The sequence below is a fragment of the Peromyscus eremicus genome, chromosome 18 (genome assembly GCF_949786415.1).
Source record: "Peromyscus eremicus chromosome 18, PerEre_H2_v1, whole genome shotgun sequence".
NCBI lineage: Eukaryota > Metazoa > Chordata > Mammalia > Rodentia > Cricetidae > Peromyscus > Peromyscus eremicus.
Window position 1 is genome coordinate 3,011,167 of NC_081434.1, and position 117,494 is coordinate 3,128,660.

Below are 117,494 nucleotides of genomic sequence, written 5' to 3' on the forward strand. Positions count from 1 at the left end.
ACATGCCTCTTACAGCATTTTCTATTTTGAGTATGCTTAGACAGGCACTGGCAAGATGATAAAGAGCCCACGTGTGCGGTGATATATTGTGTGCCCTAACAAACTTGCCAGAGGATCAGAGGACAGTCAGTCAGCCACTAGATTAGACATAGAGGCCAGACAGTGGTGGCACTCTTAATCCTATCGCTCGGGAGGCAGAGATCTGTCTGGATCTCTGTGAGTTCAAGGCCACACTGGAAACAGAGTCAGGCAGCGGTGGCACACACCTTTAATCCCAGCACTGGGAAGCACACACAGGCCTTTAATCCCAGGAAGTGATGGCTGGGCAGAGAACTGTATATAAGGCGTGAGGAGACAGGAACAAAAACACTTCAGCTGAGACCCTATTGGGTGAGGACTCAGAGGCTTTCAGTCTGAGGAAACAGGATTGGCTGAGGAGTTGGCGAGGTGAGGTTGGCTGTGGCTTGCTCTGCTTCTCTGATCTTTCAGCGTTCACCCCAATATCCGGTACTGGGTTTTTTATTAAAAGACCATCTAAGATTCGAACAACACGTGTGCTCTGGAGCCCTCCGCTCCCCCTCTTTATGAGGGAACTCCTTTGTTGCTGTCTTATTCAGGATCTAAGAAAGACAGAAAAGTATTATAATCCTGTTTGCCCTCCCCTGCAAAGCCTGACTCAGTAAATCACTCCACAAGACCCCCTGAGAACGCAAAAAGGGGTCGGTGGGGTTTGCTGCTGATGTCATCAGGCCCACCAGCAAGGTGAATCACTGGGGAAAGGAAAGTAAGAGTCAACTTACAAAATGCTTGTGGTGTGGGTGCCAGCTTGCAGAGGCCCCTCGACTGAAACTAACAGAGCAGGCCTCGCTGACAGCATCTGGGGTGCTCTGCCAGGCCCCTGGCACTAAACTGGAAATTCTAAAAGGTGATCCCCCACCTTACCTTCATCCCAGCATTGGGGATAATTCTTTTTTTTTTTTTTTTTTTTTGGTTTTTCGAGACAGGGTTTCTCTGTGTAGCTTTGCGCCTTTCCTGGGACTCACTTGGTAGTCCAGGCTGGCCTCGAACTCACAGAGATCCGCCTGGCTCTGCCTCCCGAGTGCTGGGATTAAAGGCGTGCGCCACCACCGCCCGGCACGGATAATTCTACTTACTCACCTCTCCGGCCGTTTCCTCCTCTCCTGCCCTGAGCATTTGTCTCCACTCCCTCTGGGTAAGCGTCACTACAGAGCTTCTTGCTTTATTTAGAAAACCACACATGTGTCAGGAAGCTGCTTCTAGCCCTGCAGGCCCCCATTTCACCTCTCCTCTGTAGTTTGAGATGTTTCTATCTGACAAGTCTTCCTGTCCGTTTGGAGACGTCCCAGATCGAAACTCTTGTTACCGGGACACTTACCCTCTCAGCTCCCTCCTTTCACTTCCTTACCCCTCCCTAAGTGCTGTCCGCATTCTCCAATCCTCATTTAACCCTGAGAGTCTTCCCCCTCCACAGTTTGGAATAAACTATTTCCCCTTTCGCCCATGGAACAGCTCTTTTGATTTCTTTACTGTACCTATATTCATTCATGGTGCACTATAAAAGGATTAATAAAGTTGCCAGTCTCCCTATATATTGTATTTATGATTAAAAGGTTTATTTCAATACTAAAGGAATTTCAGTACAAAATCATTATTTTTAAGGCTCACCTGACAGAGATGAAACTTAAAGTCCTAGACAAAAGCTACTAACATATTGGGAACTGTTAAAAATAATTAAGAAATGTAAGTTAATGGTTAGTCACCTTATAAATAATCAATTTTTTTAATGTTCAAAACTATATTTGTAGTCATGCTAAGTATTAATGTAATCAATTCCTTACTTAGCCCCCTGGCATTTAAAATGTCTGAGCTTCTCACAATAGACAGAGCTGCCCCAGGCCTGGTGCTGGCAGGGCTCTGTTCAAACTCAACTGCCCTGCTTTGCCTGGTCACGGCAAGGTCAGCTCCCCAAGGTGCTCCTTTACAGAAAAATCTCAGACCTAGTTCTGACAGCCAAAGGCCTGTGCTGCTCTGTATGACAGCTGAAGACCTCCAGCCACTGCCCCCAACAAAACCGTGGAGACCTCAGGTCACCTGTCTGAGTCAATGACATAGAACAATTAGATATATTTCCAGTCATAGTTTATCCTTTTCAGAGCTCTAAGGGTATGGACTGACTGTAGCTTTAAATATAACAAACACCTTTCCCGAGGCTTCAGGTGCCTTCTCAGTTTTTTGTTTTTTTTCATAAGTAAATATCAGGCCACTGGCCTTATTTCCTAAGGCTAATGCCAGGTCCAAAAACAATTTGCCTTGCTAGATTTCAAGTAAGAAATAAACTCACCAAACAGGTTTCAAAGTAACTTATTACTATTCCTTTGTCTAAAAGAACTTGTTTAACAGTGACTACTTCTATAATCAATCACCCGTGTCTTCTGAAAAATAACTGGATGAAAAAAGATGTAAAGTTTAAGGCTTAAGCTATGAGGATTCAAAAAAAATAACTTAAGGTATAAAAAGGTGTTTTTATATAAGATCTGAGGACATAAAAGCTTAAGTTACGATAAAAATTATTTAAGATATGTAAAAAGAGTAAAAATGTTTCAAATCTCTTCCCTTCTTTATGCTATTGTTATATTGAGACTTCAAAAGATCAGAGTTCTGACATTAATCAACAATGCTCTGATAAGCTATTAATCCAGCTCTGGTACACACTGACCATTACTATCAAGAGTCAAGATTTTAAATCCCCTTTGAATGTTTTCTAAGTACAGAGTTAAGCAAGTTTCTCATTATGTAGAGAACATCTGCCTATTCCACATACACCTAATCTCTAGATAAAGGAAAGAATATTAATGCTTTTAACCAAAATCACTTTTAGGTTTCCAAACTTTTACCGTGACTCAAAGGTATGAGTCTGCTGCCTTTCCTGTAATATGGATTTCAATACAGACTACAAACAACAATAATGCTAACATATCTGGGACTTTTGCCTCTTAAAAGAGGGTCTTATAAGCTTCGGGAAATCAACTTGAATTCACCACCTCTCCCAGATCAAAACGGTCTCCAGATGAGTACTGCCAATCAACAGTCTGTTTCCCCACCTGCCTATTCCTCAGGGGGTGGGACCTTTCCCCCCTTTCCTTGGTTGGGGGACACCCCTTTCCCATCTGCCAGGACAGTGGACCTGGAAATTTCAATTGTACATTTAAGAGAAAATTTTTCCCCTTAAAATCCCTTAGCTTCATTTTCTGCCCATTACTGTACATTTTCTCTAGCAGATTTCTGATCAGTTAAAGGCTACAGACTGCTCCAACTGTGGCCTGCATGTTCCTAGCGCCAGAGAGTCCTATAAAGCCTGGACAACAAATGAAGCAGTCTGCTCTGTCTGGACTTGGTCAATATTCCAGTCTTTAGTGTTCCCAAGAATAGCCCAAAGTCAGCAGGAAGTATCACGGATGATTTCAACTCCCCTTGTCACTCATTTGTTATTAACAAAAAGGCTGGGATGTTAAGTTCCATACCCAGGACATATGACTCATTCATCACATCAAAGATGGACCTCGTTGCCAAGTTCTCCCAACTTCCCTCAGTCCCTACCTGCTACAGGGTATGGCTGAACATAACCTACCCTCTACATTGAACTCTTTACTCCAGGGGTTAGATTGCCCTTAAAAATGTTCTATTACTTATTGTATAAATTCTGCCCATGATCCTGTTATGTATATTTTAATGTCTCCATTTGTACTTTTGCCAGTTAATCTGGTATGAGGATCTTGATGTGTGTACATTTAAACAGGTTGCTACTGTCCTCTCAAAGTTAAAATGGTTTATTAATTGCTTTGATTACAATGTTGAGATCTATGTCAGCTTCAGTTACAGCTTTGGTTCAGCAGGTGCACACTGATAATCAGGTGAACTCTTTATTTAGAAATGTATCATTAACATTGTTACTCAGGAAAGGAGTGACCAAGGATTAACAGGTAGAGCTAATGCTTTAGAAGAAACCATTTTTTACATGGGGACTCAGATCCAAAATATTAAGACATGCTTAACCTCATGTCATGCTAACTATAAATGGATTTGTGTTACTCCTCTGCCTTACAGTAGATCAGAGATGTCCTGGGATCAAGTATAGCTCACCTATAAGATGTTTGAAATAGTTGTCAGCTATTAGTAATCAATATGGATACTCTTCATTCTCCGATTAGTGCTATTAGTCATTCTAGGCTACAGATATCCTCTGCAAAAGAGGTGGCTAGTTACTTCACTAATTCAGTCAAAAATTTTGTTCAAAATAACTCTTTATGGAGTTTTCTTATTAGTTTGGGAATCATTGGAGGATTAATTATTCTACTTCTATTCCTTCTTTCAATCATCTTCAGATGTTTAAGATCCACAGTACACTCTGCCCAAACAGAATCACACACCTCATTTAATAAAAAAAGGGGAGGAGATGCTGGTGGCCTGTCAGAAGAGCAGCAGGTGGCAACTGAAGTTCAAGGTGTCAGCCCACCAGGAGGAAACTCCCTGATGGGTGAATCTCAGATAGGCAAGGCCCTGAGACCACAGATCCCAGAATATCATTTGTTTCTACATGTTGGCTGCTGCCATCTTTCTCTGGTATCTGGCATGGTGTGAATGGGTGTGGTGAGATCCCCACTGCCTGTAATGTAGTGTGTTTATCTCATGGAAACATCCATGTTCTACTGGGCATTTTTGCCTGTGGGTTATTATGAAGATAATTTATTCCTAAGCTGTACTGTCTCAATGATGACAATAATGTTAGTTTAAATAGAATCTTGATGATTAAAAATATAAGCAAGGAAGTGTTACACTGGTACAACACATGAGTTTCTATTGAGGAACCATATAGACTGTGGTTTAGGTTAATGATTAAGAAAAAAATTGAGTCCCAGTTAGCCCAGCTAGCTTAAATTCTTTTAGCCTTAATGCTGGGAGATGTGTTCACAGGTTTTGGAGTGCATCACAGCTGAAAGAAAGCTTTGAAAATTACTTAAAGTTAGACTAAGATGTTTTTGTCAAATAGCTTTGAGGTGAAAAACCCATGAAGATAATCTAAAGTTTTAGAAAGGCACATGGTTGAGTGAGGAACTCTTTAAGGTCAGGGAACAAGAACAAAGTGGTCCAATTATTACCAGCTGATGTACTTTTCTTGCTAGGACTAGTTGATGACCCAAGGTAATGATTAATTCCTTGTACCCGTTTTTTGCCCACAATCTCCTGCTATAAGAAACTATTGATGAGTAGGTATGCACCCCAAAGATTTAAAGTAGAGCTGACTGATTCTTTATCATGTATGAAAGTTTAGGTTTGTGATTCCTTTAAGATTCCTTATAAGATTACCTTTGAGCCGGGCGGTGGTGGCGCACGCCTTTAATCCCAGCACTCGGGAGGCAGAGCCAGGTGGATCTCTGTGAGTTCGAGGCCAGCCTGGGCTACCAAGTGAGTTCCAGGAAAGGCGCAAAGCTACACAGAGAAACCCTGTCTCGAAAAACCAAAAAAAAAAAAAAAAAGATTACCTTTGAAGATAAGTAATAAAGTACTTGGCCCTTTCTTTGTAACTGCAAAATGCAGCCTGCCAGTGAATGACCTGACTGAGAAGAATATCTTGCTTGCCTACATGGTTAATCTGTAAGAAGTTGCTTGGAGCCGGGCGGTGGTGGCGCACGCCTTTAAGCCCAGCACTCGGGAGGCAGAGGCAGGCGGATTTCTGTGAGTTCGAGGCCAGCCTGGGCTACCAAGTGAGTCCCAGAAAAGGCGCAATGCTACACAAAGAAATCCTGTCTTGAAAAACCAAAAAAAAAAAAAAAAAAAGAAGTTGCTTGGGGGGGTTGGGGTTTTAGCTCAGTGGCAGAGCGCTTGCCTAGCAAGTGCAAGGCTCTGGGTTCGGTCCTCAGCCCTGAAAAAAAAAAGTTGCCTGGGTATGAATATATGTGGGTTCTTGGGATAATTTGTTTTTCACCTGTGATACGTAAAATGTTTAATCATGTAAGGGATGTAGAAAACATGCTGTTTTTTATTTGTGTTCATTGTAATAATTCATTTGATAAACAAAATGTAACCACATTGTCATTTTTATTTTGCCTGAAAGATTTTGCTGGGGTATATAAGCTGTAAGGGAAATAATAGAGATAGAGTTAAAGAGAGTTAAAATGAGTTAGAAGGAAAACATCAGGAATAAGAGATGGAAATCACCAGGAAAATAAAGAATAGAGAATGCAAAGGCAGAATAAAGAAAGTTCTGAAGGAAACCATCAAGAGAGTGAGTGTCTTTTCCCTTAACCCTCTCAGCTGGAAAAGTCTAGTAACCACTGACCCTGTGGCTTCCCTTTGAGCCCGCTCTGATGGGGGCTGACCCCACCAGGCAGCGATACTCCTTTTTCTAATTCTCTATCCTATTTTTATAGGAATTTAATAAATTTTATGATAAATTAATTTTTAGCATGGCAAGACTGATGTGAAATCTTCTACCATCTGTACTATTTTGAAATATATGATTGGCATGTCCATTTGGGTGAGTGGTGGTTCTCTGTTATTCAGACACTAATTTAGGCAGTTTGCCTGAGTGAATTTTGCAAAAGCTATTAAAGGCTTATCAGGTGATTTTTTTTCCTTTTATTATTTCAGCATCACATACTAGGCAAATGTTCTACTGAAGTAATGGTGACAGGGCAAGACAGTGCAGAGGTACGTCCATCTTGTATTCTTGCTAAGGACATTTTAGGTTTGACTAGAGAATCTGATCTCCTTAATAGGAAGCTCCATGGAAAATTACCCAACTCTACTCTAGGAACGTGAAGTCAAGATGCTCCAGCTAACTTATTTTAGCTTCTGGTAAACTGGGGGCTTTCAAAGGACCTCCCCCTACAGCTACTGAGCCAGATACCAGGATGTGGTTTTTGTCTTCAAAAATCTCTTATTTTAAATGCTCAGTGCTACACTTGGGTCCTGAATACCTCGGTGTAATCCCAGCCAGCTGGAATAAAGACTTTCAATTGTCTATAAACTGTCTGGTCATCTCTGGCAGGCTCCCATAACAACATCCCTAGTGTCCCTGCCTCTCTTAGAGCGTTTCACTAAAGGCTATCCTCCTGCCTTATTAGCCTTCTGGAATAACTACAGGTCTTACTCCAACATGCAGTAGCCAGAATCCATGACTTGACTGTAAACTCACTGTACTGCAAGTTAGGTAAACTGTTAAAAGAAACACTCTATCAGTGGTACCTGTCAACCAGGGTGGAGACGAATTCTGAGCAGCGGGGTTAGGAGTGTATCCTGTTTTGTTTTTTTCTAGGGAGAGAGGTCAGGCACAGTTTCTCACTACCACATAGTCTGCCTGTGGGGAAATGTCAGAGGTTAGCACATCCTCAGTACAACGGATGGACCTTGCTCTGGCAAACCCACGAGTAAGAAAGAATGATCTTGTATTAAGAATCCACCCAGGTGATGTCACATCTGGCAGACATGTTCGGGTTTTAGGGTTCTCTTTGTTAGCATTCCACTGCGGCCCGGAGTAGGTGGCTCTGCTCCGTTGGGTTAATACACACCCCATTGCCTCAGTCACTTTGTGGACAATTCTACTTATTTTCCAAAAACCAGGGTAGCCTGAGGTTACTTTGGGTTTCCCATTTATCAAAGAAGAGAGACCCTGAGTGCTGGCGAGACCTACCTGCCAGCAGCCCCCCACTTCTCAGCTGGGTGGAAACTTGTTTATCTCTTCTTGATTTAATTTTGGTAGGTCTCATGTGTCTAGAAATTTATTTATTTCGTCTAAGTTTTCCAGTTATTTGGAATATAAGTTTTTTTTAAGTACTTCCTACTCATTCTTTGTTTTATTAGAATCTGTAGTAACATCTCTTTTTCATTTCTAAGTTTATTAATTTGAGTCTTCTCTCTGTTTTTCGGTTAATTTGGCTAGGGAATTGTTAACTTTGTTTAATTTCCCAAATAACCAACTCTGTTTGATTAATTCCATGTAATTGCTCTTTGTTTGAGACAGGGTATCGGGGTATCCAGACTAACTTCAAATTTCCTCTGTAATTGAGGGTGACCTTGAACTTCTTTTTTTTTTTTTTTTTAAAGATTTATTTATTTATTATGTATACAGTATTCTGCCTGCACATATGTCTGCAGGCCAGAAGAGGGCACCAGATCTCATTACAGATGGTTGTGAGCCACCATGTGGTTGCTGGGAATTGAACTCAGGACCTCTGGAAGAACAGTCAGTGCTCTTAACCTCTGAGCCATCTCTCCAGCCCCGACCTTGAACTTCTGATCCCTTTTCCTTGACCTAAATACTTGGATCACAGGCATGTACCACCATGTCTGGCTCTTCTTTTTGTCATTATTGTTTGAGACAAAGTCTCACTGTGTAGCTCCATCTAGTCTAAAACTAGCTCTGTAGACCAGGCTAGTTTTGAACCCACAGAGATCCACCTGACTCAGCCTCCTGAGTACAGAGGTTAGGTGCCTAGCTCATGCCTTGTTTTATGTTTTTCTGGAGATTGAAACCCGGGTCCCAAGTTGCCAGGAAAGCACTCTCCTAACTTTACTACACCCCCAGATCCTGGACCCAATTTTTAAACCCAGTCAATCAGTCCCTATGTCTTTATTGGTAAGTTGAAGACATTTTACGTTTCAGGTCATCACTGAGAGGTGTTTCCTAATGTCTGCAGTTCCGTTGATTGCCTGGGTTCCTGTCATTCACTTACCTCTGAGTGCCAGGGGTTTGATGGTCTGTGTTGAGCACGTTTGGTTCCTAGCTCTCCTGTGTTCTTCTATCCTCTCATGAGATGTCTCTTTCATGTTTTTGCGAGACGGAGGGTCTTTCTTTGTCTTCGGTATAGAATCCTCCGTTACGTGTTTTCCGCAATGCTGATTCAGGAGATACCTTCGTTTGCAATTGTCTTGAAATGTTTTTCCTTCTCCATCAAATTTGAAAAGCAGCTTGGCTGGATGTTGTGATCTTAGCTGGTGGCTATTTAGTTTCAGGACTTGAAATACATCATTATATATTTCTCATTGCCCATCTCTTGGCATTTAGTGTTGCTGCTGAGAGATTTGAAGTTGTTCTTGCCGTGAGATGTTCACCAGAGAAGACTGCTCGGACATGAGTTCAAGCCAATAGAAAAGTCTTTATTATCCAGCTGTGACTGTACTGGGCATGGGGGATCCCAGTACAGCCCTGAGCCTTTCTCAGGGTGAGCTTTAAGCACAAAAACAATATCCTGAATTGATGTAGTTCAGTTAGCAAGAACAGTTAGCCAGAAGTGAGAAAGAAGTAAAAAAGCAAGGCTAGTACATTTAGAGACTTTCCCAGAACTGTGGACTTTGATGGATTAGGTCTTTGCTTTCATTTTGGCTGGTGGTGCTGTCTACATGCTGAGTTTTATGGCATGAATGGCACTTCCATCATGGAGTCAGTTGTGCTAAGGCCTGGGGTCCTACCAAGGTCTGGGGCTCCGTTATGTGCCCCACTGGTTCTATGGGCATGGGGCAAATCATGGACTCACCTAGGGGCAAAGGGTTATCTTGTCTTTTAAGCATTAGCAGCGTAACAGAGCTTACTCTCTGTTTTACAAAGATAAGCAGGCAGTTGAGAAAGCAGAATCCGATCGTGAGAGCTAAGAGCAAACCCAGCCATGGCCCAGCTAAGCAGAATGGTTAACCAGGGCAGCTAGAGAACAAAGATTTGTACCAGTTGTCACATTTTTGACATTTTAAAATTATTTTTTGACGGTTATTTTTTACTATGGCTCAATTTTTCCCCTAACTATCCCTGATTGATTGGCATAGAAGCAACAAGCTTCTTAGTGTCATACACAGACCTCTTTGTCTTATAAAGAAGTGGTCCCACCCTCTGTGATTCTGAACAACCACCACAGCTAAAGAGTCTAACTGGGGCGTTGGGGATTTAGTTCAGTGGTAGAGCAAAGCCCTGGGTTTGGTCCTCAGCCCTGAAATAAAAAAAAAGAAAAGAAAAGAAAAAAGAATCTAACTGGGCTTCCAGATGGGAAGCAGAATTTCCTAGATGGCTCTGATCTTTGTCTGCTTGAACACCGAGTTTCTTGAAGTTTTTGTCTCCCATGACTAGGGCTGAAACTCCTATCGTGGTGTCCATGACACCTGCCCCTTTTGTTCAAATCTAAGATGGTCTTTTAATAAAAAACTCCAGAGTCAGATATCAGGGTGAAAGCTGAAAGATCAGAGAAGCAGAGCAAGCCACAGCCAACCTCACCTCGCCAACTCCTCAGCCAATCCTGTTTCCTAAGACTGGAAGCCTCTGAGTCCTCATCCGAAAGGATCTCAGCTGAAGTGTTTTTGTTCCTGTCTCCTCACACCTTATATACAGTTCTCTGCCCAGACTTCACTTCCTGGGATTAAAGGTGTGTGTGCTTCCCAGTGCTGGGATTAAAGGTGTGTGCCACCACTGCCTGACTCTGTTTCCAGTGTGGCCTTGAACTCAGAGGGATCCAAACTGATCTCTGCCTCCTGAGTACTGGGATTAAATGTGTGTGCCACCACTGCCTGACCTCTAAGTCTGATCTAGTGGCTGGCTTTGTCCTCTGATCCTCAGGCAAGTTTATTAGGGTTATACAATATATCACCACATGCCCCCACCAACAGGGGTATGAGAATGGGGACAGCTCACAGTGCACAGGGAAGCCTGGGACTAGGTGTAGGTGGCCCCGGCCTCTTTTTTTATTAGAGATGAACACCTGTGGTGTAGCATGCATGAGGACCCAAAGGAGTGGGTTCGCCTCCAGTATAAGCAATTCAGAAGATGCATACTTGGTTAAGCTATTAGTGTAAGCCAGCCAGGTAGTCTCTGGGGCCTGGAAATCCATTTGACCAACATTCTTGGTATTAACCTGCTGTGTACGGCTATAGGAACCTGCATAGGGGAACTGATTGGGGGGATTTTGGTGACATTAAACAGGCATCCTTTCCCAGGAGGTCCCCCAAGGTGAGCTCAGGTTGGGCCCAATTACAGCTGTTAGGGTTAGAAGTACGGCTTATTGTTTGACTGAAACTGTTCAGTTCCAACTCAATATGGGGGCTTGGGGTCCAGGCATGGCCAGCTGTTCTGACCTATGTCCGTCTGAGAGTGGTTAAGGAATGGATATATTCCTTCTAGCATCCTGAACCCTGAGGGGCTTCCACTGCCTCCTGGACCTTTATCTTTGAGGTTGCCAAAGGAATTCCTGGGAAAATTGGTGTTTTGAGGTTTTCCTTCTTAGAGGGCTCACATTACAGGAGTGCCAAGATGGGTCAGTTTGGGCCATTGAGCTGAATCACTCTAGGTGTGTGTTTCTTTTGGGTAGTGAATTTGTTGCCTGGGTTCTGGACTATTCAAATATAATCTGACTCCCCAGCTTCTACCAATTTTCCAAAAATGATTTTTGGCTTCCTACCAGTCCCTAATCTGTATGGATGTGAGATTTCATTGCCTGTGACCACAGGTATGTACTATGAAGGCATCAGTGTGCCCCCCAGGAGGACTCTGTTTGTAACTCCACCAAATGCAACTGTTTCCCCCTGGCTTCTGGCAGCTCAGGAGGCTATCAGGGAGGCAGGCAGGCAGGCATAGTACTGGATGGATCAGAGACCCTTCTCTTCACTGGTGGACCCATAACCCCAGGGGCATGCTCTTCCCCACCAGTGAGCAAAACATCCCCCAGGAGCCTCTGGATGTAATATTTTGCAGAATTCTACCTGGAAGGTAGGTTGGGTCTCAGTGGGTCAGTTGACTGTGAGCTCCCTGGTTCCGGTTTTTCTCATATCTAAGGCCCTGGCTTTAGGGGGGTTGGGGCCTTTTCCAGGAGGAGACAAATGAGACAAAACAAAGCAACCACATTTATAGGGTCTGTGTCAGCCTGTCACTGTTTTCGGTAGCCTTGTTCAGCTGGGTATGCCGAGTCCACGGGGTGACATCAGTGACCTTCATTGTTGTTTTGGGTAGGGATTTTCTCTGCCCATATAAGGTCACCAGGCTGGAACCAGTGGGTAAGTTCAGACACAGGCAAGGGCTCAACCTTGAACCATCTGATGGATATCCCTCTGGTCTGCTGTATGGCCTGTAAGGACTCGAGGAGGGAATGGTTAGTCACTTTTGTCTCGATAGGGGTGTAGCTGGTCTGCTTGGCCCCAGCTCGTCCTGTCTCAAAGGTATATTTTAAAGTGTTTTTTTGTTTTTTTTTTTAAATTGTATTTATCCTCTAACCTGTCCTGAGCTTTGTGGCCAACAGACATAGTGTAGTTTTTAACCAACAGTTAGGGCTTTCGTCAGATTTAGGGAAACTTTGACCATGAAGGCCAGGCCATGGTCAGACTCCAAATCTAGGAGTAATACCTGAGTCTGAGCAACTCAGCAGTTTTAGTTTCCCCCAGACGGGTGGCCTGGTGAAGTCTGGCGACCATCTGTCTTCTGATAACGGCAAGAACGACCATCCATTTGCCTCCCGTTTGGCGTCCTTTCTGTTTGTATACTTGGTTTCGTTGTGTAGGCTGGGTTCTGGAGCAATCCGGGTTCGGGCAGTGTCGCCCACGTCTGGAGAGGGCCCACGGGTTCTAGGGCTGCCCTCGGACGGCCAAGTCAGCTGTCCTGCCCCTTGGTATTTTTTTCTGGCTGAGGTTAAGGATCCAACGGTTGCATAATCACGGAGTTACACCCTGCCTTGCCCCATCTGGCTGGCAGAGTCCGATAACACTAACTGAGCTGCTGCCTTGAAGGTGGGTGCTCTGCTAGGTTATCATCCGGCAGTAGGCTGGCTGGCTGGCTGGCTGGTTGAAGTTTTACAGAATCAGATAGGGGCTGGTCCAAGAGAACTGCCTGGCTATTATTTGGCTCAGCATTTAGGAGGCCTGGTTACTTTTGCAGAGGACCCAGGTTCAAATCCCAGCCCCACTTCCTTCCTTCCATTTTTAAATTAATTTTAGAATTATTTATTTTATGTGTATAGGTGTTCTGCCTGAATGTATACCTGTGCACCAAGTGCATGCCTGCTGTATACCTGTGCACCAAGTGCATGCCTGGTGTCAGCAAGTTCAAGAGTGTGTTGGATCCCCTGGGATTGGAGTTAGAGATGGTAGCTAGCCACAGGGTGTGTTCTGGGAACCAAACTGGGGTTCTCTGTAAGAACAGCAAGTGCTCTTAACTGCTGAACCACCTCTTCAGCCCACTCTTTTCTTTCTTAATAGCATCAGACCTAGTAACAGCAGCAAAAATATTTACCGACTTACTTGGAGACTCCTGTAAGTTGAATCCATTGACATCCTGACCCAGAACACTTATTCTTCATCATCAGCCATGTAAATGTCCTCAGACTAATCCTATTCACCGCTGGGTTGTACGCTGGGAACACGGTCCAACAAGAGAAAGAAAAGAGTCCTTTTCCAAAACATCTGAGTGCTTTCAGAGAAACACCTGACTTTGAAGGGTTGCCCTCTGATCTGTTTTATGGCCGCAGGGGACTCGAGGTTCTCTTTAGAACACAGTGGGTGCATTCTGTAAAATACACCTCAAAAGGACTCATCGTGGAGGTCTGGTATCAACTCCTTAGTCTGATATAGGAAATGCACTGTAGCCTAAGACTGTACACACGGGCCAGAAGAAAGTCCCCTGAGGCAAGTGGACTCCAAATAGCAAAGAAAGGAAATAGGACAGAGAAAGTAACTTCATAGTCTCCTCACAAGGAAGAGGAGTTCTTATCTTTTTTTTTTTTTTTTTTTTTTTTTTTTAATTTATTTATTCATTATGTATACAGAAGAGGGCGCCAGATCTCATTACAGATGGCTGTGAGCCACCATGTGGTTGCTGGGAATTGAACTCAGGACCTCTGGAAGTGCAGTCAGTGCTCTTAACCTCTGAGCCATCTCTCCAGCCCCCAGGAGTTCTTATCTTACCACCAGACAAAGAGGAAGAAATCCAGCTGTAGCCAGAAACACCAAAAGATGTCCGCTGGATCCCCCCTGGCCACCCCCCAGCTTTACCACCCTGCAGTGGCCACAGCTGTGGGGCACTGTTCCACCCAGTGTTAGAGTAGAGCAGGTGACATTTTGGCTTACTAGAACCGGTTAGTCCCAAGATGGAAGCGTTCTTCAGGAGACAAAGGGCAGATCCCTGCAACTGAGTGGCCCTGCTCGGTGAGGAGCCCATGGATAGTGAGGGGGCTGTCTCCACTTATTGTCTTTAAGGGACCCACAGTAACTTTGGCAGGGAAATTCTCCACCAGGTGCCAAGATTTCTAAGAGATTGTCTTAGGGTGACTGTCGCTGTGATGAAATACCGTAACTAAAAGCAGCTTGAAGAGGAAAGGGCCTGTTCGGCTTACACTCCCTCATCACAGTTCATTGAGGTGTCAAAGGCAGTGAGGTCAGGAACTCAAAACCTGCCAGGAACCTGGAGGCAAGAGCCAATAACGCCACGGAAGAATGCTGCTTGCTGCCTTTTTGGCTTGGTCGGCCTGCTTCCTTGAACACCCAGGGCCGCAAACTCAGGGGTGACCCCACCCACAATGGGCTGAGCTCTCCCACATTAGTCACTAATTAAGAGAATGCCCTGCAGGCTTTCCTGTAGCCCTATCATATGGAGGCACTTTCTCAACTGAGACTCCCTTCTCTCAGATGACCCCAGCCCGTGTCACGTGGACATAAAACTAGCCAGCACAGGGGTCCACCTGGCACGTGGTCAGGAAGGAGTTTCTAGATGAGAGAGAAAACTCTGGAAACTCATCCACTGTCAAGTTAGGTGGGTGCATGAGGCAATGGAGACAGTACTTGCTGGTGTCGCTCAAGGGGAAAGGAGTCTAAGGAGGTGGGGTGGGGGTGGCAGGTGAGGAAAGAAAAGAGGGGGACAAGCTCCCGGGGGTCCACACCCCAAACAGCGAGGAGAAAGGGCCGACAATGGGTTGAGCAGCTCGTGGACTGCACAGGCTTTTGTTTGGAGAAGAGGCTGCCGGGGGGCCTCCAGCCTGGGCACAGCAGCCTGCAGTCCGCACCCAGGGAGGGCAGGAAAAGGGGAAGAGGACCAGGGGCTGAAGATTTCCCCTCTCAGGACCTGCAGTTGGTCATAGCTAAGGGTAGTCAGGAGGCGGGGTGTGCGGTGGGCTACAGAGTGTTTGGTGACCTGTAAGCATTTCTCGTGGCCAGCCATCACAGTTTAGGGAGCACAAAGATCCAGCAAAACATGTTACTTTCATCAGACTTCTTGGACGGACATTTGCCTGACACAAGAACCCTACCTACAAGAGAATTTGGCAAACAGCATTTTTCCCGCCATAGATGGTGTACAGGACGGAACCAAACAACAGCCATCTTGGAGAGTTCAGCTGTGACCACTTGAAAAAAGAGCAACCTAGCTGATTTTCCATCCTTTCATAGACGGGCAGGGAGGGTCATGAGACCCTCACCTGTGTGTCCAGTACTGCTGCCTTAGGGAGGGGCTAGATATATAGGATGGGAAAAAACAGTGGAGAGGCCTCCGTACCACAACTGTGGGAACGCCATCACTTCCGCCCCCAGGAAAGGCTTTGTGGTTTGGCCTTTCCGGTAGGGGAAGCACCCATACTCCAGTAAGTGAGCCCTTCATCTGTAAGGAAGCCAATAAACTCATTGGCTCCCCAGGGTGAACTTTGGCGGGTTTGTGTCTTGGTTTGCCGTTCACTGGGACCACAGGAGGAGTAGTAGGCATTGTTTATATCTCCCCTGGAGGAAGAACTTTAGTTTACACAAGGACAGAGAGATCACTAGGAAAAGGCTGTGTCATAGCTGCTAAATACACCAGTGCACTTTCAAGTTGGAAGGTCCCTTGTCTCCCTACCGTGTCCTTTCTACTGAACGATTTTGAGAGCGTCTAAATAGTCCATTACCACAATTTACATTCAGAGGGCAAGAGAGATTTGAAAAAAAAAATCGCTTTTGACTTTAATGGGGAACGTGGCTGATGTGTTCTCCAGTGTCCTGCAGACTTGTTCTCATTCAGCATGGTAGCACCGTGGGCTGGCCAGCCTGGTGCCCACGCGCCCTTTCACTCGCTAACGGAAAGAACCCAGCTAGGTGTCAAAACATCACCCAGCCACCTGCCATTGCCACAGAGCATCCTGTCAGCTTCAGAAGAAGCTGATTCTGGTGGCTGCTTGCCCGATGGTCTACTTTGCTGACTTCAGCCCTTAGCTGTCATAATTCCTCGGCCATTCAAGGAGGTGCTTATTTTTTTTTGTGTGTGTGTTTTAAACAAGGCATGTCTATTTAATATGTATTTGGAGTATTTTAATTGCAATCTTCTCTCCTTGGAGTAATGGGAAGTTTTCTTTTGGTTGCAGTCATTTTAAGTATAAATAAAGCCTCTATTTACAAACTTTTTTTTTTAACAGAAAAGGAATTCTACAAGGCCAATGAGACAGCTGAGTAGGTAAGGGTGCATGCTGAGCAAACCTGGACACCTGAGTTTAATCTCTAGAGCCCACATAAAGGGGGAGAGAAAGAGGCTGAAGGGATGGTTCAGTGGTGGAAAGCGTTCACTGCCCTTCCAGAGGTTGTTCGATTCCCACAACCGTCGATAACATCAGTCCCCAGGAAACTGATGCCCTGTCCTCGCTTCCTCGGGCACTGTATGCATGTGTGCAAAGTCCTACACGCAGACCATAAGCCTACACACATAAAATGAAAATAAAATAAGGGATGGCATGGAAAACGGAAAAACTAAAATAAAATCTTGAAAACTAAAAAAATAAAAAAATTAAAAAGGGAAAAATTAAAGATGGAAAGAAAGAACCAGCTCTACAAAGTTGTCCTCTGACCTCCACATGTATAATGAGACACACGTGTGCTCCCCCCCACACACACACAAATAATAAAAATCTTTTGAAAGAAAAAGGATTACACTGTACTCATGGAAACATAGACCACCTTCTTACGAGACACAAACAGCTTGGAGTTCCTTTAAAAAGAACACGTGAAAATGTGCTATTTAAAAGTTTGTGTATAGGCCAGGCAGCGGTGGCACACTCCTCTAATCCCAGCACTCAGGAAACAGAGGCAGGCAGACCTCTGAGTTCCAGGACAGCCAGAACTACACAGAGAAACCCTGTCTCGAAAAAGAAGAAAGAAGCCGGGTGGTGGTGGCACACGCCTTTAATCTCAGCACTCGGGAGGCAGAGGCAGGTGGATCTCTGTGAGTTCAAGGCCAGCCTGGTCTACAGAGTGAGTTCCAGGACAGGCACCAAAACTACACAGAGAAACCCTGTCTCAAAAAAACCAAAAAAAAAAAAAAAAAAAAAAAAAAGAAAGAAAGAAAGAAAGAAAGAAAAAGAAAGAAAAAGAAAGAAAGAAAGAAAGAAAGAAAGAAAGAAAGAAAGAAAGAAAGAAAGAAAGAAAGAAAGGAACCGAAAGCATGTGGCGCATGTTTTGAACCTAGCACTGGGGAAGTGACTCAGCGCTGTCAGTAACTTGACTTGAAGAGGCCCCAATGCCCCTTTTGGTGCTACCATGTGAGCTTTGGTTCTTTGCCAGAGCAGCAAGTGCTCTTGATGGATCATACCACGTAGGTATCTAGTGTTTTAGCTGGTAGGGTGTGGTCCAAGTGCACTGGGAGTGTGAAATAACCACAGGGCTGAAACTGGTACAGGATTTTATTGTTGGTTGTTTTTGCTCTTTTGGGGTGCCCACCACGCAGCTCCCAAATAAATCACACATGGAGGCTTATTCTTAATTATAAATGCCTGGCCTTGGTTTGGCTTGTTTCTTGCCAGCTTTTCTTAACTTTAAATTATCCCAACTATTTTTTGCCTCTGGGATTTTACCTTTCTCTATTTCTGTATACCTTTTCTTTTCTTCTTACTCCGTGTCTGTCTGTGTGGCTGTGTGGCTGTGTGGCTGTGTGGCTGTGTGGCTGGGTGGCTGGGTGGCTGGGTGGCTGGGTGGCTGGGTGGCTGGGTGGCTGGCCACTGAAGTCCTCCTCTCCTTGTTCTCTTGCTCTTTCTTTCTTTTCCTCCAGATTTCTCCTTCTGTTAATTCTCTCTGCCTGCCAGCCCCACCTATTCTTTCTCCTGCCTCGCTATTGGACGTTCAGCCTCTTTATTAGACCATCGGGTGTTTTAGACAGGCTTTAGACAGCTTTGCGTCATTAAGCAAATGTTCCAGAGCATAAACAAATGTAACACACCTTCAAATAATATTCCATTACAGGATTTGACTTGGGACTTTAATGACCTGCTAAGTATTAGTCATCCCATGCTGCTATCAGTGTAGTGCACACTCTTGGGATACCAGAGCTTTTAGACTCCACATGTTCCAAGACAGATGGGCAGCTCCAGACATCAATGCCACTGGGCTCAGATCAGAGCCCTCAGACTCCAGTTTTGTTCTCAGTGGATGGTCTCTGTGCCCAGCCACCGTGGGCACAGCTACCTTTCCCACATGCGTCTTAGCCTCAGCTGAGCCTCTGGATGCCTGTACCCTGCAACTTGTCAGCACCAGGCCCTCCTGTCCTCCACAACCGCCTTCCTGGTCTTCCTTCAGCCAGAGGCTGGGATAGGTCAAGCTGAGGCACCGTGACCTGTGATTGTCCCCTAGTCTCATGCCCCTGCAGTAGGTCAGAGTTTGGTCTGTTTAAGATCTATTATGTTTTAAATTGTGTGTGTGTGTGTGTGTGTGTGTGTGTGTGTGTGTGTGTGTGTGTGTGTGGTGTATGTGTGTTTAGTTCTGAGTTTATGTGTACCATGTGCATGCAAAAGCCCACAGAGGCCAGAAGAAGGCATCAAATGCTCGGAAACTGAGGTTCCAGGTGTCTATGTGCCTCCTAATGTGGGTTCTGGGATTTGTACATGGGCCTTTTGCAAGAGCAATAAGTGTTCTTAACTACTGAGTCATCCCACCAGCAGCCTGGTTTTAAAGATGTAATTATTCATTTTACGTGTGTTTTCCCTGAATGTATGTCTGTGTACCACATTTGTGCCTGGTGCCCCAGGAGACTAGACGGGGTAGTCGGATCCTCTAGAATTGGAGGCGCACAAATGTGAGCCACCACGTGGGTGCTGGGAATTGAACCCAGGTCCTCTGGAAGAGCAGCCAGGACAGGCCCCTGGGTCATAGGAAATGATTAAAATTGGATTTCTTCTCTCTGCTTGTCAGTGGGAATCATATCTCAGCAAAATCTGCAAGGGGGTTAGAGAATTGTAAGGACCATGGCTTGTGCTGGAGTGGGCTGCCTGCCTATCTCCTGTCTGGCTTTTCTTTAGAAGTAGCTTCCTTTACCCTTCTGTGATCAGGGTCTCTCTGTCTCTCCCTCTCTCTCTCTCTGCTTCTATCTCATCTCTCTCTCTGCCTCTCTCTGTCTCTGCCTTTCTCTCTCTGTCTTGAGCAAATGCACACACACACACACACACACACACACACACACACACACACACACACACAATTGAATCTGGACACAATGGCATAGGTTTTTAATTCCAGCACTGAGGAGCCTCCTGCTTTGTGGCCATGTCCCCTCCACCAAGGTCAAATGTATCCCCTCAAACTAGAGGCCAAAATCAGTCTTCTCTTCCTTAAACTGCATGTTGTTAAGTTGATCACACAGTGAGAAAATTAACTACTACCGAAAATGGGTATCAAGAAGTGAACCTGTTGACGTGATCGACCTCACCATGTGCTTCTTAAGCATTTAGAACTGCTTCCTGGAAGGAATGTGAAAAAGTTGCTAACTGAGCTCGAAAATTCCCAGAACTCTGTATGTAGAGTGTTGTTGGAATTCTGCCATTTGGTCCACTAGCCTAATAGTAAAGGGCGGCCTGGCCAAATGGAGGAAGTCTTCATTAGAAAGTACGTGATCTGAAAACAGGAATAAAAAGCCGCTCGGACACGTTGTCTTGGACTGTGGAGGGACTTGCTGAAGCCGTGGAGAAAGTGACACTTGGTAATCTTCTCTATCGCCCATTGGGAATGAGCAAAGGGAGCAGCTGATAGCTGTGCCCCCAGCTCTCAGCAGGACAACTGCTGCATGGCTAGACTCTTCTTTCTGACCTGTAATTATCGTGCATGGAGTTTGTCCATCAACAGAGGCGACGCATTTTCCCCAAGCCTCCCTCTATAGTAGAGTTTAATGGGTTGTTCTTGTAGGAGTCTAGAAGACCAGAATGCTGAGAGGAAGGTGAACACCATGGGGCTTCAGAAGGGCATAGGAAGGGTTTGGGATGCATCTCAGTGGTAGAACACTGACCTCCACTCACAGGGCTCTGTGTTCAACCTAATACTGAAAAAGCAGAAACTGACAGAGAGGAACGGGGATTCTATTGGGAAGGGTGTTAGAGGCAAAGAATGTGGCTGCCTTCTGCCTGTGTCCTGAGAACTTGTGTGAGGCTGAATTAAAAAGCGATGGATTAATGTCTTTGGTCCAGGAAATTTTAAGACAGCATTCAGTGTGTGTCATGGCTGCTGCTCACTGCTTTTGTCCAGATCTTCAGTGAAAAAGAGCAAAAAGAGATTAAAAACTGTGAAGATTGGTGAAGAAACATGTGTGTACTTAATGTTATGGAAAACGGGAAAAGAGCCCTAAAGAAATACCAATTCATTAAAGGCTCTAATGTGTAAGGATATAGACACATTTGAAAGGAACAGCCTATGTATACAGAAGCCAGAGCCACCTCTGGTCCCGGGTGGCCAGGCTGCATCCTACTTGGCAACCTCATCTATATAGTACTGGTTTCATGGGCATGAAAGGTATAAGTGTTAAGATGCCACTGAGATTTATATTAGGTGTTTAGGGGGCTCTGAGACCAAGTGATATGTGGTCAGATCCTGAGGGGTCATTACATGAAGCTGTGAAGGCGAAACCCTGAGTGGAAATGTAGCCCCAGGAGGCTGAAGAGGCCAGAATCATAGGAGGTCTAAGGACATTTGCAGACACAGAGAGAAAATGGCCCAAGAGAGGGGCTATCCCGTGCTGCAGAAGGCAGAGACAGAGTCCCTTGCAGCCCAGATGATGTCATCAGGAGCTGCAGGTGGACATGGGACTTCAGGGTTTGGCATTTTCTTTGTCTGGCTTGGTCTTGTTTTGGTCTGAACATTTCTTGTTGTGTCCCCAAATCCTTCCTTTAAAATGGAGAGGTTTATTCTGTGCCATTGTGTGTTGGAACTATATAACTTTTGACTTTATAGGAGCTCACAGTGAAGAGATTGCCTTGAGTTTCAGAAGAGATTAAAATTTGGAAAAGTTTTGGAATTATTAGAAGACTGGAGATTTTTTGAAACTGAACAGAACTTGTTTTTAAATTATGAGATGGCTATGAGCCTAGGAAAACGGGAGTGGAAATTAATGGCCTAAAAATGACATGTTTGGCCAGGTGGTGGTGGCAGAGGCGCACGCCTTTAATCCCAGCACCCAGGAGGGAGAGGCAGGCGGATCTCTGTGAGTTCGAGGCCAGCCTGGTCTACAGAGCAAGCACTAGTACATCTAGGACTACACAGAAAAACCCTGTCTTGGAAACCCCCCCCCCCAATGACATGTTTGGGAATCAAGTTGATGAGTGGTGAATTTGTGACTGCTTATATTGTCAACTGGGTCTAGAATCACCCTGGAGACAAATCTCTGGGCATGTCTGTGAGGGATTTTCTAGATTACATTAATTGAGATGGGAAGATGTAGTTTTTTGGTTTTGGGTTTTTTTTTTAACTCTTTTGGGTCCTGCCACCCAGCTCCCAAATAAATAAACAGAGACTTGTTCTTAGTTATGAATGCCCAGTCTTAGCTTGGCTTGTTTCTAGCCAGCTTTTCTTTCTTTTTTTGTTTTGTTTTGTTTTGTTTTTTCAAGGCAGGCTTTCTCTGTGTAACAGTCCTGGCTGTCCTGGATCTCAGTCTGTGGAGAAAACTAATAATGCAAACACCTGCTGTATATCAGATAATATTCTAGGTGAAGGGGATACTCCAGTGAGCCAAACAGAAGAATTCCTTCAATAATTGGAAGAGTCAGATTGCAGCCAAGATAAGTAATTATGCTCAGTTTTGTCTTTCTAAAAAGTGGATGCTTCTAGCCGGGCGGTGGTGGCGCACGCCTTTAATCCCAGCACTCGGGAGGCAGAGCCAGGTGGATCTCTGTGAGTTCGAGGCCAGCCTGGGCTACCAAGTGAGTTCCAGGAAAGGCGCAAAGCTACACAGAGAAACCCTGTCTCGAAAAACCGAAAAACAAAACAAAACAAAAGTGGATGCTTCTAAACCACCCCGAGTCTGACACTTTTAAATATAAATCCTAACTTTGCTATGTTAATATGACTAAAGTAGCTCATACTCAGCCATTGCTGTTTAGAAACATTTTCTATTCTTCCCCTTTCAATGTCCTATTTCATTCCATTTTTGTTTTTGAGAACATTAATTGACACGTGTAACCATAAATATTTATGGGGTAGCGTGTGGCACATTGACGGTCAGATGGGTTAATTGTCATATTCATTACTAAAAACACTGTCACTGGTATTGGGAACATGCAAAATCTTCTCTACTGATTATTTTGTAATGTTTGAGTAATTCTTGTCAACACCATTGGAAGGAGTTCATCCATTACCCATCTTCTTTCCAAATTCTCCCTCCCCCGTCTCCCTTCCCAGACTCTAAAAACTACTATTCTTTTCTTCTTTTTAAGTTTTCAAGATGGAATTTTATTATATAGCCCAGGCTGGCCCCAAACTTCTGACCTCCCTGCTCAGCCTCCCAGGCACTGAAATTACAGGCATGTCCTCCTCTCGGCCCCTTCCCCCATCCTCCTCTTCTTCTAGACAATGTCTCACTGTAGCCCAGGCTGGCCTTAAATTGCCATAATCCTTCTGCCTCAGCCTCCCAAGTGTTAGGATTACTTCTGTAGGCTCTTTTTAAGGTTCCACAATTAAGTGAGAACATATAATGTTTGTTTTTCTATGTCTGGCTTATCTCATTTAACATAATATCTTCCAGTTCCCTCCATGTATCCGCAAATGACAGACTGTTCTTTTTTTTCTTTTTCTTGAAAATGTTTTCATAATATATATAAACACCACACACACACACACACACACACACACACGCACACATATATATATATATATATATATATATATATATATATATATATATATATATATATAGAGAGAGAGAGAGAGAGAGAGAGAGAGAGAGAGAGAGAGAGATGGTCTCTCTACACAGCCCTGACTGTCCTGGTCCTCACTATGTAGACCGAGATAGCCTAGAACTAACAGAGACCCACCTTCTTATGTCTCCAGAGTTCTGGGATTAAAAATGTGTGCCACCACACCCAGCTCATACAATATGCTTTTCTCATGCTTTCCCCTCCCCGATACTTTCATTATTTTTATAACTAAATGCTATGCACTAAATTTCCCACCAGCTTTTCATCGGATGATGGATCCGTAGTTTAATTCAGTACCGTGGCTACGGTGAACAGTGCTACAACCACCATGGAATGCAGATGTCTGCACAGCACCTTCACTGCCTTTCCATGTAAATCAAGTAGGGGGATTTCTGGGTCATATTCTAGCTAATAGTTTAAAATATTGGGGCTGGGGAGATGGCTCAGGGGTTAAGAGCACTGGCTGCTCTTCCAGAGGTCCTGAGTTCAGTTCCCAGCAACCACATGGTGGCTCACAACCATCTGTAATGAGATCTGGTGCCCTCTTCTGACCTGCAGGGACACATGCAGGCAAAACACTGTCCATGTAATAAATAAACAAATCCTTAAAAAAAAAAAAAAAAAAAAAAAGGTTAAAGTATTTTGTAAAATAGCTAAGTATGAATTACACTTAGGACAGAATGAAACAGATTATAATCTCTTGTCCATGTGCCTCAACTTTGAGAGAGTGTGTGTGTATGTGTGTATGTGCGTGTGTGTGTTGCTGGCATGTACGTATGTGCACCACATGAGTGCCTGGTGTCTTTGGAGGTCAGAAGACCCTAAAATAACCATTAAGTTATTTTATTTTATTTTTATTATTATTATTTTTGGAGCTGAGGATCGAACCCAGGGTCTTGCCCTTGCTAGGCAAACGCTCTACCGCTGAGCTAAATCCTCAACCCCCAATAAGTTATTTAAGAATGGGTTTTTTGTTGTTGTTGTTTTTTGAAGGGCTCTTTGCAGACAACCCTAACTTTTTTTAGAATCACATCAGGGAGCCCTGGCTGTTCCTTTCCTGGTTCTGTTATTTAACGTATTTGTGCAAACACTGTTTCTGCACAGTGTCTGTTTCACAAGACCTTGAGCCTCTTACTCAATGTTTTTGGCAGGCAGTGGTAACTGTTGCTAGGTCGATTCTTGCATTAGGACTGGAAAGTACAGGTAAAGCATAATGAATTTCCGTGTCTGAAATCTGAGATGCCCTGAAATCCGAGATGCCTTGAAATCCAAAACATTCTGGCACTAAGTTGTCAAACTGAAAAACTCTACAGATGGGGACTGGGTGGTTAAGAGCCCTGGCTGCTCTTGTGGAGGATGCAGGTTCAATTCCCAACACCCACATGGCCACTTATAGCCGGCTGTAACTCCTGGTTTCTGGAGCTCTAATGCCCTCTTCTGGCCTCTGCTGGCACCACAGACATACATACAAGCAAATGTTCACACACATAAAAATGAATGTTTTTTTAAAAAGGAAAAAAAAAGCCACAAATAACACTTTGTGAGGAATTTCGGTCAAAATGCAGATGCAGTCAGTTGTGGTAACATACATCTTTGATCCCATTACTTGGGGAAAGATAGTCCGAACTCTGCATTTGAGGCCAGCCTGGTCTACAAGGGAGTCGAAAACCAGCCTCTGATGGACTGAACCTCAAACAGCCGGACAAAGGCATATATTTATTGATTGTTGCTGTTTTTTGGGTAAACAAGTTCCTCACACCGAGTCCCTGATCTAATCTGTACGGTTTTCTGAAGGAAAGCATCACACACACACACACACACACACACACACACACACACACACACCCCACACCCCTACTTTAGTCTTTTACTGTGAACTGTTTGCAGTACCCAGTAACCCAAGAGATTCAGGAGTGCCAGAAGTGTCTTGTGACCAAAGCCAGGCAAAGGCTGTAGAGCTGTTTCAGAAAACCACACTGTAAATCACAGAAAACAATCACCGATTTCTACCACGATTTCATCGAGGTTAAAGAAAACAACTGTTCTAATGTTTACCCCAGATACAGTGGCCCTGCTAGGCTCTTACACACCAGTCAAGACTATATGGTGAGGTCCTGTCTCAACAAACAAACAAGGAAAACCAAACCAAACCAAACCAACCCAAGGGGCTGGAAAGAGCATGGACTTCCCTTGAGGAGCACCCAAATCCCATTCCCAGCACTCACGCGGGGAGGCTCACAGCTGCGGGTAATTCCAACTCTAGGACATCTGTTGTTTTAAAAAATGTTAATCGGTGCTGGTTACCATTCGAGAAAGGTTACGAGCCATGACAAAACCCAGTATCAGAGCTTTATTAGGAGGAAGGTGTGTGTGGGGGGGTGATAATAGAACAGGCCTGAGGAAGAAGCATGTGGGGAGAGAGAGAGAGAGAGAGAGAGAGAGAGAGAGAGAGAGAGAGAGAGAGAGAGAGAGAGAGAGAGAGAGAGAGAGATGGTGGGGGAAGAGGGAGCAGAGGAGAGAGAGGAGGAGTCTGTGTCCAGCTTTTTAAAGGATTCCCGTGCGCATGCGCAGATAGACTTACGGAGCTACACCATGCATGCACTGACTGCGTGACTGTGCTGCATGCATTCACCCGATCACGCAGCACACTGATGCTGCAAGACGTAAGACCCCTTACTTATAAGCTGCTGAACTGCGCATGTGCGGTCGTGCAGCTGGAGTGGTGGCAGAATCCTAATATTCCCAACTTTTTGCTTATTATAAAAAAGCAGGTGGCCGGGCGGTGGTGGCGCACGCCTTTAATCCCAGCACTCGGGAGGCAGAGCCAGGCGGATCTCTGTGAATTTAAGGCCAGCCTGGGGTACAGAGTGAGTTCCAGGAAAAGGCCCAAAGCTACACAGAGAAACCCTGTCTCGAAAAACCAAAAAAAAAAAAAAAAAAAAAAAAAAAGCAGGTGAACAGGAATAGGGGCATCGTTTCTCCTGGAAAAACTGCTTCCAGCTGACCTGGTGGACGTCGGTTGACTCTTGGGGGGGGTAGGGAAGGGGGCCACTGAGGTAACCAGCCGTCCTGGGGTCCTCTGCTGATTTTGGGTGCTGTCCAGGTGGATTCAATCTGGTTCCAGAGCTTGCTGACCTGTCCACGTGGATTTTTCTGGAGCTTGGAAAATTTTTGAACATATTAAGAAGCAGCCATGAGAAAATTAAAGTCTTGGGCTGGTGACCATTGTAGTGTTTAGTATTCCACTTACATTGGTTAGTGTTAAAGAGAGAGAGATTGGAAAATGTTTTTAATTTTTACCTGAGATAAGCCTTATCAGAGACAGATTATTTTAAGGCACCTGTTTTCTTTATTAGTTTAGCATCCAGGAGACAGGTGATCAATTGTTGAGAGCATTTAACAGTAATGAATTGTTATATTAAAGTCTCTCTCTTTTTTTTCTTTTTTTGCAGAGCCCAGACACTTTTGGGTCTGGGGGTATAAATACCTTTTGACTACTACTGTTCCTTGCCACCTGGGTATATCTGATGGTCCTTGGATTCCAGCTCTGTGGTGATCCTGTAACAATTAGCTGAGTAGTTAATTAGAAGAAGGAAACAGGAAGAGAAGAGCTTGTGGGGTGAGACCTCATTCTTCTGGAATTGGTGACAAGGCAGTGGATCCTGATGTCCTCTGGAACGTGAAAGAGAGCAGGGCCCTGTCTGTGTCACTGTGCATGAGAAGAAGCACTTCTGACCGGTCTGGAGTGAGGAACATGGAGGGAGCAAACGAAACGAAATCTCCTACCTTAGCTGGAAAATCTCTTCCTATTAAGTAACCCTGAAAGTACAATTAAATCTAGTAAGGTGGGTAAGGCTGTCCCTCTACCCTGACAATAAGGAAATGAGGTGCGGTGGTACCCCAAAACTCCCTCAGGACTGAGTAAGTGTCTCAGTGTCCAACAGGAAGAAAACAGATCGCCCCATGCTGCATCCTGGGTTCCCTGTGAGCCCATGGCCAGGCCTAGCAGGTCTGCTGGAGGTCTTAGTTTGATGTCCCCATGTCACTGGGTGCACGGGGGCAGTTAGCTGACCAGTTATCTCTCTAGGTGGCACCTTGAACAAGGCTCAGTTGATGGCCCAGCAGGGCAGGCACACACTAGCCCCCATGGCCTTCTAAAACAGGGACCTGGAAGCCCTTATGCAGCTGCTTGGATGGCGTGTGACCGCATTTGGCAATTCTGTTCACAGGCTTTCTCATCTCTCCCATGGCACCTTAAATGCCACAGCTGAAACTTCCACCTGTGGAGTCAGGAGCCTTCTCTCCAGATGCTTAAGTTTTGGTCCTAATGTCAGGGAGCTCTGGGAGACAAGAGACAGATTTTATTCCAGGTCTTGAGGGGTTTTTTTGTTTTTGTTTTTTATTTTTGTTTTTTGATAGTTTACTGGCTTGAGGACAACTTTAGGAAGACCTGCCAAGAGGCAGGCTATAAACCGATCTCTGGCTAAAGAGCCATCTGGATTATTACGATCCCAATGTGGGTCCTGATCGTAAACTCATTTGCATGTGTCCTAGCCTGCTTCCAGACCTGTCCGTGCTTAGCAGCCCATCCGGTACTGGAGAACAGAGTGGAGAACAGATAAGGTTCTTTGGAGATTCCTTAGGTTCAGGAATGTAAGTGGGCAGGAGAGAGAGCATCAGAAAGGGAGGGCTTAGAGCTTAGGTAAAAGCATGGGGATAAGGTAACTCTTTTCATTTGCCTATTCACTGGCATAAGTTAGATAATTCCTGTGAAATATCAGGGTTCAAGGAGCCCTAACACAGACAAATTTACTGGTACCTGGGAATATTTAAGGCATTTGTCAGAGGAGGACTGGAACCACGAGGAGGAAGCCTCCATGTCCCATGACTGCAGCTGAAAGAAAAAAATTAAAATAACAAACAAGACCCCGGACCCCCATCTCAAGCATCCCCAAGGATGGGCAATCTGTGGACTGCTGTGGGATGGTCTGTATGTCAAACTGCTCTGATTGGTTAGTAAATAAAACACTGATTGGCCAGTAGTCAGGCAGGAGGAAGTATAGGCGGGACAAGGAGGAGAAGAATTCTGGGAAGTGGAAGGCTGAGTCAGAGAGTCACTGCCAGCCACCACCATGACAAGCAGCATGTAAAGATGCCGGTAAACCATGAGCCACGTGGCAAGGTATAGATTTATAGAAATGGATTAATTTAAGCTATAAGAACAGTTAGCAAGAAGCCTGCCACGGCCATACAGTTTGTAAGCAATATAAGTCTCTGTGTTTACTTGGTCGGGTCTGAGTGGCTGTGGGACTGGCAGGTGGTAGAGATTTGTCCTGACTGTAGGCAAGGCAGGAAAACTCTAGCTACGGTGGACTGGCATAAATTATCAGCACAAGTTACCTGAACCGTTGTTATGGAAAGGGCAAGGGCTGGGGGGCCTATGTACTGGAGGCCTCCCGGGGGAGTCCAGACAGCATTCAATACTTGGTCAAGAGAGAATGTGTCGTGGTATGCAGTCGAGGACCCCCCAGGGGTCTGGCAGGGAGGAATATATCTCAGGCTACAGTCACAGGAAATGGAGAGGGATCGGAAAGGGGAAAACTCACCAATCATGGTGGCCGGTGTGTTGTGTGTAGCAGTACCAGTAGCTGGGCAAATGAAAAAATCGGAGCGGGCAGTTGTAAGTCCAATAAACGTCGGTACAGGGTCCTGGAGGCAGAGCCCGGGACGCAGGGCCCCGGACGCAGGGCCCCAGACGCAGACCACCAAGACAGCCTGTTTCATCACAGCATCAGTGTTGTTTTTAAAAAGATAAGCGGCTTTTGTTTTAGTCATTTTTAAAAATGATAATACGAGTCTTTTTCTGTACTACAGCTAGCTCCCATATAATAATCCAGAGACTTATTATTAATTATGAAAGCTCGGCCTATAGCTTAGGCTTGTTCCTAACTACCTCTTATAACTAATTAACCCACTTCTATTAATCTACGTTCTATCACGTGGCATTACCTCTGTTCCATCTTGCATCTCCTGCTTCCTCTCCGTGTCTCCTGGTGTTTCCTTCAAGACGAGATTCCGCCTCTGTTATGCCCAGATTGTGATCCCAAAGATACCACTGAAGACCTTAGGTACAGAATGCAAAAGCAAGGTTTATTTCTGTTTACAAGCCACGGGCAGGGAAGCTCGATCCAAAGCACTCACTCGTAGTTGTGAGGCCAGGAGGAACTTACTTTTTCTTTGTGTGGCTAGCTTTTTAAAGGCAAAATCCACAAGCCCTTCAGGGGGTTGGGGGAGTTTTGCACGGGTGCAACTCGGATTGGTTTATTTTTATCTCTGTCCTCTTTTAATTGGGTGAGGGTATGTAACCTTTGAATTTACTGGTTGGTGGTTACAATTTATCACTTTAGGGGAAGTCCAGCACAAGTCCCAGGCTTTGTCCTTGAGCCACCATGGGGGCTGGCTGGCCAAGCACGTACTGCACATAATTCTAAGTTGGTGAGGGGCCCCAGAGAGTAAACATTTGGCTGAACTTTGAGCAGTCAGAGTACGTGCAGAAAGGGAGCTACTGCAAGGACTATGTCTTTTGTTCATGGCCCTCCCAGAAACTGTTTGCTCAAGTCTCAGGAAACTGAAATTGAGGCCTGATCTCTGAGAGAAGACTGAGCAGCCAGTTATGGTGTCTGCCTTTCACCACCTTTCACCTCCTCTTCCTTTCTTTCCCTGGAAACCCTGTCTACACCTCCTGCCTTCACACAGTGTACAAATATCCCACAATTGGTCCCAAAGAGGATGTGTGGAGTCATCGGGAGGGAGGGGAGCCCAACACAAGCTGAGTGTGAATCGGGATGGCTGCTTACAGAGTTTGTTGGAAAAAGAATACACATTTTATACTCTACAGTTGCACATAGGATTGAATGGGAGAAAGGAAGCACGGGAGGAGCCGGAGTGTGTTTGAGATCTGGGATTGAGGAGGCCAGCCTTGACCTTGACAAGTTAATAGGCACCAGTCATATGTTAATGGAGGGGCCACAGGAGTCTCTTTTTAACACACAGGAATTTTTTTCAAACCCCTGAGGGAATGGGGACTTTTGTTTAATTGCCTGACCTTGGGAAAAGGACTTTCTTAGGGGATCAGACATTCCATTATGGAATATTGTGGTTTCTTGCATGGCTTAGTTTGTCCAAATAGCTAAAGCTTAAAGTGAGCAAAGACAAAGTGAGACAAATATTAGTGTGAACCTGAATAGAACTTAGGAATTTATAAATCTTGATTATCAAATATACCTTATTTATCAAGTATATGTAACTTCTCTAAATTTTCTAGCAGCTTGGCATTGACTTGTATGAGAGTAGGCAGAATTATCACTCTATGTGGTTCCACAGTGGTGGGGATTTTTTTTTCCAAAGAATTTTTTTTTTTTTTTGGTTTTTGAAACAAGGTTTCTCTGTGTAGCTTTGGTGCCTGTCCTAGATCTCACTCTGTAGCCCAGGCTGGACTCGAACTCACACAGATCCGTCTGGCTCTGCCTCCCGAGTGATGGGATTAAAGACATGTGCCACCACCGCCCAGCTCAAAGAATTGTTTTAAGAGGCTGCTGTTAGGATTCTGCCACTCGACCGCACATGCGCAGTTCAGCAGCTAAGCAAGGGGTCTTACATCATTTGTGTGTTGCATGATCATGCATGCGTGGTGTAGCTCCATAAGCCCACCTAAGCGTGTTCACGGGAATCCTTAAAAAGCCAGACACAGACTCCTCCTCTCTCTCTGTTCTCTCCCCCCACCCACTATCTCTCTCTCTCTGCTCTCTGTATGTGCTTCTTCCCCAGGCCTGGTTCTTTTGTGCCCCCCCCTCCTCCTAATAAAGCTCTGATACTGAATTTTGTCATGGCTTGTCGTTTTTAAACTTGTTACAGGGACCTATGCTTTTGGGCACCTGATCTGATATATGCAGACACACACATAGGCACACATATACACATAATTTAAATAAATAAATAAATAAATAAATAAATAAATAAATAAATAATGGGGTGAATGAGCCTTGGAGTTGGCACAGACCACACCTAGACACCAAGTTCTCAGCAGAAAGGATATTTATCTATTAAGCAAGATAGACAGGGTGGCTGAACCTGAATTGGGCAGAAACAGCAGGGCGTGGCTCAGCAGGAGTGATTTTTTTTTTTTTTAGGAGAAAAAGAGGAAATCCAGGCTACGACAGGTTGGTAGGTTTTGATTGGGCATGTTAATTAGGGTAGCCAAATGAGGGGCTTTGATTGGGCATGCTAATTAGGTAGCCAAATGGGGGATTTTGATGCTGGACCTTGATGTTTTGATAGCTGGACCTCAGGAATGAGTCAGGCATGAGGAAATGGCCAAACAGGATTCTAGTGGTTTAGCCCAAGAGGGAAGGGCAGGACCTGCCCTCAGCATGTAAGGGCCTGTTACAGCCCTTCGCAGGGTGCTGGGGAAATGGCTCAGCAGTTAAGAGCAGACACCACAGTTCAGTTTCCAACACCCACATCAGATAGCTCGCAACCACTTGTGATTCCATCTCCAGGAAATCTCATGCTTCTTCTAGCCTCCTTGGGTACCAGCACAGATGAGCACATACCCACACACATACCCACAATTAAAAATGCTAAAAGAGCCGGGCGGTGGTGGCGCACGCCTTTAATCCCAGCACTCCGGAGGCAGAGCCAGGCGGATCTCTGTGAGTTCGAGGCCAGCCTGGGCTACCAAGTGAGTTCCAGGAGAGGCACAAAGCTACACAGAGAAACCCTGTCTGAAAAACCAAAAAAAAAAAAAATGCTAAAAGACATTCTAAACAAAGCCCAAAACATCTTTAAAAAGTAAGAAGTGCAGAAATATGTTGTAGAAAATTACCTCGAGACATGTAAATAAAACATATGTAATACATAGTGAATTTCATGTTTCAGCTCCAATCTCATGCCTAAAATATCCCATTATATATTTCCAAACATTTCAACATCTGATGTCCGTAATACATCTATTCCCAAGCATTTCAGATAAGGGACACTCAGCTCGTACATTACCATTTTGCCTGTAATTGCCTGTAAATACCCCTTTCCTATGAAAAACAATGCCTCGTAAGCTAACAGAGTTACTTACGCCGGTCTTCTCTGTTGTTGCTGCTGCCTTTTTGTTGGTTTATTGGAACAGAATCTCATGTAACCCAGGTTAGCCACCAACTCCTATGTAGCCATCTTATTTAGGTTTTGTTGTTTGTTTGTTTGTTTGTTTGTTTTGTTTTGTTTTGTTTTTGAGATAGAGTTTCCCTGTGTAGTTTTGGTGCCTGTCCTGGAACTCACTCTGTAGACCAGGCTGGCCTCGAACTCACAGAGATCTGCCTGGCTCTGCCTCTCGAGTGCTGGAATTAAAGGTGTGTGCCTCCAGGGCCTGGCTTATTTAGGGTTTTTATTGCTGTGAAAAGGCACCATGACCACAGCAACTCTTATAAAGAAAACATTCAATTGAGGTGATGGCTTACAGTCTCAGAGGTTCAGTCCATTATCATCATGGCAGGGAACATGGCAGCGTGCAGGCAGACAGACATGTTGCTGGAGGAATAGCTGAGCTTCCTACATTTTTTAGGCAACAGAAGTCAACTGAGACACCGGGCAGTATTCTGAGCATAGGAAACCTCAAAGCCCATCTCCACAGTGACACACTTCCTCCAACAAGGCCATGCCTACTCCAACAAAGCCACAGCTCCTAATAGTGCTACTCTCTATGAAATTATGGGGGCCAATTACATTGAAACTACCACATTCCACTCCCTGGGCCCCATAAGTTTGTAACAATATCATAAAGCAAAATGCATTTAGTCTAACTTCAAAAGTCCCCATAGTCTATCACAGTTTCAACAATGTTGAAAAGTTCAAAGTTTCTTCTGAGATTCATGCAATCTCTTAACTTTGTAATCCCCTTATGAAATCAAAATCAAAAAAACAGACAACATACTTCTAACATATAATGGCACAGGATATACATTACCATTCCAAAATGTAGGGAAGGGAGCATAGTGAGGAAATACTGGACCAAAGCAAGACCGAAAACCAGCTGGACAAACTCCAAACTCTTCATCTCCATGTCTGATGTCAAAATGTTCTTCAGAACTCCAACTCTGTTTAGCTTTGTTGACTACAACACACTTCTTTCTCTTGGGCTGGTTCCACTTCCTGTTAGCAGCTCTCCTGGGCAGGTGTCCCATGGCTCTGGCATCTAAACATCTTGGGGTCTCCAAGGCAATCCAGGCTTCAACTTCACAGCTTCATGCAATGGCCTCTCTACTTGGCCTTCATTTAGGGACATCCCGGACATATGCCTAGGCTCAGCAGCTTTCTCTAGGCATGGAGGCAAATTCCACAATACATTTCTTCTATCCTTAACTCTAAAGCCAGCATCCCATGGCCAAAGCTGCCAAGTTCTGCTGCTTACTGGGGCTGGAACATGGCCCCCTCTTTTAATTACATCTTCACCAGCTTTCTGTCCTTCACTGCCTAAGCTTGGCTGTCCTGAAACTTGCTCTGTAGATCAGAGCTGGCCTCAAACTCAGAGATCTGCCTGCCCCTGCCTTCCTGGTACTGAGATTAAAGATGTGACCCAGGCTCTAAGCTTTTCTTTAGTTCCTTTTCACACATTGGAAACTTAGCTGGGTGAGATCTTGCACTGAGGTCATCACTCCTTTTTTTGTTTGTTTGTTTTTCTTTATTTTTTAAGATTTATTTATTTATTATGTATACAGTGTTCTGCCTGCATGTGTGCCTGCAGGCCAGAAGAGGGCACCAGATCTCATTACAGATGGTTGTGAGCCACCATGTGGTTGCTGGGAGTTGAGCTGAGGACCTCTGGAAGAGCAGCCAGTGTTCTTAACCTCTGAGCCATCTCTCCAGCCCTGTTTGTTTGTTTTTAAAGACAGGGTTTCTCTGTGTCGTTTTGGTGCCTACCCTGGGTCTCACTCTGTAGACCAAGCTGGCCTCAAACTCACAGAGATCTGCCTAGCTCTGCCTCCTGAGTTTTGGGATTAAAGGTGTGCGCCATTACCACCCGACTTGCCTGTATTCCATTTCTTAATGCTCCATGCTCTTTTTCTCCTCAAAATTTACACTCTGTAATTTGCCCTGTTCAGCTTGCTCCTTTTCATTATAAATCTCTATAAGCATGAACACTAGTAACCACACAACAGAGTCTATATTAGGCTGTTTTGAGTTTTCTTCTGGCAACAGAATTAATCCAAAACTCTTCACTTTAGCCTCAGGCAGACTCTTTGGACAAGGGCAAAAGGCAGCCACTTTCTTCACCAAAATATCACAAGAACGATCTATAGGCAACATATTAAAATTCTTCTCCACTGAAACCTCTTGAGTGAGCCCCCCACAGTTCAAATAACTCTTAGCACCTCTGTCTTCCATGCTCCTACTAGTATGACCTATTAAGCAGTGCTTAAAGCATTCCACGGCTTTCATAACCCTAAGTAGCAAAATCTAAGTTCCTCCAAACAAAACATGGTCAGGCCCATCACAGCAATACCCCAGTCCATGGTATCAACTTCTGTCTTAGGGTTTCTATTGCTGTGAAAAGACACCATGACCATGGAAATTCTTAAAAAAATTTAATTGAGGTGTCTCGATTACACTTTCAGAGGTTTAGTCCATTATCATCATGGTGGGGAGCATGGTGGCGTGCAGGCCGATGAGAGCTGAGAGGGCTGCATCTTGCAGATGATAAGAAATCGACTAAGATTCTGGGTAGTATCCTGAGCACAGGAAACTTCAAAGCCCACTCCCACAGTCACACACTTCCTCTAACAAGGCCACACCCCCTCCAACAAAGCCACAGCTCCTAATGGTGCCACTCCCTACGAGATTATGGGGGCCAATTACATTCAAACTACTACAGTAGCTCAGAATGATTTTGAACTTCTGATCCCCCTGCCTCTGCCTTAAGAGTACTGGGATAACAGATGAGCACCACTACATTCACCATGCCTGGTTGTGTGATATTGTATAATTTAGAAATTCTTGAAAAAGACATAAACCCATAAAAATAAATAAAACTAAGCTAGGTGGTGGTGGTGCATGCCTTTGCTCCCAGCGGGAACCTGGTAGCAGGTGTTAATTCAGAGACCACAGAGGGGAGCTGCTTACTGGTTTGCTCCCCGTGACTTGCTCAGCCTGCCTTCTTATAGAACCCAGGACCACCAGCCCAGGAACAGCACCACCCACAATGGCTGGGCCCTCCCCTATTAATCACTAATTAAGAAAATGCCCGACAGGCTTGTCCACAGCTGGATCTTGTGGAGGCATTTTCTCAGCTGAGGCTCCCTCTTCTGATGACTCTAGCTTGTGTCCTGTTGAGGTAAAACTAGCCAGCACTCTGACCCGCTGAGCTGAAGCTACAGACTCTCTGGGCTGAGCCCGACTTTTCTGAGTGCTGGGTCTCGAACTCAGGTCCTCACGCTTATATGGAAACACTTTCCCATCTGCCCCTGACCCCCAGTCAGCTCCCTAGCCTCCCATTTGCTCTTTCCTTTCTTACTCGATGTTTTTGTTTCTTTCTTGTATATTAAAGATTTTCCTTAAGTAGATAATGATGCTTGACTTTCTGTGTATTTAAGAGTGAGGTCTTAGCTGGGCATGGTGGTGCCCACCATGAGCCAGGCACATCTCTGTGAGTTCAAGCCCAACCTGGTCTACAGAGCGAGTTCCAGGACAGCCAGGGTGATTATAATAGCAGGATTCATGACTACTTCATTAATAGAAGCCTGACGAGAGTGTCTTTGGGATTTCCCCCTCAAAGGTATATCATTGCTCTTATTTGCCATTATTTAGGAATTAATATTCTCAGGGCTGCTAAACCAGCTACAATTCTGTTTGCTTTCCACCTTCCAAAATGCTCCTACCACCGTTTCACTTCCTCTTTTCATTGTTCTTACAGGTTTCTCCCTTACGATGTGGACAAAAGAAACGCTTTCCCCAAGATCCCAGGCCCTACCCCAACTTTAACTAGAAGTCCTCTTTATTTTATTTTTCTCCTTTCTCCTCTCCCTTGCTCTCCTTCCTCTCCCATGCCCGTTTTGTTTTGTTTTTTTGTTTCTTCAAGATTTTGCTATGTATAAGCTGGGCGGGCCTCCAACTGTCCATCTTTCTGCCTCAGCCTGTAATTATAGGCATCCGCCTCCACTCTTGGCTCCATTATTCTCTCTTCTCCTTTTGAGACGGAGTCTTGTGTATTCCAGGCTTGGACCAAACTCCATGTAGCCAAGGATGACTACTTGGATTCCAGGTGTACACCAGCATGTTTGGTTTATACTGTGTGGGGGTGGGGTGGGGGAGGTGGGGGCGTGTTGAATCCAGGGATTCACACATGCTAAACAAGTCATCTACCAACGTGTCTGTGTGTGTTTGAGACAGGGTCTCATATATCCCAGGCTGGCCTGGAACCCACCATATGGAGGAGGATGACCCTGAATTATCCTTCTGCCTCCGCTTCACGAGTGCTGAGATTACAGGCATGCACTACCACACTCAGCCCCTTAAGATCTTTTTATTGAAGGACAAATTCCGGTTTTGATACGGATTATTTCGTTGCCCTACAGTAGTATGTGTGTATATACACTTGCTTCTGTATAGTATGCTTCTGTATAGTAATTGTTTTGCAAAGGGAATTAAGTTACTTCCAAAGATATCCCCCCTCCCCACCATCCGCCTCAATGCTCTGCCCGATGGGGGCGCCACACATTGCAAGAAATACCTGAAAAAGCCATCGGAAGCGCTAGGCTGGGCGAGGGCAGAGACAACGGGCTGAAGAAGACAGCCAGAGACCACGCCTCTCAGGGAATAAAGAGCGAGGGGGAGGGGGTTCAATCTCATTGATGATTGGCTGTTACCCCTGGCCAATCATGAGCAGCGATTTTTTTTTTTTTTTTTTTTTTACTCAACAGTGATGATCCGCCTCCCCGGAGGCTTTGACGCCACGTTTACAAATGAGGATCGGTTACGTAAGAGAGATGGGCCGGACAGCCAATGAGAGCTTGGGGCGCTAATGGGCGGGTGAGGCCGCTGCCAGGTTCGGGGCGGAAGGACCAGCTCCAGCTAAGACGGGAACGAAAGATGGCGGCGGAAACGCTGCTGTCCAGCCTGTTGGGGTTGCTATTGCTGGGGCTCCTGTTCCCTGCGCCCCTGGCGGGTGGTGTCGGGAGCCTGAATTTGGAGGAGCTGAGCGAGATGCGTTATGGGATCCAGATCCTGCCGCTGCCTGTCATGGGAGGGCAGGTGAGGGGTGTGGGGGCGAGGGTCCTATGCAAGAGGAAGGGGGCGCACGGTAAAGGAGGAAGGGCAGCTGCGAGCCCGGCGCCGGAGATAAGGGGATGGAGAAGAGGAGGAGGTGTTCTTGCAGTACCGCTGGGAATCGCGGGCAGACCCGTTCCCCTGGGGACCAGGCACCGGCAGGGGTGGGGCTTCCTTCCCGCTGTGGACGTCCCGGGTCACGGTGAAAGCACCCAGGCTGCCCGGCTGGGGAAGTGAGAGCGCCCTTAACTCCCGCTCCCCGCACGCAGCTGGAGGGCTTGCGGCTGATTCTCTCTTCCGACTGGGCACTTCCCCAGGGTCTGAAGAGGGATCTCGTTGTTCTCGATCCCAGCCTCTGCCTCCCTGCCCCCCTCCCCGACCCTTCTTCCCCAGAGCCAAGCTTCAGACGTGGTGGTGGTGTCTTCCAAGTATAAGCAGCGCTATGAGTGCCGCCTACCAGCTGGAGCTATTCACTTCCAGCGTGAAAGGGAGGAAGAGGCACCTGCTTACCAAGGGCCCGGGATTCCGGAGTTGTTGAGCCCAATGAGAGATGCCCCCTGTCTGTTGAAGGTGAAAGGACCCGGGGTGGGTGGAAGGTAGTCTTGAACTGGAGTGCTAGAGAAGGAGTGCGTCCTGGGGGGGGGGGGGGGCGCTGTGGAAGTTAAGGGGCTACTGGTGTACTAGATATATTTACGGACAGGAAGCGTGGAGGAGCAATGACTCCTGCATCCACAAATGCCCCTTTGCTGGATGTAGGGAAGGGTTACAATAAAAGATCTCAAAACAGGTTGAACCAAGATCAAAGTAATAAAGAGGGGCCGTGGTGGGACAGGAGGAGGTGGTGGGACTGGAGAAGCAGGAGCCCACCCAGAATGTCACCGTCTGTCCCTGTCGCTCTTCATCTCAGGAGTCCACTGTAGTTGAAGAAGTTCAATTAATACTTGAACCTGTGGGAGTCTTCAAGGATACCAGGATTTCTTACCTTTATGGAGGGCGGGGAGGGACTCCTGTCTGTGACCCCAGGCTGGACCCCATAGCATGGTCCTGTCTCATCCCTCCCCTGACAAAAAGAAAAAGAGAAGAAAAAGAAAGGGCACGTGTGCATCTCCAGCCGTGGAAGGAAGACAGCTGTCCCTTCTCACAGAGTCTGGAGAATGAATAAGAGGGTAGAGGGGATAAGAACTAAATGGCAGTTTATACGTTTTGGAGCCAGGGGACTGTGGATTCAAAAAGGAGGATTTTCATGCCCCCTGGTTATTTGTTTTTCAATCGTCAGACCAAGGACTGGTGGACGTATGAATTCTGTTATGGACGCCACATCCAGCAGTACCATATGGAAGGTGACTCACTCTTACATTTCCCCCAAGCCTTCACCATCAGGTGTGGAAGGTGACCTCCCTCCCAGTCCTCTTCCTTCTAGACTTCATAGTGAGAATAATGTGCGTTACCGTGGCTTCTCTTACAGACTCAGAGATCAAAGGTGACGTCCTCTATCTCGGTTACTATCAGTCAGCCTTCAACTGGGATGATGAAACCGCCAAGGTGACAGGGGTTTGGGGTCAGGCCGAGCTGCGGACTGAGAGCTCAGGCAACAAGGGAGGGTCAGATTTCGCTGGAGTGTTTCCTGGGGTTTGGCGCCCATCAAGACCAAGTCCCCTGGGACCTGGAGTCCTGTGGTCTCCAGGTTCCCGCGGGAGGCTGGTGCCGTTCTTCTGTGTTGTTTCCTTTTCTCATACCCTCCCCATCCTGCCTGATGTTTTCTCCAGGCCTCCAAGCAGCATCGGCTGAAACGCTACCACAGCCAGACCTACGGCAATGGGTCCAAATGTGATCTCAACGGGAGGCCCCGGGAGGCCGAAGTCCGGGTAAGACTCAAAAGAAGGAAGGAAAATGGTCCCGACTAACAGTCTAACTTCTCTGGGAGGGAGGCAGTGAGGTTTCAGGCCCAGATCTAGTTGGCAGCTAGATGCCATTGTCTGGCTTTTCAGAGGTAATTTAATTCTGCATTGCCCATGTGCTACCCTCAGGGCCTCCAGCCGTGTTTAATCTTTCCAGCATTTCCCCTTACAGTCACCTGAGCTGTTAATGTCAGTGTCTGCCTTTGACTCTTCACGCTCTGGAGGTAGCATTGAGGCGCTGGTCTTAACTCTTCTGGGAAAGTGGGAGCAAACAGGAAGCGCCTTCATGGGTGGAAGGGCCTGGTGTAGGGGACGATGCTAACACAAGAAATGAGTCTGAAGAAAGTCATGAAGGCAGTGGTTCTCAACCTGTGGGTTGTGACCCCTTTAAGGGATGGACGGGTCCTTTCACAGGGGTCCCATATCAAGATATTTTCATTACAATTCATAACAGTAGCAAAATTACAGTTATGAAGTAGCAACAAAAATAATTTTATGGTTGAAGGGGTCACCACAACACGAGGAACTGTATTAAAGGGTTGCAGCGTGAGGGAGGTTGAGAACCACTGCTAAGGGGTGAGGATGAGAAGGAAAGTGGACTCTTCTCTCTTCTAAGGATTTATTAAAGTTCTCTTCAGGGCGGGGCGTGGTGGTGCGCGCCTTTAATCCTAGCACTCTGGAGACAGAGGCAGGCGATCCCTGAGTTTGAGGCCAGCCTGATCTACCTGGTGAGTTCCAGGATAGCTTCAAAAAACAAAAACCTCTCTTCAGTTGGGTATGGTAGCATATATCTGTAATCTCAGTAAGTTGGGAGGCTGAGGTGGGAGCATTGTGGGCTCAAGGCTTTCATGAACTACATGACAAAATATTGTACTAACAAACTAACAAACAAAAGAAAACCCTCTTTTGTCCTGTGGTTGGGACCCTTAATTCTCATCATCTTGGCCAATAGCCTCCTATCCAATGGTCCTTACCTCCTGGCCTATCACTAAGTGGAGGCTGGCAGGGGGCAGACAGGCAGATGTGTGCAGAAAAGCTGCTCAATCTATACCGACCAGCACTGGGTTTATGTAAAACAGATTTGCACAATCAATTGTGCACTAGTATTGGACACCCAACCCAAGAGTGGGAAGAAGCGTTCGATGTTAGCAGTTATCATTGTATGAATACTCCCTCCATGCCGGAGTCAAGCTCTTGGTATGACGTGGACCGTCTTGCTCCATGTGAGGTGGGGTGAGCTGGCTCTACTGCGCTGCCGTATGCATCCGCTGCCACCCCTGCCAGGTCCCAGAAACCAGTCAGTGCTTCTACATCACAGAAAATCCAAATGCTTCAGCAGTGACTGCGTGGTGCTGGGAAGGGTAGGAAACAGCCAAATTCTGGATTTATTTTGTTCTTTAATTTTTTAAATTAATTTTATATAAAAGAGTAGGTTTCATTATAACACTTAAAAGTACTTAAAGAAGAAACTGCTTTTAAACTTTTTTTAAAATGTGCATTGGTGTTTTACCTGTGTATATGTCTGTGTGAGGGTTTCAGATCCCCTGGAATGGAGTTACAGACAGACATGAGCTGCCATATGGGTGGTGGGACTTGAACCCTGGTCCTCTGGAAGAGCAGCCAGTGGTCTTAACCACTGAGCCATCTCTCCAGCTGCTGTTTTAAAAAAATATGTAGGCGTGTGTGTGTGTGTGTGTGTGTGTGTGTGTGTGTGTGTGTGTGCCTGAATGAGTTTATGTGTACCATGTGTGTGCAGGTGCCCACCCTCAGAGGCCAAAGGTAGTCAGATCCCCTGGGACTGGAGTAGCAGGCAGTTGTGAGCCCCCCATTCTGGGTCCTGGAAACCGAATCTGGGTCTTCTGCAAGAGCAGTATGTTCTCTTAACCAACGAGCCGTCTCTCCAGCCCCTCACGGCATTTTCAGATGTGTGCATCATTGTACTTTGCTTATATCGGCTCCCCACCACGCTGTAGATCTATTCTGATGGTAGAACAGTGAGATTTGTTGTTGAGTTGGACATGCGGCAGAGTGAAGGATGGTTATGACCGTTTTATCAGCAGCGGCTGCAATGATAGAATTGCTGTTTATTACAGTGTGAAGGAGCAGGCTGGAGAAGGAAGATGGGTTGGGTTTGTGCACATGGAGGTCAGAGGCCGGTCAGACATCCCACTGGTGATCTGCAGTCGCAATTAGCTCTGTGATTCAAAACAAAATCTAGGCTGGAGATAAAAATATGCATCGTGTTTCTGTCACAGTGGCCTTGTCCCTCTGCCGGGGACGGTGTAGCGTTCTTTGAATGGCTGGCTCTGTTTCTCCAGTCAGGTTTTACTCGAATGATACCTTGTGCAGATACACAAACCCAGGTCCCCTTTCATCCTGGTGAGCATTTATAGTGTTTTATATTCTTCAACGTCAGTATCATAAACTGGCCATGGCATGGCTCAGTCCTATAATCCCAGCACTTAGGAGTCTGAGACAGGGGATGACTGCCAAGTTTGGGGCCAGCCTGGGCTCCTTCGTGAGTTCTCGGCCATTCTGGGTTACAGAATGAAAGCCCTGTCTCAGAAACAAGCAAGAGCATGTACCATTGCCTGAGATGCTCCTGTTTAACATCTGCACTAAAAAGAGCCCCTAAGAAGGGAGGGTCCGTTCCTGTCCGGTTTCTCCCAGTTCCTGGGATGGTGCCCAAGTATTCACTCAGTGAACAGAATGAACGACAGCTGAGTTCAAATGCTTCCTTCCTTCCTTTCTTCCTTCCTTCCTTCCTTTTTTCTTTTTGAGACAGGGTCTCTATGTAGCTCTGGCTGTTCTGGAACACTCTATGTAGACCAGGCTGACCTCGAACTCACAGATTTTCTTGCCTCTGCCTCTCAAGTGCTGGGATTAAAGGCCTGTGCCACCATGCCTGACCTCAAATGTTACCTTGGTTGACTCACCCAAAAGTCTGTTTCGTTCCTTCAGTGATTCGTATGCAGATAGCCACATCCATGTGTGAAATCCATTATCACACTTGATTGTATCCTAACATTTGGCTGTGTGGTATCTTCCCCTGTCTACTGAACACACGCCCTGTACCATGGGATAGAAAGGTGACTGAGTCATAGCCTTTGTCCTTAGGAGACAGGTGTTCACTGAACAGGGTGAAGCAGGATCAGTACCATTCCAGGTGAGGTGCACACCACAGGAAGGCAGGCAGGGGAGCTAAGTGGGAGGTAAAAGGAAGGCCTACAAAGAAAATGACCTTTGAACTGATCCTTGACACAAGTGTGGTCAGCAGGTGTAGAGGGGAGGGAGGGAGGGAGGAGGCGGCCCTGGCGGGCGGGAAGGGCCGTCAGGTGCCTAAGGAAGGCTTTGGAGTCAAAGGCAGTGGTGTGATGCCGAACCGAGAGTCACAGGGAAGGGAGGGCTCATCCTGAGGAAGGATGTGGGAGATGGAGTGGGCAGCTGTTAGGAGACAGGACATGGGTTTCCAGCGGCTTCGTGCTGGGAGCCAGAGACAGGGGACAGGCCCAGAGAGGGTGTAAGGAGTCGGTGAGGGAAGGAGTGAGGCAGGCACAGTGGTGAGGAGGATCTTGCAGCCGGACTGACTAACAGCCAGAGTGTTTCTTTATTGACACAGAATTCAGTAAGCAGGGATACATTCATGTTGTTCCAAAACACAGGTCATATCATTTTTGTTTTGGGACAAGTGTTTCACTTCCTCATGTTCATTTTTAGTCATCATTGATAAACTATGAGAGAACAGAGGTTTTTTTTTTCCAGTCATTTTTCCTCAAGTTTGGACATCATTGATAAACAGATCATTTTTACTCATTAACCCCATAACCCAATTTTTAAGAATCTAGAGGCATATGACAGCCTGTTCTCAGGCCAATAACTCTGGTTGCTTCAAGGATGCTAGACCAAAAAAAAAAAAAATTTCCAAGCCAGCCCAGGCAGATTGCCATGTCCCAGGCAATGCATTACTAACTCTTTTGTTGTTGTTGGTTTTTGTTTGTTTGTTTTTTGGTTTTCCGAGACAGGGTTTCTCTGTCTAGTTTTGGTGTCTGTCCTGGAACTCATTCTGTAGACCAGGCTGCCCTCGAACTCACAGAGATCCACCTGGCTCTGCCTCCTGAGTGCTGGGATTAAAGGCGTGCGCTGCCGCCGCCGCCGCCGCTGGCGGCGGAATATTATTAACTCTTTTTTTTTTTTTTTTTTTTTTTTTTTTTAAAGATTTATTTATTATGTATACAGCATGTATCCCTGCAGGGCCAGAAGAGGGCACCAGATCTCATTACAGATGGTTGTGAGCCACCATGTGGTTGCTGGGAATTGAACTCAGGACCTCTGGAAGAGCAGTCAGTGCTCTTAACCTCTGAGCCATCTCTCCAGCCCCCTATTAACTCTTAATGATCAGAGTGCCCAAGAAAAATCCTCAGACCAAAGCTGTTGCAGTTATTATTTAAATTCTGGCATAATACAATGTTCATATTTTATATCCTTATAGACTTTGTTTGTGTCAAATCCTGGCATTCTCTTCTTTGGTCATATGACACCAGAGTGGCTATGCATGTGCTAACTTTTCTAAGAAAGGGAGATCTTGACATCTCATTCTTTTATCATCTTTCCATTTCATACCTTAATGTAAGTCTCTGTGTAGGGCAGAGGTAACTCCAGCCAATCTAACTTTGTTGCTGTACATGTCATGTAATTGTCTGAGTGTACAGTAGGAAGAGGCTTGCAATCTGATCTGTGGCCAACTCCTCTAGCCCACTGAATCTTTTTTTTTTTTTTTTAAGATTTATTTATTTATTATGTTGTATACATTGTTCTGTCTGCACATATCCCTGCAGGCCAGAAGAGGGTACCAGATCTCATTACAGAGGGTTGTGAGCCACCATGTGGTTGCTGGGAATTGAACTCAGGACCTTTGGAAGAGCAGTGCTCTTAACCTCTGAGCCATCTCTCCAGCCCTAGCCCACTGAATCTTGTTGACCTTTTTAAGTTTACTTTGTTTTGATTATGTTGTTCCTAAGTAAGTACAGGGACAGATGTGTCAAGAGTGTCTCATAGCCTCATAAAGAGACTTCTGGATTCTTGCCGGGCAGTGATGGCGCACACCTTTTATCCCTGCACTCGGGAGGTAGAGGCAGGCAGATCTCTGAGTTTGAAGCTAACCTGGGCTACAGAGTAAGTTCCAGGACAGCCAGAACTGTTTCACAGAGAAACCCTGTCTCCAAAAACCAAAAAAAAAAAAAAAAAAAAAAAAAAGAGAGAGAGAGAGAGAGAGACTTCTGGATTCTCTATGTGTGTCACAACCTCCAAGGTGTAAGGAAGATCTTCAAGTAGATAAGGATATCTCCCTAAAAGCAGGAGAGGTAGTATGCTCAGGACTTTTCTGGGGAAATTTAAAAGCAATACTCCTGGGAGAAGGCATAAATGATATATAAGACATTTTCCATCAATCCAATATCCCCAAACTGTACAAATATTTAAAAGTCTCCCAAGTATGCAACAGGTGGAGATGAAAACCAAAGTGACATGGCAGCCATCATGTGGCTCAGCTTTGCTGGATCTTTGTCAAGCAGCTGTACTGGCCTTATGACTTCTGCCATTCCATTCAGATATGGCTGTGCCAGCTCTGTTCTTGGGCTGAGCCTGGAATGCCCATGAGACAGTGGGAATCGGGTAACAAATAAACAGGGTGATGAGACATGTTCGCTCTGGCTTATAACCAACGATTGAGCGATCAGTTAGGTAATATGGTAATCCAGATGAGAAATAAAGATGACCCAGGGGTGAAAAGCAGACTTCTGGAGAGGGGGTTAGAGAGAAAAGTCAACAGCATAAGAGGAAAGATTTGAGAATGATTCTTGGGTAGATGGTGGGCAGAGGAGGAGCATGGCAAAGGGAAATGGTGAGTTTGGTTTTTTCCATGATACTTTTAGTGACTTTCAGGCATGGGTGGGAGCGGAGATTTCCAAGAGAAGGAAGATCTGGAGATCTGGAGAGATCAAATCACAGCCAGGGAGTGATCCTCACCTGTAGATGTGGAAGCCATGGGTGTGGATAAAACACACTGATGAAATAATTGAGAAAGTAGGGTAAAAGCTGGATGTGTTGACTTGCACCTGTAATCCCAATATCCTAACCCTAAAGCTGAGGCAGGAGGATCAAGATTTGGAGACAAGCCTGGAACAGATGTCTGAGGAAGCCATCATAGCATTCTAGAGAGCAAGTAGAGAGAGAAACTTTCCTAAGAAGTGGCCTCAGAAAGTGATACTGTGACACAGGACCCAGGAAGGACAGATTTCAAGGAAGGACAGGGCCATGGTGTTGACTACATCTTAACTACATCAAAGAGGAGGAAGACTCAGCGGCTGTGGGTGGTCATAGGCATTTAGTAAGATCCAGGCAGGTACGTGGTATGAAGGGCACTGGGTGAAAGTGTGAATCCTTTACTCCCTGTCACCCTGACCGGCACTGGAGTGTGACAATGGTCATTGGTGATCTCTCCTGAAGCAGTTTGAGTGGTGCGTGCCTAGGCTATGGAGTGAGACTCTATCTTAAAAAATAAACGATGATGATGATGATGATGATGATGATGATGATGATGATGATGTAGTGTCTTTGGAGCTTGAGATCTGGTTTAGCAATATGGGATTAAATGAAATTGGATCCCGATCTCAGATATTTATGATTCTAGCAATATCACAGTCTGGTTTTTCTTCTTAATTTCGACAAGCCTCAGACAGAGTGGCTGCTTCCGAGAGGACTGATGTTGCTTTGAACCTCTTGCTGCTGTCATTGTTTTGGCCTTGGGAAGAGGGTTTTTGAGACAGGGCCTTGCTATAGAGCCAAGCCTAACCTCAAACGTGGGATCCTCCAGTCTCTGCCTCCTGGGTTCTGGAATTACAGGCATGCACCTCTACATCCAGTCTATGTTCTGTTTGGAGGGGGAGTTAAGCCAATGCACAGTAAAAACCTAACCTCCCCCTCCTTCTAGAGGGTGCAATTGACCTTTTCTATGTATTTTTATTATAAATATACGTACATCACAGAAAATATACATTGCTGGGTTTGGGCTTTTTGTTTGTTTGTTTTGTTTCAAGATAGGGACTCTCTGTGTAGCCCTGGCTGTCCTGGAACTCACTCTGTAGCCCAGGCTGGCCTCGAACTCACAGAGATCCGCCTGCCTCTGCCTCCCAAGTTCTGGGATTAAAGGCATGCACCACCACACTTAGTTCTGATGTTCTGATGCTCATTGCTGCCGTGGGGGTCATTGGGCAATGTAAGGTTCCCTGGGGAAACAAGAAACAGAACCCTGTGCTATAGGAACATATGTCCTATAAATGAGTCAGAGCCATTGCCCCTGTATTTGGTGACCTGCCTTTTGCATGTAGAGGCATCCTTTTAATGTCTTACTATTTTTATTGTGGGAAAGAATTCATACTACCCAAGTTACCAATCTTACACTCAGGTGTACAGCGTGGTGGCACTGGATGTATTCCCAATGTATACCCGTTGTTACTGTTTCCAGAACCTTTGCGTCATTCCCAACAGAAGTACTTCTCCATAAGTGGTAATTCCCCGTTCCTCACTTCCCAGCTTCCTTCTGCTTTTCCCTGTATGGATATGTCAATTCCACACAGTACCTCATGTGCCTTAGTCAGGGTTACTATCGCTGCAATGAAACACCATGACCAAAGCAAGTTGGGGAGGAAAGGGTTTATTTAGCTCACACTTCCACAGCACTGTTCATCACTGAAGGAAATCAGGACAGAACTCAAGCAGGGCGGGAACCTGGAGGCAGCAGCTGATGCAGAGGCCGTGGAGGAGGGCTGCTTACTGTCTTGCTCACCATGGCTTCCTCAGCCCAGGGATGGCACCTCCCACAATGGCCTAAATCCTCTGCCATCAATCACTAATTAAGAAAATGCCCTACAGGCTTACCTACAGCACTTTCTCAACTGAGGTTCCCTCCTCTCAGATGATTTTATCTTGTGTCAAGTTGACATAAAACTACCCAACACATCATACAAGTAGGATTATAAAATATTTGTTCCAGTGTATTGTTTTCAACCATGACACAGTATTTATGGAGATCTATTCCTTTGATGGCTTCATGTTCCAACTTCTGTAGATATCCCATGTGTCTGCTTGTTCATTTGTCACTGGGTGCACACCTGAGTGTTACCACTTTGAGCTGTTGTGAGTGATGTGGATGCACACCTGAGTGTTACCATTTGAGCTGTTGTGAGTGATGTGGATGCACACCTGAGTGTTACCACTTTGAGCTATTGTGAGTGATGTGGATGCACACCTGAGTATTACCACTTTGAGCTGTTGTGAGCGATGTGGATGCACACCTGAGTGTTACCACTTTGAGCTGTTGTGAGTGATGTGGGTGCACACCTGACTGTTACCACTTTGAGCTGTTGTGAGCGATGTGGATACACAATGCCCATTTGACTGTGTTTTCAGGGTTTGATTGGTCTCTACCTAGGAGTGGATTGGACTGCTGCATTTGTTTAGTGTTTAAGGATCTGCTGACATGTTCTCCACAGCAGCTGCCTCCTTTCACATCCCTCTGGCAGTCCTGAGGGGCCAGACTTCCCTATACTTTCTGTGATACTTCTTTAATTGAAAACATTGTGTGAAGCCAGCCTGGGCTGCAAAGTGAGTTTGAGGATCACCAAGGCTGTGACACAAAAGAAACCCTGTCTCAAAAAACAAAACAAAGACTATTATGATTGTATGTATATGTGTGTAAGATACGTGTTGTGCTTATGGCCGGGACAGGCCGTGGTGTGCGTTTGGAGGTCAGTGGACACTTTGAGGAGTCCCAGGGATTGAACTCAGGCCTCCAGGCTTGTGCTTCAAGTGCTTTTGCCCAGTATCTTAGTGTTCTCTTGCTGTGAAGACACCATGACCAAGGCAACTTTGACACAGGAAAGCATCTAATTGGGGGCCTTGCTTACAGTTTCAGTGACACATTTTCTTCAACAAGGCCGCACCTCCTAATCCTTCTAGTCCTTTCTAACAGCTCTACTCCCTGTGCTAAGCATTCCCACACACGGGCCTTTGGGAGCTGTTCTTGTTCAGACCACCACACCCTCTGAGCTGTCTCTAGCCCAATTGTTAGTTTTTGTTCCTTATGTGTATCTGTGCACCACATGCATGCAGTGCCCACAGAAGCCAGAAGAGGGCGTCGGATTCCCTGGGAATCAAACCTGAGTCTTCAGTAGGAGCAGCCAGTGTGCTTAACCACTGAGCTATCTCTAGCCCACCTCTTTGTTTCTTGAGATAGTCTTGCTATGTAGTTGATTTGGCCTTGTGCCCATGATCCTCCTGCCTCAGTCTACTGAGTGCTGGGATATAGGCATGTTTACTACACCTAAATGTGTCTCATTTCTGTCTTGTGAATTTTTAAAAATTGAATCAGGTCTCACTATGAACCACCAGAAGGCCCAGAACTTACTATGTAGACCAGGCTAGCCTCAGATGCATAGAGCTCTATCTGCCTCTGTCTCTGGGGTGCTGGGATTAAAGGCATGCACCACAATGCCTGGCCTGGGTTTCTTTTTAACCCTCACACATTTCATTTTTGTATGCCTCTGACCAGTAATATGACCAATAATATAGCTGGTCCTGGTGGGCATCCTTGACTTGTTCCTGATTTAATATTTTTGTAGATTTGTGTGTGTGTGTGTGTATGCTGTATGTTGTATGCATGTTTGTGTGTATGTGTAGGCATAGGCAGAGAGGCTGGAGGTTGACGTCTTTCTCTATCACTGCCCACCTTAATCTTTTGAGCAGGGTCTCACACCGAACCCAGAGCTCACTGATTTGGCTTGCCAGTGCTCCAGGTATCTGCCTGTCTCCGTCCCCAGGGCCGGGATTGCAGGTGCATGCTGCTGTGCCCGAGCGTCTTTCCTGTTATGTCTGCATGTATGTGAGTTCATGTATCGTATAAAAATCCGAGATCGGCAGATATGATAAAATGGGATCTTTGTCTTTTTTTGAGACTGACTTAATTCACTTAATATGATTACTTTCAGTTGAATACATTTTCCTATAAACAGCATGGGGTTGTTTGAGTAAGAACAGCCAGCCGGGTTGTGGTGGTGGTGCACGCCCTTAATCCCAGCACTCGGAGGCAGAGGCAGGCGGATCTCTGAGTTCAAGGCCAACCCGGTCACAGATGGAGATCCAGGACAGCCTGGGCTACACAGAGAAACTGTCTGTGTGTGGGTATGAGAGGGGAGAATGGTCCCCAAAGTCTCATGTATTTGAAGCTTAGTCTCCAGGGAGTAGAACTACTTGAAAGGATTAGAAGGACTAGGAGGTGTGGCCTTGTTGGAGGAAGTCAGGATGGACTTGGAGGTTTCAAAAGCTCACACCAGACCCAGGCGCTCACAGTGCATCTTGATGTAAAGCTCCTAATCACTGCTTCAGCACGCCACCATGCTCCCTGCCATGATGGACTGAGCCTCTGAAACTGTAAACAAGCCTCCAGTTAAATGCTTTCTATAATAAGAGTTTCGTTGGTCATGGTGTCTCTTCATAGCAATAGGACAGTGACTAAGACACAGCATATCTTTGTTGTTGTTGTTGTTATTTTGGGTTTTTTTTTTTGGGGGGGGGGGGTTCAAGACAGGGTTTCTTTGTGTAGCTTTGTGCCTTTCCTGGAACTCACTCTGTAGACCAGGCTGGCCTCGAACTTACAAAGATCTGCCTGGTTCTGCCTCCGAGTGCTGGGATTAAAGGTGTGCGCCAGTTTTTTTTTTAAGATTTATTTATTTACTATGTATACAGTGTTCTGCCTACATGTATGCCTGCAGGCCAGAAGAGGGCACCAGATCTTATTACAGATGGTTGTGAGCCACCCTGTGGGTGCTGGGAATTGAACTCAGGACCTCTGGAAGAGCAGCCAGTGCTCTTAACCTCTGAGCCATCTCTCCAGCCCGTATCTTTGTTTTTTTTTTTTTTTTTTTTTTTTTTTTTTATGGCTGAAAAATAATTCAATCGTGTGTGTACAAACCACATTTTCTTTACCTATTCCTCTGGGTTTTTTCACCTGGACTTAACTGTCGTGAACAGAGCTGAAGCAAGCATTGATCTGCAAGGATCTCAGTGTGTGTTGGCTTAGAGTCCTGGTGAATGCCCAGGAGTGGTGTGGTTAGGTCATAGATTTTATATATATATATATATATATATATATATATATATATATATATATATATATATTTTTTTTTTTGTTTGTTTTGTTTTGTTTTGTTTTTTTGTTTTTTGTTTTTCGAGACAGGGTTTCTCTGTGTAGCTTTGCGCCTCTCCTGGAACTCACTTGGTAGCCCAGGCTGGCCTCGAACTCACAGAGATCCGCCTGGCTCTGCCTCCCGAGTGCTGGGATTAAAGGCGTGCGCCACCACCGCCCGGCACACACTTGATTTTTAAGAAGGAATCAATTGATTGATCTAGACTGTGCGTGCATGTGGGTGACAGAGGACGGCTTTGGGAGTTGGCGCTTGTCCAGTTCTCCTGTAGAGCCTTTTCCCTGGCCTGAGTGACCCCGCCCCCTGCCTTTGATTCCCTGGAACAGTTTGTTAGGTAGATATTCTTAAAGAGTGGAATCTGTAAAGCGGCCCCCTCCCTTCAACAAATGTACACCAAAACCTATAGGAATAATTTTTTACTTCTTTTTAAAAAAATTATTTATGTGTGTACATGCACGCGTGTGTGCAGATGCCCATGGAGACAGCCTGGAGCTAGAGTTACTGGTGTCTGAGCTACCCTGACGTGAGTGCTAAGACCCAAGCTCCAGTTCTCTGACAGAGCAGTAAGTGCTTTTTACCGCTGGGCCGTCTCTCGGGCCCCAGGGTGTTTTTTGCTTATTTTATGAGTTTTTTTTTTTTTTAAAGTTCCCTTTTAAAGATTTTTTTATTTTTATTTTTTATTCTTTTGAGACAGGGTTTCTTTGTATAGCTCTGGCTGTCCTGGAACTAACTCTGTAGACAGGCTGGCCTCGAACTCACAGAGATCTGTCCGCCTCTGCCTCCACTAGAATTAAAGGCACATGCCACCACCGCCTGGCTTTATTTTTATTTTTATGTGTATGGGTGTTTTGTGTGTATGTCTGTGCACCACATGTGTGCAGTGCCCACAGAGGCTTAAAGAGGGGTCAGATCCCCTGGAACTGGAGTTACAGATGGTGTGAGGTGCCATGTGGATGCTGGGTTTGAAATGGACCTCTGGAAGAGCAGCCAGTGTTCTTAACCACTGAGCCATCTCTCCAGCACCCTTATTTTGTGAATTTAAGACATTTTCCCTCCAGTGCTGGGGGCTAAACCCAGAGTTTTACATGGGCTGGTAAGTGCCCGTCGGAGAACCACACCCTGGTGCTGCACAATGAAGCTTTAATCAATTGCAGTTTGGGGCTGGAGAGATGGCTCAGCGGTTGAGAGCCGTGACTGTTATTCCAGAGGACCTGGGTTCAATTCCCAGCACCCACATGGCAGCTCACAACTATCTGTAACTCCAAGATCTGACACCTTCACACAGGCATACATACAGTTAAAACACCAATGCACATAAAATATAAATAAATAAATAAATAATTTGCGATTTTGCTGGGCTTGGTGACATATGCCTGTCATCCGTGTACTCAGGAGGCAGACTCTGAATTGGGGGACTGCATATTAAGAACCTGTCTTCAAAAAAAAAAAAAAAGTGCAATTATTTAGTTACCTAAATTTTCAAATGTGCTAGCATAAAGTTATATTTTTTTAATTTAATAATCTGTGGTTAATTTAATAATCCCTAATGATGATTTTGCCTTCTCTTTTTTGTGGGTCTGTGTTGCCAGAAGCATCCATTTTATCAGCCTAGGACCCTGCTGCAGTTTTATTTTTTCTGTCTGCTGTCTCCTTACTGCTCCATTCACATCTTCATTATTTACCTTTTTATGTCTTTACTTGGTATTGATTTTGGTCTCTTCTTAGCGTCTTGGATTTTGTTTAGTTTTTGTCTTTTGATACAGGGTCCCACTCTGCGTTCCAGGCTGGCTTAGACTTTACGGCAATCCTTCTGCCTCCATTTCCCCAGTGGTAAGATTATAGGCTGTGAGCTACCACACTGGCTCATATTTAATTTTAAAATAGGTCTTGCTTTCACATAGGTCGTAGATAGGAACGTTTACAAAGTAGAGACCAGGTTTTCAGGATGCTGTGTTCTCACCAGCCTGCTCCCCTATCCTTGAGGGAAAGCTCTTGCTGGCTTTTTATGATGGAACCCAGGGCCTCTCAGTGGTTAAGAGCACTGACTGCTCTCCCAGAGGTCCTGAGTTCAATTCCCAGCAACCACATGGTTGGCTCACAACCATCTGTAATGAGATCTGGTGTCCTCTTCTGGCCTATAGGGATACATGCAGGCAGAACACTATATATATAATAATAAACAAATCTTAAAAAAAATAAACAAAAAACAAAAACAAAAAAAACCAAAACAGGGCTTTGAGGGTTAAAAACAACACCTTTTTGTTGGGGGCTGGAGAGATGACTCAGTGGTCAAGGGCTTTACTGCTTTTGCAGGGGACTGGATTTGATTACTGTTCCCACATAGCTGCCCACAACCACCTGTAACTCCAGTTCCAGAGAGACTGGCGCCCTCTTCTGGCCTCCACAGGCACTCGGCACCCATGTGGCACACATACACAAACACTGTCAAAACATACATGTAGAATAAAAAGAAATAAATCTTTTTCAACCTTTTTATTTATCAGAAAGAGAGTGTGTGTGAGTGTGCACACACACACACACACACACACACACGTGTGCCACAGTGTGAGTGTGGAAGTCAGGGGACTTTTGAAAATCTGTTCATTCCTTCCACCGTGAGTTTCAGGGATCAAATTCAAGTCGCCGGACTTTGACCCACTGAGCGTCCTGCCAGTCCACAGAGACTTTTAAAATGTGCATCTAGGCATGTATCTGCGATCTCTCCACACAGTGTTTCTGTTACACATCTGCACCGTCATTTCTCTACACGGTTCCCTATGGAGGGGTTTGTGGGTTGTCCTCCCCCTGGTATTAACCGGAGTTGCTGCAGTGAGCAGTCGTCTTGTACCTACGGAGCGTATGCAGATTGTATTCCTGGAAGGAGACTTGTGTGGTTTGGATATGTGCTGCCAAATTACCCTACTTAGGAGCACTGCTCTCCTCAGCGTAAGAACGCCAGTGTCTGTCTCCACAGCCCTGCTGCCAGCCTGCTGTATTTTTAAACTTTTGGAGTTTGGCTAATCATTGACTATGCATCAGATAAAGAATTCTTTCTTAGAATGGTTTCATTTTGCATTTCTCCTAAGAAAAGATGTGTAAGCTTACTTGTCTTTAAGAGTCTCTTGTCAGCCTGGTGGTGGTGGCACACGCCTTTAATCCCAGCATTCAGGAGGCAGAGCCAGGCAGACCTCTGTGAGTTCAAGGCCAGCCTGGTCTACAGAACAAGATCTAGGACAGGAACCAAAACAACACAGAGAAACCCTGTCTCGAAAAACCAAAAAAATAGTCGCTTGTCTAAGAGTCACTTAGCAGAGGCAGGAAGATCAGTGGTTTAAATTAGGAGTTCCAGGACAGCCAGGGCTACATCTCAAAACAAACAAACAAGAGTCTTGTATCCCCTTTACACTTTGCTTTTTATTTGTTTTTGTTTTTCAAGACAGAGTCTCGGGGGTTGGGGATTTAGCTCAGTGGTAGAGCACTTGCCTAGCAAGTGCAAGGCCCTGAGTTCGGTCTCAGCTCCAAGAAAAAAAAAAAAAAGACAGGGTCTCTCTGTGTAGCTCTGGCTGCCCTGGAATTCACTCTGTAGACCAGGCTGGCCTCAGAGATTCATAGTCTGCCTCTGCCTCGAGTGCTGGGGTTAAAGGCGTGGGCCACCACCGCCCGCCTCCTTTACACCTTTCTTCTTTGCCCGTTTTCCTGGTGACTGGTCTGTGTGTGTCAGCGACCATCCTGTTAGCTTTGTAACTTTCCCCCACCGTGGTCCTGAGGACAATCTGTGGCTTTGACTTCCGGTCCACCTGTAACTTCCTGAGCAGAATGTCTCCCTCACTAATTTCCAGGCTCTTCTTTCCTAATTGTGCACTTAAAGCTGTTCATTTTGGTCAGAATACTGTTTGGCTGCATCCTCCAGTTTCAATGTGTAGTATGTATATTTCCAGTATAATTTCCTTTTCTTTTTTTCTTTTTATTTATTTTTTAAATTTTTTTTAAAGGTTTATTTATTATGTATACAGCATTTATGACCGCAGGCCAGAAGAGGGCGCCAGATCTCATTACATATGGTTGTGAGCCACCATGTGGTTGCTGGGAATTGAACTCAGGACCTCTGGAAGAGCAGCCAGTGCTCTTAACCGCTGAGCCATCTCTCCAGCCCCCGATTTATTTTTTTTTAATTTTTTTTATGGTGAAAAAGTATATTTAGAATTAGCCAGCTGGACTCAGTTTAGATGATCTCAATTTTGTTGGCAACATCATGATCAGGAGCCACCCGAACATACGCCTTCTTCTCTCCATCAGGCCTGATGGGGGTGTTGACTTTGGCCACATCAGTGTCACAGAGTTTCTCCACAATCTGTTTGATTGGTGCTTGTTGGCCTTGACACCCACAATGAGCACAAGTGTGTCATTGTCTTCTGTCTTCTTGGCTGACTCAGTGGTCAGGGGAATTTGGTGATGGCATAGTGGCCAAGCTTGTTTCTGCTGGGCGCGCTCTTTTGAGGGTATTTGGGCTGCCTCCAGAGCCGCAGGGTCTTGGGCCACCAGAAGGTAGGTGACGTGCAGATCTTCTTTTTGTGGCTGTGGATGCCTTTCAGCACCAACTTCTTCACTTTCAAGGCCTTGGCTTTGGCTTTGGGAGGAGCAGGAGCTGCCTTCCTAGCTTTCGACGCCATCTTGTCGAAAAGCATTGTCAGTACCTTTTCTACCTCGCTTCGGAACTCGGTTCTTAGTGTCCGTCTAATCACGAGTGTTTTGCTTTTGATGGCTTTGCCTTGGTTTGAGAGGTTGTTGTTTGTTTTTGTTCTCTGAGACAGGATCTCACTGTGTCACCGTGGCCGCCGGTGCTGGGATCAGAGACGCGGCAAGATCGATGTTCTCTTCTAAGTTATTTGGGGCGTGAATGGCTTTGTCTGTTGAGACTTTTGGTATTTGTGTGGGGTTGGCCATGGTCTTTTGCGTCCTACAATATGGGTTGTTTGTTCCCCTCAGTGAGCCACAGTGACAGGGAACTGGCCACTTCCTGTCAGTCCAGGAGCTGCTTTGGGTGCTGCTGGTGCTGCTGTTGAACCCAGGTGTCTTACTCTTTGGCCTTTTCTTCCTCTTCCTTCTGGTTCAAGAAGCTGCCTATTACATTTCACGTGCTCAATCTGCAGGTTCATACTCTTGGCAAGAAGCTTGCCTGTCTTGTTGTTTACAACACCAACAGCATGCCGGCTAACACGGTAGATCCAGGTTCACCGTGGGGACCTGTATGACCTGGGGACCTGTATGGGGTGTCCCTTGCTGAACAGTTCTTATTCCCTTTGTGTCTATACCACCCTGCCTGTAGGTTCACATATATGTGGCCAAAACCCAACTCTGTGTGTTCTAAAAAGTCTGGAGGACTCGTAGTGGGTGCCTCTCCTTGTTCCCTTTGTGTTTGCCACTTGGGTGAATTACCAGGCTAGCCCAGCAGGGACCCTCCTTGTGCGACCTAAGTCCAGGCTTGCACACTGAGGCCTCACTAAAGAACCTAAGGCCACACCAGACAGCACAAGCTTGAGTTTTAGGTTAAGTGGACAGGCACACTCACTTCAGTATGAGACCTGAGACAGTGGATGCCCTGGGCATCCAGATTTCCTGGATGACCCCATGCAGTGGCTACTGGTTCTTTGGGGTTTTTAGCATAGGATCTCATGTAGCTTAGGCTGGTCTTGAACTTGTTATGAAGCTAGACATGACCTTGAACTCCTAATCTTCCTCCTACCTCTCATGTGCTGGGATTGTAAGTGTGTACCAACACATGGTTGCTTTTTAGAGGATGTTTGTGTTTGAAGTGTGGTTTCTCTGGTTACTCACTTGGGTATTCTCACCAGTGCTGGGCACAGTGACTGGGCACCTGTAGCTTCACTATTTGGAAGGCTGAGGCGGGAGGATCACTTGGGCCTCGGAGTTCAAGGCCAGACTGGAAAGCATAATGAGATGTCATGCAGTGTTGGAGATCAAACCCATGCTAGGCCAGTCACTGGCCCACATCCCTAGTCTAAGTTACCATCTCAAAACAAAGCTCCACTCGTATCGTTCACATTTCTAATTTCATGCCAAGTTAGCCAAACCTTATTCCAAGGGGAAAATTCCCACACAGTATCAGATTTGGTCATTGTAATTCCTCCTTCTTAATGTTTTAAGGCTATTTTAGTTTGAACTTACCTGATTTATAGCTTTCCAATATTGAACCAACCTTCCATTCTTGAGACAGTCAATTTGGTCATGCATTGTCCCCACATTCCAGAATCTCAATATATATATATATCGGATACTGGCCTTGAACCAACCTCAGCCTCCCAAAGGCTGTGATGACGGACATGCATCTCAGTTTGTTAATCTGAATGTGGATGTGCACTTGCCATGGGGTGTGTGTGGAGGTCAGAGGACAAGTTCAGGTCTTGGTCCTCATCTTTTATCTTGTTTGAAATAGGGTATTGTAACAGGCTTTCTTTTGAGCCATCAACCAGCTCCCAGATCATGACATGGAGACTTCTTAGTATTGAATGCTCAGCCTTATTGTAGCTCTTATTTCTTGCTAGCTCTTTTTCTCTTCATCACGTTTTTGCCTGGGGACTTTTTAACCTTTCTTTCTTTCATTCTGTATGTCTTACTTTCCTGCTTGGCTTCTGGCCTCTGGCCTGTCCCTCTCTTTCTCCCTTGGTCTCTTCCTATTTATTCTCTCTGCCTGCCAACCCCGCCTATCCCTCTCCTGCCTAGCTATTGGCCGTTCAGCTTTTTATTAGACCTATCAGGTGCCTTAGGCAGGCAAGGTGGAACAAATGTATCACATCTTTATGTCCTTAACAAAGGCAGCATAAACAAGTGTATCACATTTTTATGTACTTAACAAAAGCAGCATAAACAAGTGTATCACATCTTTACATAAACAAATGTAACACATGTTTCCGACCCTAACAAAGGCGGCATAAACAAATGTAACACATCTTTCCGACCTTAACAAAGGCAGTATAAACAAATGTATCACATCTTTACATAAACAAATGTAACACATCTTTCTGACCTTAACAAAGGCGGCATAAACAAATGTAACACATCTTTACATTGTTAACAAAGGCAGCAGAAACAAATGTATCACATCTTTACATCATTAACAAAGGCAGAATAAACAAATGTAACACATCTTTGCCTGGTTAAAATTGTATTCCACAACAGGCTTCCTTTGACTGATGCTTTGCATGTGGGGCTAGCTGGCTCACAAGCTTCCAGGGACTCTCCACCTCCCATCTTGCTGTAGGAGCTTTGTGTGGGTTTTGGGGATTTCCAGTTGAGGTGCTCACCCTTGTATGGCAAATGCTTTACCCACTGAGCCGTCTCTTCAGGACTTTTGTGGGTTTGCTCAGGAGCAATTCTGACCTGTAGCAGTCCTTCCTGGTGACCTCCTTGTAAGTTTCCAGGTGTCCCTCTACCATTCTGTTGATAAAATTATGCTAACTTCAGAAAAGTTTGAAAAAAGAAAGGTCAGGGCTGTGAGATGGTTCAGTGTCCGGTGCCTATGGGAGGAGGGGCTTGGACCTGCCTCACCTGAATGTACCAGGCTCTGCTGACTCCCCATGGGAGACCTTGCCTTGGAGGAGGTGGGAATGAGAGGTGGGTTGTGGGGAGAGATTGGGGGTCACGAGGAGGGAGGAGAAGGGGATCTGTGGTTGGTATGTAAAATGAATAGAAAATTTAATAAATTTTTTAAAAAGTTCTTGTTGCCAAACCTGACAGGTTCAGTCCCCAAGACATGATAAAGGAGAAAATCAACTCCCATAGTCTGCCCTCTGCCCTCCACACACCCACCCACGTGCATACAGCATCATGCACACACACAGTAAAAAAAATAAAATTTTTTAATTAAATTTTTTTAATAAACTCAAATAGTCTCACTTTTTCTATACTCTCAAGACCATGTATGATTCGAATTCTTTACTCCTTGAGTGTTTTCTAGAATTAATCTGTAAAGTCTTGACCTAGGATTTTGTTTTGAAATTGAGTTTCACTGTACAGTGCTGGCTGGTCTGGGACTTGCAGTGTAGACCAGGCTGGCCTCGAACTCGCAGAGATCTGCCTCTTGATGAGACTAATGGTGTTTGTGATGTGTTCTTTGTCTGAGGTTTCCTTTGTTGGGAGACTTTGAACTACTGGGTTGGGTTCCCACCCCCACCCCAAGCTGGGATTGAACCCAGGTCCTGAGCATGCATGCTTGCAGACGAAGCAAATGTTTGACTTCTGAGTAATGCCTCCAGCCCTTGATTCATTTTCTTTTCTTTTTTTTTTTTTTTTATATAGGGTCTAGATCTGTAGCCCAGGCTGGCCTTGAGCTCACTGTAGCTCATCCTGCCTCATCCTCTGAGTCCTGGGATTACGTGTGTATGCCACCACACTTAGCTCCTGATTTGTTTTCTTTACTAGTTCTAGGAATATTAAATTTTCTACTTCAATTTGGGCTAGTTTTTTTGTTTGTTTGGTTGGTGTGGTTTGTTTTTTGAGACAGAATTTATCTGTGTAGCTTTGGCGCCTTTCTTGGAACTCACTCTGTAGCCCAGGCTGGCCTCGAACTCGCAGAGATCCGGCTGCCTCCCCCGTGTTGGGATTAAAGGTGTGCTCCACCACCACCTGGCTGCTAGTTTTACTGATATGTTTTTTGATATTTTTCCATTTCGTCAGATTTTTCAGATTTGTTAATGTACAGTTGTTAATTGTATACTTCTATTTTGTTTTAGTTTGGTTTTTGAGACAAGATCTCGTGTTGCTCTAGCTCTCCTTAAACTCACTGTGTAGAAGATGGCCTTAACTCCTGATCCTCTGACCTCCACCCCCCAGGTCAGGTGCCGGGGGAACCGGCGGCGGCGTTTACCACCATGTTGACTTTTGTAATCCGACTCATCCCTCCGTCCCTCCTGGTCAGTTGGCTTCTCTGTAATTATCAGCAGCCGCTCTAGCCTGTTGCAGGTTTTCGGTGGCTTCGGGGGGATTTGAACTCACATCCTCACACCTGGGCAGCACTGCTCGCCTGCTGAGCCGTTCCCACCCTCACCTGCTCAGACAGCGTTCTGCTCCCTCGCCATGGGAATCCTTTCCATCTTCTTCCTCCTCTTGAGTTGTGAAGATTCTTTCCTTTCCCCTTTCTCTGCCCACACGTTTCAGTAAGGAAACCCCTAGTCCTTTGTTTTGATGCTTTGTTCAGGATACTTGTTGGTTGCTTGGCTTGTTTTTTGAGACAGGCTGGCTTTGAATTCTGGACCCCCGTCCCTGTCCTGATGGAGTCGCAGGTGTGTGAGCCCACACCTGACTCTTCTTACAGCTCTGTCCACGGTAGTGTAGCTAGTGCTCCCATGTGTTTGCAGTTATGTAGTAAATACCCCAGTGCACATGTGTCCATTGTCTCACCTCCATTACTGTGCTAAATGAAATCATTTGCCCCCAACCTTTGTCATGACAAAAGGTTGTTTCATATGTATGTTTCCTATAACTACTTAAGTATGATCTGACTTATTTAATTTTTTGATTATTTACTTTTTTTAGATTTATTTATTTATTATGTATACAGCATGTATGACTGCAGGCCAGAAGAGGGCACCAGATCTCATTACAGATGGTTGTGAGCCACCATGTGGTTGCTGGGAATTGAACTCAGGACCTCTGGAAGAGCAGCCAGTGCTCTTAACCTCTAAGCCATCTCTCCAGCCCCTACTTATATTTGAAACAGAGTCTCACTGTGTAGCTCTGGCTGGCCTAGAACTTACTACATAGACCAGGCTGGCCTCAAACTCACAGAGGTCCTCCTGCCTCTGCCTCTTGAGTGCTAGGATTGAAGGTGCCCACCATGGTCCACTACACTACACTACCCCTTTTTTTTTTTTTTTGTTTTGTTTTGTTTTGTTTTTTGAGACAGGGTTTCTCTGTGTAACTATGTGCCTTTCCTGGATCTCACTCTGTAGACCAGGCTGGCCTCGAACTCACAGAGATCCACCTGCCTCTGCCTCCCAAGTGCTGGCATTAAAGGCGTGCGCCACCACCGCCCAGCTACACTACCATTTTTTAATGTCTTCCTAAGGAGGCTTCTCTCCCCTTCTTCCCTCCCCTCTTCCCTACACACACACACACACACACACACACACACACACACACACACACACACCAGCCTTCCTTTCTTGTACTAAGAATCAAACCAGGGCCTTGTGCATGGTAGGCCAAATCCTACCTCCGAGTTATGCCCAGCTCTGCCAGAAGGTTCTTCTTATAATATCTAAGTTTACGATTTATCTGTTTTGGGGGGTGTGGAGAGCTTTTTCAGACACTTCTCTGTAGCCCAAACTATCCTTGATGTCCTGACCCTCTTGCCACTCCCTAAGCTCTGGGATTACAGGTGTGGCTTATCTTTTATTGATTTCTTGTTAAATACATTGCAGTCAGAAAAGTGCACCATTTAATTTTGAGTCCTCTTAGGTTTGTTGAGTCTAGTTCTGTGGTCCAGTATACATACATCGGTGTCTGGACATGCATGCAGAGGACACGTGGTCATACTGAGTCTGGTTCTGTGGTCCAGTATACATACATCAGTGTCTGGACATGCATGCAGAGGACACGTGGTCATGCTGAGTCTGGTTCTGTGGTCCAGTATACATACATCAGTGTCTGGACATGCATGCAGAGAACACGTGGTCACGCTGCCTACTATTTTAGGTCATGATTTTCAGTTGTGTTCTTCCGATCTTTTGTGTCCGTATTGATTTGTCTCCTGCTGTAATATCAATTTGTTTATTATTTTTAATTAGTCTCTGATCTATGGGCTCTTTATTCATCTAGTTCACTAATATTTATGAAGTCCTCTATGACTTTGCTAGTTGCTAGTGATATTTCAGTAAAGAACAGATAATAATTTACTCAGTAAAGTTGTGAGAGACAGGCAATGGCAAGATAAAGAATGTAGGATGTTAAAATTAATTTCATCCTGAAAGGCTTGTGTTATAGAGTGACATTCTGTAGTATTTTATCTGTATGATATTGATACAGTCAGTACAGTAGCTTTTTTGAGTCACATTTTATTTTTCATCTTTCACCCACACCCCCAGCCTCCTGTTTTTTATGTTTTAAATGTGTTCTTCGAGCAGTATATTGTTCATCTTTTTTTTTTTTTTTTTTTTTTGGTTTTTCGAGACAGGGTTTCTCTGTGTAGCTTTGCGCCTTTCCTGGGACTCGCTTGGTAGCCCAGGCTGGCCTCGAACTCACAGAGATCCACCTGGCTCTGCCTCCTGAGTGCTGGGATTAAAGGCGTGCGCCACCACCGCCCGGCATCTTTTTTTTTTTAATTAGTCTGAAAGTGTCTTTGTTTTGTTTTTTGTTTTTTTTTTTTTGAGACAGGGTTTCTTTGTGTGTATTCTTGGCTGTCCTGGAACTCGTTCTGTAGACCAGGCTGGCCTCGAACTCACAGAGATCCACCCGTCTCTGCCTCCTAAGTGCTGGGATTAAAGGCGTGTGCCCCACCACCCAGCTCTGAGGTGTCTTTAAGTGTTGGGACTTTCTCTCCCTGCTCAGGACTGAACGTTGGCCCTGTGCTTGCCGGCCGGTGCTCTCCCAGGAACTGCATGCATCCCTGTTTAACCTTCCGAGGTTTAACCATTTTCCAATCCCACCAGTGGTCCGTGGGATTTTCAGTTTCTTTATCCTGGCCAGGGCTTGGCCTCACCTTCCTCACCAGAGCCCTTGTAGTGAGTGTGGCATGGCATCTCCTTGTGGTTTTGATCAAGGCACTTCCTTGATAATGTGTTTCCGTCTGTTTGTTGATGATTTCTCTTCCCTGAAGCAATGTCTGCTTAACTCTTTTAACATGTTCAAATTGGATTATTAATCTTTTATTATTAGAGTGTAAATGTTCTTTCTTCCCTTCTCCTTTTCCTTTTTGTGACAAGATCTTGCACTGTAGCCCAGGCTGGCCCTGAACCTTAGATTCTCCTGCGTCAGCCTCCCCAGGGCTGTGATCACAGAAGCCTGCTCACATAGCTCCTGTTTCTGAGCTCACTTGGTTGATTGTAGCCCAGGCTAGCCTTGAGTTCACAGCAATTGTCCTGCATTAGTTTCCTGAGTGATGGGATTATAGGTTTGCTCTACCATGTTTAAACACACTTAAAAAAATGAGGACCACTTCATGAATCTGCGTGTCGTCCTTGCTCAGGGCCATGCTAATCTCTGCATCGTTTCAGTCTTAGTGTGTGTGCTGCTGAGCTGAACCCCACTTTTTTTTTTTTAATTTACTATTATGTGAGTGAGAGACCGTGCCACAGCACATATACGGGTGTCAGAGGACAATCTGTAGGAGTTGGTTCTCTCTCTCTACTGTGTGGGACATTGAGGATCAAACTCAAATTGTTGGGCTTGATTGCAAACACCTTGACCCACCGAGCCTCTCACCAGCCCCCACACGCCGTGTTTATACAAAGCAAGGAAGAGATACAGAGATTGATTGCCGGTCTACAGGCAAGTTGCCTAATTTCTCTTCCGTTTTTCGCCTCTTACCAGCTGGTCACCTGAGCAAATGTCTTAATTGCATCATTTGATAAGTTTTCATGTCTTGGGCCACAAAGCTGGGGTGCTAATGCCTTTCACTGTTGTTTTGTTTTGTTTTTTGAGACAGGGTTTCTCTGTGTAGCCCTGGATGTCCTGAACTTGCTCTGTAGACCAGGCTGGCCTCGAACTCAGATCAACCTACCTCTGCCTCCTGATTGCTGGGATTAAAGGCGTGCCACTGCCTAGCATGCTAATATCTCTCTTCCTGGGTCTTTGTGACAACCAAATAATCGATTCTAGGTAGCATGTCACATGCCCAGTGTGTGCCCAGTGTCTGGCATAAGAACCGCTTAGCAGAAGGCAGCTGCTCCGGGAACCAAAGGTGGCCTGGTGTTTTTATGACTGACTCTCCTTCCTGCTCTGCCACAGTTCCTTTGTGATGAGGGCGCAGGTTTATCTGGGGACTACATCGATCGCGTAGACGAGCCCTTGTCCTGCTCCTACGTACTGACCGTTCGGACTTCTCGGCTCTGCCCCCACCCTCTCCTCCGGCCGCCAGCCAGTGCTGCTCCACAGGCCATTCTTTGTCACCCAGCCCTGCAGCCCGATGAGTACCTGGCCTACCTCCAGAAGCAAGCTGGTAAGTACACACCGGCGTGAGGAGAGCCTGGGAGAGACGGGGATGGGGGCAGGCGGGCGCAGCGTTGGATCAGATTCCTATTCTGTTTGCACACTTTTTCTGGTAGAGTCCAAGCAGCGTGAAGAGAAAGTCACAGATGAAGCTCAAGACACAGATCACCAAGTGTGGACTGAGACCAAGTCTGCTGGAGCACCCCCAAAGAAAGAAGGTAGGGTGTGCTGTTGACCACCCCGATCTTACTGTCCTGTGCTGACAGTCGTGAGTAGACTCCAACCCACTGGCAACCAAAGAGGGAGTGTTCCTCCTCCTCCTCCTCCTCCTCCTCCTCCTTTCTCCCGTCTCTCCCTTTTCTCACATTCCCTCTGTTCTCTGTGCCCCAGATGCCAGCCCAACCAAGGAAGAAAAAGAGTCAGAGTTCTGGAAGACGCTACACGAGCCAGAGGCACAGGCTGCCGGAGGAGAGGGGGCAGGGGCAGAGGTGAGAACCGCCTCCCGGCCACCTCTGCGGAACCTGGACTCAGGCTGTGGGAGGGGTAGGGTCCCTCAAGCTGAGGTCCACGAGGCGACGACCTCTGTGTCTAGGGACGAAAGGCCATTGCTTGAGGAGCATGCAGGGTATAAACAAGTCTTCATACCTGAGTCTGCCCTTTCTCCTCATCAGGAGCAGGACCTGAACCCCGAGGCTGCAGCAGATCCAGCTCCCAACCCTCCTAATGGTTAGTCAACTCTGTCTCCTCTAGTCCTTAGGTGGGGTAGAGTGACGCTAAACACTCAGAGGTCAACATCCCTCCCTCCCTCCCTCCCTCCCTCCCTCCCTCCCTCCCTCCCTCCCTCCCTCCGTTTCTCATGGTGTCAAGAACTGAGCCCAGACTCTTGCACATTGATGCTCTACCACTTAGCCATCCCCCTGCCCCCGTGAGCTCACTTTGGCTGCGTCAGCCTCTTCCTGAGCAGCAGCAGCAGGACCATGCACGGAGGTCAAAGGGCATTGGGGCTCCACTGCTCCCTAACTCTGCATTCCCGGGCGATGTCATGTAATGTCAGTTTGCTCTAGAGAGTTGGGAGGGTGAATGGAAATGGATCTGTGCTTCACAGTAGAACACCTAGAACTGAGAAGACGCCAAGTATCTGTAGAAAGCAGGATCCGCCGGGCGGTGGTGGCACACACCTTTAATCCCAGCACTCGGGAGGCAGAGCCAGGCAGATCTCTGTGAGTTCGAGGCCAGCCTGGTCTACAGAGCGAGATCCAGGACAGGCACCAAAACTACACAGAGAAACCCTGTCTCAAAAAACAAACAAAAAAGAAAGCAGGATTCACCGAAAAGGAGCCCTTAGCCCTAAATCTCCTCCACGGCCCTGAAAACTAGAGTTCTGCAAAAAAAGAAAAAAAAGATTCAGGTGTTCATGAAGACGGAGGGACTCCGTGCGTTGGCATCCATGCGGCTGCCATGAGCACCTGAGGGGTTTGTTGGCCTCCTCTCAGCTGCCAGCCCCTCCCTGAGGCGGAGACCGTGGTCGCTGCCTGTGGTGCCTGTCCTCGGGCATCAAGAGAGGACCTAAAATGCAAAAGGCCCACACCTCCTCTCTCTCCCGTCTCAGATTTTCAGAACAATGTGCAGGTCAAAGTCATTCGGAGCCCTGCAGACTTGATTCGATTGATAGAGGAACTGAAAGGCGGAGCGAAGAAGGTAAGGACTCGCTCACGGCGGGTGGGACCCGCTCACGGTTAGGACCCGCCTCCCGCTTTACCGGGACAGCCCAGGCCGAGCAGGGCTGGCTCCCGTCCCGCCCTCCCTGTGGCCGCCACTACCATGTTCTGCCACTGTGGAGTTGTACCCCACACCTGTTACCACTGAAGCCTCCAAACTATCCATCTCCCCCCCACCCCGATCCAGGGGAAGCCAAGCACAGGCCAGGAGCAGCCTGGAGATGACGCCACGGAGACTCCTCAGAGGGAAGCAGAGCTGAAGGAAAAGGCTGATGAACCTCAGGCTGTTGTGGAAGACGAGGAGGAGGAGGAGGAGGAGGAGGAAGAGGAGGAAGATGAGCGGCAGTTATTAGGAGAGTTCGAGAAGGAGCTGGAAGGGATGCTGCTTCCCTCAGACCGAGAGCGACTCCGCTCAGAGGTCAAGGCTGGCATGGAGCGAGAGCTAGAAAACATCATCCAGGAGGTGAGCAGCTCTCGCTCACTCCTGTGGCTGACACAGATGCCTGCATCCGTGGTGCGGGGCAGGACCTCCCAAGGTGGTGGCCGTTCCTTCAGCTAAAAGGGGGGATGACAGAAAGGCCTCTCCTGCAGAGCGTGCCCCTGATCCCTGTCCCCAGACCGTTAACTGGCACCTGCTTTGGGCCTTCCAGACAGAGAAGGAACTGGACCCAGACGGGTTGAGGAAGGAGTCGGAACGGGAGCAGGCGATATTGGCTCTGACATCCACTCTCGACAAACTCATCAAGAGGCTGCAGGAAAACCAGAGCCCAGATGTGGCACAGAAGCACAAGAGAAAGAGAGTTGTTCCTCAGAAGCCTCCCCCGTCACCGCCCCCTACAGGTGAGAGCAGTCCCAGAGGGCACAACCTTCTGTGCTCCTCCTTGGGAGCTCTGCTCTCAGTGCTAACGTCTCCCTTCACGGTCCTCTCTGCACGGACACCTCAGAGTCTTCCTTCAGAAGAGGCTGCCTTGGTCTCTGGCTTGCTCTGGTGCCCACTGTCCTGCCCGGCACCGAGGCAGTAACTAAATGACCGTGAGCCTAGAAGCTGAAAGCCCTCATTCATGAGGAAGGGGCTCTTCACCCACCTCCCTGTCGGTGGAGGTTGGGGAAAAGGAGACAGACAGTTTGGGGGTTTCCATAGCGAACATGGTGGGGGCGGACAAACAGGGGCGTGTGTGTGTATGTGGTAGCACCAAGAAAGGCTCCAGCTCTCGGTGTGAGTATGCAAGCCCATTGGCATCAGCCACCAGCCACCAGCCCGGACACACTTCACTTATTCCTTCTTGTATCTCCTTATGTTCATTTCATGGAATTCTACTGGTGTGGAGAGAGAAGGCATTCCAAATAGAGCATTCCAGTTTCAAGCCTTCCATCCCACCTTTCTCATAAACACTGAAAGATTTAAATCTCAGCATGTGGAAAACTAAGCCATGGCTTTCCAACCTGCTCCTTAAAGCAAAACAGTGCTTTCCTAGAGAGGACGGGAGAGTGACGGGGCGATGTGAGGAGGGCTGCTGTTGGGGAAGGCATGTTTTTAACCCTGGATCACACTCATGGGAGAGAGAGCATCTACCCACACCAGCCCCCGGCTTAGAGAGGCACCCCCCAGCCCTCCACCCTGGAGTCACAGCTCTGCTTTGTGTCTCCCTGTGTCTTCCCCTCTAAGAGGAGGAGCCTGAGCACAGAGTCCGGGTCCGAATCACCAAGCTCCGTCATGGAGGCCCCAATCAGGATCTGACTGTCCTGGAGATGAACCGGGAAAACCCACAGCTGAAACAGATCGAGGGGCTGGTGACAGACGTGCTGGAGAGGGAGGGGCTCGCGGCCGAAGGTGGGCCCTGAGGGAGGGGCTCAGAGCTGTCCGAAGGGCATGCCACAGGAGTGGCCGGGCTGGGTCAAGGTGGACTGGTGACCTCCGGCTGGGGACCTGGAGGGCAGGGGACCCTCTACAGCGCCCAGCCTTCCCCTCCTCACTACCCATATTGCTTCTTCCAGGCAAGATCGAAATCAAAATTGTGCGACCTGGGGCTGAAGGTAACGAGGAGGATACGCGTTGGCTGACGGATGAAGACACAAAAAATCTTAAGGAGATCTTCTTCAATATCTTGGTGAGGCACCCCACCCACGTCCTGGGCCCCCAGCTCACCCCTGAGATCAAGGGTCTGGTGACTCCAGCCGTCCCTTGCCAGCATCCCGATGTCTCACCGCGTACGGGAGGTTGTATCCCCAGCCCCTGCCTCCCACCGCAGTCTCGGGACCCCCCAGATCCTACAGCACAGGACTCCCCTCGGCTGCAGGCAGCACTTCCGACTCAACCCCCCTTTCCTCCCAGGTGCAGGGAGCCGAGGAGGCCAATAAAGAGCGCCAGCGACAGAAAGAGCTGGAGACCAACTACCGCCGCGTGTGGGGCTCTCCAGGCGGCGAGGACACCGGGGACTTGGAGGAGTTGGACTTCTGAAACCAGCACTGCTAGGCTTCCAAGGATTTCAGAATCGTCCTGATGGGCTCTGCCTCCTCCTTGTCTCCCACCTTGGGGCCCCGGAGGCAAACGGGCAGGTTGGAGCCCAGCTCTGGACTTCAAGGGCCCAGCCCCGAGGGTGCGAGGGTGTGTGGGGGCCCAACAAGGGAGAGCCACCCTAAGGCCTCGCCAGGCCTCTGGGCCCCGGGCCCCAAACATGCCTTCCTTTGCCTCTTCGGCTTTTCCTGTCCCCTGACTTCTTAGCTCTTACCCCATTTTTACCCAGAGATGTGGTAAGATCTCCTGAGCGGGGCATGGTGGGAAAAGCAGTTTATCAGACTCCAGGAAAGCAGGCCCCACCCTACCCCACCCTACCTCGATGCCCTGTTGCTGTTGAGAGCTGCTCGCCCCCCCCCCTGGATTTTCTCCTTCCTGTCCCGATATCTGTGCTTCTGAGTCAGGAGCCCTTACCTCTGTCACTGAGGGAATAGGAGACCTTACGTCTCACCTCACACACAATCCCAGCAAAAAGGGTTGGATGTGGAGCTACCCACCACGTTCTTCAGGTTTCTAAATAAAGAACTGGACCATCAGTGCGTCGTCCTTTGTAGGGGATGTTTGGTGTCTTTTCAGGATGGGAGACACGTCCTCTGATCCTGTTTGCTCTACCTCCCCCACCCCCAGAGAGCATCCATGTGCCTGGGGTACACAGGCAGAGGTTAGGCCAGCCGACAAGCCCACCAGCCTGGAGAGAAACGTTGTTCTCTTCTTGGTAAACTGACCAGGCACGGGCCTCCAGAGGACTGAAGGAGCCCGAGTCTTTGCACAGGACAGCACTTATGTTACACACCAGTGTCAGAGCTCTGAAGGAGGAGGATCCTAGAAGCTGCGGCAAAGCTACAGGAGACTTCCGATCCCTCCTTTCATAGTCTAGTCCTATCCTTCATTTCTAGAAAAATAAAAAATGGCCAGTATTGGGGCTGCCGACCTGCACCAGCCAGTTGCTTCATGTGAGCCGTAGCAATCCTCTCCTCTCCTTCTTTACATCCTGAAAGTCAAACTGTGTACCGCAGAGACCCTCCCACGCCCACGCAGGGTATCTTCCTTCCTGCAGCACGCTCCACATTCCACTTGCCAGCCAGCTCCACCCCCCCCCCCCTTGTTATTTACCGTTCCCTGGAAAACTCCACCTACAGCCCATGACAGGGCTGCTGCCCACATGCCAGCTTCAGAGTATTCCAGAGACAGGTGGGCCTGGTGTCATCTCTTCCCGACCGCCACGGACAGCTGTGGGTACCTCCTACCCTGTTTTCTCTCCCAGAGTAGAGGCCCCTCAGGACAATAAAGGTCAAGTCTCTCCTTTGGGTCCCCAGCCAAGAGGAGACCTTGTAGCCCTTGCTGGAGACAAAGGTTCATGATAGGAAAGGGACAGAAGACATTGCCATCTCCAGAAGTGGCAAGTGAGAGCTCTGATTATTGAAGGAACTCATGGAGCTGGCCCTCTTCTGAATGTGGATGAGTGCCGATTGTGCGTGTTATGCTTAAATTGTTTTGAAATGTAGACAAGTCCGGCTTCCCACATCCCTGTGAATGTCTTAAGAGGGTAGATGCTGCAGCTGTGTGAGAACTTAGTTGTCTTGAGTGGCCATAGGCAGGGCACAGCATTCAATCCAGTACCCACTTCTTCAGTAGACCCTTGAGTGAGTGATTGCCCTTCGGATGCCAACAGGGCACTGGCCTCCAGGGGGCAGTAATGAGGGTGGGGTTGTCACAGCCTGAGCTCTGAAGGGATGAGGATATGGAAAGCCTTAGGGGATCCTAAAAGCTTCTGTCGGGTTACAGGAGACACCCTTGGACTGAGAAGGAATCAGTGGGCAGGTTACCTTTGGTTCCTCAACTTGGTCAGAAACCACAGAGCCCTCACTGCACTAAATCAATCTGAACTTTCAGTAAGTTCCTTTTTCCTTTCTTCTGCCTTTTGGCAGAGTTCCCAAGAAGGTCAGCGCGTCTCAGCTGTGCTCAGGCAAACAACAGGACTAGAACAGCAGGTGTGTGGCAGATGGCATCCAGAAGAGGGTGGGGAAGTTCGGGGACAAGAAGAACCAAGTGTAGAAGCTCATGGCTGGTTGTGGGGCTGCATGGGTACAGGGGAGCAGCACTATTGCCCATGCCCACCCAAGGGTGTCCTTCCTGTTCTGCCACAGCCTGGAGCGCTTCGTCACGCCATCTCTCGTCCCACGAGACTAACGTAACCCATTAAAAGAAATCAATTACTTGGCAGTAGAGTTCGCCGACACCCCGACCATTTTTCACTGGCCTGCGGATCCCATGACAAGGGACTTCATTCTGTCGAGGGTCCTTGTTCCTCCCCATATCTAACACCCTGAGCTTCTGAGGAAGGCTGTGGGTTTTGCTATGAGGAAGGGAAGTGGAGATGATGAAAGCAGACCAAAGCTCTCAGCTGATAGGCAATGACATCTGCCAGTCTTCCTGCCTTTGCCCAAACCACACAAGTCCATCTGTCTGTCCCTGCCCTCAAGTCCATTCTCCCCCCTGGGCCATGCTGACGTGTGAGGTGATTACCCAGGCTGGAGCCATGCAGAACAGACTCCAGAGCTATGACCAGACCCTACCAGTTCCCTGACACATCTACAGATGAGAACTTTGGAGGACACCAGGGGTTAGAATCAACTCTACCCAAAGACGCTAACAGCACCAACTGATTCCATAAGACAGACAACAGCACGTGGGGGGCCCAACCTGCAGTAGCTACTAGCCTAGCCTTTACCAGGCCTGATGCTTCTACACACAAACAGCAGGGCTGACTATGCAGTAGGCGGTGGTACTGTGGCTCAGGCCACCATGACCTGAGGTGACCCCATAATAGGAGTGGGCGAATGCTGGCATGGATCTCGTGGACACCAGGGAACTGCAAATGGTAGGGAAAGCTTGCACCCCTGCCATCCCTAGCACCCCCCATTAGCTCTGACGCCTAGTGACTAACCAAGGTAAGCAGACTAACGCAGCACCTAACCTAGGATCCCAAGTGCCCTCTCAACGTATGTCTCTGGGGTCACTTGTCCAATGTCCCCCAGCTAGGGAACAGGGGGCCAAGTTTCAAAACTAAACCTCATTCTTGAACCCAAACAACCCCACCTTTTCAGCCCTTAACTCCCCAGGCCTGTCTGTTTCTCCAAACACCATGCTCCAACTCTTTGCCAGGTTTGGCATCAATCATGCACCTGACTCGTTCACAGATCCCCACTGCTGCTCTTACTAGGACTGTCCCAAAGCTGAGACTACCTCTGTGCCTGTGGGTACTGTCCTAACCCCAGCCCAGAAAGGACCTCTGCCTGGCCCTTTCCCATCTCCAGTTCCCCGACATCCACCAAGACCATACCCTCACCTGCCTCTTCAATAACAGACCAGCAGCTCACCCCCTAGACAAAATCACTTCCTCTTTAATTGCTGTTAAGATTCACATCACCTGCTTTGGAGGTGAGGGGGGCAACCCCTGCCCCCTCCTCACCCCACTCCCCGATTACCTGGTCTTTTGCAAAATATTTTAGCCAGGAAAAAAACAAAAACAAAAACAAAAACAAACAAAAAACAAAATAAAAACCAGAAACCACTGACACAGACGGCCCAAAGCCTGGGTTGACTAAGGGAGGCAGGGTTGGGCTAGGTCAGTCCATTCCACCTCCCCCTTCTGGGATGGGGCTAGGACCTTGACACCCTCCCAGCCACTGCACACCCTCTCAGCCCTGGCTGGGAGGGAGCAAAGGATAGAGAAACGGATCTGGAGCTGCTCCAGTGAGAGAGGGGCTGGACAGAAAGGATTATGGGGGAGGGGTCCCATTGGAGGGGCCCCCTACCCCAGATCACCACGGGCGCTGCACAGTCACAGGTACGCAGTCACGGTCACAGACACAACCCGAGAGCACCCCACCCCACCCCACCCCTGCCCACCCTTGGCTTCCCCTACCCTGAAATGCCCTCCCCTCGCCCCTACCCACCCCATCCCCATGTTGGGGAACAAAGCAATAAATTACAAGACCCCTCTCTAGCCCCTCCTGTTCCCATCCTCCCCCATCCCAGGATCGTAAGGGAAGGACCCCGGCTCTCGGCTCCCCCTGCCTCTTCAGCTTCCATTCATAGACAGGTAGAAGGGGATAGCTGAGTTCCACTTCTCATGGACCCTTTCACGGAAAGGGTTGGGGACCCCTCCACCTCCATGGGCAGCAGGGGTCCTGCCCCTCGCTGCCCTTCCCCCTCACTGGGCAGTGAGGTCAGCATGGAAGGGGTGGGGTCCCCATATTGGTCCCAAGTCCCAGGGCTAGTCCTCCAACTACTAACCCCTCCCTCTGGCGTGGCGTTGCCCCAGGAGCCAGCCTGGGTTTGGGCTCCGGCCACCAGATTGTAGAACGCAGGCAGGACTGGATCTTTTTACCCGCCCCTAGCGGGCACGAGCCAGCAAGTCCGAGCGAGCGCCCTGGAGCCAGTACAGCTGCAAGGGCAGCGGGTAGACAGACCCAGGGCAATCCAAGTATGGAAACAGTGTGGAGTAGGGGCGTGTTGAGCTAGGGTCTCTGTGCCTCGCTGGGGAGAGGGAGGTGAGTCTGTGTCTCCTGGGAGGCGTGCGGGGCTGTGCCCTCGTGGGGGTAGGAAGTGCTCCCGTGGGACGGGGTGCGGACTGGAGAGGTGAGTGGGTGCATCTGTCCAGCGGTCCACCCGGTGTGGTCGTGCCCGGCCCGCGCGCGGGGGGGTAGGAGGGGGAGGTGGTGTCTCTCCCGCTGCTGGGCAACTATACCAGCGCGATCGTGGTGTCCACACGGCCCAAGCTGGCAGCGCTGCTCCGGCGCCTCGGGCTGGGCGTGGCGGTAATGCTGGGGGTGGTGGCCGCGCTCGGTGTGGTGGCTGTGCTGCCGCCCTCTCCCGGGCAGCCGTGCTGGAGGAGGATGTCTGCGCACAACTGGCTGCCTGCCTGGCGAGCGTAGAACAGGGCCGTGTGGCCCTGCGCGTCACGGGCCGCTACGTCCGCGCCGTACTACAGGAGGGACAGGCCGTTGCGTGACCAAGCGCCATCCAGGGGACCTCCGCCCGCACACCTACCACTCTATGCCTCCAAGCCCACCTCTGGGCTCCCTTCCCCTACCTCTCCGCTTACGTACCCACAACAGCAGCTGCGTGATGACAACGTGGCTGAGCTCGGCCGCCAAGTGCAGCGGCGAGCGGAGCTGCGGGTCCTCCACGCTGGTGTCGAGTGGCCCGTGTCGCGCGTGGGCCAGAAGCAGCAGAACGGTGGCCACGTCCTGGGCCTGCACAGCGGCCCACAGCTGGTGGCCCAATGGCTCCTCCGTGGTACCCAGAGGCGCCAGGAACAGCAGCTGCTCGTACTTGGCGCGAATCCACGACTCACGCTCCTCCCTGCAGGACCAGGGACCAGGGGGACCAAGAGAAAGAGTTGTAGGGGACCTCTAATCAGGACCTCCCAGGAACCGTACACCCTCCCCCCCCCCCAACTGATCCTCCATCCTTACCGCGAAGAGTCCCGCGTGGGCTTGGCACGGCCCCGAGTGTCGCTCTCCCACACGCGGTTGGCCGTGTCGTTGCCGATAGCCGTCAGCACCAGGGTCAGCTCCCGCGGCCAGTCGTCCAAGTCTAGCGAACGCACGCGGGACAGGTGTGTGCCCAGGTTCCGGTGGATGCCAGAACACTCGATGCAGATGAGCGCCCCCAGATTCAAGCTGGCCCACGTGGGGTCTGGGGACAGGATGAAACGGTAAGGGGGTAGGCTGAGGTTGGCAGCATGTCAACAAGGCACTCCACTTTTCACCAGACTCCATCCCGCTAACTCCCTAGAGTTTGGGATCCTGCTCCCCAGATCCCGCAGCAGCGCCCGCCCCCTGCACTCACTGGGAGCCCCACAGTCCACGCAGGTGGAGTTTCCCTTTGCGTTTCGGATTGCCTGGATGGCCACGGCTTCGCTTTGGCTGTCCGTGCGCAGCTGCAGAGAGAAGTGAGGTTTCAGAGCCGCACCTCGGGGGACCCTCGGCCACTCCTGCTAGCCTCCCTCAGCAGCCTCCAGACCTTTTTACCTTGACCTTGCTGCTCTCACAGCACTGCAGACTGGCCAGGATCTGACTCTCGATGGCCTGGACCCAGGCATCCCGTTCCTCGAAGCTGGCTGCCTCGAAGTGCCACGTCTGACCAGTGCTGGACACGATCAGGAACTCGAAGTTCTCCTCTGGGTGGGTGGATGGGAGAGGTCATGAGGGACAGAGTTCAAGCCGGAGGCCTTCCCCAAACCCTTCCTCCCTGATGTCCTTGGAGCCCCTAGGAGTGGGATGGGGGGGGGAAGCAGAAGGTGGGAAACAGCAGGAAGCCCGAGCACATGCAGGGAGAAGCAGGGCACCCCCACCCCTCTGCACCCCAGCTTAGCACCCCTCCCGGCTCCCACGTGTGTTACCTGCTTTATAAATATTTCTTAAACTACCAAAGGATTTTAGTTTCCACATTTTGCGCTTGGCTGGTTTCCCGAAGCGAAGGAGATAGAGACAGAATGGAAAGTACAACAGAGAGAGAGAGAGACCAAGGAAAGAGAAAGAGGCAGATGGAGAGGTAGAGACACAGTGACAGAGTGCCAGAGACAAAGCAGGACAGACAGATGGGGAGAGAAAGCAGAACTAAAGTCAGTGGCCCCGGAGCAGAGTGGAGCGGAAGCCAAGAGCCATGAGAGTCGGCAGATCTGGAACCCGGGTCTGAGCACCAGGCAGAGAATGGGGCAGGGGTGAGGGGGGGTGGGGACGGGGTGGGGTGGAGGGGTGGGCAGGTATTGTGACCAGAGAGAAACCTGGTCTCTGTGGGGGGAGGGGTGTCAGAATTTGTGTGAACAGTAGGAAAGGGGTGAGAGGCTGGGATGAGGGCCCTGGGGCTCAGAAGTCAGTAGAACTGGAGTAGGGATTGCTGGGGGCGGGGAGGGGTAGATCTAGGGATCAGTGGTCAAGGGCTCTTGGAGGAACCTGCCAATCATAGGTTATCAAGAGCAGGGGCCGGGGCGTCGATAGGGACACCGAGTTCAGGGTCTGCGGTGCTAGATATGGGTGCAGAGGATGGCGTCAGAAGTGCAGATAAGGGCAGGAACCAGGAGAAAAGAACAGGGGCTACAGACTTTTGAGAACAGGGGCTGGGGACAAGGAGGGACAGGAGCTGGGTGGTGGCCATCCGTTCCCCCACTCAGTTACGTGCGGTGGGGATGACCGTCAACACTCAGTTCAGGCGCGTACCCTGCTCTGTGAGAGCTAGTCAGGGGTTCGGATTCAGGGGGTGAGGGTCTGGAGCGGGAGTGGGACCCCCACCACAGCCTCACCTTCAGCCTGCACGGTTGAGCCTTCCGTCTTGGATGGTGTGGTCAATTTTTTCCTCCTCTGCTTCTTCACCATGGGGGAAGGTGGGGGCTCCCGACTCAGGGGACTCAGGTCTCCAGATGGGGTACAGTCTTAGGGAGGGGGACACGGTGCCTCAGTTGCCCTTCCACAGACTTCCTTATGGCTTGCATCCTGCCCTGAACTAACTGGCAGTTTAGAGTATCCCTCCTCAGCTGTCCCTGTCCAAAAGGCACCCCTGGATCATTCCTGGGAGGTGGGCAGAGGAGGGCTTTAGAATCAGATCTCTACTCAGCTCTGGTCTCTGCAACTTACTGGCCTGGAGACCTTGAGCAAGTCGATTTATTTTCTGAGCCTCAGTTTTTTTTTTCATCCCTAAAATGGGGATAATAATCTTGACCCGATAAGTTGTTGTAAGAAACATTTATTACAGTGCTACTTTCTGTTCATGTATATGTCTGTGTAATATATAAATGATATAATTTATAGATATAATTTCCAAACATTTCAAACACTGATGGCCGACTATGTTCTGGTCAAGGTCCCCAGTTTGTTAAATTAAACCTTGGAGAAACTTCCTCTGGGGTGGAAACTGAGGCATGGAGAGGTCAAGTCGCTTGCCCATGTGGCTTCAGGGCACACTAGACTCCTAGCTCAGGCAGACAGATTGGCTCTGGAGTCTAGCTGTCTTCACGGCCACGGCAGACACAGCACAGGAGCTTGGTGCCAGTCACCAGCAGACATCCCTGTGTTCCCACAGACATTGTGTTCCTGCTCCAAGCCTCCACTTTCTTACACTTCCCACCCAGATCCCATTTGGGTCTGGAAGCCAGAAGATGGAGGGTAGGTAGTAGCCCCACTAACCAGTGCTGAGGGCCCGGGCCAGATTCCGGTCTGGCTTCAGCAGGTGCTTGGATGTCTGGTCTGGTGGAAGCTGCAGGGAGCTGGGGCTGGGGCTGGGGCTTGGCATAGGAGTAGTAGCTTCTGTAGGAAGGAGAGGGAGAGGTATCAGTGAGCCTATCTCCAGTCCTCTCTTTATCAGCCCCCACCCCACACAGCCAGGGTAGCACCAACTCCTTCCTCTCCCCAGCCCTTTCCTCCATCCCGGTCTCCTTCCCCGCCCTCGTGGCATGGGCCCCACTTACCAGGGCCTTCACCCATCTGGACGGTGCTCATGTCCTTGACCAACCCATTGATGCTGGCTGAGGGGCCAAAAGCAGAGATAGCCCTTGGGGGCCGCTTGCCTGGGACTTTGACAGTTGTTCGTAACAAGTCCATCTCTTTGCCGTGTGTACTGTGGATGTAATCCTGTAGAGGTACGGGGTTGAGAGAGTGGGTGTGGGGGGCAGGGGGACCCTCCGGTCTTTGAGAGTGATGAGAAGTAGGCAGTAATAACAGGATACAGAGGGGCCCTGAGAGCTGACTGGACTGCGAAGACCTCGTAGGGAGCAGACCTGCCAGAGTTGGCCAGGAAGCATTCCCTGAATGGCAGGCAGGGGATAGGTCCATCCATGGTACTCTCTCACAAGACTGCAAGTTCCTGGGGCAATGGATACCTTCCTGTCCCCAGGACAGACAAACTTCACGAGCCTAAGAGAACAGGACTATAAAGCTCCCCAGAAATGATGCCGGGACTTGTCAGAGACATGGAAAAAACTAGAAGGATTTCCAAGGTTCTCCAGTGTGGACCATCTCTGCTACTTACATTAATGCTGGGGTGGTAGAGTAGAAAGCCATTGCTAGAGAGAGTCACGTATTTTTTCTTCCATTCTTTGTTCAAGGAGTTGCCACTTCTCTTCAGCAAGAAGCTCTGGAAGATCAGGAAGATGTGTGGGAGAAAAAGCCAGCTAAGAACAGCCGCTTCAGACCTTTCTTCAGCTCCTGAGCCCCTTACCTGTTTAATGGGGATGGCTCGCCCACTCCCCGTGGTCTCCGCCCGACTGTCTAAGCTCCGCTTCTCAGAATCACTGCCACGACGGTTCTGGAATGATTATTGGAATTAGCCAGAGGATGAGTAGGATACAATGATGGGAAATAGTGAAAAGAGAGAGGAAGATCCCCCAGAGAAGTCTAGGGACTAAGGACGACAGGCAGGCCACAGGACAGGAGAAAAGGGGGGCCGGCACGTCCCATACCGCAAAAAGGCTGGTCCTTCGCTTGGCTGCTCGGTGTAGGGACCCTGGGGTGCTTAACCCAGCCACAGCGGCCGCCTCAGCTCGGAGCTCCCGGTGTCCAACATTGGGTGAGGATGGAAGGGAGGAAGAGTAGTCGCTAGTGTGGCCGCCGTTACTAGCCTGGAGGCACACAGAGGAGTCAGCAGAGCTCAACATGGACACCCGCCAAGCTGAGCTGACGTCCAGGATGTAGCATCCCCTACATCATTATTCTTCGTTCACCGCCACCAGCAACACAAGTCTCCCCTAGCACTGCTCGGCTGCTTTAAGTTTTACGAAGTTTGACTCCCTGAGTACTGGTGGCCATAGGGCAGTGCGGATAACCCGAGGAGGGAGGGAGGGTGACTTGCTTAGACATTGCAAATGGCATCTCACGCCTGGCCAATCTCATGCCTGGCCAACTTCCACTTCAATGTTATTTTCTTTCCTTCCCTCCTTCCTTCCTTTTTTTTCTTGTGTAGCCCTGGCTTTCCTGGAACTCACCCTGTAGACCAGGCTGTCCTCAAACTCAGGAGATCCTCCTGCCTCTGCCTCCAGAGCGCTGGGATTAAAGGCGTGGACCACCACCGCCCGGCCTCAATGCTGCTTTCTGTTCCCACTCACTTCCCCACTTCCTCTGAACCGGACATCGGTCTCGGGCACCCCAAACTCACCTGCCCAGCGACGGGAGTAGACGCGGCTGAATGGCTTGGTGAGCTGGGCAGGGACTTGCAGGCTGCCAGGAGCTGCTGCTGCTTACGCAAAGTCACCACCTTCTGGGCCACTGGAGGGAAGGGGAGTTGGGGGAGTCAGGAGCAGGACAGACACCCAAGACCTATTCTGAGAAGCCCCAGGAGATAATAAAGCCCCAACTTCCTCGTCACCAGATCCGGCAGCCCAGAAACCATCTGAATTAACCAAACCTTCCATAGGCTCCCAGACTCCTCCTCCCTCCCAGAGGCCAGTTTCCTGTCCCTGGGAAACAGAACTGGATACTGGGCCTCTCCCATGTCATAGGACCTCTGGCTTTCTGCCTGCTGTGGACTGCCACACTCACCCTCCTGGAAGACCCGGTCCACATTGAGCCCATAAGTGGCACAGGTTTCATAGTAGCTGCAGCGTTTCATCTCCGCGCACAGCGCCCTGGCTCGAGCATCACCCACCACTCGAGGAGACGAAGCACTGATCCTGTCTGAGGGGACAGACAGCAAAGGGGCAGGACTGGCGAGGTGCCCTTCCTCCAGTGTTCAGGATCCCCGTTACCATGTGTTTGGAGCCCAGGCTAGACCTCCTGGAGTCAGAGTATGGAAGAATATCTGTCCTCATGTCGACTGGTAAGTGTATTGGCCCCTTTGTGAGTACTGGGCCAAGTCTGTGTGTGTGTGTGTGGTGTGTGTGTGGTGTGTTTGTGTCTGTCTGTCTGTGTGTGTGTCTGTGTGTCTGTCTTTGTGTGTGTGTTTGTGTGTGTGTGTGGTGTGTTTGTGTGTGTCTGTCTGTCTGTGTCTGTCTTTGTGTGTGTGTGTGTGTGTGTCTGTCTGTATGTTTCCGTCTGTCTGCCTCTCTGTGTGTCTGTCTCTGTGTATCTGTGAGTGTGTGTGTGTGTGTGTGTGTGTGTGTGTGTATCTGTCTGTGTTTTCAGGCAATATTCCCAGAGTTGAGTGGAGGTTCCTGACGATGGCTGTGACTCCCAGGTGACAAACACCCTGAAAACTCACTGAACCTGAGAGCTGTGAGAGGAGACCCAGGCTGTGAAGAAGGAACAGTTAAATGCCTATAACGTAACAGGTGGGCTGCTCATTCTACAGTCAGAGAAACCAGGAGGCGAGACAGGTGGAGACTTGCACCTGCAGCAGCATGTGCAGCCACACAGAGCGCCCTGCCAGCTGGACAAAGATGGCAGTGACTACATTCCTCCTGTCACGGTACCGTCTGAGTGCTTCTGGGCTCCTACCAGAAGAACTGAAAGTTTTCTGCTCTCTCCTTATTTCTCCAGTATCTCCTTGTTTCCTGTTTGTAGAGAAATTCCTTTCTAACAGCGTCAGCCTGACCCAGCTGAAGGGAAAGGCTCTCTATCCACACTAGGACCTGGCATTTTCTGTGTATCCCAGGATAGTGTCGTCAGAAATGGCAGAGTGAACACAAGGTAGTCAACATCTCCAGAGATGGTCATTACAGCTGTCCTTTCCTCCCAGGCTGTCCTCTTTTCTCTGCTGAGACCTTGGGAAGTTTGTTTGGCTCATTACTTCCTTATTTGGACATCAGGCTCCCTCTAGAGGGTTGCTGGAATCGGAACAGCCAGTTCGACACCTTGCCAAATTATCAACCATAGTGGGCAATACTTATAGGCACCCTTCACCCTCCCCTAAAAGCAAGGCTTCCATATCCCCTCCTTACCTTGGGTCCCAACCAGAGCCAGGGCCAGACCTCCTCGTCCTTCCCCCCGGAGGGAGCTCAGCTGCCCGTGGAGACACCTCACAGCCTGGAAGCTGCTTTCATCCTCCAGGCTGAAGACGAGGATCACAGCATCCGCCCAGCCTGAGAACTTGCAGGGGATGGGAGGGCAAACAGAGGGTCATACAGGCCCCACCACGCTGGGTACCGTTCAGAGGGGGTCCTGGCAAGCCAGAGACTGCTTCCATGTCCAATGCTGACCCTGGCCAGCCTGTACTGCCTCCATCCCTCACCTTGGCATCGGGTGCTCCTGCTTCCTCTCGGATCAGCACCAGGTGAGTCTGCCCGTCCACCAACATCTCTTTCTTGTACTGCTCACCTGTCCAGAAGAGGTAAAAAGTTTAATAGGTCAGAGGTGCCAGGTCACCAAACCTTTCCACATTCCCTGAACTTTAGCTCTCGTGCCCCCGAGTCCCATCCTGGCGCCTGCCCAGGCACTGATCTTACTGGTGGGTCCCTGGCCCCCAGTCTTAGCTTACTGTGGCTCCCGGGAGAACTCACTCTCAGTCTTCTCCAGCACCTGGTATGAACCTGTGAGGAATCTGTGAATGAGGGATGACTTCCCACTCCTGACATCACCCAGCACACCCTAAAGGAGAGATGTGAGAAAGGAAGAGATGTGAGCAGAGATAGAAGAGTTAAGAAAGGGCAAGATGCTGGGTCTGCTCATGCCAGGGAACCCACAGGCACTAGAGTGTCAAGCTACCCAAAAAGGCCCTCCAGGGGAGGAGCAGGGCATGGCATGGTAAGAAATGATCCCAAAGCTGAAACAGACCACAAACTAAGTAATGCTCATTTTTGTGTGTGTGTTGTTTAGTAAACACATTAAACCTGTGTGTGTAGTAGAGCATAGGCCAAGGCACTAATTGAAAGTTTTACCCTGTTCTAAGCAACAGAACACCAAGAGTTAAAAAAAAAAAAAAAAAAAAAAAAAAAAAAAAAAAGCAAGCTGGGTTGTTGAGATGGCTCAGCGGTTAATTCCCAGCAACAGCATGGTGGCTCACAACCATCTCTAGTGGGGTTCTGATGCCCTCTTCTGGAATAAAGGAGTACATGCAGATAGAACGTTAATTCACATAAAAATAAATAAAATCTTAAGATGCTAGAAATGGGAAGCCTGGACAAATGTAAAGAGACGGGATGAAGGCTCTCAAGTCCTGAGGATGTACTGAGCAACGCAAACCCCCCCCCTCCCAATCCTGCCATGACACTAAGATGCTAAACTCGGATTGGCTCTCAAAGAGAGGAGAGGGAGGTGAAGGGAGAGAATGGGCGTGCCGGCGGGAGGAAAAGCTTGCTTGCAAGCCAAGGGCCTGGGTTACCTACCAGGCGCAGTTCGGGAATCGAGCGGCTCAGAGTCCATTCCTGGCTATTGACCACAGCCTCTGCAAAGGGAAAAGTGCAGTAAGAAGGGAGAATGTGGCCGAGGAGGACTCCCAGCCCTCAGCCACTCTCTTCTGAGGGGTTCACCTAACCTGTAAGACCCTGCCTGCACTGGAGAGTGGTCCCCAGTCCCCTCATCCCAGCCACTCTCTCCACAGCTGTTGCCACCGCTCAGTGGTTGCTTAGCAACAGAGCTAGCAAGACGAAAATACTTCAGTTGGCATCTCCCTTAAAACACATCCTCAAACACGGGTCCTTGCCCCAGACCAGATCAGGGCGACTTAACTAGTAATGACTGTCCTCCCACCACAGAGAAAGAGGGTCCCCCTGACATTCTCAGGGCAGATCCAAAGAGGAAGGCCTGGGTCCTGGAATGGAGTGGGTCTTCCTCAATCTCCATTTCACAGGAGCGAAGATGAGTGCTTTCCTGCCCTTTTTCAAGGTCAGTGGCACAGGTAGTTCTAACTCCTGATCATCGCCCAGGGGGGTGACAGAACTTGGATTTTCCTCTGCCTAGATCTCCATGGCCTCCGAAAGAACCGTGGGGTTATAAGGCTCCATCCCCAGGCAGAGAGAAACCGCAGGCCTAGGGAGAAAAGATTCTCCTTGCGCCTGCCGGGTCCAGCCCCCGCGCCTGACACCGGCCGGACGTTCCCGGGGCGCCGCAGCTGCGGCGGGAACTCGGGGATCCGGAGCCATCTGCTCCCACCCGCTCAGGAGCCAAACCCCCGGGGCCGCCCCCGCTTCCAGACCCGCCTCCCCTCCGGGGAATGTGAGCGGAACCGAGTCGTGGGTCGCTACCCACCCCCCACCCCCGCGCGCCTGTCTCTACCAGTTAGAAAATAAAATAAAAGCACCCCTCGGGAGGGAAAAAAAAAAAAAATAAAGCTCCCTCCCTGTATGGCCTCCCAAGTCTCCACGGCTAAGAATTGTCTTTACAGCAGTTCCGCCCCCTGACTCACTCCGGGGTCAGCCCCGAGCGCGTTTCGACGCCGCTGTGGGGCGGGGGTGGGTAGTGCGGGAAGCCAGGCTTCCTATCTGCCCCCTCTCAGCTCACATTTAAATCTGCGCGTTCCAGCCCCCGCTCACTCAAGAACGCCCAATCCACCTTCAGTGCATGGAAAAGCCACCAGCCGGCTCTCAACCCAGGAAACCGGTCTCTGGCGAGGAACCCGGCTGCAAGGTCACTGCCACACCACCTGTGCCCATTACTCCGGGGAAACTGAGGCTTCCACGTCCCCTGCACCTCCAAGTGTCCCTCCACACAAGGCAAAGTCCCTATCGCCTGGCTTCTAGACTCCAGCCAGGGCTGAGATTGGGGTCTGAGGCTTCTCTGGGATGATTTCCTACAGTTAAGCATCAACCAAGGCCAGCATTCCCCAGGAAGTACCCAAAACACTCCTGTCACGTCTCACCGCCTCAGGACCTCTTCCTAGGCTTTGCCCCGGCCCCGGGTCCAGGAGCGAGCCCAGCTCCTCCATCCACCCGAGAGAAAAGCTTCCCTGGTTCTTGCACAGCGTCCTCCCACCCCCAAATCAACTGTCCGGGTGTCTCCGGCCCTGACCCTCCCTACTCACTAGGGGAGGCGCGTAGCTCTGCGCCCAGCAGCTCCCTGGACCCGCTGCTGGAAGACAAGCCTGGGGGTCCGGGAAGGGGACCGGGGCCAGGAGGCCCCCCTGTGCTCTTGGTGAAGATACCGCTGATGAACTTGAGCATCTTGCGGTCACGAGTGGACGCTCGGCCGCCCTCCCGGCCCCTTTTCAGCCCCGGAGCTGGTGGCTCCAGAGTGATAGGGGGTGCAGGCCCGAGGGGCTGCGTGGAGGCGGTGGTGACCGAAGTGGCTGGCACTGGGGTTGCTGGCACGGTGAGCGGAGGAGGAGAGCCGGCAGTGGGTCCTGGGTGCAAGTCACTATTGTCCAAGGTCTTACTCTTGCCTTTCCGAGGGGACAGCTTCCCTCTCGCTCCGGCCCCAGCCCCGACCCCACCAGAGGTCGTGACTGCAGCGCCCCCTCCCCCGCCGGCCGCAGTGGCAGGAGCTCCGGTCCCGGCGCTGCTCTTTGACCCCTTGACCCTGGGCTTGCCCTCGCTTTCGGGCCATGACAGGCGGCTGCCCGCGCCCTTGCCCCCGCCGGCTTTGGCTCCGCTAGTGGTCACGGTCTTGAAAGGCTTGGGAGCCGGTGGAGGAGGCGCCACCTTGAGCCTTCGGCTACCGGTGCCAGGATGCGGGGAGGACGAGCCCGGGACGCCGCCTCCCGTCCGGCCTTCGGGTTCCGGACCCCCCCAGCTCGGGCTGCTGAGCAGAGGGCGTCGGGAGGAAGAGGGGGCGCCCCCCGGTTTGGAGTCCGGGCTCAGCCCCCCGGAGAGCGGGGGTCCCGGAGGGGCGGCCCAGAGGGACAGTCGGCGGCCCGGAGCCGGGGAGACCGGGCGAGCCGGACTGGCCGGAGCCGGGGACAGCGCCGGGGGCTCCGCGCCCCCGGCGCCCGCGCTGCTGGTGCTGATCCACAGCGCATCCTGCCGGTGGAAGAGACGCTCGTGCCGCTTCTTGCCGGGTTCCTCCGCGCCTCGGGGGCTGCCAGGATCTCGGGGCTCGGAGCCTCTGGCCCCGGGGGCGCCGGCCGCGGCTGCAGACGGGGAAGGCGGCGGCGGAGGTACCGACTCGAGCTTGACCAGGGTCAGCGAGATGAGGTAGGTCGTTGTCCGGCGCTGAAGCGCGCCCGCGCCCCGGCTCATGGGGCCCGGAGACCCCCGAGCTGGGGAGGGGAGGGGACTCCCCGGGACTGCCTCAGGGGGGCCCGGCCATGGGGCCGCCCTGCTCGCTGCCCCCAGCCCCCGGACCCCGCTGAGCCCCCAGCCCGGCTCCGCTGTCGCCGCCGCCTCCGCCGCCTCCTCTTGCGCCCCCCTCCCATCACATGGGGCGCCCCCTCCCCATGCTCCCCGCCCTGCGCCCCCACCCCCTTGGAGCCCCGGGACCTTGGTGCTGCTCCAGGGAGGCGCGCCGGACCGTGCACCCCGGCCTGGGTGGGGGCGCTGAGATGGGCGGAGGAGGGTGGGGAGGACAGTCGTGGGGGCAAATGGGGAAGAAGGGAAAGGGGACAGAAAAGGGGGACAGAGGACTGGGGGAGAAGCACGGGAGCGGGGAAGGCAGGGGCGGGAATGCGGACTCAGTGGGCAGAGGCCGCGGATGCAGTGGGAAAGGGGGGTCTTGAGGGTAGGAGACTAGTGGGGCTGTCTGTGCGGGGGATTCGCAGGAGCACGGGGAGGATGCTAGGGATGGAGATATTGGAGGCGGTGGGGGAGGAAGGAGGGAACGGGAGGGGGTAGGAACCCAGGGGTCTGGGGTCTGGGAGGGGAGGGGCGTGGATCCTGGCGAAGAGTCCGGGGGGCCTCGCCCGGGATCGGCTCGGTCCGGATGCGCGTTGTGTCCGGGCGCTCCCCTCACATTGAGGAGGAGGCGGCCCGCGGGCCCCCCCAACCCATCTCCCCCCCCCTCTCCACCAGCACCGCTGTCTGCTAGGGCGGTACAAAAATCCAGGACTGGATTTCCCTTCCAAAACCTGGACTGGATTTCCTGGGGCTTGGATTCACCTCCGCCAACTACCTGGCCCCCTCCTTTCTCACACCAAGGTTAGGGAACACGAATGTGGAGTGTGACATTTAGGGACAGAGGTAAAACACTGATCGATTGGCTGGACAGATACAGGAAACAGAACTCCTTTGGTCCCTGTCAATTCTGGGGAACTGAAATGGGAATGTGAGGAGCCCTGACATTCCTTCTTGGGACCCCATTTCTTTCTCGGGGTACCTGGATGAGTTTCCTTTCTCATCACCCAGCTCCCTCTACCACCCCAACTCCCACCCCATACTGAATACTTTCGCAGCCCTGCGACTGGGACTGATTGTCCCAAAGTGAACTTGGAAATTGTTCCCCAGGGATGGGGACAAACAAGGAACTTAGTAGGGGTGGGGGTGCGAGTGGGGGTGGGGGGGTTGCCTCTAGAGGAGAGAGACTGGAGAGAGCTCCTGAGCCCAAGCTGCAGCGTGAGTCAAAGGCCCCAGCTCAAGGTGGAAGAAATACATCTACCAATTGACACCCCCCTATTCCAAAATGCATCTAGTCTCCATAGCAACCGTAGCTCCAAGAGTGCCTCAGAAGCTGCGGCGGGGATAAGCGGAGAGGAGGGATCAGTGTGTAGGATGGGTGGGGGACCAATCAGGGGACGCTGGGTTAGTGAAGGCACTACTCTCACACCTGGTTACCCACCTGCGGGGGATCTGGCTCCCTGGACACAAGGAACCCCCTCAGTTGAGGCAGCGGGAGCCGGCCTCTTAGGTGTGTCCATTCAGTCTCCTGAGGTCTATGTAGCTGGGCTCTCAGAGCAGGTTAAAGGGGGAGGCAAGAGCGAATGGACAGTATTTGCGCCGTGTCCCCACCCCTTTAGGGGTTCTGGAGTTCAAGGCTTTGTCCTCCAGAGGGGCAGAGAAACATGAGCAGTTAAGTCCCTGCAGAAGACAGGCTGAGTCCCCATGGAGGGGGGTGGTGGACTGGAAGGAAGAAAGTCTCCCTGAAGCCTTGGAGACCCCTGCCCGGGATTTGGAGAGCCTCGGCGGTCCTTTGATTCGGCTTTCCACCCTCTTGACGCAGCCGAGACTATAATAAGTGCGGGCCGTGGGCGGCTCTTGGAGGCAGGAGCCAGCAGAGTGTTCGGCCGGTGGGGGGTAAGGGTTGGGGGCTGAACCGGGATGCGGGGAGCCTTTGTTTTCCAGAGGCCCATACCCACTCTCTCCCAGATCCTCCTATCTTGGAGGTCAGTGGTTTCTTAGGGAGTGCCCTTCAGAACTAGGATGACACATCAGGACAGGAAACACACTCTATAGTCTATCATGAAGGAGAAGATAAGGCGGAATTGTTAGCTTTTTAATATTCGGAGAACCTGTCTCAGTTTTCCTTCGTGTTCAGTGGGAGCAGAATTCTGTCTTGCTCAGAGTACAACAGACTACATGGAGGAGAGCTTTGCCAGGTGCAGTGGTGCACCTTTTTGAGGAAGCTGAGGCAGGAGGATTGCTGAAAGTTCAAGGCCAGCCTGAGCTACACAGTGAGTTCAAGGCCAGCCTGAGATAGACAGCAGGATCCAAACCCAGTCTCAAAACAACAACAACAAACCAGCATCGGGCTGAGGCGTGAATGGTAGAGCATGCCCGCACACACGGAGGAGGTTTGGAGGCCTAAGGTTCCGACATCTCCAGCAACACACACCACACACAAAAATATGGAGAAAAGGTCTACCCTGCCTCCAACCATTCTCTCTTTACTCTCCTTTTTGAGACCTTTTTTTAATTATTATTAAAAAATACCTGTTCATTATATAGTTGAGTCTGAGGCTGGTTGAGGACTTGCTATGTGATCCAGGCTGCCCCAGAACTCTCAACCCTGCTCCATTCTCCTGAGTTGTGGGGCTAGAGTGCTAGGATACTGGCGTGCCCCATCACACCAGCCCTCTTCCCGTTTGTAGAACTAAGGGGGGTTTCTTTGCTTGGTCCCAACTCCACTCTACTCAGACAACGGTGGGATCTAGAGTTCTTCCCTACGAAGTCCCTGTTTCATCACTTAGGATATCAGAGAAGACACTGCTGTAGTTCTTGCCTCCCAGGGTTGGGTGCGGGAATTGCAAGAGAACTAGCCTCAAAGGAGCAAGGAGAAGAGAGGGGCGGGGCATGGGAAGGGATTGGGGACCATTCTACTACCAACCTAAACCAACCAACCCTTCCTCCAAATCGTGCCCTGGTGTCAGGTGGCGCCCTTGATGGAAAAATTTTCTTTTTTTGACATTTCCCTCCCTGGAGAAGTAGCTAAGAGTGGAGAGGACTGATAACTGGAATGGTCAGGGGGCGATGGAAGACGCGCTTCTGCCTGACACACTTCACAAGCAAGGGAGCCTGCTTTTGTGAGTCTCTTGGGCATCCACAGACGGATGAACTCTAAGTCCCCCAGTTCCTCAGTGGTGGGCCTCGGGGATAAAGGACAGGCTTGCCAGGGCCCCACCACAGGATCCAAGGCTACAGTGGGCCAGGAGGATGTGGCGGATGGTGTTGCCATGGCAGCGCTTCCTCTCTGTGTTGTCATCGCTTGCTCTAATGGCACCAGGAGGAGGTGGAACGGAAGAAGGCGCTGAGGAGGTGAGGGGAAGACAAGAACGGGAGCACAGGAGGGGAGGGGACCGAGGCAAGTCCTGGGGACCTCGCTGCAGGGCAGCTATACAAAGCAAGCGTGGAGTTGTAAGGGTTAGTGTGCTTGGGAACCTGACATATCACGCCCCCTCCTGTGAGTGTGTGTGTGTGTGTGTGTGTGTGTGTGTGTGTGTGTGTGTGTGTGTTTCTCTCAGCTGGAGAACAAGAGGTCACTGATCTTTAGTGGGTCCTGGGAATGAACACATTATCAAGTCCCAGAACCTCTGCCCCTGACTGCTTCCTGCTCTGGACTCCCCAGACAGGGAATAGGACATCTAATGGGTCTGTTAAGATCTGTCTTTCCAGCGCTTAGCCACTCTGCTGCCAAGAAGGTCAGCTCCACAGTGACTGCAATTCTGTTCAGAGGTGATTTTGGAAAGAGAAATAAAAAATAATACCCCCCCTCCAGGTCTTTTTCCATCCTCCCCAATGTCCTTTTCCCAGGTCTCGGTTCCATCTTAAGAACTAGGAAGTGGCTGCTTGAACAGCAAGCCGTTATGCTACAACACAGTTAAGCCTTTCTGTGTCCCCTGCTGGTCCCCCAAACAGCCAAGTTAGGGACCCATGCAGCTCTTACCTCGTATGTTGTCCAGCGAGGCCTGGATCCCGTCTCGGAGATCAGGGTCACCCACTCTCTCCGCCAGCTTCCTGAGTCGGCTTAGAGCCTGCTTGGCCACCTCGTGTCTCCTGATTTCTGCTCTTACTGTGGCGAGAGCCAGCTGCCTCTGGGCATGCATGTTGCACAGACCTGCCTTCCCAGACTAACAACCACCTCTGGCCCTGAAGCCCATGACCCCGCAGCCCCCAAACTCCAGAAGGCCTCTTCTGCTGTGCCCCAGAACTCCTCAACCCTGCCCGCCCTTCCGTCTGTCGGCCTCACTTCCTGGCTGGTGAGTTTCAAACCCACAACCCACACGGTACTACCTCTTACACCTCCTGCCCCCTCTAGCGTTGGTCCTACAGCTCTGACAGGCAGCCCGGGGTATGATTCCTGGCAGGTGAAGGGAGCGACCTTAATAAGGGTTCTCACAGCCTCTGTGGGAGGTAGCTAATTAAGATGGGTGTTGGTTCTGGGAGAATGTGGCCAGCAGAGATCACGGGTAGGATCCCATACTCTTGGTGATTTGCAAATTTGTCTCAGCATCACACACAGAAATCCACCTGCCCTTGGCCTGTCCCCACAGAGGCCTGCATGAAGTGTGCGGTTATTCGCTGCTTTGGACTGCAGCGATAGCTCAGCCATTAAAGCTAAGGCTCATACTTCTAAACATCAAAAGTTCAAGTCCCACTTGTTGCCCCTCTCTCTTCCCTTAGTTGTTATTCACTGTAACCATCTCCTGTTTATAGGACCCAAGTAGTTATGGGAAGAGTGGGCTATAGGGGAGGAAAACAGCCTATAGCCAGAGAAATCTATGTGCTCCAGATTCCGTTTCTATCCTAGCAATTAGCATGTGTATAACACTTAATCATTGACGACACGCTTTCATATATATTAATGACAAGCCCAAAGGGTAGGAGAATGTACCATGATTATGCAGAAGTGCAAAGTGCAAATTGTTGCTCAGAAAGGTCCATAACAGGTGAACAAAGAGCTAATTGTACTTTTTTAAAAAAGATTTATTTATTATGTATAGAGCATGTATCCCTGCAGGCCAGAAGAGGGCGCCAGATCTCATTACAGAGGGTTGTGAGCCATCATGTGGTTGCTGGGAATTGAACTCAGGACCTCTGGAAGAGCAGCCAGTGCTCTTAACCTCTGAGCCATCTCTCCAGCCCCTAATTGTACTTTTAATTTAATACACACACAGCGAAGGAACTTGCCAGCTAGTCCCTCAGGACCATGGTTCTGCTCTCGATTCATGACCTGATAGAGAAGAGGAATGAGGATTTCAAGGGGAAAATGGAGACTAAGTTGGAGGGGGCGGGTCGTAGGTAAGGGGTAGTTGGCTCAATTATTACTTATTTTGTCACGTGTATGTGTGTATGGTGCGCAGAGGTGTGTGTGCTCCCGTGTGCTCTGGCTTCGTTTCTTTCACTGTGATACAATTCCCTGGCAAGAACAACTTAGTCAACCACAAGGATTATCTCAGTTTACAGTTCTGTGTTATAGCCCGTTGCTGTGGGAACGTCGTATGCTCACCTGTTTGCTTGTGTTCAGCCCTCCACCGACACTCTTATACGGTTCATGACTTCCTGCCTAGGGAATGGGGCCACCCACAGTGGACTGGTTCTTTTCACATCAATTAATTTAGACACCCCTACAGAGAAATGCCCACAAGCCAACCCCATGTAGACAAAAACCTTTCATTGAGAGCCTCTCCCCGGATGATTCTAAACCCTGTCAAGACAGTTAAAACTACCCACCCTTCACAGCACGTGTGTATGGGTGCATGTGGACATTGTGCCTTTGTGGAGGTTACTCCAAAGTTGATATTGTGTGTCTTCCTTGATTCCTCTCCACGTTTACTCATCGACGCAGGATCTCTCAGCAAGCCCAGAACTTTCTGACAGGCTAAACTAGCTAGCCAGCTTGCCATGCAGACCTCCTGTCTCCACCTCCAGAGTGCCAGGGTTACAGGCAGCAGAACACCTGCCTGGCCTTTATGTACACTCTGGGGTCCAAATTCTGGTCCTCACACTTGCAGAGCAAGTACTTTATCCCGAGCCTGTCTCTGCAGCTTTGGCCTAATTGTTTTGTATCAAATCAAATTGAACCTATCTGGAGATACCAAATTATCTTCTTTTGTATAGCTTCTTTAAAAAAAAAAAAAACTATTTTAGAAGTATTTGTTTTTATTTTATTGCTTTTAAAGACAGAGGTTTTTCTGTGCAGCCCTGGCTGTCCTGAAACTCGCTTTGTAGACCAGGCTGGCTTTGAACTCACAGAGACCCACCTGCCTCTGCCTCCCGAGTGCTGGAACTAAAGGTGTGTGTGCCATTAGGGACCAGCCAGTATTTATTTTCTTCCTTCCTTCCTTCCTTCCTTCCTTTCTTTTTTAAATTTATTTATTATGTATATATTTATTTGTTCTGTCTGCATGTATGCCTTCAGGCCAGAAGAGGGCACCAGATCTCACTACAGAAGGCTGTGAGCTACCATGTGGTTGCTGGGAATTGAACTCAGGACCTCTGGAGGAGCAGCCAGTGCTCTTAACCTCTGAGCCATCTCTCCAGCCCCCAGTATTTATTTTCTTTAAAAATTTACTTATTTTCTGTGTATGAGTGTTTTGCCTGCACATATGTATGTGTGCCATGTGCATGCCTGGTGCCTCCACAGGTAAGAAGAAGGTATTGGGTCCCCTGGAACTGGAGCTATGGATGGTTGTGGGCCATCATGTGGGTGCTGGGAACTGAACTCAAGGGCCAGCTCTCTAGACTCTCATGCATATTATTTTGAGGATGGTTTATGAAGGGTAACTTTGTGCACATTTTTATATTTGGAGATAAAGGAGTTGAATTTGAATTATTACTGGACTCCATAAAAAATGGGCTAAACAGTAATAACTGAGTCTTGCTAGGTACTGGGTATTGACTCAAGCATTTTATTTTTTATTTATTTATTTATTTATTTATTTATTTATTTATTTGAGCTGAGGATCGAACCCAGGGCCTTGCGCTTGCTAGGCAAGCGCTCTACCACTGAGCTAAATCCCCAACCCCTCAAGTATTTTATATAGTCTAGCTCATTCAGTGCTCACAACAATACATAAGTTGTTAGCGAAGTATTGTTGGAGGTAAATGCATTGTCATCTATGCCCATTTTATGGATGAAGAAGTAGGTACAGAGGGTTTAGCTACCTGGTCCAATCAGATAGTAAGTCACAAAGTTAAAACCCATGCAGTTTGACTCGACCAGCAAAACTAGACTGTGGGCAGTTACAGGATGTGAGCACACATAGACTCAAATCTGGGCAGTTACAGGATGTGAGCACACAGAGACTCAAATCACCGTGTGGACTTGATGGGGGGGGGGGGGGCTTCTGGGTTTGTTCCTACCGAGGCCACTTCTTTGTCCAGGAGGAAAGGAAGGATTGTGCCATTTCTCACTCCCATTCAAAGGGCACTGCATCCAAACACTTACGCAATACGTTATTGACTAGCCACCCATTTTCCCCCATTTGGAGTGAAAGTATGAAGAGTCAGGGCAGCAGAGATGGCTCAGTGGTTAAGAGCACTGACCGCTCTTCCAGAGGACCGAGCGGGGTTCAATTCCCAGCACCCACGCGACAGCTCACACTAACTGTCTGCAACTCCAGGTCCAGAGGATCCGACTCCCTCGCACAGACATACATTCAGGCAAAACGCCAATGCACATAAAGTAAAAATAAATTTTAAAAAGAAAGTATGGATACTCTTATTTATTCATATTCCAGTGCCGCCCCCACACCTCGTGTCCTTTTGTGCCAGCCCAGGATCAGGTACGTGTGTGTTCTAAAGATGTGGAGTACACCCGTGTCTGTGCCTGCGGCTTTGTCTCAGACAGGAATGCACTGGCCTCCAGTCACTGTTTGCACTCGACTTTCTGGCATGTTCACACTGCAGAGGAAGGAATGCAGAACAGAACATGCGTACTAGTAGACACATTTAACAGGCGTGAGGATCTGCCGGCTGTTGGCATGCCTGACTTGGATCCTCCCTAGCGGGGCTACACAGTTCAGTATTTGGCTCCTCTTGGTTTTCCAGAGTATGACGCGCGAATAACAAAAAGCATGGCATCATCGTGAGATCATCGTGAAACTCGGGGAAAACGGCGGGGAAGGGTTATCCTTGGAGGGGCGGAGCCCCTTCCTCCCATCTCCACAAGCCCTTTCTTGTCTGTTCACCTGAGTCCCCTGAGTCTCTCCTCGGATTCCTGATGTCGCAACTCGGAGCACAGGAATCCAGGCTTCTGAAGTTTAGGCTCTGATCCCTAAAAAACTGTCTAGAAACCCAGTCTTCAGTTTTTTTAAGTTTTGTCCAATGAAGAAACTGAGGGAAGGGCTGGGAGGCGGGCTGGTGACGTAATGCAGATTGATTGGCACTAAAATACTAGATGTCCTGGATTAGCCACGAGTTTCGCCAATCCGGAGACAGGGGTGGGTCGGTGCAGGCGCAGAGACTTGGTTTGACTGGCTTGGATTTAAAGCGATAGAAGCTGTTGGGAGTCCTACAAGACGGTCCCCAATACCCTCCCCTCAAGTCCTTGGGACCATTTGGGTCCCCAGAACTGGGGAGATGGTTTGCGGCGGATTTGCCTGTTCCAAGAATGCGCTGTGCGCTCTCAACGTGGTTTATATGGTGAGGTTTTGGAGGTGGGGAAAGCTCCGGGGCGGAAAGAATGGGGAGAATTTCTAGGGGACTTCCGGTGGGAGAGGGGTTTACTGGGGGTTCCGGGAAGCTTCCCAGAACCTTCTTCCGTGGAAGAGGAGAGACTTCCGGTGATATGGGGGGATCGTTTGGTGGTGGGGAGGGGTGGGTCGAGGACCGCAGGCCTGTAGCCAGTCTTCACTTAGGCTCTGGTTTCTTTCCACAGTAGAGATGCTGGACAACCCCAGGAGTTTGTACCTTGACACGCTACTGCCATGGGCCCACTAGTCCAGCTATTCCCAGTTACTTGGGAAGAGCGCTCAGGGATGACTCGTTCTGAAAGCACACCTCCGTGGGTTACCCTATTTAATCCACGTCCCCGGGTAATAGCCTTTGGCTGTGCTGCGTGCTAGAGTTCTTTGACAAGGTCTATGTAGCTAGCCCAGGCTAGCCCGGAGCTTCGCTGTGCTGCCGTTGCAGAGATTACAGATGTTAACCACATTGGGTGAAGGGTATCCTACTTTGTGTTTTCTTGCAGCTTGTGGGCTTACTGCTCATTGGCGTGGCCGCCTGGGGCAAGGGCCTGGGTCTGGTGTCCAGCATTCACATCATCGGAGGAGTCATCGCCGTGGGGGTCTTCCTCCTCCTCATCGCGGTGGCTGGGCTCGTGGGGGCCGTTAACCACCACCAAGTGCTGCTCTTCTTTGTATCCTGACCTGGAGGGGTTGGGGTCCCTGGGCAGGCTTTTCCCAAAAGGGCAGGGGACCTCAGACATGCCTTTGTTCTTCTGTAACTCACAGAAGTTGATGTTTTTGTTTTCAACTTGGTAAAACTAGTTTTATGAACAGAGAAGGGCCTTGAACTCTGCCACAATACAGTTACAAATTACACTGGGTGAGATCTTAAGAACAACAAAAAAAATGGGATCATGCTACATAATCCTGGCTAGCTTGGAACTCACAGCAGGCTGGCCCTCACACGGAGACCTGCCTGTCTGTCTCCCTGGATGAGATATCTTAAATGGAAACCAGGTCTTTTTGCCATAACTTCTCAGTACATGATCATCCTTGGTTTGGTCTTCATCTTCCAGTTTGGAATCTCTTGCTCCTGTCTGGCTATTAACCGAAACAAACAGGTAAGGCAATAATGCCCTTTCCAGGTACCTTTAAAGCTCTATTAATCTGACCCTTTCGTACCTTCATCCTTAGGTCCACTACTTCAGAGGTGTTTCCTCTGACATGTATAGTTAATTCCCCAAGATGTCGTCAGAATCTGAGACACTAACATTGTCTGTGATCATGACATGCCATCCTGTTTCTGTGGGATGCTGATTGCCCTTGCTAGAATAGGGGCATTGAAGCATGTGAACTGAGAGCAAGATGTAGGGAGACTGATGTTCCTCTGCCTGTATGCTCTAGATAGATGTCATCAATGCGTCCTGGTGGGTCATGAGCAACAGTACCCAGCATGAATTGGAGAGAAGTTTTGACTGCTGTGGCTTGTTCAACCTTACAGCGCCATACCTACAGGACAATACTTCCTGCGATGCAGTAAGTTGAAAGGTGGAGAACACAGCTAGGAGGAAATGCGTTAAGGGCCATGCCCAAAGACGTGGCCTTAGTGAGCTGTCGGTCTTGAACTGGGCTGTGCTAAGCAAACAGGCCGCAAGGGTTTAAACTGGGGACTCTAGCCTCAGAACTGTTCAGTTAGTAATTTCTGGGGACATCCACTGTAGCTACTTGGATGGGGCAGACTAGCAGCTTTGCATTGTGTACTCCATTCATCCTCAGATGTGCAAGACCAGGAATTCTGTGTGCCAGTTGTGTGGCGAGAAGTTCCTTAAACATTCGGACAAAGCCCTGAAAATCCTAGGTGGTGTTGGCCTTTTCTTTAGCTTCACGGAGGTAATCATTCCCATTTCTTGCATGTGGACACCCATAAGCCTTAAACCCGAAGACTCAAAAATAACTTGCTCTCTGTCTCTCTCTTTCCTGTAGATCCTTGGTGTTTGGCTAGCAATGAGATTCCGGAATCAAAAAGACCCCCGAGCAAACCCCAGTGCCTTTCTATGAGACTTTTGATCTTCCAGATAGGATCTTTGAATCCTAGGCTGGTTTCCAACGTGCTATGTAGCCAAGGATGACCTTGAGTTCCGGATCCCCCTGCCACAGCGTCCAAGTGGTGTGATTACAGGTGTGTGTCATCACACTCAAGTCTCTGGATCCTTCTGACTTGGTTTTGCTCTCCCAGCTTTTTATAATTCCCAAAATTCTTGAAAACCTAGGGTGAGCCCCCCCCCCCCCAACAGGTTTTTGTTTTAAAGAAAAAGGGCCCCATGCCTCATTTCCCAAAACTGATCAAGTAAGTGGTTAGATTTTTTTCTTTACATATTTTGAATGAACAAGATATAGAAAGAAGAGCCTTATACCTCTCCCTGGGAGAATAGAATATACTCCTAGACGCATGGACAGGGGCTGGAAGGCTTTCATAACTCTTTTCCCTCCTTTTGACTGACACCTTAGCCTGGCTCCAAGGACAAACTGAACTACAGTCCCAGCCTCACCCAGAAGTCTTGTCAAGGCAGGACCTGGAAGAAAGCAGCAACCTAAAATCTAAAGCCATTTTAACTGAGTACTCAGAAAGGAATTGAAAGGGCCTTTCCCATCCTGTCAGCCAAAGAGCTGAACAGGCATGCCTGTCTAGGTCCTGTGTGAGGGTCTACAGAGGTTGCAGGGAACCTTCCAAGCAGGCTTTCAGTCTCCCAAAGGCAAAGCCAACCAGGAAAACATTAAAGAAAAAAGAAGGCCATGTTTCTTTGTCTTGTTTTGCTGTATAAAAAAGATCCCAATATAAATGAGGGAGGGAAGGAGACAGGTACCCACCCTTTAGTGTAGAGAAACGGGAGGGTAAGAGGGCAGGCCTCACGAAGAGGGCAGGGGAATGTCATTAAGGCTTAAAATATTCTCTGTAAAAAAGTGGAGGACTCTCCACGGCCCCAGAGGAAGGCAGAGGTTGAGGCGTTGGCCACTCGAAGTGTCCAGAGGCGAGAAAGGCGGCCGCTCTTCTCACTCTGGGTCACTCTCTTCCTTGTGTAGGTAAGAGTGCTGCAGGGCTCGGAAGGCAGAGATCCGCTTATGTGGGTTAAAAGTCAGCATCTCCTAAGGGGAGAGGCAAAGGTCAGCAACAGCTGGGGAGGGTGAGGCCCACCCCGACACAGCTGTGAGGGTGTTTCCTTTAGCCTGCTCTGATGACATTCACAGCAGCATCGAGAACTACAGCCTCCACCAACCAGAGCTTGGTCCCACAACGGACTGGGCCTTGTCTTTGTGTGTGCATGCTCATGTACGAAAATGTGGGCATGCACACGTACGTCAGTGCCCAGAGAGGTCAGGACAGTCGGTCAGCCCTTCCCTTCCAGCTTGTTTGGGAGCCGTCAGTGCTGTATTCACCAGGGTGTCTGGCCTGTGGGATTCTGTCTCCACCTCCCTTCTGGCCCTGAGAGTGGTACTACAGGAGCTTGCCGCCACACACAGCTTTTGCATGGGTTCTGGGGATCCGAACTCGGGTCCGCACACCCATGCTCTAAGAGCTCTACCCACGGACCCAGCCCATGCTGTTTCTTAACCCAATCCTGGCCCGTGCCCATGCCCAGTACCAGCAGCAGCTCCGCTCCAGATTCCTCCATCTCCGGCACCACTGACTGCACTGGCCGAGGCTCTCTGGCGGAAAAGGCTCCTCGGGGCAGAGACACCTCTCGAGGCCAGTCATCTTCCGGAGGCAAGCCAATGAGACTGTGGGGACAGGACAACTCTGGTCAGGCGGGCCTTTCCTTAGTTTTCATTCCCAGGGCTAGCGCCAGTTGCCATCTGGAGTTCGGCAGAAACGATTCAGAACGGGAAGTTTCCTTCCTCCTCACTGGATACTTACTCAAAGATTTTGCCCAACTGGTCGGCTTCAGAGTTTCCACAGAAGAGGGGCCTGCGGTAGAAAAATATTCCAAGTATATGTTATTTCAAAAACAGGAGGACGATAACCATGAAGTGGCTCAGACTAGAGAGGCTGGAGGGCAAAGGAATGCGAAGTTCCTAATCCCAAGACATTTCAGGAGATTTGCCTGTATCATTTCTGGTTTTAGGCAAGGTGGTCAAGATGAACAGGGTAGGTTGGGAGTATGGCTGGGTGGCAGGGTACATGCCTAACGCATGTGAGAGTGTAGGTTGGGGGTCGAGCGCCATATGTACAAGAACAATGATCAAGAAAGGTACATCTTATAAAAGACTCAGGGGTGGGGAGTGTAGTTTGGTGGTTTAGGGCATTTGCCCAGTGTACGTGAAGTTCTGATTCCAACCTCTACCACCATAAATAAAAGATTTGTGGGAAGTGAGCGACTCAAGAGTTCAAGACCCTTAGCCAGGTGGTGGTGGCGCACACCTTAAATCCCAGCACTCGGGAGGCAGAGCCAGGTGGATCTCTGTGAGTTCGAGGCCAGCCTGGGCTACCAAGTGAGTTCCAGGACAGGCTCCAAAGCTACACAGAGAAACTCTGTCTCGAGAAAAAAAAAAAAAATTCTAAGACCTGAGCTGGGCAGTGGTGTCGGAAGACACCTTTAATCCCAGCACTAAGGAGCAGAGAGGTAGGCGGATCTCTTGAGCTCAAGGCTAGCCTGATCTACAGAGAGAGTCCCAGGATAGCTAGGGCTACAGAGAGAAACCCTGTCTCAAAAACAAAAGCATTTCAAGTCGCGTACTTTCGACGAAACATCTCTGCAAAAATGCAGCCCACGCTCCACATGTCCACAGGTGTTGCATAGGTAGACTGCAGAAGAACCTCAGGAGCTCTGTACCAGAGTGTGACAACCTAAACAGAAGAGGAGAAAGGAGTGAGGGCCCTTCTCATGAATCATAGCGCGTGGCTTTGAAAACATCAAGAATAAGACCCCTCGGTCACCATGGGAAATCAAGTCCCACCCACAATCCCAAACTATTTGGGCTGCCATCTTTCTACTGACCACAGGCGTGAGGGCCATCTGGTAGCTGTAGATTCTGGCGAGGCCAAAGTCAGCCAGCTTGACTGTCCCGTTACTGGTCACCAGAATGTTCTCCGGTTTCAGGTCTCGGTGAACAATGCAGTTTGCGTGAAGAAAATCGAGGCCGCTTAGAAACTGCCGCATCAGATCCTGGTTTTGAAGGAGAAAGCCCAAAACACTGGAAACCTAATAACATGCTCAAAAAAATCCCACCAAGTTCTACTACAAGGATCCCAATCCACCTCTGAATGTCCGTCCCACTCACCTTGATGGTCTCAACGGGCAAGCCCGGTGGGGGTGCTTTCTCCAAGTATGTCCTTAGGTCCTGGTCTATGTGCTCAAACACCAGGGTCACCTTGATGTCTCGGTCAGTTCGGGAAGTAGCACAGACATCCATCAGCCTGACAAAAATAAATGGTCACCAACTGGTCAACCTCCTCTGAATCTCTCAGGGCCCCGCTCCTGACCACACCCCTGACTTACAGATCCTTTCTCTTTTTCCGTCCCCACTCCCAACCCAGTCCAACCTTCTCACCGTACAACATTGGGATGTTCAAAGGCCTCCAACCTCCTCAGTAAGGCCACCTCACGAACTGTGCTGATGGGAAGGCCCCCTCCAGCTCCTCCTCCGTTAGGAACTCTCACACTCTTGAGGGCCACAAAGTGGCCGCTGTGGGGATCTCGGGCCTTGTACACCGTCCCATAGGCACCGACACCGATTTCAGCCACTGGTTCATATCGAGAGGTAGCCATCATGCTCGGAGCAGGAGATCTCCTACAATCACAGAGGGCTTCGAACACTGAACTCTCTTTCCCAGGGAGGAGGGGGTGCCCCAGCACTAACAAAGGAATTCCTGCCCCGAGACCGCAGGAACACAGCGGCCCATCCCCTCCACGCTCGCAGAGCCCCGCGCCTCAGGTAACACAAAAGACTCCACCGAGCCCTCCAGCCACGTGATGAGTGTCCGGGAGGAAAGAAAGGAATGCCTTTCTCCCGGAGGACACCGCGCCGGGCACAAAGAAGATCGCACAATGCAAGGCACCGGGGTTTGCATCGAGGATCCCACACTGCATTCTCTAAAAATCACACCCTAGCCCGCGACCACAAAGGCCCCACTTCCCGCCCCGGGGCCACCCCTTCCATAACCACGCCAGCGACGCGCACCCGAGGGGATCCAGGGGGTGGTGGCGGCAGGGGACTGGCCCCCATCCCGGGACCCGGGGCTGCACTCACCTCACGCCCGGCCGAGAGCTGCGGAGGTGGCCCTTTATCTGGGCCCGGGAGCCGGTGCCTGCGGCGCCATACACCGGGGATCGGTCCCGGGCAGCTGGACGCTACGGGCCCGACCATAGACACAGGCCGCGAGCTAGAGAGGCCCCCTCACCCCCACCCTCACCATGTGACCAGCTGCCAGAGAGGCGCGCGGAAACCGGGGGGGCGGGGCGGGGGCGGGGCGAGCGCCGGACGCTCGGGGCCACGTGACCGCCAGCCATCCAGCCATCCATGCGCAGTGGCTGACCCGGCCCCCCCCCCCCCCGTCCCCGGCTCGGCGGGGAGGGGTGTAGTTGGGGGGGCGGGGGGGCGAGGAAGAGAGAGAGAGGGAAAAAAAAAAAAAAAAAAAAAATATCCTGGGCGACCACGTGACCTGTTGCTATCCCACGTGACCCCCTCGGCTCAGCGCTGGGCAGCAGGGGCGGGGCTACGCCGTGCGGCACGTGACCGGCTGCCGTTCCCACCCCGGATGGACGGCCGAGGTGGGGGGGGGGTGCGGGAGAGGGTGGAGCGCCCGGCGGTGCCATGGCAACCGGGCCCGCCGGCTCTCCACCGTGGGCTCAAGGCCGAGCCCCAGCGCATCTTCTCTGTCGTCTGGCTGCACGTCTGTCCGTACGTGGGCGGGGAGGTCGGGGTGCTGGGGGGGTGGGGGAGATGATCCCGGTTCGTCGTCCCCCACCCCACCACCACCACCCCGACCCGGGATGGGACTGTCACCGTTTCACTCCCGCCGCCACGGGGGAGCAACATGCGGGTGTGCCTCTTTGTTTTTACTCACTCATTCAACACAAGGCTACTAAGGGCTTTTCCTCCCCGTTGGTTATGCGATGCGTTCTGTTTGGGTGACTCAGTCATGCGCCCTTTAAAGCCATGATGAGGATATGGTAAATGCAGGCGGGTGTCTTAGGACCCAGGGAGCAGACGGTTTCTATCTGAGCAGGAAACTAGGATTCGAGGATGGACGGAAGAAAAGATTAACAGCCACTGTATGGGAAGGGCGGCAATGTAATGCCCCCCCCCCACACACATATACACATACACTTCCAACCCGTAAACCTCCCTGGGAATGTGAAAAGCAGCAAGGACTTATTGGGAATAGGGTGCTTGATCTTAAAAAGCATTGTTACATAGGTACGTGATTGTGCGTACGAACAGACAAAGGGGTGAGCGCGTACGAGCCTGGTCACCAACACCGCTTCAGACCACCACATTGCCCACGAATGTCTTGTGTCGCTCTGCAAACCTGCGACTCCTCATTGGAGTCACATGCCTTTTTATTTTCAGTGCAGCTTTCTTCTTTTCTTTTCCGACTGACAGGGTTTCTCTGTGTAGCTTTGCACCTTTTCTGAATCTCAACTCTGTAGTCCAGGCTGGCCTCGAACTCACAGAGATCCTCCTGCCTCTGCCTCCCGAGTGCTGGGATTAAAGGCGTGCGCCACCACCGCCCGGCAGCTTTCTTAGGGCTACTACTGCCCTGAACAGTATTTCCCAGGTGCTCTCTGCGCACAGGAATCTAGGTAGACAGAGGTAGATTTGACATTCATTGTCTCAGGGGCTCCACCTCCTTTATTGTCTCCCACGTCTTTGGGAATAAAGGTCCATGTACCCATTTGTGAGAAACTGCCTAAAATCTAGAGCTATTTTTAAATTGTTTTTTAGGCGGGCAGTCGTGGCGGCGCACGCCTTTAATCCCAGCACTCGGAAGGCAGAGGCAGGCGGATCTCTGTGAGTTCGAGGCCAGCCTGGTCTACAGAGTGAGTTCCAGGACAGCTTAGGCTACATAGACGAACCCTGTCTCAAAATAAAATTGGTTTTTGGTGCTAGGGATTGGAGCCAGTGTTTTCTTATGTGGTGAGCACGTGTTCAATCTGTACTCCCAGACGCCAAACTCTGAAATCATTTTGAGACAGTATAGCCGAGGCTGGCCTCAAACTCACAGCGATCTTTGTGCCTTGGCCTCCTAAATGCTGTGTTTACAGACACGAGCGACGACTCTGGCTATGATTTATCTTTTTGTAGAATTTTGTTTTAATGAGACAAGGTCTCATATAGTCCAGGTTGGCCTTGAAACAGACAAGTAGTGAGGCTAGCCTCCAATGTCTGAATGCTTGATCCTGCTGCGGCATTTCACCAATACTACGGTGAGTGGCATGCACCGTCCTCAATTTCTTTTCTTTCTTTCACTCCTTTTTTTTCTTCTTCTTCATCGTCTTCTTCCTCTTTTTTTTAAAAAATACATTATTTTGACTTTTTTTTTGGGGGGGTTGATTTTTTGAGACAGAGTTTCTCTGTGTAGCTTTGGCGCCTTTCCTGTAGCCCAGGCTGGCCTCGAACTCACAGATATCCACCTGCCTCTGGGATTAAAGGTGTGAGCCACCACTGCCCGGCTCGTGGTCATCTTCTTCTTTTCCACAGTCTTGCCATGTAGCCCAGGCTAGCCTCAAACTCTCTGAAGTCCAAACACTTGGATTCCAGACCTGAGTCACCACACCCAGCCTGAAACCATTTTATTACCCAGTTTGCCATGTATTCCAATTTATTTATTTATTTATTTATTTATTTATTTATTTATTTATTTATTTATTGTTTTTTGAAACAGGGTTTCTCTGTGTAGCTTTGGAGCCTGTCCTGGAACTCACTTTGTAGCCCAGGCTGGCCTGGAACTCACAGAGATCCGACTGCCTCTGCCTCCCGAGTGCTGGGATTAAAGGCGTGTGCCACCACCGCCTGGCCCATGTATTCCATTTTAACTTCTTTTCTGGTAGAGAATGTAAGTGATGGGGCATGGTGGAATATGTCTTTAATCTCAGGAGGGGATTGGGAGGCAGAGGCAGGTGGATGGCCAGCCTGATCTGTTTAGTGAGTTCCGGGCTAGCCAGGACTACACAACCAAACTTTGTCTGAGAAGGGGGTGGGGAGTGGATATATATACATATGTATACATATACATATGTATATATATCCACTATGTATATGTGTATATACATTTGAATGTCAATGTAACAGCATAGACTCAAAGATTAACGTAGATCGAGGACGAAATGGAAGGCTCATCAGGGCAATTTCCTCTTCTGCCGCTCTGATGCTTCTTGCTGCCAAGGAGACTGTAAGAAAAAGCTCAGGGCCCAAATTGGCTAAGGGGATGGAGAGGTGGGTGTTTCATTGGCTGCATTCCTAGGGCTGTTTGGGGTTTTTAGCTTTCTGAAAGGCTAAGTGTCTGTGAGCTTATTAAACTCCCAACACAGTTTTTCTGTTTTGTTTTGTTTTGTCCCCCCCCCCCCTCCAGACAGGGTCTCACTGTGTAGCCCGGCTGTTGTGGAACTTGGTAGACCAGGTTGGCCTGGAGCAGACAGAGATTGCCCGCCTCTGCATCCAGAGTGCTGGGATTAAAGGCCATCACTAACCGGCTTTATTTATTTATTTTTGCTTTTTTGTGTGTTGGTTGGTTTGGTTTGGTTTTCCCAATGCAGGTATTACCTGCCTCATCTTCCCTCTCATATGAGCACACTGCAGCTTGCCAGCCTCACAGGAAGAGCACACTTCTTTGTCTGCTAACTCACAGACTTTCCCCCTGCTTCCCTCATCCGTCCACCCAAAGCACATGGGTCTTGCAGAAACATCCCTGCCTTCGCTACCCCTTCCCATTGAGGAGTCTTCATTTGGCAATCTGTCCCCGGTTCGACTGGCTCCCTCCTTCCCTTCTCTGTTAATTACTCTTTTACTAATTAATTTTTTTCTCAGTGTCTTTGACCCAGTGGGTTTCCCGGGGAATCCTTTTTCCCTCAGCTTCACAAAGAGGCTGAGAGAGAGGGTGTAAATATAAAGCTGGGGAAAAAAACATGGATAGGCTGGTAGTAGCTCTAGGGGTCAACTTGAAACAAAGATTTAAGCGTGGATGGGTGGTGTTCACTTCATAGTTGTGGAGCTGAGGGGCAGGGGGAAATGGAGAAGGACACGCCCATCGCCTGGCGTCCCTTTTTCTGCTCACTCACCACCTTCCCACGTTAGAATCAGTCGCTTGTTTCCCCCACACCCCGATTCCATTCCTGCACACCCCCCACCTCCCAGTCCCGCACCCGGCGGCCCCCTCTACAACCTTTTGTGTGTTACTAGGGTGCATCTCCTGCCCACTCCGCTCCCGCACACCTCCAGCCCCTGGCCGAGCTGCTCCTCCTCTGCACGCTCCCATTGTGCACACACCCCTGCGCCTCGCTACACCTGCAGCCTCCGACCACGACTCACCTTCCAGCCTCACTCCCACCCGCGCGCACACACACACCTATTCTTCCACTGGGGTCCACACTCCCCTCCGCTGGCCACTCCTCCCTCCTCCCCTCCCTTCCTCCCTCCCTTCCTCCCTCCCTCCTCCCTTGTCTCGCACACTCGCCCCGCCCCTGGGGACACCTGCTCGTGCTGGGCAGGGCGGGGATGCGCAGCCGCGGCCCCTTCTCCTCCGCTCCCCCTCCCCGCCCCACCCCTCCCTCCATCCCTCACCGGCTCCCCGGCTCCCGCCCCGCCCGCCCGCCGCTCCGGGGGGGTCTCCGCTGCCGCCGCCGCCGCCGCCGCTGCCACCGCCGCCGCCGCCGCCGCCGCCGGAAGGAGCCGCCATTTGCCACCGCCGAGCGCACGGGCCGAGCCCGGCCGGATCCGGGTAGTCGGAGCGGGACTGGGGCCCGGGAGGACGGCGATGGGGGGCGGCCCCGCCGCAGGAGGACCGGGGCGCGTAAGCCCCGGCGCCCGGCCGGCTCCGGACCCCGACCCGCGGGGCGCGGCACCCTGAGCCCCTTCCCCGCCTCCCTGCCCCTGCCCCTGCCCGGGCCATGCCTGCCCACCCTGCCGTCCCCGGGCTGACGGCCCTGGAGCCCCGGCGGCGGTGGTGGCAGCAGTGAACGGCGGCGCTTGCAGGCCGCGGAGACCCCGGCCCCGGTCCCGGCGCTCCGGCGCGCGCCCGCCCGCCCGCCCGCGCCCCCTTCCCGGCCTCGGCCTCGGCCTCGGCCTCGCCCCTCCCCCCCGGCGCCCGGGACCCCCACCCCCTCCCCACCCCGTCGCTCGCCGCCTCCCCCCCCACCCCCCAACACACCCGGCGCCCGGACGATGCTCAAGTCTCGGCTCCGCATGTTCCTGAACGAGCTGAAGCTGCTGGTGCTGACGGGCGGGGGGCGGCCCCGGGCCGAGCCGCAGCCCCGGGGGGGCGGGGGAGGCGGCTGCGGCTGGGCGCCCTTCGCCGGCTGCTCCGCCCGGGACGGCGACGGCGACGAGGAGGAGTACTACGGGTCGGCGGAGCCGCGGGCCCGGGGCCTGGCCGGCGACAAGGAACCGCGGGCCGGACCCCCGCCGCCGCCCGCGCCGCCGCCGCCGCCGCCCCCGGGCGCGCTGGACGCCCTGTCGCTCAGCAGCAGCCTGGACAGCGGGCTCCGAACCCCCCAGTGCAGGATCTGCTTCCAAGGCCCGGAGCAGGTCAGGCCCGAGCAACCTACCTGGCTGGGCAGGGGAGGGGTGGAGGGGGGTGGTGACGGTGGCTCGCACCTGGGGTGTCCGCCGAGACCGGAGCAGGGGGGGCGGGGCCTGGGGGAGCTGGGCGGGACCCGGGACCCCGAGTGGGAGCGGGGTGAGGTTTGGCCTGGCTGGAGACGCCTGGAGATTGGGGCAGGGGGAGTAGGGGTCGGGTCGGGGGGTGGCTCCCAGGATGGGGTGGGGCTGTCTCCCGGGGAGGGCTCAGGATCTCGGTCACCCAGGCTCAGAGACAGCTGTTGGCACCTGCCCCCCTCACCTTGGGGTCGTCGCCCTTAGCCCAGGGAACCCATTCTTTCCGAGGTGGGCCCGAGGGAGAGTTCCCATTGGCTGGCACCTCGAGGGCAGGGGCCGGCCCCAGGACCCTGCCTCATGCAGCATGCCCTCTGGTCCTCTCCCAGCCCGCAACTTCCCGCTTCCTTCTAAAGAGCCTCCTTTGTTTAATTTTATAGGTAAAGTTGTCCCGGGATAGTGCCAGAGGGCAGTCCCCGTGCAGCTTGACTAAAGGGGAGCGACCGAGTCCCGCCCTTGCCCCCAGAATGTCTCCCCTTTTTAGTGTGGACGCCACGATGGGTTTTATCCATCCCGGTTGGCACCAGATCTGTGTAACTGGAAGTACTGTGGAGTGGGTGAGGGTGGCATAGCCCAGCCGCCCTGGCTCTCCCCTCCCTCCAGATCCTAGGGAGAGGTCGCCGTCTCAGTCACCTTTGCAGTGTCTAGGAAAGGGAGCGAGCGCACGGGCTTCCCTCCCACCCCAGATCTCATCCCTCGGGTTGCAGAAGTTTCTCTCGAGCTCTGACTTCTTACTTTCGTCCTGCACCCTTAGCTTCTTCTCGCCCCGCTCTGGGCGAAAAAGCCCGGGTTTTTTCGGTGTAGTGGTGTAAGAGCTCTGCTCCCCAGGAGTGCGGCCGGCCGCGGGGGTCCGGGTGAGGAGGGCTGACAGGGGCCCTGCCCTCTCTGCCCCCAGGGGGAGCTCCTGAGCCCTTGCCGCTGTGACGGCTCAGTGCGCTGCACACACCAGCCCTGCCTCATCCGCTGGATCAGTGAGAGAGGTTCCTGGAGCTGTGAACTCTGCTACTTCAAGTACCAGGTCCTGGCGATCAGCACCAAGAACCCACTGCAGGTGAGGTGCCGGGAGAGGACCCAGCAGGGGCAAAGGCCTATTTCATCGTATTTACGGTTTTTCCCAAAGCCACCTCCTCCCACCGTGACGGCATTCCAAGACACTGGCTTAACGTTCTGGCGCTAGTCTAGATAACTTAGAACAGTGTTGAGGATGACAGCGAATGTCGCTTGTCGTATGCTAACTCTTTTGACTAGGTGCCATTATTATGCCTGTCTTTATAAATAAGGGCACTGACCCACGTAGAGATTACATACTTGTCTAAAATTACTCAACTAGTGAGAGATGGAACTAAGATTGGAGTTCCAAGCGGTGTGTTTGGGTTTCAAAGCGCTTGTCCAATCCTGCTTTTCTAGAATGAGCTAGACAAGTGGCGTCAGTGTCTCATCTTAGGTTTAGACCGGGGCATGGAGAAGGCAGATTTTCAGTCCCGCCTGAAGAGTTTAGGGAAAGCTTCTGGAGTCTTCTCTTCAGGGTTGCCCACCACCCCACTGACTATCATCCTCCCAAACAGTGGCAGGCCATCTCCCTGACCGTCATCGAGAAGGTCCAGATTGCCGCCATCGTTCTGGGCTCCCTGTTCCTGGTCGCCAGCATCTCCTGGCTCATCTGGTCCTCACTCAGCCCTTCAGCCAAGTGGCAGCGCCAGGATCTTCTCTTCCAGATCTGCTACGGCATGTACGGCTTCATGGATGTGGTCTGCATAGGTGAGGGTTCCTCTCTCCCTCTACCTGTTTAACATCTTCCTTTAATCACTCACCTAACTCCCCTGCACAGCCTTTCGGTCTCACGATCATAATTCCACCGCTAGAGACCGTTAGGGCTACCCTGGGGCCCCGTCCTTCACAGCCCTGTCTTCCCAGTCCTGCATGCTCAAGGGCCTGTGGCCTATGTGCGGGCAGCAGTTCACCCCGGTTTCCTCATCGCCGTTGTCCAGGCCTCATCGTTCACGAAGGCTCTTCCGTCTACCGCATCTTCAAGCGCTGGCAGGCAGTGAACCAGCAGTGGAAGGTCCTGAATTATGACAAGACCAAGGACACAGGAGGAGATGCAGGGGGAGGGACGGCAGGGAAGCCAGGCCCCAGGACCTCACGGACCAGCCCCCCCACTGGGGCCCCCAGCCGGCCTCCAGCTGCCCAGCGCATGCGGACGCTCTTGCCTCAGCGCTGTGGTTATACAATCCTGCATCTCCTCGGACAGCTACGGCCACCGGATGCCCGTTCCAGCTCTCATTCTGGTCGAGAGGTTGTCATGAGGGTCACCACGGTCTGACCTGGACTCCAGGGGCAGGGATCTCAAGTCAGAGCGTCAGCCGGAGACGAGCTCTCCTGGCTGCCGGAGGTGACGACCTAGACAAGGCGTGTGGGGCACAGTGGCCCCACCACTGAGGATCTCTGTGGACAAGACAGCCTCAAGCTTGGAGACATTGTCTGGCCTCTACTGCCCACAGGGTAGAGACACCTGGATGACATTCCAGCTCCCACTGACACCACCTCATACTCATCCTGAGGATGGCCAGCAGGCAGGCGGGGAGAACAGCTTGCCTTCTTGGAGAGAACCATCTTTACCTCAGCTCTAGGGCCTCCAGTCCCCTGGCTCCACCATGGTGACTTGGTAAAGGGAGACCAATGCCAGAAAAACAGGGGCTGTAGACCCCCATTCCCCACCCCATGGCCACAGGGCATCTGGCAATAAGACTCGTAAACATTGACCTCCCGTTCCCTGCATGAGGGCGGGGGACTTCCCCCCTGCTCCACCCCCCATTGCATGGGGGAGGGCATAAAGAATCATTTATATGCACGTGGAGACTCCTTTCTCATCTGGGGCTTCTCTGAAGGGCTGGAGGGTGCCGGGAGGTTCCCCAGCACAGGTGACAGTCCCAAGTGTAGCAGCACATTTGGAGCTGGTGGAGGGGCTCCTGCTTGCTGGTGAATAGTTCACATTGGCTGCTAGGTGGCAGTGCTCAGAGGGAGCTGAGGACGGTGGACTTGCCACCTGTGAGTTATATGATTTAGGGAAAAAAAAAAATCTGAGCTTTTTTCTTTTTTCTTTTTTCTTTTTTTTTTTTTTCCTGTCTACCTCATAGACTTGGAAAGAGGATATTGAGGGACGGGGTAAATGCTATTACAAAGAAAATTGATCGTTGTATAAAAAGAGTCCTGGACTAGTTGCTGGTCCACTTATCTCAAGCAATAGGTGGGATAGCAGATCCCAAAGTCTGGTTTTTGTCAGAAGCGGCACAGAACTTTAGTAGCGTTTTAAGTGACAAAATAGATACTGAAACAAAAGAGGAAATAGATACAGTAACTGCGCAGGAAAGAGGAAATAGATACAGTAACTGCGCAGGACAGTGGTTATTGTAGGAATGAGGACACTTTTGACCCTCCGAGCATTGGTCGTGGGGGGACGCTGGAGCCACTCAGCCTGCTATAAGAACACCTGTGTTCTATCAGTCTTTTCCAGGTACTGTGTGTGTCATCCCCCCCCCCCCAAAAAAAATGGCGTGCAATGGACATGGACTCATTCTGCGTGACAGGGGAGGAAACTCCTCCCTCGGTGTTGTGTCTTTAATTCCAGTTGAAACTGTGGCAGGTCAGGGTCACAGGTTTGATCCAGGTGTACCCAGCTAGCGGTAATTCTGGAAGGTAGAAGCATAGGAGAGCTGTTGTTTATTAGAGAAACGATTTGGGAAATGTGGGTCCGAGGGCTGGGGGTGTGGGTCAGTGATAAGAGTGCTTGCCTGGTGTGCATGAGGTCCTGGGTGTAACTCCCATACCACCAGAGAAATTACGTGGTCAGCTTGAAGCTTGGTCCCGTGCTCCTGAAGCCCGGTCGGTGGCTGGGTATTATATGAATGATGGTGTCTTTTAAGTGAACCATTCATGAGCAATTAAACAATTCCTTCATACGTTGCTAAAGTCAGATCCAGAGGCCTTTCTTATTACTGGACCTCTAATGGAAGGTTCTGCTCTGCCCCCTCTTGGGGAAGGTTGGAAAAAAATGCTTGTCTTTTAACAGCCCACCTACCCCGAAGCCTTGCTCCATGCCTCTCCAGAAAAAAAGGTGGGGTGGGAGGGCCTTTGGCTGCTGTCCATGGTGCTGGCATCGTTTGGTGGTGCTGGCATCATTTGGCTGCGCCCGGGGGTCTGACTGACTTCCAAGTGAGAAAGTCATGAGAGGATCGGGGTGAAGAGGGAACCGAGGCAGAGCTCTCCAGCTCTCTCGCAGGAAGTTTTTACCAGAGACTCACCCCTCTATTTCCTCCCACCAGGGAACAGAGGGGTTCGGCTTTATTGATTGGTCGTTAACAGAAGAGTTGGTGGCGATCGGATGGGGAACAGAAAATCAGTGATTGCTAATGTCTGTCCTGGCAGAAAGGACTCAGGTAGATAAGTCACACATGGGGCTTCTGGGCCAAGCCTGTTCCTCACGGCGGGCCCCTTCATGGAAGCTTGGGCATACTTAAGAATACACACACATATATCCATGCGTTCTCTGAGTCCCAAAGGCCCACTTCCTTCTCTCCTTCAGCACCAACAGAGGTCTTGGGATGGGGCCCATGCGCAGCTGTCAATATGATCTCTTGCCTGTCTCCGAATTTACACAGACCCTTGTCCAGGAAAGGGGTCGTAGGCACAGCTGTCTCTTCAAAGTGGCATTTCTGTCCAGTCACTGGGCAGCACAGGGGTGTAGATCCCTTTTTGACTCCAGGGAAACGGGTCTCATGGCTTAGGCTATTATACTCTCCCTTCTGGCTCCGATCTGCGAAACCTCAGGTATTTTACGTTCAAGTTAAACTTGGTGGTGGGTGAGCAGAAGCAGATATCGAGGGCACAAGAGAGATGGGAGGGATGGTAAGGAATGTACAGAAACCTCGGTCTCTGCACAAGGCTTCCAGGCATGCATGCCCTGCTTCTCTAAATCATGCATGATTGGGTCTCTGTGGGAAGTCTGCTGGCTGACAGTTTCTGTGGTTAGGGAGCCATGTCTTGGATGGGGCAAAGGAAGTGTGAAGGAGCTAATTGGAGTGAGAGGGAGGGAAGGAGGGAGAGGCAAGCCCTAGCATGGGGAGGGTAATCTGGGGTACAGGGGGAGCTGTGCACAGTGCTGAGAGATTCATTGGGATGGAGGATGAGTTCATCTGTAGACATCACAAGGGGAGTACTGTGTGCAGCCCATGAGGGTGGCCAGAGAGTGCTGACTCAGGGAAACAGAGGTTCTCTTGGCCTGGCCCCTTCTCCTGCCTCAGTCCTCCAGGGCTCCTGGCCCCTTCTCCTGCCTCAGTCCTCCAGGGCTCCTGGCCCCTTCTCCTGCCTCAGTCCTCCAGGGCTCCTGGCCCCTTCTCCTGCCTCAGTCCTCCAGGGCTCCTGGCCCCTTCTCCTGCCTCAGTCCTCCAGGGCTCCTGGCCCCTTCTCCTGCCTCAGTCCTCCAGGGCTCCTGGCCCCTTCTCCTGCCTCAGTCCTCCAGGGCTCCTGGCCCCTTCTCCTGCCTCAGTCCTCCAGGGCTCCTGGCCCCTTCTCCTGCCTCAGTCCTCCAGGGCTCCTGGCCCCTTCTCCTGCCTCAGTCCTCCAGGGCTCCTGGCCTCTTCTCCTGCCTCAGTCCTCCAGGGCTCCTGGCCTCTTCTCCTGCCTCAGTCCTCCAGGGCTCCTGGCCCCTTCTCCTGCCTCAGTCCTCCAGGGCTCCTGGCCCCTTCACCTTCTGCTTTCATCCAGCCTGGCTGACTCCATCTCCCTGCCTGTGTCCCTGTCTTTGAAGGAGGGCAGAGTGGACATTCCAGGATGCCCTTCCATTCTGGTAGTCCGAGTCCCAAAAGCTCTTTTCTCACCAAGGGTCAAGCCGCCTCTAACCCAGCTCGGCAGAACCCTTAGCACCAGACCCACGTTACAACTGAGCTCCTACCCTTACTGTTCACCACCACCTCTTAATCCTTTCCAGGAAGCTAGACTAGACTTGGCGGTTCCCACTACAGATAGAAACATGTCTGGGTTCGTCACAAAACACTCTTCCAGGGGGACGATCCAGACCTCCCATCGTTAAGGGAGTTACTCCCAGGACCTGAGAAGCCAAGATGGGAGATGGGGGTCAGGATCTTGCCAGGAGTGGGAGAAAAGTAAACCCAAAGCCAAGGAGTAGACATTTTATTTTAAAACTTAATAATATAAATGTTTTTCAATATAAAAAAGAAGACAGCCTAGGGGCATGGGGCAAAACCAAAAGATGGGAAGTAAGACGTGGAGCAGATCCACTTTAGAGCTAAGGGGAGCTTAAAAAGTACCGTAAACTAGGCTAGGGCAGATTCATTTTCCTAGGGGCCAGCTGAAGAGAGAGAAAAGGGTGGGCAGAGCCTGGTGAGGCTTCTCCCTTCTTCCAGAAGGCCTAGATTCAGTCCGAGACTCTACGTGGTGCTGCATAGCCAGAGATAGACCCTGACGGGATGGATAAAGACTGATAAAGCTGGAAGTGGTAGTTCATGTCTATAACCCCAACACTTGGAAAAGTGAGGTAAAGAGGGTTGTGAGTTCAAGGACAGCAAGAACTATATAACAAGACTCTGTCTTAAAAAAAAAAAAAAAAAAAAAAGAAAAAAAGAAAAGGAGAAAATCCCAACAGACCGAGAAGGCTTCACCACTCTTCTCAAAGAGCTCACACGCTTAGAAAGAGACCCGACCAGGTGCACACCAGATGCACGATCATGGAACGCATGCTAAGGTTAGTGCTTAGACAGCACATCCGTGAACACTGTAAGCACGGGAAGAACCGTGGTTGAATCCCTCCCGAGGCCCCCAGGGTTATTAGTTAACATCTGAGTTGGCCCTTTAAGGATGTGTTAAGATCTGATGGCTTTGGGCCTTGAGGAATGACCAGGAGAAGTACTGAGCGGGAGAAAGGATCACGGTGCTGTGAGGACCCGCTGAGTCAAGCCAAGTACACGCTTCACACATAGGTCAGGTCCTGCGTCCTGAAGTTTGTTCAGACAGACAGACCTCAAGGGGAAGTGTGCCCCTTGTGCCTAATAATGTCCCGTTAGGAGAGGGCGGATGACAGCAGCTTCCTTCCATAGGACTATCTGTCTACGAACTGTAGGTTGATGCTCTTCTCAGGTACCAGGACAGTCCGGGTCATGGGTCTGACTGGGAGAGCGCCTGGCTCAGGCAGCACCTCAAAATGTATCAAGATCTAGAACAGGAGAAGGAGGTTATCATGATGGGTGAGTCTAGAGTGGGTGCCTGATCGGTAAAGAACATTGTGAGCGTCCGAATGGCAACTGTTGGGATGGCATCTGTGGCCAGTGAGGGCCTTCTTGAACCGGGCGGTGGTGGCGCACGCCTTTAATCCCAGCACTCGGGAGGCAGAGCCAGGCGGATCTCTGTGAGTTCAAGGCCAGCCTGGTCTACAAAGCGAGTTCCAGGAGAGGCGCAAAGCTACACAGAGAAACCCTGTCTCGAAAAACAAAACAAAACAAAAACAGAGCCTTCTTGATCAACAAGGGAGGGCAGGAGGTTATGGAAGGGAAAGCAATAGTCCAAATATCTTCGCTTATACTCCAGGCCTCTGTCAGTGGGACTGTCTGCTAAGCTGTGTATGTTTTGCTCTGTTTGGTAGAGGACAAGAGCACCCACGATGATTGGGCCTTTCCAGTCAGGGCACGGTAGGAGTTCTGGACTACTGACCTGGGCCAAAGCCATCTGTAGCTCGAGCTCAGCCAGGCGTCTCCCGATGCAGCTGCGTTTGCCAAAGCCAAAAGGAAGGGATGCAAAGGGGTGGGGGGCTGGGCCTCCCCCCAGCCAGCGAGCTGGATTGAAAGAGTTCGGCTCTGGGAACTGTGCAGGGTCCCTTGAAGTGGCGTAGTGACAGAGCGAGACCAGCGTCTGGTGGGGGGTTAAATGCAGATTGGTCAGTTCAGTGGCCAGGTTTTGTGTCCACACTTGCAGTGCTAGCCCTCAGGAGACAGAAGGAGGAGGAATGCGAGTTCAAGGCCAACAGCGGCTATATACCCTCCCTCCCCTCCCCTCAAAAGCAGTTATCAGTTTGAGCTCGAGAATGCGGGAGTGGGGGGGTATGAAGAAGAGGATCTGTGGACTAGTTTAAAATTAGGCCCTGGTTGGTGGTGAAGAATTTTCTTTACTACTCCATTATATCTTAGAAAGAGGTATCTTGATTAAGGAGGGGGGGTCTGGAAAGGCTTTGGGGAGTGTTTGAGGATGGCTTGGGCCCACGGGGGTAAGGCATGGCTTAGCAGAAGGATCTACTCACATTTTTGGGGATAATATAGTCACCTACTCGGATGTCTCTGTCTGGGACACGGGAATTCCCAGGCACCACAGGGTACAATCTAGGTCACCAAACAAAAGATGGATTCAGCAAGGTGAGGCTGGGGGGACACAGCTCCTCCTCCTCCTCCTCCTCCTTCTCCTCCTCCTCCTCCTCCTCCTCCTCCTCCTCCTCCTCCTCCTCCTCCTTCTCAGGGAGTAGAGTGCCAGTTTTCTCTCTTCTCACTGTCTGCTCCCATCCACGGTCAGCTTCCTCGGCTCTCCTCTAGTATTTTCTCCAGTTCCTACTTGTCTTCTCTTCCCCCTCACCTTAACACCTCCTTGATCACAGCCTTCAACAGGCGAAGCTGGGACAAAACAGCGGCTTGGGGGTGGGCACGGGAGCCAGGGTCCACGGCAGCTGTGATCTCAGAGTGAAGCGCAGACTGGACATCGGGGTGCCGGGAGAGTTCATAGAGCGCCCAGGAGAGCGTATTGGATACCTGGAGGAACAGGTGAGATCGTCTGAGGTGTCAGACGTGGGAATCCTCGTGAGGGAGTAGTGTAGGGAGGTGGTGGTCAGGGACGGAAGAACTACCAAGGCCAAGCCTGTATGCATGACCAGAGTGGGTCCCCTGAGTCAGAAAAGTGGCCCTACAGCCAGGGGAACCTACACTCTGGAAATGGGACTAGAGAGAACCTCACCGTGTCCACTCCGGCCAGCAGTAGCTCTGTCACGTTCCCCACAATGGACTGGACAGACAACTTCTCCCGAAAAAGGAAGTGGGTTAAGTGATGCCCAGACGGCACGTCCTCCTCAGTCTTCCCCTGTTTCCTCACGTCTGCTTCGCTTTCTCGCTGCTCCACGTGCTTCTGGGCTGAGGAGGAAGGCACACCGACGCCTCGCGATGCTGATGCAGCTTTGGATACCCCAGCACCGCCCCCTCCACACCCCCACCCCTCACCCCCACACTTCTATGCCTTACCAAAGGCAAACATCTGGTTCCAGTCTCGGCAGAGGCGGGCCCAGGGTCCGGGTACAAGGCGGTGCATCCAGTTGGGCATTGCCATGGTCAAGAGTGTGGACACAAACACCGAGCCCACCGCGTGGATGAAGGTCTCGGTGTCCGCAGGTACTTCGGCCTCCAGGCAGCCGAGGCGCGAACCCAGCAGCACCGCGCCTATGCCTGGCCGGAAGGGGGCGCAGTCAGGCATCGGGCGTCTCGGGCTCAGAGCCACCCACACCTGTCCCGAACTCCGTTTCAGGATTCACCTTCTAAGCCAAATTTGTAAAACTCTCCCGCCACGTCCTGGACGAGGGTGGGTAGCCCAGAGCCACGTCCCCGCTGGCGCCTGAGTCGTCGCACAAGGTCACGGACCACGTTGTCCAGAGTTGCAGCGTAGCCAGCGGCTGCTTGAGGCCGGAGGAGTAGCGGGGCCAGGAGGCTTCGGAGTCTCCGCCACTCTTCCCCATCCCTGCCCGGGTGCAGAGAGGGCGCCGTAGGGAGGTGAGCTTGTGTGGAGGACGCCAGGGTAACCAGAGGGTATTGCGCCTGTTCCCTCGGGGTGGAAGAACCTGCCCCTGATCTCACCCATCTTCCGTCTCCCTTCCTCTTTACTCATTTCCTGCCCATGGATGGGAGTGGGTTCTAGGGTAAGCGAAGTCACAGGTGCTTACACGCCATCCAGATGCCAGTAACCCTCGCCTACCCCACGGATTCTTAGGATTCTGGCCTCAAAGGTGGGGCGAGCGGGCGAGGACTCTGCTCTACCTGAGTTTGGATAGTACAGACTGGAGAACCCGGAGATGCCAGAAGGTTGGTGGGAACGGCCGACCTCCCTCCAAGCCCAACTTGGCTGGATACAGGAGTCGGGCAGGGATGGATGGAGGACTGGAGGTCAGGGGGTCGACTCACGCTGTTAGCAATCCCGGAGCCCGCTGGTAGCGGCGGCGGTGCTCTGCCCAAGATGAGAAGCTGCAGCGCTCTGGACAGGGACTCTCTTGCCGCAGCAGCTGCTCCACGAGCGCAGGGGAGGCCACATACACTGTGCGAAGTGTGCCGAAGCTGCCTGACCATATTGGCCCGTAGCGCGCAGCTCCCTGCACCTGAGGACCCGCGAAGAGGACGTTTGAACACCTGGGAGGGTGGCTCTCAGTTTGGCTTGTGACAAGGCCAAGGGCGGTGGCTAGGCTTGGTTAAAGGGGAGCGTTTCCAGGGCCGGCCCAGATGCGGCAAACTTTTTCTTCCACCCCATGAAAGTTTGAGCGGGAATAGCAAAACAGATTTTGCTCTGCATAAAGCAGACATTTAGGACTTCCTTTTAGTTATCTGGCTCTAGCCTAGGGGGAGCCGTTTCTTCGAGGTTCCTCTGCTAGATTGCACCTCAAGATGAGCCTCCAGGAAAAGAAAAGGAACGGAGCTTTAAGCTGGATCTGCAGGATAGCACAATGCTTTCACTCCTCCCGCACTGTTGTCCTGGATCTGCAGGGTTTCCTGTCTATAAAGTGAGAGTGCATCCCTTTGCCGGATGTAGGGGTAGTAAAACAGTCTCTAGTTCATTACCCACAGGTACCCACTCTCACTGGCTCTCCTTTCTGTGTTCTTCACTGTGGTCCTTTCTGCCAGTCCTCCCAGCTCAGTCCCACCAATGGCGAGGACTATCCCTCTTACCTGCAGCTCATGTAGCCTGGACAGCCCACTTTTGCAGAAAAGTTCTGCCAGGAGGCTAGGCATAGAGGGCCCGGGGATGTCAGACAAACTCCGGAGAACTGAGTCAGAGCCTCTGGAGGTCAGCGAGGAGGAGGCGGCGGCATCCAGCTGTGGAGGCCGGTGGACTCGATGGAGCACCCTGGAGGCGAGCTTAACTGCCTGGGTCATGTCTTATGTTCGGGGAGTCAGCCGCACTTCTCCAGAGCATCTTTCGCACTTGCCTGAACCCCTTTATAACCCTTGGCCCTGGAAGTGAAGCCGCCTGCCTCTCCAGCTCTTCAGCCAATCCCTTTTGCAGGGTGGTCTGTGCTGGATGGGGCATGGCCCCCACGAGCAGTGGGCGGGGCTAGGGCTGACTTTTGGGTCTCCTGTGGTAAGGATTCCCATCAGAGCGCCTTTGTCTGGTCCAGAGGCAGCCGCCTCTAAAGTAGCAGTCCTCTTCTGGGAAGGCTACTTAGGATGGATTTCAGAAGGCAATACCTCACATCCTCCTCACTTCTCTGGGGAGCTAAGTCTCTTCAGGTCCAGTCCTCCATTCCCTATCACATCCTGAATGGAAACTAGGTAGAAGGTAGGATCAGCTGTCTCTTGGCTCCTTGGCTTGCCCCTTCTCTGTTGTGGGCATTACCAGCACTGCACACAACTCTCCTCCTTTGCCTAACACGCAGAGGCAAGGCCACACGTGGGTGAACGGGTTAAAGCGGTACCAGCCGCCTTCATCATTTTCTTTTTGTATTTTATGTTTTGTTTTTTTTTTAAAAGATTTATTTATTTATTATGTATACAGCATGTATGCCTGCAGGCCAGAAGAGGGCACCAGATCTCATTACAAGTAGTTGTGAGGCACCATGTGGTTGCTGGGAATTTAACTCAGGACCTCTGAGCCATCTCTCCAGCCCCTTATGTTTTTTATTTTTTTTTATGTACATGATTTGCCTGTATGCTTGTGTAACATCTCTCTGGGGCCAGTAGAAGTTAGAAGAGGGAGTTGGATCCCCTGGAACTGGAATATGGATGGTTGTGAGCCAACTGGTGAGTGCTGGGAACTGAACCCAGGTTCTCTACAAGAGCAACAAGTGCTCTTAACCATTGAGTCATAGCTCCAATCCCCACCCCCGCCTTTTTTTAAAGATTTTTAAACCATGCACATGCATGTTGGTGTGTTTGTGCGAGTGCATGTGTGCACAAGAGTGCAGCTGCCCAGAATCCAGGAGAGGACACAGGTCTCCTGAAATTGGAGTTACAAATAGTTGTGAGCCACCCACCTTGGGTGCTGGGAACTCATTTCAGGTCTTCTGAAGAGTGCTCTTATCCACCGAGCCATCTCTCCAGACTCCATCTTTGTTTTTTGGGAAAGGGAATTTCTTAGCTCAACAAGCCCCTTCCTTTCAGTGTCTTAGGGCCAGCAAGATGGCTCAGTAAGTAAATATACTTGACACCAAGCCTGATGACCTGAGTTTGATCCCAGGGACCGACAAGGTAAAAAACGAGAACTGACTCCATTACATTGTGCTCTTACCACTATAGATAGGCTTGTGCACACCCTCACCGCCTGCACACAAAGAAGTGTAAATAATAACAATACATGTCAGGCAGTGGTGATGTACACCTTTAATCCCAGCACACAGGAGGCAGAGGCAGAGGCAGGCGGATCTCTGAGTTCGAGGCCAGCCTGGTCTACAGAGAGAGTTCCAGGACAGCCAGGACTACACAGAGAAACCCTGTCTCGAAAAACCAATAATAATAATAATAATA

General features: G+C 50.0%; 6 protein-coding genes, 1 non-coding gene and 1 pseudogene across 12 annotated transcripts; 3 read left to right on the forward strand and 5 right to left on the reverse strand.

Moving 5' to 3' along the window:
* The first annotated feature begins 37,251 nt into the window (after nt 1-37,251).
* On the forward strand, nt 37,252-68,555 carry Os9 (OS9 endoplasmic reticulum lectin). 2 transcript variants are annotated; one of them, XM_059245366.1, is made up of 15 exons: nt 37,252-37,451; nt 37,860-38,036; nt 38,743-38,806; nt 38,932-39,008; nt 39,233-39,331; nt 63,586-63,796; nt 63,903-64,004; nt 64,177-64,274; nt 64,458-64,512; nt 65,396-65,484; nt 65,692-65,967; nt 66,155-66,344; nt 67,171-67,335; nt 67,500-67,612; nt 67,837-68,555. In XM_059245366.1, the coding sequence occupies exons 1-15, from the start codon at nt 37,290-37,292 to the stop codon at nt 67,960-67,962; spliced, it is 2,004 nt and encodes a 667-aa protein (XP_059101349.1). In that variant the 5' UTR covers nt 37,252-37,289; the 3' UTR covers nt 67,963-68,555. The 2 variants fall into 2 exon arrangements, with proteins under 2 accessions (XP_059101349.1, XP_059101350.1); XM_059245367.1 differs by lacking the exon at nt 67,171-67,335.
* Nucleotides 54,845-55,292, reverse strand: LOC131894993 (large ribosomal subunit protein uL23-like; annotated as a pseudogene).
* On the reverse strand, nt 62,780-62,882 carry LOC131895409 (U6 spliceosomal RNA). The gene has a single exon (XR_009375168.1). It is a non-coding gene; the product is annotated as a U6 spliceosomal RNA (small nuclear RNA).
* A 2,848-nt stretch (nt 68,556-71,403) lies between the features above and the next one.
* Nucleotides 71,404-88,311, reverse strand: Agap2 (ArfGAP with GTPase domain, ankyrin repeat and PH domain 2). Of its 3 annotated transcripts, none has more exons than XM_059245365.1 (18): nt 88,137-88,311; nt 81,278-81,336; nt 80,453-80,540; nt 80,185-80,270; nt 79,895-80,042; nt 78,558-78,692; nt 78,175-78,284; nt 77,483-77,641; nt 77,242-77,328; nt 77,053-77,157; nt 76,493-76,655; nt 76,212-76,331; nt 75,332-75,460; nt 74,061-74,209; nt 73,879-73,969; nt 73,503-73,725; nt 73,134-73,389; nt 71,404-73,009 (listed from the first exon to the last, which is right to left on the reverse strand). In XM_059245365.1, the coding sequence occupies exons 1-18, from the start codon at nt 88,294-88,296 to the stop codon at nt 72,767-72,769; spliced, it is 2,511 nt and encodes an 836-aa protein (XP_059101348.1). In that variant the 5' UTR covers nt 88,297-88,311; the 3' UTR covers nt 71,404-72,766. The 3 variants fall into 3 exon arrangements, with proteins under 3 accessions (XP_059101348.1, XP_059101346.1, XP_059101347.1); XM_059245363.1 differs by lacking the exon at nt 88,137-88,311 and adding an exon at nt 82,912-84,152; XM_059245364.1 differs by lacking the exon at nt 88,137-88,311 and adding an exon at nt 81,427-82,055.
* Nucleotides 83,928-95,655, forward strand: Tspan31 (tetraspanin 31). 3 transcript variants are annotated; one of them, XM_059245368.1, is made up of 6 exons: nt 83,928-84,019; nt 93,384-93,551; nt 93,900-93,980; nt 94,264-94,395; nt 94,636-94,749; nt 94,843-95,655. In XM_059245368.1, exons 3-6 carry the CDS (start codon nt 93,903-93,905, stop codon nt 94,915-94,917), a joined length of 399 nt encoding a protein of 132 aa, XP_059101351.1. In that variant the 5' UTR covers nt 83,928-84,019; nt 93,384-93,551; nt 93,900-93,902; the 3' UTR covers nt 94,918-95,655. The 3 variants fall into 3 exon arrangements, with proteins under 3 accessions (XP_059101351.1, XP_059101352.1, XP_059101353.1); XM_059245369.1 differs by lacking the exon at nt 83,928-84,019 and adding an exon at nt 87,416-87,508; XM_059245370.1 differs by lacking the exon at nt 83,928-84,019 and adding an exon at nt 92,658-92,836.
* On the reverse strand, nt 91,903-99,283 carry Cdk4 (cyclin dependent kinase 4). Its single transcript, XM_059245371.1, has 8 exons — nt 99,106-99,283; nt 98,407-98,646; nt 98,137-98,272; nt 97,854-98,021; nt 97,593-97,702; nt 96,773-96,823; nt 96,501-96,636; nt 91,903-96,003 (listed from the first exon to the last, which is right to left on the reverse strand). Exons 2-8 carry the CDS (start codon nt 98,625-98,627, stop codon nt 95,911-95,913), a joined length of 915 nt encoding a protein of 304 aa, XP_059101354.1. The 5' UTR covers nt 98,628-98,646; nt 99,106-99,283; the 3' UTR covers nt 91,903-95,910.
* Nucleotides 99,284-104,214: 4,931 nt separating this feature from the next.
* On the forward strand, nt 104,215-107,578 carry Marchf9 (membrane associated ring-CH-type finger 9). The gene is made up of 4 exons (XM_059245622.1): nt 104,215-104,601; nt 105,623-105,778; nt 106,293-106,485; nt 106,716-107,578. Exons 1-4 carry the CDS (start codon nt 104,239-104,241, stop codon nt 107,048-107,050), a joined length of 1,047 nt encoding a protein of 348 aa, XP_059101605.1. The 5' UTR covers nt 104,215-104,238; the 3' UTR covers nt 107,051-107,578.
* A 4,012-nt stretch (nt 107,579-111,590) lies between these two features.
* Nucleotides 111,591-115,919, reverse strand: LOC131895247 (25-hydroxyvitamin D-1 alpha hydroxylase, mitochondrial). Its single transcript, XM_059245679.1, has 9 exons — nt 115,701-115,919; nt 114,945-115,135; nt 114,302-114,504; nt 114,015-114,215; nt 113,734-113,906; nt 113,359-113,531; nt 113,033-113,111; nt 112,450-112,647; nt 111,591-111,955 (listed from the first exon to the last, which is right to left on the reverse strand). Exons 1-9 carry the CDS (start codon nt 115,905-115,907, stop codon nt 111,842-111,844), a joined length of 1,539 nt encoding a protein of 512 aa, XP_059101662.1. The 5' UTR covers nt 115,908-115,919; the 3' UTR covers nt 111,591-111,841.
* Between the last annotated feature and the right edge of the window lie 1,575 nt (nt 115,920-117,494).

Coding starts and splice junctions, on each gene's coding strand:
- Os9 (XM_059245366.1), top strand. CDS start 37,290: ATGGCGGCGGAAACGCTGCTGTCCAGCCTGTTGGGGTTGCTATTGCTG. Junction 63,797..63,902: donor CTACCTCCAGAAGCAAGCTG/GTAAGTACACAC, acceptor TTTTTCTGGTAG/AGTCCAAGCAGCGTGAAGAG. Junction 64,513..65,395: donor AGCTCCCAACCCTCCTAATG/GTTAGTCAACTC, acceptor CTCCCGTCTCAG/ATTTTCAGAACAATGTGCAG.
- Agap2 (XM_059245363.1), bottom strand. CDS start 84,064: ATGAGCCGGGGCGCGGGCGCGCTTCAGCGCCGGACAACGACCTACCTC. Junction 77,158..77,241: donor GAGCCATCCCCATTAAACAG/GTAAGGGGCTCA, acceptor CTGATCTTCCAG/AGCTTCTTGCTGAAGAGAAG. Junction 76,332..76,492: donor CCAGATGGGTGAAGGCCCTG/GTAAGTGGGGCC, acceptor TCCTTCCTACAG/AAGCTACTACTCCTATGCCA.
- Tspan31 (XM_059245369.1), top strand. CDS start 87,416: ATGGTGTTGCCATGGCAGCGCTTCCTCTCTGTGTTGTCATCGCTTGCT. Junction 87,509..93,383: donor CGGAAGAAGGCGCTGAGGAG/GTGAGGGGAAGA, acceptor GTTTTCTTGCAG/CTTGTGGGCTTACTGCTCAT. Junction 94,750..94,842: donor TTTTCTTTAGCTTCACGGAG/GTAATCATTCCC, acceptor TCTTTCCTGTAG/ATCCTTGGTGTTTGGCTAGC.
- Cdk4 (XM_059245371.1), bottom strand. CDS start 98,627: ATGATGGCTACCTCTCGATATGAACCAGTGGCTGAAATCGGTGTCGGT. Junction 97,703..97,853: donor AGATGGCCCTCACGCCTGTG/GTCAGTAGAAAG, acceptor TCTTCTGTTTAG/GTTGTCACACTCTGGTACAG. Junction 96,004..96,500: donor CTGGAGCGGAGCTGCTGCTG/GTACTGGGCATG, acceptor CTCTCCCCTTAG/GAGATGCTGACTTTTAACCC.
- Marchf9 (XM_059245622.1), top strand. CDS start 104,239: ATGCTCAAGTCTCGGCTCCGCATGTTCCTGAACGAGCTGAAGCTGCTG. Junction 104,602..105,622: donor GCTTCCAAGGCCCGGAGCAG/GTCAGGCCCGAG, acceptor CTCTGCCCCCAG/GGGGAGCTCCTGAGCCCTTG. Junction 105,779..106,292: donor GCACCAAGAACCCACTGCAG/GTGAGGTGCCGG, acceptor CCTCCCAAACAG/TGGCAGGCCATCTCCCTGAC.
- LOC131895247 (XM_059245679.1), bottom strand. CDS start 115,907: ATGACCCAGGCAGTTAAGCTCGCCTCCAGGGTGCTCCATCGAGTCCAC. Junction 113,112..113,358: donor GTGATCAAGGAGGTGTTAAG/GTGAGGGGGAAG, acceptor TTGGTGACCTAG/ATTGTACCCTGTGGTGCCTG. Junction 111,956..112,449: donor TACAGATGGCTTTGGCCCAG/GTCAGTAGTCCA, acceptor CTCCTGTTCTAG/ATCTTGATACATTTTGAGGT.